General features: G+C 35.0%; 5 protein-coding genes, 1 long non-coding RNA gene and 1 pseudogene across 16 annotated transcripts in view; 3 read left to right on the forward strand and 4 right to left on the reverse strand.

Annotated features, from left to right (window-relative positions):
• The window catches only part of LOC143445277 (stabilizer of axonemal microtubules 1-like), a 17,013-nt gene extending 8,718 nt beyond the window's left edge, over positions 1-8,295 (reverse strand). The window contains exons 1-2 of the mRNA XM_076944248.1: positions 8,152-8,295; positions 7,540-7,710 (exon numbers count right to left, since the gene is read on the reverse strand). Of these exons, the coding sequence (XP_076800363.1) occupies positions 7,540-7,710; positions 8,152-8,168 (188 nt within the window). The 5' untranslated portion in view covers positions 8,169-8,295. The remainder of the gene's footprint in view (positions 1-7,539; positions 7,711-8,151) is intronic.
• A 10,989-nt stretch (positions 8,296-19,284) lies between these two features.
• On the reverse strand, positions 19,285-28,022 carry LOC143445279 (uncharacterized). Of its 4 annotated transcripts, none has more exons than XM_076944255.1 (6): positions 23,009-28,021; positions 22,144-22,272; positions 21,941-21,967; positions 21,568-21,627; positions 21,327-21,478; positions 19,285-20,788 (listed from the first exon to the last, which is right to left on the reverse strand). In XM_076944255.1, exons 2-6 carry the CDS (start codon positions 22,232-22,234, stop codon positions 19,880-19,882), a joined length of 1,239 nt encoding a protein of 412 aa, XP_076800370.1. In that variant the 5' UTR covers positions 22,235-22,272; positions 23,009-28,021; the 3' UTR covers positions 19,285-19,879. The 4 variants fall into 4 exon arrangements, with proteins under 4 accessions (XP_076800370.1, XP_076800369.1, XP_076800372.1 ...); XM_076944254.1 differs by having other exon boundaries at positions 22,144-22,253; positions 23,009-28,020; XM_076944257.1 differs by lacking the exon at positions 21,941-21,967 and having other exon boundaries at positions 23,009-28,022.
• A 6,470-nt stretch (positions 28,023-34,492) lies between these two features.
• LOC143445278 (uncharacterized) lies at positions 34,493-78,969 on the reverse strand. 4 transcript variants are annotated; one of them, XM_076944251.1, is made up of 19 exons: positions 78,796-78,969; positions 78,641-78,722; positions 76,535-76,631; positions 74,207-74,264; positions 67,542-67,700; positions 61,510-61,691; positions 54,617-54,720; positions 47,837-48,004; positions 47,026-47,087; positions 44,404-45,486; positions 43,950-44,075; positions 43,674-43,766; positions 41,975-42,086; positions 41,491-41,865; positions 41,189-41,280; positions 40,947-41,043; positions 37,366-37,471; positions 37,138-37,211; positions 35,082-36,741 (listed from the first exon to the last, which is right to left on the reverse strand). In XM_076944251.1, exons 3-19 carry the CDS (start codon positions 76,627-76,629, stop codon positions 36,482-36,484), a joined length of 3,246 nt encoding a protein of 1,081 aa, XP_076800366.1. In that variant the 5' UTR covers positions 76,630-76,631; positions 78,641-78,722; positions 78,796-78,969; the 3' UTR covers positions 35,082-36,481. The 4 variants fall into 4 exon arrangements, with proteins under 4 accessions (XP_076800368.1, XP_076800366.1, XP_076800365.1 ...); XM_076944253.1 differs by lacking the exons at positions 35,082-36,741; positions 78,641-78,722; positions 78,796-78,969 and adding exons at positions 34,493-34,887; positions 34,961-35,075 and having other exon boundaries at positions 76,535-76,756; XM_076944250.1 differs by lacking the exons at positions 78,641-78,722; positions 78,796-78,969 and having other exon boundaries at positions 76,535-76,757.
• A 1,787-nt stretch (positions 78,970-80,756) lies between these two features.
• LOC143446189 (protein FAM200C-like) lies at positions 80,757-80,981 on the forward strand. The gene has a single exon (XM_076945722.1). The coding sequence runs from the start codon at positions 80,757-80,759 to the stop codon at positions 80,979-80,981; it is 225 nt and encodes a 74-aa protein (XP_076801837.1).
• Positions 80,982-80,997: 16 nt separating this feature from the next.
• Positions 80,998-81,669, forward strand: LOC143444899 (zinc finger BED domain-containing protein 5-like; annotated as a pseudogene).
• On the reverse strand, positions 81,557-82,728 carry LOC143446188 (uncharacterized). 2 transcript variants are annotated; one of them, XR_013113900.1, is made up of 4 exons: positions 82,593-82,728; positions 82,425-82,477; positions 82,226-82,277; positions 81,557-82,087 (listed from the first exon to the last, which is right to left on the reverse strand). It is a non-coding gene; the product is annotated as an uncharacterized LOC143446188 (long non-coding RNA). The 2 variants fall into 2 exon arrangements; XR_013113899.1 differs by having other exon boundaries at positions 82,226-82,319.
• A 4,418-nt stretch (positions 82,729-87,146) lies between these two features.
• On the forward strand, positions 87,147-119,841 carry LOC143447547 (uncharacterized). Of its 4 annotated transcripts, none has more exons than XM_076947742.1 (13): positions 87,147-87,302; positions 91,187-91,413; positions 97,332-97,385; positions 98,141-98,176; positions 102,603-102,699; positions 106,646-106,885; positions 107,018-107,154; positions 108,593-108,736; positions 113,629-113,694; positions 115,007-115,097; positions 118,449-118,494; positions 118,871-118,975; positions 119,108-119,841. In XM_076947742.1, the coding sequence occupies exons 1-13, from the start codon at positions 87,233-87,235 to the stop codon at positions 119,277-119,279; spliced, it is 1,485 nt and encodes a 494-aa protein (XP_076803857.1). In that variant the 5' UTR covers positions 87,147-87,232; the 3' UTR covers positions 119,280-119,841. The 4 variants fall into 4 exon arrangements, with proteins under 4 accessions (XP_076803857.1, XP_076803858.1, XP_076803859.1 ...); XM_076947743.1 differs by having other exon boundaries at positions 118,874-118,975; XM_076947744.1 differs by having other exon boundaries at positions 113,632-113,694.
• The last annotated feature ends 8,263 nt before the right edge of the window (positions 119,842-128,104 follow it).

Here is a 128,104-nt window from a genome sequence, read left to right on the forward strand (position 1 = left end):
CCTCAAGCTGTTGCTGTGTAAAGTACTTTTTTAAAGACAGCAAAGCATCATAGCTTAGTTTAAATTATTAAAACAATTCAAATCTATTCAAGACTTAAATTACTATTTGTCGCTGTCAGGTCAATAATCCAAATTGTAAAAAACCCATAAAACGCAAATCAAAACAAACACATGAGGTGCTAATTTCATGGGGTAAAGGAAATGTAATTGTTTTATATTCATGATTTTTTTCGCGTGTACATAATTTTATTATAAGCTGTTAAAGATTATTGCTGAAATGTGATGTTAAACATATGTTAGGTCCTAGCACAGAATAGAAGCCAAGCGAATTTAGCAAAGTATCACATTGGTTCAAGCATACACCCACATAGCAAGCTGGATGTTGGTGAATTTTCAATTACATAAACTGCCTTATAAGTATACAGGGAGTCATATGTTTTATGTTGTTGTTGCATTGGTACTATGACACCTTATCGAAAGACACTTTATCGAAAGACACTTTATCGAACGACACCTGATCGAAACGACAGATGATCGAAAGACACTTTATCGAACGACAGTTAATCGAGCCGACAGTTGATCGAACGACACTTTATCGAACCGACAGCTGATCGAACGACACTTTATCGAACCGACAGTTCAAGCAAGATTTTTGCGTGTTTCTCAAACATTGAAACAATGAGCCATTGTGATGTGCGGTCTTTGTAATGGTGTGCATTAATGAATTGTGATGTATATATCATAAAGTTGACGATTTATATTTTATATCTATATTTTATATTTGTATCATAAAGTGTACGATTTCGCATGGCGGCCGGCCCGCCCACATATTAATAAGATATCACAAGAATACGCACGAGAATTACTAAGTACGAGAGTAACCTAGAAACCTATGCGTCGTAGACTGATGAGATTATTACAGGTTAGTAGAAACATCATCTGACTTCCTGTATACATCATAATTGTAAAACTAAAGAAAGTGAATTTAGTGTAAATTAGGTATTTCTAAAAGTGACACATTTCTATAAATTCTTCTTGTTACGCCGCGCCCCCGCTGTGAAAAGAGAACGAAAAAGAATAGTTAGTCAAGTTATTGGTGCGTAAATGAGTAATACGCTTCAATGCGGAGAGGGAGCAAAATTATATAAATATCACAATATCTCAAAAATTACAAAATCCAACTTTATCAAACAAACATGGACAGATAGCTGAACATTTTTTATGAAAAGTCACCAAATTTTAATTTTCTATAGCAAACAATGCAACGGTACGCCACGTTTTGCTATGACTGTGTGCGGGAGAAGCAACAGTCGATTCGATCAACTGTCGCTTTGATCAGCTGTCGGTTCGATAAAGTGTCGTTTGATCAACTGTTGGTTCGATAAAGTGTCGTTCGATCAACTGTCGTTTCGATCAGGTGTCGTTTCGATCAGCTGTCGTTCGATTAAGTGTCTTTCGATAAACTGTCGTTCGATTAAGTGTCGTTCGATAAAGTGTCTTTCGATCAGGTGTCGCGTCACGGTTGCATTATAAATAAAAAGTTGTTTTTACTAAAAACTACATTTTCTACTTCTGGACAAACAACTGCAATATATTAGCTAAACCTCGAAAATTGGCCTTAGGGAATTTTTGCTGTAAAAATAACATTTAACAAGCATATTAGCATAATAATAAGTTACTACTGACAAACTCTAGGGTCATTCCATCAATACATTATTCACTTCAATCTGACACTGTTGTTTGTATCATGAAAAGTTTCAAGGATATATATAATTAATATAACTTGTGATAAGTAACAGCTCTATGGGAATTCACAAATTGACACACATTTCCATCTAGAGGTCAACTGTCATCATAAGAGCCTGCCTGGCGGTATACGCATAAGAAATGGTCATCATTTCCTGTAGCAATTCCTTTTTGTAGATTAATTTTCCCACCATATTTCAACACACTAGACTTTTGGCAAGTGTTGTTTACTTTAAAGAGAAATTTAGACAAACAAACTAATTTGACTTATAAATATGATTTAGTCTAATGGTACCACATCTGAGTTAGCTTTTGCGCCAAAAGTAATTAATATGACACAATTGAAAAACAATTTTACATAATAACTGGTATTTGGTGGTAATCAGTGTTTTTTTTAAGGTGTTTTGGGGGACCGAAACGGTCCCCCAAATTTCTCCAGCGGTTTCCCAAAATTTGGACTTGCAAATATGGCTATTTTTGGTATTTAAATGAAACACTTGCGGTCTCTTAAAACTACTTAGCGGTCACCCAAACCAAACCTTAAAAAAAACCCTGGTGGTAATCACCAAATATTTTATTTGTTGGCGCAAGCTTTTTTCAATAAAGTCAATTTAGGGTGGTAAAAGAAAATGAAGATAAAGTTTTATGCTTGTAGGGCCAATATTACTGAAGTTATAAAGTCAATAAAAAGTTAATTTTTAACCATCTGAAAACAAAGTCATTTTTTGTTTTAAACATTGTTAGTGAAAATATTGATAGGAACATTTTGTTTCACCTTGCAATTTTTTCCGAGTACAGATTGCTATCTCCTGTCACTGTTAAATGACTGTGGTGCAATAATCAAATGAAATCAGACAAAATTATGTGTGACTGTGTTGCAATCGAATAGGGGCAACAAGGAGACTAAACACTTTACCTTAGAAGCAAATTTTGTTGCGACAGAGTCGGGGCACAGGTGAAAGCATTTGAAGTACAGCCAGAGGTTGGCAGTTGGTACTTTGAAAGGGCCGTCGGTAACAGTACCAGTAATTGGCAAAAAACATACAGACAATTCTGGTAGTTGTTACTATTTCAAAAAAGTAGTTTGGTACTTTGCTGATACTTTTTATACAGTGAAACTTGTTGCAAGTGCAATTTTTATCAATATCATGACCCTGCTGAAGGTTACTTCACGCCAAAAAATATGTGAACTCACTCTTTGCGAGTTTATTATATATTTGTAGATTAAAAAAAGAAAAAAGGCACTAAAATTGGCATTAGATTTTAATCAAAATGAAATTTTAAATAACATACATTTCAAAACCTTAATGTATTGACTCTAAAAATTCCACATACCAGTACCGACCAGTACCCCGCAAGGGGTCGCGACCCCCAGTTTGGGAAGCCCTGGTCTAGCCAACACATTTTGGATGAAATACGTCTTCATAGATGGGTGATTAGTAGCAAGTAATGGTTATTTTCACCATAGAAATGTCACAGATGACAGTATATGAACTGGCAAAGCATGCTTGTTTCACCACAGTTAACAGTATCGACCTGGGTTTGCACCAACAGCCAAGACTGAACTGTGCCATAAGTTAGCATCTGCATTAACCAGTACAAATACACCAGCGGTAAGCTAGTTTAGGGTTATCTAACACAAAATGTTCCGGTTATACAGTTAAGTATGCTTCAATTATACCTATTATGATTAACTCATTGTCCACACGAAACATACTATTTAAATTTGATCCAAATACCTGAGTCATTCCTATTTTTTTCTTTTGTTGTAACATAAAAAGAGCTGCCATCTAAGTTACAATTAAGCGATGAATTTGCATTTTTGCCGTTTATTTATGGCAATAACTGCTTATCGACTTCATATTAGTAGCAATGCAGTTTATTTACTGACAACTACTTTTTATTTATTGTCAACTTGTTTTTGGATTTGCCTCTCACTTTAAGAATAAATTTGGTGTAAGTTGGAAAGGAATAAATAAAAATAATACAGAGGCAGATACAGCAAAGAAGAGAAAAGTTAGCTTTAACCGTAAATATAATTTTCTCCTAACCAGGGTAACCGCAACTGACAGTGTGATTAAACCGTTATAAGAAATTATGCTCTTGAATTAATTCGTTTTAGATCCCACAAAATGGATCAAATTTTCATTTTCAAGATTTTAAACATTTCTCATTGACAGAAACGGTGTTTTTGCGTTCTGTATGTGGCTTGGCTTCAGATATTAATTAACTTGACTTGACTCAATTCTTCCAAAAGACTTGGACTTGACTCTTAAACGATAAATGACTTGACATGCGACTTGAGTTTGGTGACTTGGTTATGACTCTGAAAATCTTCTTATTAAAACCTGTCTGTTAGGCAAAAAAACTGGGAAATGTCACATTACACCATTCTCATTCAAATTTTGCAGAACAAGCTCAAAATTTATAACGGGATAGATGTAAAGTTCGCAAATATCACTTTTGATCATTCCATTCAAGAAATAGATAGACCGACAAAGTGCTTATGATCTGAGATAGATAATATATACTACATATGATACGATTTTACTGTCAACCTAGACAACTAAAAATTGCACTGGGCAAGTAAATTAAGGAAAAAATATTGCTTGCTCATTGGGCAAGTAGTTTTTTGTCTTTTAGGTTATTAAAGTTTTCAATTTCTGTCAAAAAATGCATCCTAAAACAGATAATCCAAAATGCATGCAAGACCGGTACTTAATGGTTTTTTGAAATCCTGCATTCATATTTATGGACTGTTTTCATGATGTTTTAAGAAGAGGTATTGGGGAATTTATTAGGACAACAAATGCAGATTACAACAGCCAAACTGCGTATACATTTGACCACTTTTCAAACTACTGTTCACACTTTTTGCGATCTCAATTTTGTCTTGTGTGGCAATGGTATTGGGCCTAAATACCCAGGTGTTGTAGTTAAGCGGAAGGGCACATCAACGGGTTAGAAGTTGGCCAAAACCTAGAAGCATTTGAGGTAATATAGAATATTGATATGTAGGTCAATAAAAATATTTTTGCCAAATGGTAAACTTTGTTTAAAACTTACTGACATACTTACGTATACAACGTTGTTAAAATGAAGTTCAATGTTACACTTACTACTGATATTGTATGACTTCAGCGATGATAAACGGTCTATTATTAATAAGTTTGCGGACAACAGACGAACAGTTTTTCACAGAAAGCACAATTTTTTCTTATTGACATGATTAATAGATAAGGACTGAAAAACAATGTTTACTGTTTTTGCAGATGATTTATTGTAGGTCCAAAGTATAAACTTTATTAGTTTCTTGAATATAGAAAAATCCTTACCAAATAAAACTTTACTGCCAGATCAACAGTATTCATTAAAACCAAACTGAATTGGCCCATATTATGTGCTCAATACCTTGATATATGTGATAAAACATGAGACAGATCACTAAACTTTCATCAATTTTTGGAAATAATCCAAAGAATGTTTTTAGACTATGAAGCCTACTTGTTATGTTAATTGTTACCATTATGTGTTATGTTAATTGTTACCATTACGTATAGTTTGACTGACTAATTTCTTTTAACACCGATTGTGCATTTTAATCTAAGCTAAATCACTAATTGAGAATGTTTTGGGACGAAACTTTAAAAATGAATTAATTTAAGCCTGGAGCAAACTGTATTACAACTTATCTTTGAAGATGTATTCAAACAATCCTTTTTTATTTTTAGAAAAACTGCATTCAGTATATTACATTAGTATCCAGTTTAGCAAGGAATTTTTCTCCAAAATGAAATAGTCTGCCTGAGTATTATTCTATCATCGCATAGCAGAATCAACGTGGGAATGAACTAGGTAAGTATACTTTTTTCCTGCAAGTAATTTCTAAGGTCTTACTTGCTCGAGACAAATGAGAAGATACCCGTAAGTGTAAAGTCCTCAACTTGGTTTACATTTTTCTTAGGCCTTGTTCGAATGTATTGAAGACTAGTTTGGTGTGACAGAGGAAGTACAAGTGGAAGCAAGATTACAATGTATTTCAGAGTTTGAGGATATGTTTTGAACTGAATTAATGTGACGGAACTGGGAGTATTACCGAGAAACTCTGTGGTAGAATCAGAAAAAAAGTTGTGGAAATACTTAGAGTGTTAAATCAATTAAGATACTTTACATTACTCGCTTTTGGTGAGGACAGCTTTATGATTTCAAAATGACCGCAACTGGTCATTTGATCGTAGCATGTAGATCGTAGCATGATCAAGCATGTAGACAGCAAGGAGAAACAACTATAATGTAATTGTTGCAGATTAAAAGTTTGCAGTGTAAGCACACTGGCAAAACTATTACATGTCAGACTAACTTAGGTGAATTATTTTGCATATAATTAGCAAAACCGGCAGCGAGTTAGGCAAAAAAGCAAGTTAGCCGAACTTTATAATACAGAAAATAATGGGATCTCAGTCATAACCAAGTGATATTCGGTGACTTATGCGAGCTCTACAGTATTAAATAACCTTAAACGATTAATTTATTTTTCACCATTTGAATAATAAATAACAAATTAACAAAAATTAACAGTTGCTTGGCGTAGGACGACAAAAGGCCTTGCGATCATTGAAGTCTGTCGTACCAGACTCTATGACAAATTAAGCAAAAAGCAAGGCAATCTTATGCGCAAAAATTAAATGTTACAATAATAAATGGAACAAAATAATTACACAAAACCAACGTCACAAGAACATTCACCTCAACAGAACTTACCTTGCAGCAATTCATATCTTAAATATTTAGAGAAGTATTTGTGTGATTTAGTTTTTTTTTAATTTATTTCATAATTTGATCTGTAGGAATTAACTTCATACAGGCTGAAAAAGCTGTAGCAGCATTCAAGTGAAATTAGTATTCTACTAGACTGCGACCTGCATCAGTTTGATGGGCAAATCAACTTTAATTCTTTGCCAATTTTGACAAGATTTCATGGAATGACCTTATTTTATTTATACAACAAAAGAACATAATAAAAAAGTATAATACAAACATATATATATATATATATAGACAAGAAGAATTGATCAACTTGTGCCCAAACCCTACAATCGATGTAAGTATCTTAGTGTAACAAATTTAACTCAACTAAGGAAAATTTTGTGAAAATGAAGATAAGAATACATTTTGCACAAGTCAGTTCATAATTATCATTGAATGGTATACAGTAGAATCCGCTTAATAAATTCACCTCCGCCCTAATCAATTTTGGATTTAATAAGCAGTGGATTTATTGTCCGTCACAATAGAAATGAGTACACTATACAAAAAGAAGCACACATACTTTCATATAGTACATTGCACAATATTTGTTTATCAGCAAGCAATTCAAAAAACTGATCCAGCTTGGTTCGTTTGGGCAGGAAGGCCACTCTAAGATGGTCCTCTACTTATCTATATGGGACAATACTGCATTGCTACGCAACACTAGTATAACTCGTTAATACTGCAGTGTTACACACAACAACCTGTAATCCCAGTTTGAAAACATTCGATTCATTGAAATTGACATATTGTATCGATTGACATACTTTAGATTGAGATTATGTTAAATTTTTCTCACAAAAATCATTATGAAACGGATTTATAAAGTGAATTTTGGATTTGTTAACCGGCTATTTTTCAATGTAAAATTCTGTCCTAAAGCAAAGTGGATTTATTAAGCGGAATCTACTGTACTTCTTTTAAAAATGATAAAACAAACAAAGATAATTTTATAAAATTTAACAAAATGTGCAAAGAATTTACCGGAATGTTGTTTTATTAGACATATGGGTAGATGAGGTTAAGGTTGGAACATTAGGCTTGCATGATTCTCGTGGTAACACTGGTCTATATTTGTAAGTTTCAATATATTCTGAAGAGGATGTTCCTTTATGCCCATAATTGAGAAACCCAAAGGAAGATGGTCTATTCCACCTTTAGGAAAAGCATAATTGAAATTTGAACCAAATTACCTCAACCAAAACTAAGAATTTTAATCAATGTATATGTCACAACCTTCCAAACATCATAAAACATTATTTCACCATTACCTCTAATAGCTCTTTGTTTACTGAAAATAGAAAGACAATAACAAGTACATACATTTTTATATCTATTGAAATCTTAATGTAATAAATAACTATTATGAAAAAAAACAAAGAATCAAGCCAAACATTGAAATACAGTGGAAAGTTATTACTTTGACAGTGAAGAGACCAAAATAAGTTACTTTCATTTATCCAAATTGTGAGATATCAAGGTTTAAACTTTTGTTCATAACCTTTTTCTTTTTGCCAACTACAAATAGATCAAAATGTTAGAACTAATTAATTTTTTCAAACAAGTGTATGTACGCAGCAGGATTTGCATGCTTACCATTTTTGGTGCTTCATTCTTTATGCCTTGTATTGATAAAATTAAAGTTCAGAAACTACATGAAAGCAAATTACCCATGCTTTTAAGCTATTGCATTCAGTTTAACATGTGCTAAACAAAACTTCTTTGCATACATGTATGTATCTAAATAGAAAAACACAGTTATGTTACCAGTAAATTAACTTATTGATTATATTATAGTATATATATTAGTATATAGTATGTGATAATATTATGAATTAATGTAATATAAGATTGTGTACGACATGGAATTCTCATCTATCGAATCAGCGAAGCATAACACTGCGTGACGTAATCGATTGCTTCCCTGTTATTGTATGTGCAGTACGAGTTATCTCTTACCAGTCTCTTCTTGCTATTACGTTCAACGCCGCAACATGTCTTTATGCTGTTGCTGTGACAATGTTTTATCTTGATGTATTTGTTCAAAGAAGCTTCAATATAATCAGAATATACAGTTGTCGAGGTGAACAATTAATTCTAAGATTAAGAAAAGCAGAACAACGACCTTGAGGCTCATTTATCATCGAGGATAATAAACATTTCTACGGACAAACATTGTAATTGAAGTGGTCGCCCTTACAGGTTAAGGTACGACAAACAACCATTTCATTACTTGTATATATATTTTTGCAAGAAATTATACTAGTAGCACTACAAAACTAAGTTAACAGTTGCAATAGATTCCTGCAATCATAGGCATCGATTCCCTGAGGATTGGAAGATAAGTAAGAGCAAAATATAGCTTACCACCCTGATTTGGATCTTCTGTTAATAGAACCAGATTCTTTTAGATCTTTTTTTTTATTCAAGTGAATAATTACCCCAAAACCCTGGCATTATTCAATAAAACAATCAACTTTTCTATGATTTTATTCAATAATTTTGAATAAAAAATTTCATTACTTTTCATAAACCTTTGCAAGACTGGATGATTAAGCTAGTTTTAGAATGTTGATCGAAATCAATCGAGTAAGTGGTATTTACAGCTCCGAAACAACTAATAAAAACTTTACATTAGCTTTAACGGTGTAGTGCAAAACCACATAATGCATTTGAGTACCAGACCTCAGCTACTTGTTACGTTATTTGGTTGTGCAGTTCTGCATTGGACCCAATTTTGAAATATAAAAAAAATATTAACTAATAACCTTTAACTAAAACATATTTACATAACTTATATCACACCTAGAAAACTTTGCACAGCATTTTGAAAGTACTGTAGGTAAACGTTGTGCAAATACTTTCCTCAGTCCGAGGGTAAAGATTAGGCTGCCACTCTTTAACCGTTTTTTCTATTTCTATTTTTCAGAGTTTTTTGTTAACTTAATTTCAATGTTACAACATAGTCCCCTAATATAAATTTACCGGTTTTGGTATACAAGAGGTTTAGTATAAACCTTCTGCTACCCGCAAAGAAAAACATCAGGCCGACCATCCCACCCACCAAGAGAACTGTGCGTCACTCGCTCTTCCTTAAAAAAGCTGCAAAAGGGATCTGGAATGGTCTTTACGGAATCCCTGGCCAAAAGAAGATTGAACCTACTTGATGCTGCCAAAAAGCTCTGGGATTTAATTCTGTCTGGACCTGGAACAGTGACATCACAATCACTATTAATGGTAAAAGGCAAGTAATTAATAAACACACTGAAGTTTATGTTGTAAGAACCATAAGTAAATTTTCTTGTGAATGACTAACTTCTGACTAATACCCTGCGACGGCAACAGTAGTTTTACCTTCTACTGTATACAAGTCTCAAATCGTTTTAAATCCCAGAATTGGTTCTATTGGTGGTGGTGTGGGCCAAATATATAAAAAATGAAGTCTCTTATCTAACAAGGTATGACTTAACTCTCATGCACGAAAAAGTTTATGAGTCCCTCTTTATCGTCATGAAAATAAATTGTATAACAATAACAATTGGCACCATATGTATGGCCCCAAAGTAAGATTCTGAATCAAGCTCTGACTTTAAAAGGTACCTAATCCGCTCACTGAACATCATTAATAAATCAAAAAACCTTGCATTACAATGGCAGATTTAAATTATGACTTGCTTAATCACTCCAATCCCAACATCAACTTGTTTATAGATACAGTACAATGTTCGAAAATTCCTTCTACCCAGTAATCAGTAAACCTACACAAATTACCGAGTTATCTGTAACAATCTTAGATCAGATATGGACAAATGTTTTTGATTCACAAATAAAAAGTGCAATAATAGTGAAAGGGATATCTGACCACTTCCCAGTAATACAATGTTCCCATCTTGGTAAGCCAGAAAGCTTAGAAGAAAATAACAACAGCAGACAGTTTCAATGACAAAATCATAAATAACTTTATTCAAAGGTTACAAGAAATTGACATAAATAAGTAACTCTCAATTCAAGATGTCAATAACATATGTGAAGCATTCATATATAAATATAAGACATACTTTAACACTATCTTTTCAGTAAAATCAGCTACAAAAAGGAAAGGCAAATCCTGGTTTTCCAAAAATCTTCAGGCCTTACTGAAAAAGAAACATTTGGCCAATAGGAAAATGCTTCCTAAGCCACTATTACATATGAACAAGCATTTAAAATGCTTTAATTACAATTATGATTATGCACTTTGACACGAAAAGCAAATTCACTATAAAACTCTTCTACTGCAACATAAAAGTAATGCAAAGGCTACTTGGAAAAAAATGAATAAGTTACTTGGCAAAAGGAACCTAAAAAGGAATGTTTGATTGAAGTCAACAGGAAGCTTGAATGAGTCCAATAAAACATCTAGTGCCAACCACTTTAATAATTATTTCTCCTCTGTTGCAGATGACTTGGTAAATAAGATACCTCGCCCAGCTGACTGCTTTAAAACCTTCCTTAAGACACCTGCACAACATAGCATGTTTTTAATTCTAACTCGCCTACAAAAAAATCAATCAAATAATTAATAAAATGGCCCCAAAACTAAGCTATGGGATTGATGGAATGCCAACAAAAGTACTTAAAAACACCACTGAAAAAAAATTATTCATGTTATCTCATGTGTTTAAAATATATCCTTGTCCACAGGAAAATTCATTGAATCACTCAAAACAGCCCAAATAATTCCTATACATGAAAAGGGGGACCCACACCCATATGGACCAATAAGTCTCTTATCCCCATTTTCAAAAATTCTGGAGAGCTAAATGAATACAAGGTTACTTAGTTTTCTAAACAGAAGCAATTTTTTCTTGAAACCAATTTGTGTTTCGCAAAGGCCATACCACTTGCCATGCAGCCTCTGTATTAAGTACGAAAATCAGTGGGAGTGTTCTCGGACTTTTCCCAAGCATTGACACGATTAACCATGATATTCTCTAGTTATATCACTTACAAACAATTGGTTCAAAAACTATCTTTCTGATCATAACCAAGTAGTATATTTTAATGGAACCTTACCTAGCTTAATTTGTAAAATGCAACATGTAGTTCCAAAAGGATCGATTAAATTATTGGACCTTTACTTTTGCTTATTCATGTACATGACTTTAAAAATTATTCAACAAAAATGGATGCAATTATGTTTGCTCATGACACTAATCTAGTTAAATAAGAAAAAAAATCAAAAAGTTAGCAAAAGAATTTGAAGAGGAATTGGTTATTGCCCAAAAATGTTTTTTAGCAAAATGCTAACTCTGAATTTGGCCAAAAGCAATTTCATGATCTTTGAAACTAAACCCAGCCATAAATCTAAAACTATTAAACTCCACTTGGAAGGAAAACCCATTGAGCGTGTGAAAAGCACTAAATTTTTAGGTCAGCATCTGCAAGAAAATCTTTCTTGGAAAATCCACATGACCACCCTGCTGCAAAAACTACGAATAAATCTCAGCATAGACAGAAAAATAAAACCTTGTTTAAACAAAAACAACCTAACTACCCTTTACCAATCTTTAATGGAAAGTTACACTCTATATTGCATACCTGTGTGGAAGCATGGTCAGGAATCTTTAATAAACAAGTTAGAAAAAATCTGTAATAAATTTTAAGAAATGATAGCAGGAAGCAAGAACAGCATGCTGTTGTTCATTGAGAGTTTGTTTAGCGTAAACACGTGTACTTTGATCCATAAATTTAGGCAACAAAGTTTACCTTCTTGGTATAACAACTTTTTTAATAAAAAACCATACATAAATACTAGAAACAGTTCCAAGTCTTACACTATACCTTATTTAACGAGCAGGTCACTCAATAGTCTTTAAAATATCAATATCTTTAAAGCAATGGAATAATTTACCAGGCTATGCAATGAACTTACATCAACTGCTCATTTTAGGAACAAATTAAAAGCATATTTACTAGAGAGACAGTCTAAAAACATGTACTCCGACTGGCAGCTATTCAACTTACTCACCTTTATCTTCATAATTTACCCTTTCTTTTAAATCACTGTAATCAAATTGTACTAATGAGCACTTACACACCTTTTTAATTTTACAACTTTCTGTAATCACTGTGGTAAGATTTTACTGATAAACACTTATTTACGTTCAAATTCTCAGAAGTTCATTACATTGCACTTTTTTCTCCCTTTTGTTCACATTGCTGTAAGTGTGCTTTTATACAAAAGTTTTTTTTGCTGTTTATTGCACTTTGCGTATCTATGAAATAAATTAATTTTATATAAAGGCTAGCCTACTTTACACACCCACACTACTTTGTTTGTAGTTTCTATCAAATTAGTATTATTGCTCTTTCTTTTGCATCATATGCCACTCTATATCTATTTTTTCTTTATACTGATTATTCTCCAAAATAACCGCTGTTGTAAAATCAAGTCCAGTACTCTCTCCTGCGTTGTAAATATTCTTTTTCAGAACACAAACAGAAAGACTTTGGATTGAAAAAAGTGATTCATACATACCCTGGAAAAGAAGACCAAGCCATGAAAAATGGATTTTTAAGATTGCTTGATCCAAGATCCAACCAGGCTTCAGAGATCTTAATCTTTTCCTAGCACTTACGGCTACATCACTGTCAATGTATGCATATTCAGACAAACTGATTAAACCATCTGGCTTGACATGAGTGACGTATCTGACTATCTTCTACTTCCGCTCACAACCGACCTGTGTAAAAGATTCTTACTGCGTACAGGCCACCTGAACGGGAATCTAGTCCCATAGATAGAGTTCATTTTAGTGGGCTTTTTCTTCTTCCATCCAGAGACACACAGGTCGGTTACATCTTGACCGTGACACAACGCTTACGTACTACCAAACTATCAGTGTAACTTATGTTTTATTTTAAATGAGTTTAAATTACGTGTTTTTGTATTAAATTATGTATTAAATGTATTTTATTAAATGTATAATATTGTTTTTGTAATTTGGGCTTGGTGGCCGAGCTGAAATAACTTTTTTACATTCTCTTATTGGTCGGTGATGCGCTTTTTTGACCTCGACACCTTGTCAGATTTGCCCGTCCAATATGTGGAAATTATTGTTAACAACTGCTAATAAACATTTTTGCAACACCTGCGTCAGCACAATTTTTTCGTCGACCACATAGAAGACGAAAAATAAAATGAATGAATGATTGTTTACTTATAGGCCTGTGATGATATTATAAAATTGCTTGCAAATCGAATGCCGCATAGAATACTTGTTTACGGAAATCGGCAAAGCAAAGCATTGCGTTACGTAATCGATTCCTCTCTGCTTATCGTATTAAGTCGTGACAAAAATGTCGTGCATGCCTGCTTTGCGTGTGTTGTTATTCATAGTTGTTCAATGCGTTACAGTCTACGAAGTTAACCATAGAAAGTGGTCGACTTTATTATGTAGCTGTCACAATGTCTTATTTAATGTAATCGTTTAAACAAGAAACAATATAACCAGTTTATACAGTTGTCATGGTGTACAATTGATTCTAAGATTAAGAGAAGCGAAACAACGACCTGAGACTCATTTATCATCGAGGACAGACAACAATTCTACAGACAAACTTTGTAATTGAAGTGGTCGTCCTTACAAGCTAAGGAACGATAAACAATCATTTCATTACAGGCCTATACTAGGCGTAATTTGTCTTCTAACCTAAATCTAACTCCAATAAAACCTTAAATAGCCAAGATAAACTTTTTGCAAATCCATTATCCTAATCAAACCGTCTATCTTTTACAACAGGCTGCGTGACCTACATACGGGGAAATAGTCACTTTGTAAAGATTATTATCATAGGCCTAGGCCGCCAATATCATACCGTATATAGCCTATGTGTCTTCAGAAACGAAACTAGAGGTAACTGGCTTCTGATGTAATGACACTTTAAGACCTCCGTGATTGGCTGCAAATGAGTGAAATCAATTTTACGAATCTGTGGCAAAACAAGTGCGTGCAATAAAGTAATTACTTTTAAACCTGCAATGGCCAGAGACTACAAAAAGCGGCATATGTGATCTTGATTGGCGTCGCGTATAGCGTTTCCATGGTCAGAAGATCACTTAAGCGTGACGTCTAGAGTGCGTAAAAGAGCTCACTAATTTAGGTTTCGCTTTTAATTTAGGTTTTGACCAGTGTGTCGAACTGGAACTGAACCTTTAAACTGGTTAGAGCGAATGTTTTTTTGAAAATAGAACCTGAACCAGAACCCAATACATTAAATTTTCTTAACCCAAGCTGTTCAATTATCTGACTCTATTTTTGCGTGCGGTTATAATACTCTAACCTTTTGTCAGCCAAAGGGTTTTAATTTTACAACAGAAATAGTTTACAAGAAAAGGTTTTTATTATAGGTACTGTACACTTTCTCAATATTAAAAATATAATCATGAATATAAGTAATACTACTGCTTAAAAGATGTCTAACACATGAGTTGTAAATTGTAATCACACTAATCACCATGACTAGCTCAGAGAGCTCGTCTGTTGATTTTGATGATTCACTCGACTAAATCTCGGTCTCTGCTCGTTAGTAGAAGTGCGAGCTTATAAAACGTGATAGCGATGGGAGTTAAAATGTTCAACAAGAATAAACGCTATGAGTCGTAACAGGTTCAATAGGAAAAAAACAATATTTTGACAATATGAGATACATATAGCTAGGCATATCATATTTTTGTGATTGAAAACCGGGGCGCTCGGAACAACGAGCCTTATCAGATATATGTGGTTCATATTTTACTAGAAGTATGAAACTATTTTGGATACCTATCGTCCTACTCACTAAAGTAGTAAGATACCAAGAAAACTAAAATAATTTACTAGGAAACAAAACAATGTTCAACCATTTGTAAATTTACATATTCGTCCAATCATACTTTTCTGTAAACAATACTTTCTTCAAGAAGTCTTTATTCGACTTTATTTTGTCAAAAAAATCACAGCAAGAAAAGTCAGTGTTAATTTTGCAGGTGATAAGGTCTTTCACATTCAAATGGTTTTTGCAGAAGGAAATGCAAACAAGTACCGCTACGAAATAATTTCTTTTAATAACCTAACTGCAAAAAGATCACCTCCTCCTTCTAGCCTAAAATTACTGAACTAGCGAATGCACTAACAATCAACTCACTACTGGACCAATTACCCGCTAGATTGACGTAACAATTACTTTCACATTTAACACAAAGAAACAAGAACACGCATTGAGCATTGCTCTTCAGCAAGTTGGCTAAACAGATCAATCACAAGTTCACAACATGCTAATATTCGTGTAGTGTGGGGCAATGCTGGCTAACTATATGCCAAAGCGAGACTTTGGGTTGACTGACCGGAGTTAGTTAGGTCTTAGTTTACAGTGGTTTGAATCCTACGCACTGGACTTAGACCACGCCGCAGATTTCACGCAAACTCTTACACATTTTACATCGCATTCTTCGCTGACCACGTCTCTAGATGTCATATCGGACAAGACCAGTGCATAGGATTAGGCAGCACTGTAAAATAAGAACAAGGCAACATATTTTCAAATTTAAAGGAATTCATATGCTACTCACCTGAGCGAAACCTTTACAATCCAATGCCCAGAACGCTCGTAATTTTAAAAAGAATCAAAGTGGGTCAACATTTTCGATTGTTAAGGGTTAAGGCGATCGAAAAAATCTTGCCAGCTAGGCAGTAATTCGGAAGGGGTCTATATATCAGACTTATCTATGCTAAATATTGAACAATTTTTTACGCTACACAATATTTCCATGATACCGAAAAAATCAAAATACGGTAACCACACTTTACATTCAAGATCGCCTAGCCCTACCCCTAACATAGATCTAGACTTGATGGGCGCATGGGCATTGCCCCATAGGAATAACGTATCCGCTTCCGGACAAGAATAGAACACTGTTCTACTGGGTTACGTACGTAAAGATGGCCATCCGTTTCCGTATGTTTTCCAATTTGAGCACGTGCGGATACTGTATACATACACAATTTTTTTTTCCGTCAATACGCACGATGTGCGTATCTATTACGAGTAATTAAGGATTGAAAATGTATGTGCAGTGTCGACCACACCTAGTTAAAATAGTAATGTCGCATCCCGGTTTGGATAGGATTAAATTTGTACATGAGTAAGTAGGCCTACATCAGTGGTGCATTGATTTTTTCAATAAAATCTGTACAGAGATCCATTGTGCTTTTTATGAATACAAGAAATCTGTTTTTCTTTTAGATATGATTAGCGGTACGTCATTTGTAGTTGTTTATAGTAGAGACACTTATGGCGATGATGGGGCAATAATGATGTTTTTGGGTGACCTAAAGCCAAAGGCTTTAATTGTTCGTTTAGAACTCGTTTTGTCTATTTTTTGACTCCGTTGCGACTTGAATTGAATGATGAAAAGGGGAAAAAAGGGCGATTTGAACCAAGACTCAGCTTTCAGACTCCAACCAATCAGAGAATCCAGTATTGGCATCGGTTTCTGTTTATTTCAAACTATCCGTTTTTTGCATGGTTGATGGTCTGACGTTTCTACAGTAGGCTACACGAATTATTTTCCTGCAACAAACGCCGTTTGAGTCCCATATAATAGCTTTTCGGAATTGGTCACATGTTTTGCAGGATATTATAACTTGGTTAAAGCCAAAACTTCATTTGGGGTTGACCTTTACTTGTAGGGTGATATTTCAGTAATGAAAACAGCTTTGCTTGCGCATACTACAGTATTATTGTTTCTTAATAATTTCCTTTAATTTATATTGCAATTCAATTAAGTTAATTACTGCCAAGGTTTTTAATTCAATTAAGATTTCAATTAAGGAATTCCGAATGAAAAACAGTTTTACCTTGTTTTGTTGATTTGTTATGCTTAAATGTAATTTTCTTTTGGACGCCGGAAAATCTCAATAAGATAAATTTCTTAAACTATATATTTAAACGGGAAAATCGCTAATTGAAAATTTCTTAATTAAACATGAACACAAAGGATATAAAGTGTTGGGCAAATTGTAATGTATAATAATCTATTGGCAATTCAACATAGTATAGTTTTAACTGCCTCCGGTTTCCGCACAAGCTTCCTCGACAATGTTGTAAGATCGTGGGGGTCGCTGGTTTAGACAGGATGAGCTTCAGTGTTTAGCCAAGCGTAGGTATCTTGCTGCAGTGAAGGTAGGTTGCGTGAGCGATGACGTTTTTCGTAGTAGTGTTTCTGTTTTGCTTTTGTCACACGGTTCCTGCCGGTGAAATCCTTCATAAAGGACCACGAGGGTACCACTTGTTCTATAGTACTGCCCTAGATTGTTGTCCTCATTTTTTCCAATCAGTAGCTCCGTTTGGGAAAAACATGTTCTAACGGCGTGCATTGGTAGCCTAAGCCAACATAGAGAAGTTAGGGTCTTCGGATTTGATGGGAATGTCCTTCACAGTCTATACCTCACGTTCTGCTTCCCCACTGCTTTGGGTATAACGGGGCATACTAGTAAAATAGGAGAAATGGTATTGGTTGGCGAAGCGTTTGAACAAAGTTGATGTAAATATCAGGAAACTCTTGCCTGGAAAAATCGATTTTTGGTGAGTGCTGAAGTTGTTTGAAACGGTGTCTTTTTTCAACAATGCAGTTTCAATGAACTGGGAAAAAATAATCAACAACGAGAAGATAATTTTTATCGTGTGGTCGAAATAAATCGTAGGCAACTTTCTGCCAAGGACACTGTGTCGCTGTTGGGATCGTCGGTACGGATTGTTAATGGGTGTTCATTGCACATTTGGAACAATGATTTACAAAGTGTTCGATGTCCCGATTTATTTCAGGCCACCATACCCACCTATGTACTAACAGCTTTCTCTTTACCAACCTATGGTGAATTCTGTCGAGATTTTCTTTTCGAAGTGACGCAGGAATAACCAGACAATTTCCTTTCATAAGAAGACCTTCAAGAAATGACAGAACATTTGAAATTTGTTTCGGGCTCCGAATGGGTTTGAGTTCCACTTCTGACATCACATCTTGTTCCTATACTTGCAACAACCGTCTCGCATGCAGTCAAGTCTAGAATAACTCAAAACGTCACACTGGACTCGCGTTGGGCGGTCATCGACATCACCTGAAACACAATTATACAACAGAAATATTCAGTGCAAAATCAACAATGCACTATAGCTACGAGTCCGCCTCTCTAACCATTGTGCCACCGAGTCGACTATGAAGAATTACTAATTAGTTAAGTATTTTCTTATATTAACGTGTTGTTGGATTTTTCTAATCGCAGAGTTCCATGGGCAGTTGTGTGAAAATACAACATTTTATTTTTTCAATTAGTACAGCCCAGTAATATAGTTGTAACTAATTCTCGTGCTGAAGTTTGGTTAGTTGTTTTCATTACGACCCTTCTTGAAAAATTTCGTTTTGTCATGTCTCGTTTTTGAAACATTGAGTTCTTTGTTGCTACTAATTCGTTATTTTCAGTTTTGAAATCAAATTATCTTTATATGCTAGCTTCAGGTTTTTAAATCATGGATATTTTCTGCAAACGTTTTCATCTGTTTCAAATATATTTCATTTTTGTCTCGCCATTTACTCTTACCATCTCGAGGCTTTGGTAGACTTATAACAAAATGTTACACTTGGATTTTTCCACATTTACAATTTATGCTCAGAGGGCCTAATGCTTTTTTCCAAAATGCTAATTGAAACTTGTTGATGACCCAGTATTGTGGATCCCATAAATTATATTAACATAAAACTTACCCGTAAACTTTACACGAGTTGGGTTTAAATCAAGTACTTGTAATAAAGTATGTAATAGTAAGGACGCGACGAGCAAAGCGGTAAACGGAAAAGCGAAATTATGAATTAAAGGTGTTAGGCTGGCTAAAATCAGGTAAAACCGTAATTGGTTTGATTTTGCCTTACGAAAATAGGATACTCGTAAGGAGAAGATGAAAATTAGATGGATGAATAAACAGCGGTACAAAAATCATAACAATCTGAATAGGATATTTTTGTGGTGATTACACAAAAAACAAAAGTATACAGTAGTTTAAATAAAAAGACACAACACCCACTGTTGCCACAAAACGACTAAAACAGAAGCAAAACAGTATTGCAAACAAAGCACCAGGTCAACCATTAATAGTATTGTCATATTTAAGCAGTGACAAAATTTTGTTTTGTTTGAATCAAGGTTAGTACATGTCGTACATTAAAAAGAGACAGACACAAGAAGCCTGCATCGGAAGATAGCTGGTAGCCTATATGAATTAAATCCTGTTGAAATGTTTTCTGTCATCATAGTACTTGGAATTTCCATGCTTGCGTTTGATCTTTGTTGTAATCTAAACATTCAGACACGGCGGGATAATTATTTCCAGCTTGGTTGGAATGATGGTAAGCATATGACTGAGACATAAACTGGTGATGATTTTGTCCGTGTGTTTGCGCCATTCCAGAATGACCAAGGTGAGTGTGATTTTGCTGTGCTAACATATCACTTCCTGTTCCGTGGCTAGAGGTAGTGTGATATGAAGGTAAATAAGACGTTTCCATATAAGAGTGGTGAGTAGGATAATTTTGAGCATAACCACCCGATGGCACCAGTGCATTGCTAGACATTGCATATGGAGAGTGAGCTGCTTGCGCGACCGCAGCAGCCGCAGCTGCGGCCATATACGACGAGTTGCTTGTCACCACTGCGCCAGGAAATCCAAGACTGCTAACATGGGGATTTCCGTCGCTGCTGGCGCTCGGAGAAACAGAAGCCGGACTCCAAAGATTTGATGAACTACCAGACTGTAGGACAGCACCGTGAAGGGAGCTTTGTGGCTGATTTATACCGACACCGCCGCTAATCATAGTGGTTGAAGCAGAAGAGGAATTATGCCCATTAGATGGTACAGGAGAACTTGGAATTGGCGAAGTGGTCTGAGCATGTTGAACATGGCTCTGGCTATTCTGCGACGTCTGCAATGCTTGTTGCGCCTGCCGGAAATTTGAACTTTTAGTTGATGTACCGTTTGATGTCGGTGTGGGAGTTGTTGGTGGGCTTTTCTTTTTAGAAGAAGACGAAGAACTATTATTGTTACTACTGGAGCTGCCACTTGAATTGGAACCAATAGATCCAGATTTTTGCTTTTGCTGCTGCTGCTGCTGTTGTTGAACTTGCTGTCTGCATTTAGCTCTTCTATTTTTAAACCACACCTGTAAATTAAAGAATTATGTGTGAAACACAACATACCAACAAATAACAACATGTTGAAATTCGCTTCGTAACACTTTTCGAGTGAAATATGATGTATGGTGAATACAGCCGTTCATTTTGCTGCTGCTATTTATATTACCAAAGATGTCGCCCGACTAGAAATTATTCCAAACTACATACAGAATTACATGCCATACAGTACTATGTATCACAAGATGGAAATTATTGCTAAAAATATGTCGAAATGGGAAAAAATAAACTGGTTCATGCAATTTTTACGCTTGTGCGCACAAGTTAAAAGCGTGCATATTAAATTGACATCGGACTGATTTTTGCATAAAGAATATTATATAAGTTGACATTCAGACTGATATTTCAAAAATAATCGCAAGTAGCGTAAATAGCGTGATGCTATAACATACATGCAATGCTAACTTTCTGAATTTGTTCATGAAATATACCGTAATTATAGAAAATCACAACAATGTCCACATGGTGTTTATTTGGCACCACACTCGTCGACGTCCATTTATTTACCTGAACTCGAGATTCCGGAAGGTTTATTTTTAATGCCACTTCCTCCCGCATAAAAATATCAGGATACCTTGTTTTACCAAATAATGCTTCAAGAATATCTAACTGAGCGCGTGTGAACGTAGTGCGCTCTCGACGCTGCTTTCTGGAAGTACCTGCATTTTGGATGTATAGTTAAGAAATAATTAGGAATGTTCTATGGATAACTATGCACAAAGGTGCTTGTAACATTAAGGCAACTTACTATATACTGGTGGTGCGCCGAACTGGATATTCTTAGCTCCTTGGTGCATTCCTTGTATACCTAAAAGTGTGTTTCATCGTCAGCATATTGTAATAATTTTGAAATATCTTATGACCAAAAGAGTTGTTTACTTCTGAAAATTCTTAAAAGTAATAGTTTACGAAAAGGTACTAAAATTTTAGTTTAAACTGGAGCAATTGCCCGTGCAATATAACCGCCAATGCTTAAAATTTAAAATTGAAAGTAATGCAGCAACAACTATGCAACAAAGGAAACATTTATTATATTTAGGCATAGCTCCTAACATTGAATGGCCATATATCATCGCAGCAATGTTATGAAATGTAAATTAGGCTGAACAGATAATGCTTACGTTGAAAGTAGCAGGCAGCCGAATCGCCTATTGCAAAACAAAAAGTATAACGACTTTAAGTATCATTTGAAGAAGGAGACAAAGGCGTACATAGGGAAAAGTTCAAAAACGTGCTAAATATTATAAATAACATTAAAACGACGTGTGCAATTTTAACATAGTACAACATTTTAATATGCTTTTGGGTAAATTAAAAGTTTTACCCGGATAAGTTACGGCTGGATGCAGCAAATTCATATCATGTCCAATACCTAATCCATTCATGGGATAATGTGGTGATTTGAGGTAGGACATTCCTCGTAGTCTGCGCCTTCTGCGATATTTCAAAGTACCTGCGTTAGATTTACTTATTCAACAAGACCAGAAAAGCGAAGAAAGTCATGCACGAGTATGCTAAGAATGCCGCGGTTTTCATTACAATTGTACGTTTGCCTTCAGTAATTAGAATGTTTCAGACTAATAAAAGTAAACTACCAAGAAAAATCGGCTCGAAGGTAAACATCCAATACAATGGAGAACAAGCAGAACCAAATTGCCTGATAACTATCAAAACTGTAGGTTAGTCGTCAGAAAACTACTTAATTTGTTTCAGCATGAAGACGAAATTGGCAAGAACAAAAATGGTCTACTCTAAAACATATGAAATGTCCGCATTAATTCGTGGCCATTACTGTGCCTACTAACGTTTAGACATATTTGTAAACACAAATGTACATAAGACATGCTGTAGTACAAAAGAAAAAAAACTTTATACTGTAAATACCACTTTAACGTCATGCACAATCATGCTGAAAATTATGAAATCACTTTCAAGAAACCTATTTATTTCGCTTACTGTAATTTACAGCAACCTCAATGGGTAACTTTCTCAAACAATCGTCGTTATCGATATAATGCAAACAATTATCTATGTCCGTCCGAATTTACTTGGTTGATCAAAAGTTAGGCTACTAAAATTCAGGCCACGAATTCTGTCTATGTATGATAGTTTTCTTACTGTATACTGTAGTTGCCATGGCACACAAATAATTTGAAAAGAGCACATGCAAAGCTTGTCAACCAACTGACCTGTTTTCCGAAATAAAAGTTTTCGTGTGGTTTTGTACGTCACTTTGCACTCGAGCCTTTATTTAATACAAAAACTTATGGAAAGGTCTACTCCACAGTTCTCTTCGTGAAGCAAAAATCTCAGCGGGTAGCAGAAACACTTTTAATTTACCATAAGTGCGTTTTACTTATCTGCCCCTAACGGACTAGTTATGGAAAAATGTATCTTAAAGTGTATTCCACCAATACAAATACGAAAATACCAACCCTTGCAATATAAAGCTTTGGCTTAAACTATCGTAGTCTTCACAACCCACAGACGCCTTCGACCAAACACTATTACTTTATCTATATCCTGTTTATTCATTTATTCTACCAAGCATGTAATGCTGGAAACATAAGAACTTCGCTTAATTTTACTAATCTCTTTAGAGTAAGCGGATCATGCGAGCACAGAAATTTGACAACGGGATTAACGCACAACAATCACGAGAATAACAAATGCCACTTGGATGCTTTCGCCTTATATGTTCGTACCGTAATTAAAATCGTCCCACGAAAAAAGAGACCACGCAGGGGTGAGAACGCAAATGCACAACGAAAGAAACCGACAGCCCTGGAGAAGAAAAGCAACTAAAAGTGCGAAGAAAAAAGTACAACCGGGAGCAGTCCTTGTCAGCCTTTGTGAGAAACAGTGATAACGAATCGCCGATTACCAAAAACTAATCGCCGTAATATAAATGTTCACAGAGGCTCCGCAGGTGTGCTTTCCCGTCGCGCCTTTGTGTTCTTCCTTGTTGTGAGAGCTTGCAAATTTTCTGGATTTGCTTAATTAGGTGGAGTAGAAAATCGGAAATCGTGCCGTTGTGACAGTATATTGCTTAATTATTTTCCTTTTTTCTTAGTAAGATTACAAACACATTTTCGACAATGTGCTATCTCAATATTCGTTTATAGCATTTTATTAAAGCAAACTTTACAAACGTCATTTCAACATCCTGTACAAACTTTTGTTAAACTCGATTTAATTTGACTACAATGATCCAGTGCAGAATCGCAAACATTCAATGAAACATCATTAGTCTCTAATTAATCCGACAACAAAATCTCTGCTGCCCTACTCAAGCAAGCTGATGACAATTGCTTGAATGTCTGGACACTTGTTAGAAGACGTGGTTTTGAAGTTTGGCATGGAATGAAATAAAGATATTATTCATATTAAGCGAGGTTTTGACTATACCTTAAAAATAATGCTATTTACACTCTATCGATTTGTTACTTTTTTTCTATATAAAACTTCTCCATATCTTTGTTACTTCTCCAAAAAGTAGCAGACCGAACTGACAATTCAACTGTTACTTCCTCTAAATTTGACAAAATCTATTCCGTTAGTTATCGGTCTTGTTAGCGGATATCAGCACAGTTATCGCCATAGAGATTATAATTGCCTTTGCACAGGATGCGCAGCTGGAATTACAAGTGAAATCATAGCATTGGTTAATCAGAGATCTGTAATCCAAAGGAACGTTGCATATACTGAACAAAAAAGATATAAAAAAGCCCGATTAAATACCCTACGCGTTTATATTGATGCTGATTGCTAGGACGAATAATAATCGAGATAATGATGTCAATAAAGCAACTGTTTTTAAATGGTAATACACATGTACAATTTAGCAGTATACTTTTTGATATCAAGTTCAACGTATTGTCTCTCTATAGCAGGTATTTACAATATTTACTTTTGTAACTTGGAATTGCGGTGGTTATAATACTTAAGTACAATTTACTGCATGTTTCAGCGCTTTAAAATTACACTAGGGGAGTTCTAAGCGAAATCATGTTTCACAATAAGTCGAATTCAAATAATATATAGGTCGAGAAACAAGCGCGCATTACCAAATTAGTATTTGAACGACAGTGGTACCCTAAATAAATTTCCCTATGAAATACTCAGAAGAGCAGCCGACGAGAAGACCACAAGTCATCTGTAAATCGCTTCAAAATAAAGCAACATTTTAAAGGACATATTCTAATCAAAAATAACATATTTCTTCTAAAAAGCCTCATTTGGCGACCAGTTTTATGTACGTTTTCAACTAACTTGTGAGCTACAGACGGCTGGCTAGCTTATACAATCGATGCAGGCGGAGAAAGTTTGACGGTTGAATAATTCTTTGCTGAACATAAGATTAATTTGGAAAGTAAGTTCACTAATTATATAATCGTAAAAAAGTGTCCACAAACGTTTCAAAACTATAAATCGATGCTTTACTGACAGTCTCACTTGAAAGTTTTACTCGAAAACCAAGAATGAAAAAATAGCACATAAATTTTCAGAAGAAGCTTCTTTAAGAGTTGGATGGAAGGATATCACACGCCATTTTATAACTTTCTAAAAAAGTTGTGATATATTTCATCACTCCATGACAAATGAGAAACAGAGTTTTGAGGAAACCCAAGCACACATGTAACGAAAACTAATCCTCTCCGTTATCATGTTGTGTTTATTTATAGTTTACACAATGAGGAATGTTAAAAGTATACCTATGTGTCTTAAAACATCCGAGAATGGACTTGTTTATGAACTGCGGTATTTTGTTCGAACATTTACCTTGTACAAACCTACAAGCATGTTTCATGAATAACACCAACCCGCGAACTGACTTTAAGTGTTAGTTTCTTAGAAATCGTATTTTGCTGGGCTAATAATAAAAACAAATTTTACGCATTAAAAAAACGACAAACTTTAGCAGTCTTATTTTCTAATAGTATATATGTTATACACTATCGACTAGAAGTTTTATTTTTATTCCCATACGTTATAATACCAATTATGAAACGTAGTGCAGATATTTTACGCCAACGTAAACCTTGCTAAATAAATACAAAACTACTAGTTTGTGCCAGAGGGCATTACGGTCAAAAGATGTAAACCACGAGAGGATACATAACAAATACAAAAACTTGATCATCACAAAATTTAAACACATGGCATTTACCTAATCACGTAGGACAATCTTTGGAGCTTAACTTTTTAGATCGTATGTGACTGGTACGGTACCCTTTTCCGATTTTCTTTGACGAAAATTAACATTAAAATGTGCTTCCTCAAAATTTGCATTTTTAACGCTGCTTTATATTTCGCATTAGCATTAGTGAAGGTTCTGTTTGGAATTCAGACATACTATTGTGCATGACAAAGCTTCAAATTAGTTGCCGGATGGAACACAATGCGATTTGTTGCCGGAGGTTCGGCGAGATCCCGTCTTAACCCTTTTTGGCGGAATTGCCAAAACGAGATCACGTTGTGAATTGTTATGATTCATTTGCTGTTCCGAAATTGAAAAACGTTATGACTAGTACCATAGTGAAATAATGTACGTTTACAGAATAACTTCTTATCTTTATTTCTAGACGCCATGATTTAATAAGACGCAAATTCACAATCGTTTTATTCAAGGTAAATCCCTAAGTGGTCAATCGCAAGATCAACTATAATATTCCATACGGCCTGGAAGCAGTGAAAAAATTGCTAAGAAGAACCTGCCTCTGCGTATCGTTTTGCTTACATTTCTTTTGACATCGGTCACGAATACAAAACACGCTTTCGGCGGAGTGCTGTAAAGTCCCCGGTGTTACGCAAGAAAATGGCGTCAAACATAGCAAAACTTTGAAGAGTAGAAATGTTTTCCCGGCGAGAAATATCATAAACATAAATACTATACTAAAAGGACAGATTATTATTTATGAATTGTTAGTTAGTCGATTGGTATTTTTTTCTTATCTAAAATCATAAAGGAGTTAATTTTATTTAAGTATATGTGACCAGTGTAGACACGTCATGCTCAGCAATTCGCGCTCAACAGAGCGAATATTTTACGGCGCGATATTTCGTAAACCCCAGTGTCGACTGCGATATTGGCAACGCATCGGTAATTATGAGTTATGCCCTTTATCCTTTTGCATCACATCTAAGATCAACGAATTCCAAATTGAAATATCACTTTTCATGAGTTCCTGGAAACATTTGAAAATTATGGTAATTAAATTATCTGTACGGTTAACAATAATTGAGCTTATTCGAAACTCAGAGACTAAATAACATGACAATATAATTGATACAAAGTTATACTGCTTTAATACCAACCCTTCAACTATCGTTGAAAACGTCGCTATAACTCCCGGCTACTTTGTTAAAATATCCATTCATATGTTATATACGCAAAACCTGGTGAACAATCAAAAACAACAATAATATCTTTTGTAGGCTGTAGATACTTGTGCTCAAGCGATGCAAAAATCATTGATCGAATGTGTAGTTGAAATTTATTGGCATGTTATAGTATATGTTTATAGGTTTATAGTACGTATAAAATGTAGATGTTTATAAACTTTGCAGTTTTGGTTAATGTTGTAACTTTAAATATCGTAACCGCATAGTACAGCCCAAACTTTGAGTCATGTCAGAGTAAACAAAATACATATTTACTAGCAGTTGTTGATACGACAAAGGCACAGAAACGGCAACACGAAAAATTGACCCAATTAAAGCCTTTTCTGCTCTTTGGGAACTACAACTGGAACCCTATTACGCAACCTGAATCTTGTACTCGTATGGTATCGTTTAAAATCATTTACAACGCAGATGTTATGAGTGCCAGTTTGAAGAAAAATAAACTTTTTGTATAATCAAATTAGTATACTGTACGTAAGAAAATAGCTGAATTTTTTTAAATAATCTCTACTACACTATACAACAGTGCTACAAATTCCTTTTGTTCTGTGGGTAGCCAAATTTAAAGCGTTTCTCGCACGCAATGGAAAGGTACTGTGATTTAAAATGGCGGACATTAAACGAATATGGTTGTATAAATTCAGCTTTTGTCTTCATAAAATAACACATGAAAAATAATTAAATATATAATAAATAACACTAAACGTAACAATAAATGCCTAATAAGTATTGGATTTGGCTAACTTTACAAGAAGACAAATGTAAATTAAACCAGCATAAAATTTCAAATATTTACGGTAAGGAAACAACATAAATTAGTTACCCTTATCTCATCTTTATCACTGAGTATTTGAGCGTACTTTTCTACTAACTCTAAGCTGGGATAAGTTTTCACAAAAAATTAAACGCGCTATTGTCTTGTATTACCAACCTCCTACCTGTGTGACTGAAGTGTTACTACCAAAACTTCCTTTCTCTGCAAACCAACTGATCAAAACAACGGAGAAAAAGTAATATTAAAGTGTGGTAGCAGAGCGGTCGAGTAATAGTTTTTGCTGATGGCGTTTACAAATGTCTTGAAAAGGTGCACTAAAAACGATGTGAGTTAGCTTCTTCTGCCACTATAAATTATCTATATACCTATGGCGCTTTCATTCTGTAAATTAAACTGTTGTTGCAGAAGCAAAAACCAAAACTCATCAATCGTGACGACGCAGGTCCTGCCTTTGTCGACAGAATACTTGTTGGCACTTGAATGTGGTACTTGAATCGCGGAGAGTGGACCTTACTCATTCTGAAATCAAAGTTTTGTAAAAAATTTAAACTAATACCACAAAGAAACTCGATTTGTCCAACACTAATTCATTCAGCTCCGTTATTTAAAATTGCACCGATAATAAATTTGTTTAAAACCCTATATCCAATATAACAATTTCTGAAAATAATTTGTTTCCGGCAAGTGACGTGAAAAGCGTGCCCCTTCCCTGATGATTTAGGAAGTGTTGTACGTCCCATTATACGGTCCCCTGGCAGTGATTAATTATGATCGATAGCTGTAGACGCTTCGACAGCCTGGGAGAAAACAAACCCTGTAGTGGTGGTATATATATCACAGAAAGAATATAGTGTTATTCGATAAAGTAGAGGCAACGTTGTAAGTGGAAACAATTTTACCAAAAAAAATTCTGTCGGTGATTATCTTATGGGCTATAAAGTCTTTTTTAGGGATTTTTTGTTTTTGATGTGCTTGTGTCACTTGCTTTCATAGGTTAAGGTGCTGTAGATCAACTGCACTCATTTAACCCCACAAATTCGATTGTCGGCTAAAGAATGTAAACGCGATGATTCAATGCCTAAAATCGGCATGTTCTAAAACAAAGTTTTTTCATAGTAACGCATTCACGTCTGTATACTTAGAAAACAAGCCTACTGCTGTTTACTTTACACGTTTGCTAAAATTGTTTATATTATTCAGCAATATGATATGCATTATGTTAGGAATTATTGCATTATTATTTTTCCGAACATCATTTTTAATTTCAATCAACTTAAATTAGCAAACCAAAACGAAAAACCTTTCCAAAATTACGTACATGTCTCAGGGAAATGCCTTTTTATTCGAAAATCTATATTACTCAGTTTAGTGGCACCAAACAAACAAGTACAGTCTTTGATCTATTAAAGTGTCTGTCTAAGGCATCGGAAACCTTCAGTAGAAAGAATGAGAGAAACCCATTGGTGCGTAGACCGTGTTCTACCATCAAAGCGTTGTTGTTCATGCTTTACAAACCAAGGTTTGTGTGACGCATGCCTGTGGCTAGGATGATGAAAGTTTTAACCCAAGCATTTTACTGCATCAGGCTTGATTTTACTAATCGTTGAAACAATCGACTTAGTTGAAGTACAGGTAGATGTATAAGAATATGGTTTAAATTGATATTAACCCACCAAAACTAAACACGATTTAAACAAACACACAGAATACTGCTGGCAAACTAAATAAAAACATTAAGATATTATTGTATACTCGTAATAAACTACAAATGATATACCCTGTATATAAAAACCGCAATCAGTTAAGTTAACTATAAAAACAACGTGGCGTCAAACAATACCAAAATTCGGCAGATTTACGAAGCTGCAATGCGCTAGCAATTTCATGAGTTACTCCACAAACTTGGTTGATTCATTCGGGCAAGCGAAACAAAATGAAGTTCGGAAAATCTGACAATCATATCATAGGTGCATCGGTGTATTTTTACCATAAATACTTTCTGTCTATGAGAAACATAATTTAAAACAGAACCACTGTTGATTCAAAAATTCTTAATTTAAGTCAAACAAAATAAAGTTTACGTTTGAAATAGTCGATTTAAAATTTTTTGTTATAATGTTTTAACAATTTTACTAAATGTTTTCGCTTTACATGGATACTGAATGGGTTGTTCATGATCTAATCAAATGCGACGAGTTGCTTTTCTTTAGTAGTGTAGATAAAAGGCCAGAAAACATTCGATGTGGGTGGTCTATTTTTTCTGAAAAAGGCGTCCAACCTCGTTTTTATTAATTAATTAGTGAGTTGTTAGTGACAATCTTCAAATATTTACATGATATAAAAGAAACAAAATTAGTTATCAGAACTATAGTACAGGTATTTACGAACTAGCAAATTACAGTAAAACATTTTTTGCATAGCTAATATATTAAATTACGACATGACCCAAGAAAAGATGCAGATTTTCAAAGAGGTATTCCTCACACAGGGGATTTTATAGCTTATGATTGCTATTTTATAAACTATACAAAACTTTACTCTCTGCTAAGAATTGATGACAAGCTACCATTTTGCCGATCGACATGCTTTACGAGCCGTGCACAAGTCGCCATCTCAAAAACGTGGCGTCAGCAACAAATCTAAAAGAACTGTAGTTTCATGTCAAGTAACATTTGGTTTTGGACGAAAGCATTGATTTTTTACTGATAAAAGTATACATAATGCCAAGAAAATGTTTGAATTAAAAATATTTTTAAAGTTTAAGTTTTAATATTTACATTTAGTTAAGTTCATTTTATCACTGCCTACCCGGACAAATATAGTAAGGCCTACATATTGCAAAAATTGAAAACAGATAAGGGCTTACATGAATAAAATTACTGTTAACTGATTTTATACTTTCTGAAACATATTTAAGATGCATTTCCATGCATTCCTAATCTCATAAAACAGAATAACTTTAACGGACTGCAAATTTCAACCCTCACACTAAAATCAAATAACATATGTACCATATGTAAATAATTTTAACTGTCTTAGGGTATTTTCAAATCAGTAAAAATCGGTAAACATAAATATGATATTAACTAAACTTTCTTTGGCTCACTGATATTTTGTGATACATCAATTTCTAACGCCGCTATAACATTCTGCTCCGAGTACAGACGTTGTCGGTTCATGGCCGAAAAATTGTTAAGAACCATGCTGGTTTGCGATACAAACGTGGAGCATCGCATTGAATGAAGTTCAGTATAATCCTGTTATGGTTCTTGTTTCAATGTGCGCCTTGAGGCCTTTTCCTCTCTTTTTACACGCTCAAACGTGATTGCTGCTTCTCTCTCTCTTGACATTTAAAGAGTTAGGTAGTTAATACAAATGACCCTAAGTGCTGCATATATGTATTGCTACGAAAAGACGACAAAGAAAAAGAAACCAGTTTATACATAGTATAGAAATATCTATGTTGAAGTTGTTGCTTTTGTATATCATCTTTTACCATAAATAACTACAACTTTCTATATAACTAAAAGCACAGAATAATGAAGCGCTGTTGCATGTTGTTCTGTGACACCCGCCAATAACATTGAGAGTAAAAACATCACGAGAACCTCCTGGATTTAAGAGCACTTGAAATGTGTGAAAATTTACATTTCTACTCAAAATAAGTACCATCATGTCGTAGCTTGAACGCCACTACTGTACAGCAACATTGGTACCATTTTCAACAACGGCACAGGTTAAACAACTTCCAATATCAAGTGAGAAATTTACAATTAGAAACTTTTTGTAATTGTCTTGTAACGTTCACAAATCAAAGTAAAATATGCATGTGAAGCAAAAGTTTTGAAAAAATACGTTTGTACACTCCAAAACGACTTTGGACAGCGAAATAAATCTTTTTAAAGAAGAACACAAAAAGCAATGAGCAATATTTTTTGTATGACCCTACATCATCAGAAAAATCTGAGCATTACAAACCAGTCACAATGAAGGAGATAAATCTTTCTATGGGAATGTAATATCTATGCAAGGATAATACGTTCGTAATCTGCTTGACCTAAATATTTTATTTTTCGGTACCGAGCACACAACGGGTTTCCTTGTACATAAGCACGCCTGACCTACAAAGGAGATATTGTTCTCAAACGATATTAGTCGACAAATACAAACTACCGGCTCATATGATCTTCAATATTCAAATGTTCAGAGAGCAAGATTAGTATTATGTCATGGAGAATATAGCAACTGTTAAAAGGAAGAAACAAAGTCCATTTAGCTCATTCAAAGAAAATATTAAAGAATATTATTGCTTTTCTTGAAACGCCGTTAATTAAAGTTGTAGATTTTTTTGTACGCTGTAGCCTACATGTGTATTTGACCGAATGGATACTAATAATCTCTTACCGCTTTATATCTAACGCTCAAATTTTATGATTGTAAATACAAAAAGTTGATAGGGCTGGAATGCTTTTGCAAGCAAAATTTGAAAAGAATGCTCATAACTGATTTGAAAACATCAGCACATTCAAGTCTAAAAATCATTTTTTCTCAAATCGCATTTCTTAATCACCATTAATCACGGAATTGCATGCAAAGCTGGATGCCTGCTGAAATGTTGTTTAAAAATAAACTTTGATGTACTCTAACCACTTGCGAGAATTATCTTAAAGTATTTCTGTAACAAATACGATTTGTCGTTAAAACAGCAAAATATAAAACTACAAACAACATATCGGCCGTAGGTTACGGTATTTTATAAAACATTTTAGTACGCTGTTTGGTCTCTCAGACTTCACTGTACGTCGAGAAACAAAACATATCTTCTTGTCTTATTTCAAACAAGCAAGATCAACACAAAGAATTCATGGCAGAAACTTCGTTAAATAGATTTTTAATGACTATATCAAAACCTCAGTTTCAACAAGACAATTATTATTAAGGTTATTTAGAAATTCTGAAAAGGACCAAACTAGTAGTTTACATTTATTTTGTACTTTTATGATCCAAAGTAAAACATCTGCTCAATAACAAGATACCATTGGACCACAACTTTGTCACAGTCGATTTGATAATCGTCCATCCTCAGTAACTAGGTTGAATTGTTTGCTGGGAACATTTTCCTGGAAGGGTGCTTATGCAACATATTACATACGAAAACGATAACTCAGAAAAGGGCGCCAAGCATACCTCCTACTACTTACGACTTTTCCAGTGTAGAATATGTTGGTAAACTTTACAATACTTAATCGGAAGTGTCAAGTGCAAATGTTTTCCACGGTATTCTTTGCTTCTCGGTATTTTTAAATTGCTGAGACGCAGATTCCGACTACAAATTAAGCTATCGCTGAATCTCCAGCTTCAGATTCGAGGCGTCTCTGTGTTCCTCAATATGGCAGCGATTTGTCCTCGTTAATCCTACTAATGACGCAATTGATATTTAAAGGAGCGTGATAAATCCTTTTGCAAAACAATTAATTTTACTTGTTTCTGAGCGCCGCTAATCTGTCTTTATCGAAACCAATCAATTGACCAGGGCGTTGCGCATTTTTTTGTTTTAGAATAATGGGATATAACTACTGCAAAGCAGGTGGTCATTGGCCACGAAGAGAATGGGCGTGCGACCAAGTAACTACTCTCGGCCATACAACTGCATACTACCCAAACACATGCTGATGTGGCGCCGCGGTGAGTCACAATCTCAGCTGCTGAAACAAACCTTTCTCAGCTTTAACTACAGCAACAACCTATATGCGCATAACAAGCCATAGTATAATTAAAAATTTTGTCTGTTTTACTGCCCGAGAAGATGTTTTAGATTTAGAATAACCGCCCTTCCAACAACAACTCTAATGGCAGGTCGGTCCACTTACGGGAAAACTAAAAAGGACCGTCCAAAATTAAGTAACTCAACTACATTTAAAAAAATTGGAACCCACTTAACTTTTGAGGCTATAATCAATTTATATCAAACTCGTCACTTGGGTAAACGACATTTTAAAACGACGTAACTATTTTGAAAGAGATTAACATTTGACATTCTAAGCTGCATATAGGATTTGAAAGCAGGTTTGCAAGCTTGCTTAACATATGGTGAAATTTATCGGCATCACCAAAATCATCCTGAAAGTGTCACTATACTTAAAACGCTATGTGACTGGCTTTATTTGTTAGCCGGCAGTTTGCCAGCATGCTTCCACAAAACAGTTTTCATTACTATGCATTAAACTATCAGTCCGTAATCATACAAAATGGTTTGTTGGAAATGTGACTGTCTAACTTTTTGTGCCTGGTAGGTCGGTAGCAGATAAGACATAAGAGTGTGCTTACATAAAGCTTTAAAAATTTCCCTCTTATTATAGAGTGTAATGAAACACATTCATCATCAACTTTCGAAATAAAATAAATACCTCATATTGAAGAAATATAGTATAATGACTTAAAACAGCTTTTTTGCAATTTGCAATTTGCATTTTTCAATATTGATAAACAACAGTCAGATTAAACAAATGTTTTAATTTCAAGCCATATAAACAACGCATAATGTTGTAGCATTTCCTACAACACAATACAAAATCATTGTGAACAATAATGACTTTTAACTGATTACTAACAGAGTAATACTTGTACATTAGTTAAGCGACAAAGTTAATGAAACTGCAAATATTGCACAAAGTGTTTTTCAGTAGTTAATAATAAACATTTTGTTTATATTTCGCACAAGCTTACGTGGCTGGGAAAGAATTAAGAAAAATGAAATGTGAATAATCATACGCGAACTAAACAGTTAGCATATATTATTACATTATTGAGCACTTATCTTCTTTTTGCAGAGCCTGTGCCATGTTTTGACCCAGATTTGTCTGCAATCGCTCGTCTTCATCCAAAGCTCTAACGCAAACATTTTAAATGCATCGTTTATTTAACACCTTTTTCAGTCAAATTCATTTTGTCGTCAACCTACGTTTGCTCCTTTTCATTCATTTCTTGCATTATTTCATCGCGTTTGTTGACAAGTCTTACTTTTTCTTCCAACAGTTTTGTTTCGCGTTCTTTTTGTGCCAGAGTTTTCATAGAGTCTAATAACATATCCGACGACAAAATAAAATATTCTTAATATGTATACACAAAGTAGAAATCACAGTAAATTTTTGTTAGTAAGCGGAAAATGATAAAAAATAAACGAATCATGGAATTACGCTAAAAACATAAGACAAAATAATGCAATGCGCATCATCTAATTATGTGAGCATTGATCAACCAATAAATATATATTTAGATTTTATACACAAAGAAAATTGAGAATTAAAATTTTATGTCATCAAAAATTTTACTATTTATCGCATACCAAGTTATGCAATCCGAATGGGTTTACGGCCATTTTGTTTACAAAAATGGTCTAGTGAAAAATGTTACAAATATCGGCTCAACGACTTTTTTCTTCTGAGGTAACATTAACGGACAAGAAAAAACAGTGCATCTCTGAAGACCAAACTTGGGCAACTTCAAAACATCAAGGTAGCATATTTTTAAACCGAACCAAAATAATGTAGAATGAACTTGCGATAAGGTGTCGAATGAATTGTACATATTACACTCTTTTGATCACACCAGCGAGATTGAGTAAAAACTTAATTAGATCACAGTTAACACGCAAGTAGATGTTCCAAATTAAGTACTTCAGAAAAAACAAAAAAGCGTAATAGTGCGTTGGTTGAACTGCACAGCTAAAGTTGAAAACTATAAGTTACCAATAAACCGCATTCGGATAGCGATCTCCTACAGGCTGTATAAACGGTCGACAGCAAAGAAGATGGGAAACAACCTACACGAAAAACATTTCCAAGAAGGGTGAACCGTGAGGTTTAATTTTAGAAAGGAGAAAATAGTTCTAGTAGTGATTAAAACCAACCCATTTTCATTACAAGTCCCGCTTCATACATGCCAATAATGAAAACTACCCCAGAATAGCACACAATTAATGATACAGTACTGCATTTATGTTGCGATTGAATTTGTGTTCGCCATTACAAGGTTATAAGCACTGGTGAAGTCGAAGTATGTCAGATTTTATCATAACTTGACATGTAGCCTAGCGCATCACACTTCAGACCACTGCAATTAAACCGACATCACTGAGGTAATTACAATAAATTCGATCGCACAAACCACGGCGCACGAGTAAACATAAACAAGCGTTACACGCACAGACACATTGGCGCCGTTATTAAAATTCATGTAACGGCACAATGCCAGCAGATGACGTCAGAAGATTAGTAAATTAATTGCTATATTTGACGAAACGTGATCATGGAATGCGTCCATCTCACCACAAAATAATAACAGAAAACATAAAAGGGAAGCAGTTTGAGGACGACACCGAAAAACAAGCAAGAAGAACAAGCAACTGCGGTAAAGCAATTAAAGTGATTGTGGAATTAGCAAGCACTCATCCAACGATCTTCGGCAAGTTGTAAAATCACCATCACAGTATAATGAAGCCGGGGCACAAGGCATCAGTAGTATATGTTAAGCTACGTCTATCAGACGATATAATCAAGATTACCAAACGTAAATAGACATTTATATAAAGAGGCTTATCCGAGATGGTAGAAGGCAATCCGCCACCATGTGAACCGTATATGGACGGTATACACAAGCGAATAACAGATCGGAAAGATAGCATTGATCGCAGTATTGTAATCCGATTCTTACTACCACAGAAGATGTGGCCAGTAAATACGACTGTGAAGACAAAAAAACTATCGATTCGAGATAAGCCAGCGTAGTCAGGTATGATACAAGAAGATAAGATACCGCTAAAATAAGATAAAGCGACTGTTCATAACACTGATTACTTTAATCAAAGCACAAACATGATTACAATACATGTTTCACTGTTTATATTTTCGATTAAGGTTTGTAATAATAACAAGGAGATAAGAACAAGGACAATTTTTTTTCTACTTTTAGAATAAGCTCAACTGCACACGAAATTATTAGTTTCTAATAAACAGAAAAAATAACAGAAGCCGTCACAAAAAAAACACAACCTGATCTTTTGTTACGTCATAAGAATCATAATTGTCGGCTGATTATATTTGCAAAGAGCAACATAAAGAATTTCCCAACATAATTTACCTTCCATAAACATAAGGGGCATCAATTCACGATGTACATCTTCAACCATCTTCAGCATAACTTGTTCCTCTTTCCTGGGTATCAACCCGAACAATAATAAGAATTCCACAAAGTAATTGAAAGTAAAATAACAGCATAATTAAATGAGACACTTTGGGATACAAAAAAATACGTTCTCATTAAGATTAAGATAATACGCAGAAATACTTATTGATGGCTTTGAATTACTTCAAGGCTAAAATATCCTGCTGACGTAAAATCGAGTTCTTCTTATGGACTAGTTGAAACCATTCCTGCATCAGTTCCTTCTCCACCTTTTTACTTGCAGCAGGACCTTAAAGCAAGACTAACATTACTGGTGTTTTTGATACAAAAACACACCTTTTTCTACTGAATGTTGAACTTGTCGAATATATATACATATATTAATATATATATATATATTTATGTACAGCATGCAATACACTATATATAGTGTTAACATATGGTCCGTGTTAATAGTTATTGTAAAACGCATAAAAAGATTGCAGCCAGAAGTCTGTCAATAGTGTCATCGACAATAATCCCCAAATTTATAAAAGGGTCTACTTCAACTTGTCTTAAGCGTATAGCAGAAAGCATGTCGCCATTTCAAGTATGACACAGGGGACAAGTGTTGCGTGAGAGATGTCAACAGTCGTGAGAAATTTCGATTGAATAACGATCGTGAAAGTTGAGAGAACCGGATGAAACATTACAAGATGGAGCGATAAATACACGAAATGTCCCGACACAAGCGACAGTTGATTTAGCAACTACTAACACAAGCGAAGTATATTGAAAACGTATACACGCTGATATCAACTAGAAAAAAGATTTATCTGCATGGTTAGCTAAAGAGTACTAAACAATGCTTCATTAGAAAGCTTTTCAATACGTTGTGTGACAAACACAAAAACACTTTCAAAGCGAAGTGGTATTGTCTCCGAAGATCAAATGTTGTCGCTTTCTTACAAAAAAAATGAAAAGTTTATTTTTTGTTCAAAATTCTAATCTAACACCAAAAACCTAAACCACCAATTAGGTGTATTCAAAAGACGGCAAAAAGTATATTAAAAGTAAAGCGACATAGCGTCATTAACAAACAGCGTAAACAGAATGAAAAACTGGGAATGTGTCATTCCAATAAAAAGAATGACAACCATGTCGACAAATGAAGACCGAACGTAACCAAGAATATTTTTGTGGTAATTTGACCGAATGACATCACATGTTAGTCCCAAATACTTGACGTAGTCTAACTTATAAATAAGACGATTGCTTAGACGCGTCTCTGCAATATCGTTGTCCATTATGAAAACAATGGAAGTTGTCAAATGCGGCAAAAAACAAGGCATTGGAATGTCTTACTATATTTGAGAGTGGTACATCTGAATACAGTAAATTGATTTACTAAGCATTGTTTGCTAAGGCTTTTTTATTTGAATAATTTTTTGTAATATATCGAAATATAATTTTCGCTGAACGATCTGAGTAAGATATTACTGTACTACACGTGGCAACCAGATTCTATACAGACTTTGATTATCGACATTCTATAAGCTCCAAGCAACAAAGGTGCCTCCAGCGTGTTTTTTGAAGTATATATCCTTTAAAACAACGTTTTCTCGACGAGTGACGGGGCGGGCACCTTTAGAACGACAGGAGCGTAATAATGGGAAAAATATTCGACCACCCAATTCGTTTTAGTGAAATAGTTGTAATGGCTCCAAATCTTATCTTGCCATCCTCACCATCTTTGTGGGGTGCCTTTGTTGGTCGTGAATTAACAAGAAATGAAAAACAGCAAATAACATGAACAGTAGAACACGTGGTTCATACAAATCACTAGCAAACCTGATTTTGCACTGGGATGCGCTTACTTTCTACAACCGAGGCAAGTTCATTAATTTTTGACGCATAATAAAACTGATCAACTTACACATAGTATAAATAACGCATGTACTGAACAGAATTTAATAGAGTACGAAAACAGAATAGATTTAAATTGCATTTTAAACGAAAACAAAACCATTTTCATGTGCAGTTACGATATTAAAACCGCATCCAAATCCAAATCCAACTGATAACATAAATTTTTGTTCCGTTGATTTGTCAATCCAGAAAGTCCTTTACTAATAAACAAACCATGTAGGCTTATACCACAGAGACCAATACGATGAAAGCAGGTACCATAATGCCTAAAAGAACCGTAGCGACATCAAGTGTTAAGTACTGTATCGTTGCATCAGACTCTTCGAGCGAAAATCCTTTGAATCCAAAGAAAAACAAAGGCAAACAAATATAATTAAGTATCAGTTTAACATAAAAAGCAAATCTATCATTGAAACGGGTCGAGTTACCGATATTTTAACACTGACATTTGCGAAATCCGACGAAACTGTATTGGGTAAAATGTGAAAATTATGCCCATTGTATATTTTTTAGAGACTTAAATGAATAAACATACGTTAATTAAAACTAAGATTAGCACATATAATGTGTTACAAAATTTAACATGAGAAAACAGAAAATGCTGAAATAATTCGCTGAGTTGGCCGCATTTCAAAAAAAACTTTAAACAAGAAATTCATTTGTGTGTAGTTGCCAACCAATATTCGCCATCTAGGTAGCATATTTTTTAAAGAAACACAGAAATACCATACGAGACAGTCATTTAGTATACACACATGAAAGGGTATATCAAGAACCTACTGGGCCTAATCCTGATTGACAAGGGGTCGACCTTTGTGACAACATCGAAGAGATAGCATCGACTTCATTTTCGCGACACCAAAGATCGCTTACAGGGCCCGTTTTAGATCAAGGGGTGACCTCACTTAAGGTATTAAAGGCAGTACACCTGATGTGGAAAATTCACCAAGAGAGCTTTTTAGTGCTCTAAAATAATATGAGGCGCAACAACACGCGAGGTTTACATCTTTAGAAAACTATTATATTATAAGTACTGAAACTCAAGAAAAGTTGGACACAATTTTATATCAGGGTAGAAAACAGAAAAAGCAGTTAATGGCATTCGTTGCAACCAAAAAATGTATCTCAACAGTTGGAAGAAAAATATTCCGAAAATCGGTTACTTTTCGCATCAATACGGCAATAAATAAGAAGATATTTTGGTCACGATAAACTTGGGGGCGGCGACGGCGGGCGCACTTAATGTCCGCCATTTTGTTTTGTTCTATTGTTTCCAGGATGACATCCGCAGTTAAAACAACATGGTAAGATAACACAATAATCTATCTTATAAAAATATAAAACGCAATTACTTTTTGCAAATCAAAAAAAAACAAAATATTCCCCATAATATCACATTGTAAATCAACTGAAAATGTGACAAACAGTGCACTAAAACCGCCATTTAAACAAAAGCCTTAAACGTGTAACAATTCCTGAAAATGCAAGTACATTATAAAAGTTTACTCAAAACAGACCGTATATTCTTAAGAGCTGTCAAACAATTACAGTGCAGGGAATGATTGAAAACACAACCTCGTATCCTACATTTAACAGTAACACGAAAATGATAATAATGTTTGATAAAATTTTATACCAGTTAGCAGTTTCAGCAAACATCGAACACCAAACACTTAACTTATGAATGGTTTTATTGTTGTTTCATAAGATATAATCATAAAAATGTGATTATTGTTTTTGCAAGTCGAGCCACGCTGCAAAACGCAACAGTGTGTATCAAACACTAATAAAACATAATAACGAGCAACAAGTTAACTGCAATTACCAAGTTGTTGCTATATAAATAAGTCAGTTACCTAGAGACTGCAATTGTTGAACAGCAGTCTGCACTTCAACTGACCGTTCTTCAACCGTAGTAAGCTCAGCAGTCAGGGCCATTTCTTCTTTTAGAACCTAATCAACAGAGACACTAGTTCATTAAATGCATTACCAATGCACTGAAATCCGGGAATTTTTCTAACGCAACAATTGTAAATCTGTCAATGTGGTCGGTTTCACAGAAATGAGACATTAAAGTTCAATAACTCTCATTTCTTACATCGTTTGCAGTGGGATTGACTACTGTTTCTTCGACTTCGTTTGAATTTAGAAAGCTCTTACCCTCCCTCGCTGGCGATAATGAATATACCGCTAGAATATTAATAACATACAACATACGTGAAAACGCATTATTCGTATTTTAGGTTTGCATCATTTAGAGTTTTAGACAGAAGTTGACAACTGTCCTCGAAAACGATGTAATTATCATTTAAAGCAGTGCAAACCATTATTACGAAATGAAATAAGATGACAAAGAATAAAAACCAACTGTTTACTTAACCAGATCATCAAGTTTTAAACCTGCATTAGGAACAATGGTCAGCATCTCCTGCTGGGTAGCCGAGTCGACTTTGTTCTCGTTGTTATCAGGTGAATCTTGTGACTGAATCAATGTCAATTTACTGAAACACTGCACAACAGCGGATCCTTCAGCGTTTTCATGTATTGTATTGCAACCATGGGTATGAATGTCGTCATCGCTGCAGGACCTCAAAGAAGGCTTTTTCATATTTAAATTATTTGCAGTTTCGGAAAAATGTTGAGATGCTAAAGTTTTATTTGCAGCATCAGATATTGTTACTTCGTTAACGAAAGGGTGTGCGTTAAATCGACTTTGTTTTTTTTCATCGACGATCGTCTCCAAGTCTTCGCTTGGGCTTTCATGAGCAGAACCATCTGCAATGAAAACGAAGTACAAACCATCAACCACAAATGAAAGTTTTCAGGAATGGTAACAACAGTTAAGTTGTAAAAGCACAGTAACGAAAGTGATGATCGTAATAACCTGAAGCACATGAAAACGCATTTTCCGTGTTCTTAGACATGTCAAGCATGTTTCTCGTTGCTTGAATTAATTGTTGAGCTCGTTTGCTAACATCAGGTTGCGTGCTAGATATCTATAAAGCAAAAACTCAAACTGCAGGTTTCTAGTGAATACATTATTAATTGTATTACAAAAGTTACAAGCGGAAGGACACCAAAATTTTGCTTATATAATAATTAGTTTTGGAAAAATTACGCACTAACGACATGGAAACTAATTTAACAAATAGACACCCAAGTTACTTTCGCCGGTACAGATAAAGTAATTTAATTGGATTATAAATGATAATGGAGCGATAACTTTACGCTCACTAATTGGTCATATCACTTGGTCACCTTAAACATGGTTTTCTGAATTGTAAATTGTGTGCTAATCAAATATGCACTTATAAGGCAGTATTCGTTTTTGCATAAAAGTTAGTGCGAGTTAGCGTTAGTTGCCACCATTAAAATACTGATATTTTGCATTTAATATGGGCTGTTTTAGCAAAAAACTGTGGCAAACGAATTATTCTAAACTAAGATCTTACCGAAGCTGAAACAAAAACAGGATTAAAAGGTCATCGCTAGGACATGTCAGCACTGAAAGACAGTGAGCGTGAACTACGCAAAGTTCTTATTCCTAATTATTTTCAAGCACTTGAGTGAAAATAAACAAACTAAGGTAACTCGATCTTACGCAAAGAAAAGTCAACTTTTGACCTTACCACCATTGCTAGGCGACAGTGAAGTAGCCTAAGTCTAGTACGCAAGAATGATTATAACAGTTTACTAAAGTTTAGGCAAGAACTTAATTAGTATCGTAAAAACAGCTTTGACAAACGTAGGTAGAATTGAAATTGCTAACCACAAGCTTGCTAAAGCAATACAATTGCAAGTGGATATATGGCTTTTACTAGTAAGAAAAGTTCTGACAACTATCAATCAACACTCACCACCTCATATCGACACGTTGTTTATTATTTAGAGATCCATACCTGCAATGTTGTATCTCGTTCAGTAGCCTTTGTTTCGCATGGTTTTTTGGCATCTTTGCATGTTTTCTATGTAACCTACTGTATTATCTCCTTGCACCCCGGACGTTTTCCTTTACTACTTCTGAACGAAGCTTTTATATATAATCCACAGTAACACTTTTTACTATAATTTCTTTGATGAAAGATAACCAAAAGTATATCGGAAACTAATTAGCTGTAACAAAATCACGTATCCACCTGCAAATCTATTGCTTTTAGTAGCAAGCTAGTTGTTCCAAATTGAGTTGCACATATTGTCATCCAAAGACATAGTTGTCTTCACGGAATAAAAACAAGCTCGTGACTGTTTAGTCAAGTTCAGTTTTAGATGATTTTGTAAAACATTAATTGCTTTCAGAAATTATCACAGCTAACATTTTCGGTACTTCGCACATGTGCATAGAATTGTTTTTATACGCCAGTTATTCTAACAGATACTGAATGTATGTCGGGATTGATGCATATGTTCCTTAAAGTCGTATATGATAAGTTTGACAGTTGTATGTACACAATTTTTGATTTATGAAATGGAAGTCTAAAAAGTAGTTACATCGATTTTACGACCATTGTCCATGGTACTAAGGCTTGGCCGCCAAAGTATCAAATGGATTACTCCAAAAAAAACACCGCCTTATTTTGCTCTACCGTGTAAGGATTCTTGTCTTTCACAACTTCTATCCTAGCCGTTTCAATTAATTGTGAAGTCTTCTCCTTTCTACTGCGTTCTGATGAAGCTTTCTAAACATGAATAAATTTTAGCACAAAACAAAAAATGATAATCACTTCCATCACAATAAGTTCATTCATAATTTCAATTTCTTATGCAAAGTGGAATTACGCAGATTGCTCAAGATATTATTGTAATAATCTGGAGAACCGAATTACATCTTTTTGGAATACACTTATATAACAGCTGCTTACGAGGAGTTTGGCTATTGTTTGTTCCATGTCTACTTGCTCAATAGCAGTCTTTGGAGTAATAAACACTTCACCTGTTTGGCTTGAAAGATTTGTAATAGGGGAGCCAACGACATCTTGTGTGTCTTTCTATGAAAGGATGAGGTTTAATCTTACAAAATCCACCAAAAAGACGTGCTTGCATATCAAACATTAAACAAAAGCATTGATTGCGCTACAATTGCAAACAGGTTTTGTTTTCTCATCACTTTAATTATGAAGTTTTACAACTAGAAATTTTAATGCTCATGGCGAACCTGAACCTATTCTAATTCTTAAAAAGAACGAAACTAAATCTAAATTACATGACGATATCTTTTTTGTTGTGATGGTACTCCAGTATAAGTACTTAGCTGTTGTCCTGAATGCAGTTGCTATGAAAGCATGTAATTGTTATTCGGTGATTTAGTACACTTACGTTCATGTACAAATTTTCTTTGATATCAGGAACAACGAAAGAATTTTGCAGATCATTATCTTCATCGGACAGTGACCCTGAATCTAATGCAGAATCACGACTGCACAAAGCCCCAGTCGATATTTCCACACATGGGGTGGAACAAACCCAAGCTTCTTTTGTAGACATGATTACGTTATTGACTTTTTGACTAGAAGTGGAAGTATCATGATCTTTTTCAGAATAGTCCTTAGGATTAGGTGAAAAGCAAAAAATTGATTGGTTAATAAACGGATTTCCAGAATCATTATCCAAATCTTCACATATTTCTGGAACAGTGGTAGGTAACTCGGACTCTGAATGCAACTGAATCCCATCTGTTTGCAGTTGCATTACGTGCTTATCAGTTTTCTGACAAACATATTGTCTTTCATCCACTGAAGTAAGTATTGTTGCATATGGGGTGGAACAAACCCAATTTTCTTTTGTAGGCATAATCACATTATTGTCCTTTTGACTAACTATCAAGGTACCAAGCTCTCCTCTTGAAAATTCTTCAGATTTACGAGAAAAAGAAAAATCTGATGGATTTATGAAGTCATTATTAGAATCTTCACATATTTCTGACTCTGACCCTGAATGTTCTGTAAGGTTTTGATTCATGGAAATTTCAACTGTTTCATGTTTCTCTGCGTTTTCATCACTTTTCAGAGAATGAAATTGTCTTTCAACCGCCAAACTTGGACTGCGAGTCAAAACAGTTTCTGCAAAACTACTAGAAACAATATTTGACTTGCTAAATTTATTACTAGATGTATTGTCAGAAATGTTTGGCAAGATTTCATTAACATCACCCGATACTGCCCTGGCTTTACATGTAGCAGTGGATATAACTGCGGTGATAGGTATGCAATCATCGTTATTATCTTTAGGTAATTCATCGAGTAATCTATCAACATTTGCAGAAAAAACATCATCTTCTCCTTCTTTCTCTTCTATGTCATAGATCAGTTTTGAACAAGCTGACTTGTCAAAAACCATAACAGCATTTGAGCTACCTTTGAGATTTTGGTTGACCTTGGTGTAGGAAACTTGTCCCATAACCTAAAAAGCAATGTAATTGTTAACAAGGTTAGATCTCAATTCCTGATATCAAATCCAATAGTAGTATACTATAAAATAAATGAGCAGACTATTTTAACAAAGGAGTGAAACTATTGCAATAATTTTAGCACAACCTAAGTGTAATTCACATTTTTAAAATGAAGTACTTGTTTTTGCCCCAGTTATGATGAAATTTTTTTTATTGAAACATCTGTAACTACTTAATGATCCCAATCAAGGCCCTTTTAAATACTGAATTACTCACTGCAAAGTCCTACCTTCAATAGTCAAAAACATGTTTAAAATTCATAGATCCTGCACATTTTACAAAGCTTTAATATGTAGGATGTAACAGTGAAGTGATTGGAATGATTATGCAGTAACTTACAGCTAGAAGTGGCGCAAATAAAAGCTAAGTACTTGGATTTTGAAGCGGAAGAAATGAAGCAATAAAGATTAAAAAAGGATATACGAAGGTGAAGATGATTACTAAAATAAACCACAAAAATGTGAAAGCCAAAAGCAAGCAGAATGATGAACAACAACCACTAGGATTGTGCGAGGTAATTGTCTCTTTAATGTCAAGTACGTCAATGACAAATTTATTCTATTAGGAGTTGCTGAGTTAACATAATTCAGGAGATGGGAGTAAATAAGAATGGAGTAATTAAGGTTGGAGTAAATAAGAATGTGTCTGATAGTACAAGTTTTAACTGTTTTACTTTGACAGTGCCTATGATTTTAATCTCGCAAGCATTTTGCAGTTTTCAGGAAAAAGAAAAATTGTAACTTTGGAGAAACGTTCATTTCACCAGTTTGCTTTGAAACTTTACGGAATTAGTCTTTTATAGAACCACAGAAAGCTAAAAATAGCACATAGGCTGGTAGGAACTTCGAAACTTGGAAAAGAGGAGTTAAGATTGTTTTAGGAAGAGAATTCCTCAGACCAATGCAATTACTCTTTTGGAAACAAACTCTTTTATAACTTAAGCCTTCTTTCATTACAAGGCATGGTTAGAGCATTGTGCTCGCAACTCGCAATAATTACCTCTTGTTAGATATCTAGGGGCCCTACCATAGTAATGGCCTTGACCAAGACAGTCATGCAAAAACTTTCCTTCATCTGCTGATAAATTTATAGTATCATACCAAACATCGTACACTGATTTGTTCAATTCCAGCTATGAGTCTTCAGTAAAAGTAACTGAGTAATTTAACTTTAAAGTAACTTAGTACTTCATATAAGCTCAATTTGAACATTTTTAATTATGTAATGATTCATACTACTGGATTGGTAGTTTGGTACCACACAATTTTAATTTCATTATGCATTACCAATACAAACATTTACACAAAATGACGGCTGGTACTTTTTACTGGTATTATTAAACTATTACTTACACTACGGTACCACTATGTGCAGGCTAACCCTTATTTTGAAAATACAAGGTTTATGAAGTTATGCACACAACCGATATTCATTATACATTATATTGTACACTGAAAAATACATAAAATAGACATATCAATACAAAATACCTGAAAATTGTTAGAAACATGATTTTCTGGTTGTCCAGCAATGAAATCATCTTGTAGACAATCTGTGAAATGGTACGTTTTTGATTGGTATAAAGCACTTAAATTTTTCATGTGGACAATGCAGTGCACTTGAACAACCACCTGATAAGGATCCAATGAATCGAGAGTGAAAATGTTTACTTTCTGTGTTAGTTGTGTTTTTTTTGAAAATTAAAACACACAAATACAAACAAAATCAGTAAATTATCTATTTTATCATTTTGATATAGGGTAATAAGCTAGCGGTGTTGGGAGAGAGATACTTTGGCATGTGAGACCACTTTTCTCAATACATCTCCCAACTTAGATATTTAATGAAGTTTCCTTGTCACCTGAAAATCATTCAAAATTCAGCAGAGCAACTACAAGTTTAAAAAAATACAACATTTGAAGCAATACTTTTCAACCTTATTCGTATTGTGATGCCTTATGAGCAACCCAATATGACCTAACGAATGACTCTCTTCTAAAAACTTTGGTTAAGAATATGTAAGCTGTATAAATGATTTATGAAAACTTGTAAAATATGAAATGATGTTTCAGAAGCCCTAAACAGTTTTACTGCAAACAGGGTGAAACATTTAAAATTTAAGTGTTGAATGTTTAATTTCAACACTGTTGGTGGAAGTGTAAAAAGGTCAATTGCAATCTTTGCCACTAGTATCTAATCATTGTTCAGCTTTCTCAGAAGAGAAATTAAGCAATAGTCCATTTAAGTTCTTGCGCTACCTAGTAGAGACAAGACAATACTTTGGTAAAAGTTTTTATTAACCTGTTAAGGACTTTTCTTCCGCGTTTGATAATGATGAAGAGAAACAATCAACATCAGTTTTCAGAGATTCAATTTGACAAGCGAGTGTAGAAAACTGAAGTGAAGTTTCTTCAACAGTTTCCAGATCTTTACTCTTAGATTCACAGTTTGGTTGATCTAAATACCAATCTGGTAGATAAATGATGCTACTTGCTGAACTTGTTAATATCATCAAGCTAAAAAAACGTTAATATTACATGGTTCTAAACATAATTATATACTAAACACACAGTTTTACAAGTGTTGATCTGGTTGTGAATAGGTCATAAAAAACAAAAACCTAACAATATTGTCAGATTTGAACAAGAACTCTGTTAAGGACATGGAGCTGATTAGCGACAATCATTATGCATCAGTTTTCTAATAACACTCCTTTAAAGATAATATAATGTAAAATTATGTGTCTGGAATAATCTAAAACTGAAACTACCTGAAAAATTCAAACAATCAATGCAATGAATAAAAACATTTAGGGAATCTGACAAACATGTGAAAGTGGTATTTAAGTGTTGCAAAATTCAGCAAATTACCCTGTTACTATTGTTGTGCTAAGTTGATATTGTTGCTTTACTTAGAAAAAAAAAAACATAAACAATGCGAAGGGAAATATGAAGAGAAAAAAAAGTTGCAATCAGAATTAAAACTTTGTGCATATGACACTTAAAAAGTTGGAGTGAGCGTTGGTGCAATATAAAGACAATGCCACTTCAACAAAGCATGGTTTTATGAAATGCATTTTTATTCATAAATTAACATTTCATATTTAATAAGCTGTCCTGCTAACCTTTCGGTTTTGTTGTTCTTTTGTTTATCCACAAATCACTAATGAAGTAGAAAAAGTGACGTCACATATGAGCGCATATTGAATAGGGTAACCTGTAGTTACAAGTACTATATACTGTAATGATATATTACAGAAAATTAAATAGATATATGCACAGATGACAATGAAATAAACAAGTACTTCAGTCTGAATTTCCGACTAGTAACTCTATGACTGAATGTTTACTGAGCATTAGACAAACAGAGAAAACTTGATAATTTAGGCAGCTGAGACTGGACTTAAGCCTAAGTCTTCAGTCCAGTCTGGTAAGTTTAAATAAAGGAATATTGATACTTGAAAAATGCAAACAAACAGTTAAATTTTACGACTTGACATAACTGATTTAACTTAACGGAAGTTTACCAAAAAAATTTGCCATGCAAAATTTCATCAAGCACATTGATGCCATTTTCGAGTAATCGCATTTTTGGTAATTTTACTACATAAAGAAATAAGCACATTTTTGGCATGTCTAGAATAAGAAAACTAAAAACTGAAATCGCTTACAATCCCTGAATGTCTGTCTAAGTTAGTGGAAATGGTAAAACGCAAAAACAACTGTGTTATTACAGAAAGATTAGTTTTTTTAGAACTAGGACTCCTTGAACTAGTTATGTCCAAGCGGGAAAAGCGCAATTGCACACACTGCAATGATGTGGGTGTATGTCAACAGTCGTATAGATTGGTTGGTACGTGAAGCGAACTATCAAACAGTTGTGTTGCTTTACTCAAATAGGTTAGAAGCCCTTGATCTACTCGGCACACTTCTGAATTTCAGTATCTAGGAAATATCTACCCCCATGTACTGTATACAAAGCAAAACACTTTTATGATACCTGGACAATTTGGAGGCCAAAAGGGGTTGCATACACTCAAGTTGGATGATGGAAAGCATTTTTAGAGCTGGTTTATAAACATACTTATTAAATATTCAAGTGATTTAGAGAAACCGGTTCTGTTTACCTTTAATAGCCATAATATCAGCTTAGCATATAACACTGTTAACGCTGCCATAAAAAACAACATTTCCATTCTACGCCATCCAACCAACTCGTCTCATGCTTTACAGAATTGAGATGTTTGGTCAGATGTTTGCTAAATGTATCATGCCCAGCACATCAACATGTTCACTAAGAAAATTATTAAGTGATGCAATAGTTGGATGAATATCTCCAACCCCTTCAGAGGCAACTTTAGCTGTCAAAAAAAACTGAGTAAAATAAGAAAGGAAGTGTGTAGGCGAAGTTTTGGGGAAATGGAAAAAAGTCTAAACTCGTAAAAAAATAAACACACTATTACATTACTAAAATTTAGAAAGAATAGTGTAGTTTTGTGTTCACTTGGACAGTATGCCCATTTGTAACATCTTACTGTTGAAAGTTTGATAACAAATTATGCTCAGTGCTCACCTTTTATTTAATTTCTTCCATTTCTTCATTTAAGGTGTAACTTATGTTAACTGTGCAAGTGTGTACTGAGTACTCCTATGGATAAAAGAACTTTATCTAAAACCATTGACCATAAGGGAAAAGCAATTACATTTGCTGTAGAAAAATAATCATCCAAATACCAGAGCGCATTTGACCCATCACGTATGGTGTCAAATGGGCCACACTTAATTTTAGTTAAACTGTTTGATTTTATGTATCCAATTTTTAATTTCTGGAAAAACATACAGTACTTATTTTGTGATGTTTTAGCCAATAAAAAACATGTATTGTGGTGACATAATAGAACAAATTCTCTCAACGTTTAATGTCTTGTTGATAATAGAGAACAAATAACTGTGAATTAGGCATTTAATTAAGTTTAACAAGGAGTCAATCATCACATTTGTTCTGCCAGGCAGCTTGTATCTGAAAACAGGGTAATTCAAAACTTCCTAAACAAGCATAAAAATGTTAAAACACATTAACAACGTTATGCATTTTTTATCTGCTAACCAACGACTTTTTACCCAAATATCAGATAGCTAAAAATCCTTTGATTAATCAGTTAACAGTGGTTCCCAACACGTTTTTAAGGCGACCCATTTTTTGAAAAAATTCGGAATTATAAAATCTTGCGACCCAAGTAAATTGTCGTAAGATTTTAAAAGTTACACAAGATTGCGTTGCAAACACACAGCACTTCAAAAGCAGCAATTTTTTCTTAACATAATATGTTTATCAAATCACTTCATATATCACACTAATGAGATAACTGTGCTCGCTTGTTGTCAGTGAGTTTCTGAAATCGAGGCTTTATTTTACTTAAGCATAGCCGCATATCAGCTTAAACTTCCAGCCGGTTTCGCTGTTTAGTTTTCAATGCACGCATGGCGCTAAATCCAGTCTCACAAAGCCAAGTTGTTGCAAATGGAATCAGTTTTTGAATCACAAATTTTGCAACTGTGGGATACACTTTGTGCATGGAAGCCCAAAAGTGGATATTTGCAGAATATTTGGGGTATTTGTCTTGAAGGAAGCAAAAGAAATACGATTTGCTGCTTCTGTTGTCATGTCCATAAACTGTTCTGCTACATGGATGGGAAGTTGAGGAAGGTCCTTTCCAGCAAATGGATCAATTATCCAATCATTTTGGTTATTAGGTGTTAGAGATTCACCATAGTAGTGCACAAACTTTTGAGTAAGTTGTTCCAACTTCCTTGCCACAAATATATTGCGTTAGCTCAGGAAACATATCATACTCATCTCTAGTGACATAACTTTTCCAGAGTATGAGTTTTTTGTGGTAAGCAGAAACTTTGGCGGCGTGATCAATCACCGTAAAACAATTGCCTTGCATAGATAAATTTAGAGAATTCAGAAAGTCAAATATATCGGCAAGGTAAGCAACTTTTGCATTGAAATCTTCTTGCAAAAACTTCTCGGCTAATTCTACATAGTTCTGTTGCTTCAGGAAGATAGCAATCTCCTCCCGCAAACCACAAACTCGCTTTAGGACACTACCTCGTGACAACCATCGCACTTCCGTGTGCAGCAGCAGAGCTTGATAATCCGAATCCATGTCAGTGCACAAAGACGAAAACAAACGCTGATTTAGTGGCCTTGCTTTGATGAAGTTTACACACTTCACAACATCATTCAACACTTCGTGCAGCTCTTGAGACAGTGTTTTTGCAGTAAGGGCTTCTCTGTGGAGAAAGCAACGAGTCCACACAGCATTTGGGGCTTTGTCTTTGATTCGTTTTACCACACCAGACTTGATGCCAGTACAAGCTGCTGCGCCATCGGTGCAAATGCCAGCACATGTATCCCAAGGAATGGAATACTCCGTAAAGAAATCATCCAACAATTGAAAAATATCTTCACCTTTGGTGTGCAGTTTTAGCGGTTTGCAAAATAGCATATCTTCTGATACAGCCTCATTGTTGATAAAGCGGATAAAGACGAAAAGTTGGGGCAAACATTCAATGTCGGAAGATTCATCCAACTAAATGGAATAAAAGGGAGACTCCTTCACTTGGATAAGAATCTGCTCGAGAACATCATCAGCCGTGTCTACTATGCGTCTTTTCACTGTGTTGTTGGATAAAGAAATTGCATTTAACTTTTCACTTTCTTTCTCACCTATCATTATTTTTACTCCTTCTTTCATAACTGGCATTAACAAATTCTCACCATCTGTGTGAGGTTTTTTTTCTGCTTAGCAATTTGATAGGACGCAACATACGAAGAGTAAACAGCTAATTTATTTTGTGCTGTAAATGCTGTCATAATATTTTTTTTGATCTTGAATCGATTTCAACTTAAAAAATTCAACAGGCTTATTCACACAGTTTGGATGATTTTTCTCTAAGTGTCGTTCCAATTTGTTCTTTTTCATTGATTCTGCCTAGAGAACTTTCAGACATACCACACATTTTGGTTTCCCGTCTAGTTCTGTGAAACCAAGTTTTAAAAACGCTTCATTGTATGATCGTTTTGCCATTCGTAAACTTAAAAATTAACAAAAATATAGTTCACTCTGCAATACCTAATGCAAACAATAACTGTCAAAGTTCTTATACTACCAACATGCTACAAAGGTTTATAGCGAGCTGCTGAAGCTAGCAAGCTAAAATTGCATGCAACTTGGCTATCAACTATCTTCCCAACAAGTCTACCTTCATGAAATAAGTCTGCGGTCTTCAGTGTTCACACGACGCGCTCTAAACCTTTCACGGCGGGAGCTCTTTGTACGACAAAATGCAACTGATGCGAAATGATTCAAGCGTCACGCAGAACAGCTTTCTGATGTCTCGACATGAAACGCTTCATGACTTTGTAGTGGCCTGGGTGGCATTTTTAATATCATTATATCATTCTTGGGAAAGTGTTCGCCAGTTATTTATTGAAGTATTGTTTATTGATAACACTGCAATTGTTGTTTAATATTTGGAAACTTGCTCTAAATAACTTTATGTGAAAACGCCGTTTAGTACGTTATCAGGTGATTTCATAACGTCCTAGTTTTAACTGAATGTAATCCCCATTGCCAACGCTTATTTTGATCGTTCGCACATTCTGAAATGTTCGTGTATTTTGTGTCGGATATTTCCGCTCACACCGCTCCACGCTGTTATAAGCTCAAACTTATACGTGAGTAAGCGCCCAGACAGAGATATAGAATCGTATGAACGTATTACGTTAGTCGTGTTAATTGTAATTCGTTAGACTTGTTTTAAATGGTGAATACTAAGTTTGTGATTGTGTGTAATAATCGGAACCTGTACAGTTCCTACAATAAAGGACCGTTTCTGATAAACTGTATCTGTAGTATCGTAAGAGCTTTCGGCTAGTAAGAGGTTAGAGAATTCTAACCGCACGCAACCACGGAGTCAGATCATTAATTCAGCGGGCAAACTAAGTCCAAATAACATAAGTTAAAACTGATGAACAGTGCAACAACCTCTGCAACTTGGAGTTTATATTTTCAAGTTTTTTGCTCTCTATTTAAGTTTTCAATTTTTTTATTGTAATTTTTCGCCCAAGATACAATATGCCTGAAAAACAAGCGACCCTAAAAAATAATCTGGCGACCCAACTTTGGGTCGTGACCCATGCGTTGGGAACCACCGAGTTAACCGATATCTGGATAGTCCAGCCCTAGTTTACAGACCAAGAAAAAGCACAAAACAACTCAATAACAGTTCGTTAATGAGCTCCAAACTCTATGAGCTCCTAATGTCCAACACAGGACTATTCTACAACCCAAAACAAAATAAATATTAAATTTACAACAATGTGTGAAATGTATTGTAAATACTAAAATGAGTTTAGCTGATATTTGTAAGAGAGAGATGCTTTTTAATTTTCTTGACAAAAATAAAATCATAATTTAGTGACAAGCTACATCTTTAGCAGAGAGTCATATTGATTGTTGGCAGTATAAATAATAATTCCTAAAACCTAACAACATATCACAATAACGAAGTGCAGGCTTATCAGTAGATTTTATTTTAACGAAATCTTTTATGGCTACAAAATGTTGTTACTAATACTATATCAGGTGGAAACTGATGGTTTTCTGTAGAGTGCAAAGCTACCTGACCCTAATAAAATTTCTTGCAACAACTCAAAAATCCTCGCTTATACATGCTCAATGATGAAAGCCGTAATGGCAGTCATGCTTTTTGGGGAAAGAAACCAGCAGTGAAAATGCTTGATGATTCCCTTATTGTGAGCAATTACAACTACAAATACAAAAAGTTCACCAATATTTTCGAAGTAAAATGCTTGCTACACAGTTAATACAAATAATAATCATAGCTCTTCTCGGCGTCTATGATTAATTATTATTGGTTATGCAAGGTAACATGATTTAAGATCATTTTCTAAAATCAACACTGACTACAGCATACTTTTACGTATCTATAAAATAAATTCCATGAAAAACAAAACATTAACTAGCATCATTTCGTAATATCAACTTACAACAATGTTCATCTAAATCTTGTAAATTTCCAACATCAATATCACCAAGACGAACTGTATCATCGCTTGCTGCACTTTCAGCAACAGAAGCAAGATCAGCTTCACTGTAAAGAAAACTCAAAATGAAATCAATGCAACATAAAAAAGCAAACCGCTGCACATTACCTGCCTATAGCAAACGAGCAACACAAAAACTGTCTATTGGTGCATCATTCCAAAACATATGTTTAACCACAAACTAGAAAGTGGGGGTGTGGAGTTGGAATGCATTCTTAATTTTGGGAGTGAAGGGTGCAGCACCCTTTGCCAAAAGAGAAGTACTGCATAAAAAGTAAAGATAGAACGAGCAAGACAAGACGTTCTTTTAAGGAAAATAAGGCACACATCACAAAGCAGTTACTTGACACAATTATAACATTTCTTTTGTTTGTTTGCATGGCCTCCAAGTTTTATGACAATTGCTTTGTTTTCAAACACTGCATAGACAGGAATAAAATTAATTTTTCCTACATAATAGATTCGGTGTACCTCGGTGTATTCGGTGATTCTGTACAACATATACGTTATTTGTTCTCACACATCATGACTTTTTCCTTTTCCTTTGTCTTTGGCACTATTAGTTGTAACTGGCAAAATTACCAATATGTTTATAACGAAACCGGTCCACAAAAACATCTAAAACAACATCAAATAGGACCTGAACACTGTTTAATAGAAAATGGATTAATCTCAGAGGTAATTCCCAAAATATACTTGCATTAAAATAATATTTTGATTTGTATTTCGCAAACAGGTAATTAGCGTGATTTGTGTATCCATTGCCTTCTGTGAAAACTATAACAAATATATTGCATCGTTTATTTTTCAACATTTCCTGTGCGGAGTGAAAGTTAGGATGCTAACCGTTGTAGTTTCAGTACAATAAAACACATGCTCACAAACAATTATGATAATGAGTAGGAAAAACTGGCAAAGCTCAAGGGCTTAAAACATGCAATATAGCAATAATAGAATGAAGATGGTAGATTAGCATGGCCACCAAACCCACAAAATAATTCCTAACTTTAACGAGTTTAACCAAAATAACACAAACCAACAATGTGATATTTTCAAGCTTGATTTTCTCTTTTAATTCCATGGCATATGAAAAATTCATGATGAAAGATTGCAAAAAAAATTCTTGGCGTTTGCGGTTTGCACATTTATTATTAGGTATGTGTGAGAAACACATGTGTGTTTTGCAATATTTTAATAGATAATTAAGTTAATGGCCAAAAACCGTAACAAAACTTTTTATGATTAGCTGGACCTAACTGGGTCATTAGGCTTATTCAACATTTTGTACAGCACCACATCTCCACAACAAAGGACTTGAAGGGACAACGATTAAGTTCACTATAAAATCTAGACAGAAAAAATACTAATCTGAAATGAACAGAGCATGAAAATTGCTGTGAAATTGTGGTGATTGCAAAAGTATAGTATACAAGCTGCCGCAAAATGACTTAGAACTCGTTACATTTTCCATCTAAAATCTTAACTTCAGTCTAACTACAGATTTTTATTGAAACAAACAACAAATATTAATAGTTGGACACCTTCAAAACAGAGCTTACAGAAGTATGGCGCCAGGATATGAAACTGGATTATTTTGGAAATCGTCTGCAATTGGTTCTAAAAAACAAGGGAAATATAACCAAATATGTGTTTGTAGTTTATTACAACAGAAATACCTAGTTCAAACTAAAGTTGTGATTTTAATGGAAAAATGTAGTAAGTTTTAAGTCATTTTGCAGAAGCTGCTTTTAATGAAATATGTGTGATTTCATTAGCCATTGAGTTGCTGCATTGTGTGTTGAAGATTCATATGTGTACGTGATATTTGAATTTTGGCAAGCCATGGTAACCACTGTTAAGCGTCAAACAAATAATCACTGTGTTCCAAACAATCGAAGATCGAAAATTGAAGAAACATGAAGTAAAATTTTCAGATGAATAGAAGAGGGAGTAAATCTTTAATTATTAGAATTAAAACCAAAAATTTTCAAATACAGAGATCAAGCATAAGCATTTAACATGATGACAAGATAAATTGTCATACGTTTAAAACAAAAAACGAACTTCGATGAAAACTTTTGCCAAGAGCAGAACAAAAACTTTTCTTTATATATGTTTATTGTAAAATGTTTATTTTATATCTTAAACCAAAAATGCTGCAATCCAGTCCTAAGTGAGAGTGTAAAGTTTGTGGTGTATAACTTAAACTGAGAATTTATTAACTTAAAGTTCTGACACCCCAAAACGGCTGATTGTTCTTCCCAGTAAGCACTCAAAAATCCGACTGACAGAAAAACTTCTATTTCAAATGTACATTGTAAACTGAACATAAATAAATATAAAGACCGTCTTCATCCTCACTTTAGCACGAGTTACTCAGATTTTACTTCACAAGAACGCCAGGATAATGAAAACGAAAAGTAAATTAAAGTAAAATGTTCCAAACAAAATAGGTGCGCCATTCTAATTAAACATTGGGGAAATCAAAATTTTACAGTACAAGTTCTACCTTCAGACCTTTATCGTTTTTTGCGCTGTCAGTCTTATGGGTCTGTGGGTTTCCATATACTGTCTGATTAATTACAGTCCATCCTACACTTTTTATACTCAATGTAAATAAGCGATAGGGAACCATGCCAGGTCATACTCATCAAAACATACTGTTGAAAATAGCAGTAAACTAAAGGACAATGAAATCGGAAACACTGCTCTAGCCAACAAGCAATGACATTTACAATCTCATAAGTCAAACCCCAAAGATCAATCCACCCCAGCCAATCCTAGAGTCCAAATATTATATATTACAATTTTTTTGGTGTATATTATACAATATTTCTGTGTTGGCACTGGCGGCTGGGTCAACAGTGCCATTCAAATTCTCCAGATGAAATAGCTTCAACAACTTCGAGGGAAATGTATCTTGCTCTCCATTGCTATCTGTAAATTCATTAGCCATTGGTGTTTACGTAGGTAGAATCAAACAGACTACAAACAGAATACAAGGTCTCACTATCAAAAAAACCGTGAAAGACAAAAGAGGGTCATAAATGTTCCTTCTGTTAAAGACAAGATTAGGAACACATTAACATGTGGTTTTCAAAAATCACTTGGTTGGTGTATAGTCCTTTGAACAAATTGTTATTCTGAAGACCATGTGTGTTATTTGCTCCAGTTACTGCAGGTGGAGCTAAACCTGGTGAATTAGTTCAATCATGCTAGGGAAAAGTGGCGAAACAGCTCTCAAAGGTGACAAGTTCCTTCAATAATCATGCCAGTGGTAAGTATTACTTTGCTTTTGTGAAAAAATCAATAGATTTTTTAACCTTTTCAAATTCAACGAATGGTACTTGTAAGCATCAACACAGTTTTTCTGTGAAGGTCAAGCTGTGTACTTTTCAAAACTAATATAATTAATCGATGAATTAACAGACGTATGCAGAAAAAAAAATTGTCTATTAATGTACACGTTTGAAAAATTTCAAACCACTTTGCTCTGATTGCAAATTCAGATAATTTACTTCGTTTTGTTGTAGTCAAGGATTATCTGGTGAGCCCTTGGCAAAAACTTCGCTTGATAATAATCACTATTGCATGTTGGTCATCGGTGTGAACAGTTTACATGGATAAAAATATGATGAAGCGACGAACACGGAAGGGAGATTTCGTTATGTACAATTTACTTATTAGGCTAGCCTTAGGCAAATGTTCCAAGTTGTACTTGCATACAAAATGGCAATAGGCTGGGTCCTATAATCTGGAAGGAAACAGTGAATTACAACTGGTATAAGCTACGGCGTGTAAACATCGTCGTTAGAACGCAAAATCAAATTGTTAAATGTAACTAACTTTTTGCCTTTGTTGTTTGTCATTTATCTTACACGATAACCTAATATGTTACAATGGTTGTTGATGGAACCCATGAACCAGTTACTTTGACCTATTAACCAGATTACAAAGTGTGCGGGGATTTTTAATCTGCGCACAACTTTGTTTAAAGCTTTTAGTTTTGTTGCGCAGGGGATATTTGTCTCAAAAACAGCTAATTTTCCAATCCAACCTATGAACCACAGGGGCATAGCATTCAAAACAATTTTCTGATGATGCATCATGCGACCACTTTTGTCTCAATTTTGTGTGTGAAGTAGTTAAATACTATGTTTTTTACTTTGTATCCCATGCAACATTATGGTCTAAAAGTCCCATATAGGTAGTTCATTGTACACAGGACGAATAAACGACTTACTTGCAATTTTTGTTTGCTCAATAAATATTTTGGCGAAAGCGATAGAACATCTAACATAACATATTTATACTGAACTTGCTTCTGTATGCATATTTTACTGTGTTTTCCTAAGACCGCTGCCAAGCAAATGCTTTAGTAAAATTATAATCTTGGTAATCAGTAATCATTGGTACCAAATCTCATTGGGTTGCAGCCTACCTTTGTACGGAATAACTAGTTGGTTTCACTACAGATGAAGCGCTATCAATGATGGGGAAAAACAATGGATTAGTTTACAGATTTTTGGATGCTACTCAAAGCCAAGATATTTTAGTGAGCCATTGCATCAGTCATCAAAAAACTTGTGTTCAAAAGTACTGGTTTCACACTGCTCAACTAAATATTCCTTCTCCGAAGACACATTTTCGATGAATATTTCCAAACATTTGTTAATGAACTCACCATCACTGTAAGTCTTTCCTTTTTCGGCAATTGCTTTAGATATCTTAAAGCTCAGTTTTGTAACAAGTTCCAGGTCTTTCTTGTAAACAGGAAATACCTCCTGCTGTTTGCTGAAGACTTTTTCAACTGATGCAATTTGTCAACCCGTAATTGACTCACAATGCTATCGTACTTAGCAGAATGTTTTGGGCAGTAATTGCACATAATATTGTACTCTTTCATTGCCGTTATACTATTTAGACAAATCAGGCAAACTACATCTTCATTATGTTGTAAAACGAAGTAATTTATGCACCACCCACTGTTGAACTTGTTGAACGCGTTTCATAATCAACCTTCCTTTTCTTACTGGTATTTCGTATTTCTAAAATGATGTAATGAGTGCAGAAATAGGCTATTTATTTATTGAGTAAAATGAGATAATCACTAACCAGACTAACTAACCATAACATATGCCAAAATGCGACCTATCATATCCGGTTTTATTTCGCCTATTTTGAGTCGCTTATAACGATAGTTTAGCGCAGTTGCAAACCTTCATGCAGCAAAGCGTTTTTGAGTTTAAGCACGCACATTATAACCTTGCCTTGGAGCAGTTTTGTACATTTATTATTGCAGTTGGCTTTTGCAAGTAAAAACAGAATAAAAAGATGAATATTTAATTTTTTTCTAACATAAGATCGGTATTGAACATCACACAATACACAACTTGTCTTTTGTGTGGAAAATTGGTGCAAAATTAATTCAGAATACTAAATTCAATTTTGATCCAATCAGTCTAGAAAAGAACATTACACTATCCATTGCTTTCGTTAGCAATAGTAAACAGACAAGGAGAACTTAACAAGAGAAAAGCGGGAGTGTAAACAGAGAACGCTGAACAAAAGGACAAAATTTCTAACCTAAAGTTTTAGTGATAGGAGTATATTTTGGCGACCAAAGAATTAGATAATGGTTTTGAAGCATCTGCACTGTGTTCTTTTCTTTGTTCACAGCGTTTTGTTACACAAGCTGGGTTTCATTATATCTCATACTATACTGGGCACAAACAAAATAAGATTACCTTTCAAAGGGGGATGCGTTGACATTCTGACACCGTCCCCTAAATCTGCCACTGGTTACTGGTAATCTCTTTTTGAACTGCTTACATTTCTTTTTTTGTTTTGTTTATAACACCTTGTTCGGCAAGCTGCATATCGTTATATCTCAGGCTTATCATAAGCAACAAAATAAGGTTAACTTTTAAAGGAGGGGGTGTATTGACACTCTAACACTGCTCCCAGCCCCATAACACAAATTTAATGACATAGAAGAGATACATACAATGATTACTATATAAAGCAGGAATGGCCAATACAATTATATTGATAAATCAATCAAAAGTGTTTTATTAGAAACAATAAATTTTATATTATACCAGCTGAAAAATATCAGTAAAAGTAGAAAAAACATGTAGATCTACTATTGTAGATATGACTGGGCCCATTTGCATGCAGATTACAGCATATCCCAAAAGTGGCCAGTAAGGGTAATTTCTTTCGATGTTTGCGAAATAACAAGTTTAGACAAGTAATGAAGTACACGCTAACAAGCTTGTTTTGCTAATGGTAGTTGTATCTAGTATGTAAAGGATATTGAATGATAAAACATTACATACACGCATACTAAGACAGTTAACTTCAAACCATGATGATATATCAGTTATTGCCTTATGACTCCTTCCTTGTTAATCATCTTATCATTGTTAACGTCATTTTTATTACATTATAATGAAGAGGAGAATTCATGACATCGCATGTAATCAAGAGTACAAACAGATCCCAAGTGGCAGTTTGGATTAACATTAATTCTTTCAATCATATGGACAATGTAACAGTTGCTAAAAAGGAATTAAGTTTACGGGAAAATGGAAAATATTAAGCTCAGTGTGATGAAATCAGCACTGTTACGATATCGCTCACTTGTTTACTTCTTATGCACACATTTTCAATTTCATTTGTGTGTTCTTAATACTGGCGATACTTAGCTATTACAGCTACTGGAACGATGTTCAAAGTGGTTGATTACTAATGAAATTTCAAGGTCAATTTCTATCTATAGATACAGGTTGGCCATCCCTGGTCTAATGTGTGCAATACCCAACAATTCTTACTTCATTGGACCAACAGAAATCAAAGTGCATATTACAGATATCGTCAGTTTGGCCGAAATTAATTTTCCTGCTACAGGTTTCATTGGCAATTCAAGAAATTGAGTATTTGGAACATGTGTGACTTGCTTTGCCAGATCAACTCTTGCAGTTGCAATAGGTTTCCGTTTACCATCACGAGCTTCCTAAATAGCAAAATAACATCCATAATACTTTTGATATACAGTACGTCATGTATGATTAATACAGAAACATAACCTTGATAGTGGGAATATGTCAAAAGAAAACTAATTATGTATGGAGCAATTAATCTGCCTAATGAAAGTTAACTATATGGACTGTTTCTTTCTAGTTATATCTTTGCAATGCCATTACTGGCTTCACTTCAAAAATATACATGAAATGCATGAATCTTTAATGCATGTACTGGAAATTTTTTAATGTGCTTAAATATGCTTTCTGTAATGTGTACAACTGCATACTCTCTTATTAATGGACTTTCACAAAGAATTCTACGAGCAGAAGCGACAACTTTGAACATCAAATGGTAACAGTACAGCCTTAATACAACCTTTGGGAAAAAACTCAATCGCTTTCTGCCTCCATTCTTGCAGGTCTCCAAGCGTGAGTGTGGAATTTGTCACATTCTTTGTCTCTACCCTACACTTAAAATCTCCCACTTCAAACGAAAAAAATGTTGGCTCGGGTGGTTTGCGTGGTGCTCACCTTTTTTCTGGGTTGACCTTGTCACCAAGAATTTAAAGAATATTAACCTTACCCTCGACGATGCTATTCTGCTAACTGAGCGTATTGTTGGGGTTGTGAGCAGTTGTTAGTTATTGCTTGATCGATTGTTCGCTAATCTGAATCCATTGATAACACTTTATTAACCCCTGATAGTCAGTTAAGCATGTCAATACCAGAACCAAACTGTCAATGTCTTGAATAATTATTTATTATAGGTTCTCAATGAAATGGTTACTGTTTTCAAAGCACAAAATAAAGCTCCATTCGATAGACTGCAAATTACAGACTCTAATATCAGAACTGACGCATTGAGCGCTGTAGTACGAATGACGTAAATCAGAAGTAATCAAAACGGAGTCGCACATATTAAACATGGCCAAAATATAGTACAGCACTTATTGTTAAACACCTGAAATAAAGCACAAATAATATTATAACATCATCAGAGCTGCATGAGAATTCCATAGGAATAAGGGCTAATTATGACAATTAGCACCCTATAAACCGGTGGTTTTAAATCTTTTTTTGACGTGACCCAAAATCTTATCTGTTGGAGCGGTGGCGACCCAAGTTGAATTTTGAGTATATTATACTTATTTTGGAGGTCTCTCGCGTATCGTATAGAACAAATATAGAACTATCCACTTTCAGTGCCATAGCCAAGACCCAGTCGCGATTCATTTTCGAAGTCTTTGCAACCCAGGGGTTACGAAACACTGCTAAAAACAACGAAATTCCATGTTGCAATTGCTCGTTTAGCAGTGAATGATCATTCCACCATCACAAAAATATTCATTTCAAACATTAATCATTTTTAAAACATTTGCAATACAAAATTGATCACTTTTCTCACTAAAAACGCTTTAATTAAGATGTAAGTCACATGATATTCATATTGGATGGATACCATATATATATTTTCTCTACAAAAATAGTAACGAAAAGAAACAGTTGCAAGGTCTACATTAGTGTCTACTGTAAGTTTGGTATCTACCATACCGTACCTTTTTAAGTTAATCTCAAGACTGAAATATCAGAATTTACTTTAATTTATCTGAATTCAATTCGGATATCCTCATTCAGCAACTTTTAACTTCGTCATAATATGGCAAAAGAATCACATGGTTCATTTTTTGCTGTAAGCTATAGGCCTGCTTTTTCAGAAGGCTACAACAAGATGTCTGAATGGTTGACCACTCAAGATTTGTCCAATGTTTATCATAATGCATATGTAAGTCAGTAGTGTATAATGTTTGTTCAAAAATGGTGATGCTGAGCCCTAATAGGTATTGAAAATAGTGCCTGTAAAAATCCACATGCATTTTGTAAGAACTGAAACTCATTTGTCATCTAATTTTTGGACAACACATTCTTCGCACATGCACACAACAGATTGCACAAATGATCTATCCTTTGCAACTGTTGTTATTGGATTAAAGCAAGAAAACTGCACGGCTCTGATCCAATGCAAAAAGCGAAGCGACGTTTGGCAGCGAATACAACAATTTATATCAGCGTTATCCCACTAAAATTATGTCCATCAAGCACATGTATTTTAGTATATTTTTGTATTTTAGTATATTGAAGTTCTCAATGCTGGTCAAAAAATTTATCTCAAAATAGTTAGCCCAATTGCTAACAACAAATACAATTTCAGGTAGTATGATTTGGTTGAACAATTAATGAATTAACATGGCACAGTGCCAAGTTGTACGTTATATGTTTCTGGCCAAATGTTGATGCCAAACCAATGTTTTTATCTCCACACAATACAAAAGCAATTAAATGCATGCAAGACCCGTGGTCTCATAACCTCTTTGTTCCATGAAAACCTTCATCTACTTTTATAAAATGTATTGACGATGAAAACTAAAGAGTATATCTATCTAATTCAGTTCTTTTCAACCTATGAGGCTGTACACATTAGGGTGAATAAAAAAGGTCTAGTGCGGATAAAATTCGTCTCTATGATTTTCGTTTATTCTTAAGCAACACTGAATGGTTGTGAAATTTGGACGTTTTCCCTCTCGCCCTCGCGTCGGGTTACATGCTCGAGGCAAGCTCATCCGTAATATACGTTGCGCAAATATCACAAAGCTAATCCAGTTTTTTTAATATAGCTTCCATGAATAAGACAGAGATTAAAAAGAGCGCGACAGAATGTTGTAGCATTGGCAAAGATAAAACAAAAGCAAAGTAACGAAGCATGTTGATATCACATCATAACAAGGCGATGGCTTATCTCGTTGTTTTATATTTAGTTGAGAAGCGGTCGGGTGCTCTTATGATCACAAGAATGTTTTCTTGTATCGATATAGAATTAGGGTTAATGAGTGAAATAAAATTTTTTGAAATATGTTTTTATTGGTTGTGAGCAATCCGACCATTAACTTTGTATTGTCGGGAAAAAGATATTCTTTAAGATGATTCTTGCGTGTTTTTTAATGTACTGGTATATATTTAATTTAGCTTTACTGCCAACTTCCAGCTCTCTATGATTTTTGCAAACAAAATCGCTAATAAAATCTTGGTGACCGATGTTACTGGTACCTGAGATCCTTTGGCCTGGAGTAACCCGTAGGCAATAGCCTACATTTGCGTACTCGCACTGTTGAGATGTGAATAAGGTTGGAAAAAAATACAGATTTTTTACAAACATTTTCAACTGTATTGGCATTCTGGTTATTAATGTTTTATTATTATTATTTATTTTATTGTTATATTGGTAAATAACATTCTATTCGCTTGTATATGGAGCATTGCACAAACCCATAAAATTGTCAAGGAAGCCTTTAACTACGTTAAGCCTAACTACAGTAGCATAAATGGCATAAAAAAGTTGGTTGACAAACTAGTATGGTATGATATCACAAACATTAATTTTGAACTGAGGAAAGTCTTTCCACAACTTAAACTCAAAGGTTGGTGATGATTCCTCATCTCTCGAGCCTCGTCTTTGTGCAAGTTCCATATTTTATTATTTTTACTTTTTTGTATCACCTGAATTTAGAACTGCTTATCAAGGGCACTGAACAAAAGTAAGCGTCATTCACACCTTGCTCAAGGAAAGTACAAGGGTAGCTATTACAACTGGAAATCGAATCCGGTTCGTATTTGGCCTTTAAAAGCTGGTTTAATCCTGACATAACATGCGTTTAAAGCAGCAAAGTGAAACCCTCACGCAATGTTTCAAGACTATGTTAAGTGTGTTGTAAAGGGTTTCCGTACTGGTCGAATTGGTATTACAAATGCTAACACATATACATATTATGGTACGGATAGTTTTATAAAAGGTTTAGTTTCAATAAGTAGTACCAAGAAAAGGTGAATAAATGACAAAATCATCAGCCTGCCAAATATTTTACAGCTTGGACTATATCACGTGCAGATTAGATTTCCGTAACACTACAAAGTGTGGACAGTTATCAGAAAGGTAGCTAAGCATTGATCTAAGTTCTGAGGTAAAAATATTTTCAATAAAATTGGTTGGCATTAAACTCAGTTTTAAAAGTTTTATCAAAATTGAAAACTGTTTGCGATCAACATAGTCGGATTCTCACCATTCTGGACATTTGAAAAACACATTTTTTTGAAACACCTTTCATTTTTGAAGGAGGGAGCAAGCCATGTAATGCCAAGTGCTTGAAACATGCCAGTTGTTCCAACGTGGTACTGTTTTTAAAACCAAAAATCCTACATCTTTATGGCATTGTAAGTGAGAACAGTGTGATTTGTATTAGTATGAAAGCTATTAATTGGCCTTCCATAAACCTCACCTAATTAAATGCTGTGTAAGTATTTAACACATGCTGGTTTAATGTTTGATGGTAAAAGAGAGTCAAATGTATACTGGGCCTTATCTTTAACATCTAAATCTTAGTCATCTTTTAAAACCTTCGCATCATCGAAACACATAGTGACAATGTGTCGGTGATGCAGTTGCTACCCAGTAAACAATGTACAACATTTCCAAAGATTTGAACGGCATTTTGCCATTCTTTTTACAAAACCCCATATTTAAACTTTCTTCTGTGTTCACAGTATCACATGTATACCAGCGTACAACCCATTTTTTCTGACAAAAATAATGAACCAAAAAACGAGAGGGGGCTTGTAGGTCCGACCAATTATGTCTCATCGGCTGAATTCCATTTGTGCTATGAACAGACCACAAGTGATCATCTTCAAAAAACAAAACTAAAGAAATTTACATGTGAAGTAATTGTTCACGTCTGCTATCTTGTTGCTGAAAACCATGAATGTCAACATACCAATAATTAAAATGCTTTTTGGCTGACATTCAACTTTCGTTATTAACGTCGTTGAAATTGTAGCCTAATTTTATTACTGCACCACACCTCAGGACCAGAGTTGGTCGCTTTAACAACAGCATGTTTCGCCGGAGAATTTGTCCATCAACCTTCTACCAGCATGGTGCCCATTCATAGATTGCAAATTACATACTGAAGGACTGCCTAATCCTACATTCACCGGGTGGTATTGAAGTCCTAAGACCCATCAGATGTAAGATGAATAAGCAGGTTAAGGTTAAATCTATCCAGCATTACCTAAGTTGCCTGCCATACGAAAGAAAAAGGTTTGGGTATGAGCACGCACGCTTGTAGATATGCTACGATCACCACCTCAGCTAACTTATCCATTTTTCATGTGAGAGCACGTGTCAAGCGTCTTACGTTCACCTGAATTATAATTTCTAAGTGCTCACTGCTACAGCAAAATTTTACAAAGATAACAATTTGTTTATGCTTAAATTTCGATTAAAACTCAAGTAATCCTGAAATTACCTGATTTCAATGGAATGATAATAACTAAGAGACTCGAAGAGAATAATGAAATACTCGTGGAACAAAAGTATTAAAAATTATTGCAAAACCCTTGGTGAAGCCTTGGAGTCAGTATGGTACATCACTACAAACTGTCAGAGTCCAATGCTTGAAACCTAAGTTAATATGGTCCTGCTGGATTGTAGTCTTATACAATAAACAAATGGAATGTTAAATTTGTGCATGTTTGACAGTGGGTGAAAAATCTGGGCAATAAATAAAGTTGCATCAAGTTCTAATTAAAGTAATTTAGTGGCAACAGCTGTGCTAGGCACCTGTCATGATCAAATTCAAATGTATGCTGAAGGGAGTCACTCACTAATACAAAAATGATCAAGCACATTAAAATGTGGGTCAAATGTCATGAAAACAACGTATATTTTATTCCCTGTACATTAAGGCTTATATATATGATAACTAAAAGAAAATGGTGCAATAGCTTACATTTTCAAGAACAAAAACCCAAGATTTTGATTCAAAGTTTAATGTTCCACTGGATTTCTCCAACAATGTCGCTATAATTTCAACAACTTCTTGAAAACGTCCAGACCATTTGACGGTACCTCTATATGGGTCTTCCACACTAGGATGCCAACTTTGAGGCTGGAAAACAAGTTTAGTAAATGCAAAACAAATATACTCAGTTTAGCAATACTCCAGCCAGAAATAGAAATTATATATATAGCCTATTTATTACAGGGTAGTTGATCAACTGAGTGACACTTCATTTGAGTGACACATTCTTTTAACGTTCATTTGAGTGACAAATAACTCATGCTCAACTGAGTGACAGTTCATTTGAGTGACACATTGGTGAGTTCTGTTCAAACTACAGTAATGCAACAATCGGGTCTTGCTCGTACAAATAACATCCAGGAGGCCTGGCATCACCGCTTCAATGAAATTGTCAACAGATACCACCAAAGCATTTTCAAAATAATTGAAGAGTTTCAAAGCGAGCATCATAGAGTTTCCCAAGAACTCTTTCGTCTTGAATTTGGTGCATCGACACCATTGCGCCGATCGCGTATGACAAGGCAAAAAGAAACCCGCATTGGAAACTTGTTTTCCCAGCAAGAAGACTTTCCACAGGAAGTATTCCTCTGCCGAATTGCGCGTAATTTGAAGATCGGACCAACTGCGGAACTAACAGAAGAATTGGACGAGATGGTTGAGGATTCTTAGTTGTTTTTTGTGGATAGTATTCTAAACTTTGTCTTGTGTGTGTTGTCATCTGTGTACTTACTAATTAACAACAACTGCAACTTAAACAACAAATGTCAATCTGTCACTCAAATGAATTAAACAATACTTATCAATGTGTCACTCAAATGAACTATAATTATGTCACTCAAATAGACTGTCACTCAGATGATATACAACCTTATTACAGATATCATAATAATAGTAATTCAAGCAGAAGTTCATTAAAAGTATTTTTTCAGAGGTGGCTAAGTTACATGTTGTAGAAGCCAAATTTGGTAATGAGAAATGTATAGCATAACAGACAACAAACTGACATCTACTGACAAATGATGCCACAACTACTGTGGTCTTTTATTAAAATCCAAGCAATTGTGTAGTGAATTTCCATCAGCTATTAACTTCAAAATTACATTTGCATTCCCCCGCAACTCAATCCTTCAAAAGGGTCTTACTACCAGATAAAATTGTATGCTAGAATCGCATTAAATTGTGTTTTTTGGATTGGGTTCGAAAACAAATTTTCGGTCAAGGAACTGAATTGATCTGATAATAGCAGCCCAAAATCGGGCTAAAACATAAATTTTCCGATTTTTAATGTATTTTTTACTTTTTTTTAAATTTAAGCAAGGCTACTCCTAGCAGAAGCACATCTTTTAAATGTGCAAAATTTCATGCACTATTTTTTTCTTTTAAAGATCAAAGGGGATTCCCTGATTTTAAATTTTTGAAATCTTAATATTCTAGCGGTTTTGCGTCAATATTCTTGAAACTTAACGGGTTTGTGGGATGTTTAGGGGCATCTCAGAAAAAGTTTTTCGATTCAAAATTTTTAACCGGAAGTTTTTTTTTCAAAAAAATTACCATGATAATGTTAGACTTGTTTTGCCCTGTATCTGTTACGTTTCTCCCTTGCGGCCGATTGCGCGTTTCCGTGGTTAATTAAGCACATGTGTCTTTTTATCGAGGTGTGTCCGACAAGTAGTGGCACTGACAGTTTTGTATTGGAGCTCCTGAGATGAGCTGTGTGAACGAAAACTTGACTTAACTGCTTTTAAATAAAACATGTGCCTGTAATTCTAAGAGGGAGAACAGCAAAACGTAACACTGGCGAGCACGGCACGACCTCTTAGAAGCACAGAAGATTTTATCAAGTTTTACTAAAGTATGAATTTTTTTTACTCTCCGCCTCGTTACCAGCGTGGCAATAGTTTTTCGTCTTTTCTGAAAGAATTCGAATCCTTCTGCGACAGCGTTAAAGCATCGGATGCGGCGAAGAAACATGCATTTCTACAAAGCTTGCCGGAAGACATCAGATTCTCCATGACCAATGTTCGTAAAGAACTCTACGAGCTTAGTTATGACGAACTCATTCAAAAAGCAAAAGACACGGTTTCAGGACTATCTTCACAAAAGCATGCCATGCAACAACTCTTTCAGCGAACTCAAGGTTTTGACGAATCCGTAAGAAACTTTCTTGAATCTATAGCTCAATTGGGAAAAATGGCTTATCCAAACGACGAACAGCATGAAATGCGCAGCAGTGTGCTGTATAACCTACTCGTTCGAGGACTGAGAGATCGTCAACAAGCTTCTCAAATCTTACGCGATAACTCTAAAAACGCACAACCGGATTTTTACGCCACAGCAAAGAACATTATTGAAAACGCAGAACGGACGCATCATGAACCACGTATAATGACGTCAGAAGTAGCAGCGGTTACAGGAGATCACCAGGACGTATCCCAATTAAAAAGAACTGTCGAAAAACTTCAGGACGAACTTTTCCAGCTGCGAAAAGAAATGAAGACAGCAAGAGAACCTCGTGAAGAGAGAAGAAGACTTCAGTGTTTTAACTGTGGGGAATATGGTCACATTGCTCGACGCTGTCACAGGCAACGTGCAAGAAACTTTAGACGTGCTTCTGACATTCACGGAACTCACAGCAATCCACCACGGGAAATCTACCAGGTTCAAACTATGGATCAGGACTTGCATAGGTATGCAAACATAAACATTAATGAGAGTTCAGTGTTTGCTTTGATTGACACTGGGGCTACCGTTACAGTTATAAGTAAAAATTTGTATGAAACGCTACAAACAACATTAACAAAATGCCCAACCAGAATTGGTTTTGTGGGTGCTGGAGGTAAGCCTATAAATATGTTGGGCAGATGTAAGGTTAAAATCTCAGTCGCCGGTTATATAGAAACTTGCGACGTTTATGTCTGCGACTCTATCGCTGATCATTGCATCTTGGGAATTGATTATTTGCAACATAACCGGTGTATCGTGGATTATGAAAAAATGTTTTTAAAAGCGGGAGGTGGTACCATCCCCCTACTGAAATTCCCAGGCCTAGCAAACAGTCATGTCGTTAAGTTGTTAGATTTTGCACGTATTCCTCCCTTTACCGAACTGCTACTCCCTGGAACATTTGACGGCCAACCAAACATGCCAGATGTGGAAGTTTTGATCGAACGCCTTAACAACGTTCAAGAGAAGTGGAATGTTGCAGTCGCGGAGTATGTTACCTCTACTCAAGCCAATTTAGTCCAGTTACGCTTGGCAAATCCATCAAACGTCGAAGTTGTAATTCCAAGCGGCTCTTCCGTTGCAAGAGTTGTTCCAATTGCAGGTGAAGGCAAAATTCAATATACAAACGCTTACTCAATTCTTCCTATTACAGAAAATAAGTTTTCCAACAATGAGTTCTCGGCACTGCACGATGAGTTATGTTTGGACAAATTGGAACTGTCAGAAGTTGAACGCCAAAAGCTGTTTTCCGTAATCTCTTCCTATCGTGATGTATTTTCGTTGCACCCATACGATATTGGACAAACAGAACTGGTCGAACACTCAATCGAAACTGGAGACTCGCTCCCTGTACGCCAGCACCCAAGACGCTTGTCTGAACCCCAAAAGCAAAAGGTAAATGAACTAGTTGAGGATATGTGTGACAAAAAAATTATTCAACCTTCTCAATCACCCTGGGCTAGTCCAATTGTATTAGTTTGGAAAAAAGACGGTGATATGCAATTTTGCATCGATTACCGTAAGCTGAATGACTGTACAAAAAAATCTAGTTATCCATTACCTCGAATTGATGAGAGCTTAGACCAATTGTCTGGTTGCCGTTACTTTTCAACTTTGGACCTTCGTTCGTTCTTTCGACCTTCGCTACTGGCAAATTAAAATGAAACCCTCCGATAAACCAAAAACTGCCTTTACGTGTTATAAAGGACTCTATGAATTTAATGTTATGCCATTTGGACTCTGTAATGCACCGTCAACCTTCCAGCATTTGATGAGAGTGGTGCTTAACGGCGTTGAGTGGAATGGTGCGATTGCTTATTTAGACGATATTATCGTATACGGTCGCACATTTAACGAACATATGGAACGTTTGGAAAACGTTTTCTCCAGACTTCGGCAAGCTGGCCTAAAGCTCGGACCTTCCAAATGTAATGGAAAGGAAAATGTAAGGAAAAAGAAAATGTAAGGAAAAAGTAAAATTTCTTGGCCACATTGTATCACACGAAGGAATCTCGTGTGACCCACAAAAAGTAGAAGATGTTTCTAATTGGCCAACGCCGAAAACATTTAAAGAAGTTCGCCAATTTTTGGGCTTATCATCCTATTATCGGAAGTTTATTCCAAGTTATTCTCAGATTGCATCACCACTGAACAATTTAGTGCACTCGAATAAACAGGGCTTTTTGTGGACAGAAGAATGTAAAAAGGCGTTCGGGCTGCTTAAAGAATTGCTGACAAAATCTCCAGTTCTCCGATACCCCGACCTATCCAAACCTTTTATTGTTGACACAGACGCATGTAACACAGCTGTTGGTTGCGTTCTTTCGCAACTAGTGGATGGCGAAGAACATCCCGTCTCGTACAGCAGTAGATCGCTCACCAAAACCGAGCGAAATTACTCAACAACCAGGAAAGAGCTGCTAGCGGTCATTCACGCGTTAAAGGTTTTTCGATGCTATTTAACCGAAGAGTTCCTGCTTAGAACAGATCACGCATCTCTTCGTTGGCTGTGGGAATCACGAGACACATATGGACAATGCGCTCGCTGGTTCGATTTCTTGTGCAATTTTAACTTTAAATTAATTCACCGCGCAGGAAGCAAACACACGAATGCCGACTCGCTTAGCCGTCGACCTTGTTCAGATGATACTATAAGGGCAGAGCAATTAGACCCTTTGTTTCCGTTTCAAACTGACAGCAGCTATGAAAGTTCAACTTCCGCCAAAGAATACCAAGTGTGTTTGATGGATTTTTCAGAAGCATCTGGATGGTCAACCGAAAACACTATTATGGCGCAGCAAAAAGATCCAGTGTTGAAAAGACTGTTTCAGTGGATGAGCCAGGAAAGCCGACCATCATGTGCATGTGCCTGTAATTCTAAGAGTGAGAACAGCAAAACGTAACAATAATTTTAAGACCATATAAATTTAACAATTTTATAACATAAAATCATTAGACTGAGCGTAAGTAACATATTCCATTATTTTCAGATCAACCACGTGACTACTTCAACCGAAAATTGCCAAAAAATTTTGAATACAATGAACCACTTTTCGGCATCTAATAACTCATTTATGCTACGAGTTTTTGTTGCGGAATTTTAGAAATTGGTGGCAACAATCAAGGCCAGTATTTATGTAAAAAAAACATGTTCATTGAAAAACGCACGAATATGTATGACTATAAATGCAAAGATTACTTTGAAGTTTTTTGGCCCAAAAGCGCATGATATAACGCTACTAACTATATTTCAACAAATCGTTTAATCTTTAGAATTCTTTTAACCGTTGACTAGTTGACTATCGTTGCTTTAATTGTTCAAGTTACACTTGCATCTTGCTACAGTTGTGTGTATCTTTTATAACCTCTTAACTGCAGGGTCTAATTTTCTGAAAAGCCAGGGTCTCAAACATGCAACCTGCAAGAACATTTTAGGTGTTTAACAAAGTATTCAGTAATTTTCAAAAAACAATCAATTACCATATTTTTTACAGGTTTAAAAAACCTACAATTCAAAACAGTATTAAACATCTCTGTGAAACATTATGTTCTTTTTGTGTCATACCTTTTTAACTTGTGTGTTTTAATTTGACCCTCAGAGCAATTTAAGTTTGAGAGAACTGATTTAAGCCCTAGAAAAATAATTTTTTCTGTTTTATTTTGTAATTAAAACCTGATGAAAATATCCACATGTTTACGGCTCGAAATGAATTGTTTAAGGTACAAATGCTAGCCAACACTACCCTTTATTAAGTTTATATTCATCATTTCAAACCTCTGATCTCAAATCAAATGGGAAGAAAACACAAACATTTTTTTGCAAAAATTCTGAATTCTTTTATTGTAGTAACCTACAGTTAAGTATTCTCTTACTCTAAAATTATTACACCTTGTTGTCTGTTGGTCAAATATTTTGTTATTGGCCAAAATTTAACAATCTAAAAAATTAATTAAAAATTTACGGACTTCAATATTGTGAAAAAGGGATATCAAAAACTGGACATTTTCATTATTATTTAATTGGTGGTGCACCTTATCTGCAATCCAGGCCGAGTCTTTTACACATGAATTAGCTACGTCTGTTTTAAGTGCATAACTGAAATTGGCTGATAAGAAACAAACTAGCTCAATCAGTATCATTTGAAACATGACAACAGACAGTTTGTTTCCTGGCTATTCAAAAATCTATCCCAAATTATTTTTGCCCTTCAAATTTTAATCCTTTCCTGTGACCTGCAGTTAACTCATAGTTAATCTTAGTGACCATAGTTAATCTTAACCCAGTTAACTTCTGCCCTCACAGAACATCACTAGTCACTAAAATTTATTTGAACGATTTTAATTCGTGCTAAATAAGAAAACACACTTACATTTCCAGTTATCTTTTTTTTCTTCCGTGTGAGTGTAACAAGAAGCTTGTGAGGTTGCCTAATAAGTATATTACAAAAAAATCTTTATTACAGTGTAACTAGTCAAATCAAATCATTTCAAACATTGTCTCGAGTCAAGTCAAGTAATTCAAAAATGTGACTCGAGTCGACTTGAGTCTTTGTCTGTGGCATCGGTTAACATTTTACTTATAATAGTAATCTCACTGGGGATAGGAGAAAAATGTAATTACCCGGCCTCAGTGAGCCCGAGTAATAGTTAATAAGACTCGTACGAATTCGAGTACTTGTGATGATGTCAACCGATATTTTTGCAAGCACACGCATGGAGGTTTAACACTTGTTATGCATGATACAAGTTATACAATGCATCATACGCACATGAACGCAGTTATTGAGCAGCAACATTAAGAAGCACTTGCCTATTCCAAATGCAAATTCTTGCCTATTCAAATTTTTTCTGAGGACTTTGTACCTTAGCAACTACTTTTCCAGAATTTTCAACGTAGTTTGTTAGAAAGACGCAACATTTTTCTTATCCTAATTACTGAACTTTAATTAAGTCAACACTTTTTTGTTTTAATGTTTCGATAGTTTATGTTAACCACCGGTATTACATGAAAGAGTGACTGTTTCACTGTATGTTGTTAAATATCGGACATTAAGCTAGATAGGAGAATAAATATGAAAAAATTTGATTTTAGTTATTTAGGGATTAATTAAAGAACTTAGATTTAGTCTGGAAGGAAAATTTTGGTTAGGTTTAGGTGAGCATGTTATAGCATTTAAGTTTTATCCTTACTACTAGACAAGAGAGGTAGCCATTATTTCTCTCTCTTTCTCCAGCAAGCAACAGTTTAACACACGTACTAAAATTGCATGATTATTGAAACTCGAAACTGGTAAGCTACCAACTGAAAAAATTAACTTTCTGTAATACGCAATGCATTTGACGTAATAATAATAGGTTCTGTCATTATATCTAATGCGTTAACAACCAGGTTTCGGTATGAATGCCAATTATAATTTGTGAAGGAGTTTACAATAAAACTATACGCATATGGTAAAGTTCGGCGAAAACTCGAATAATCCAGAATTGACTGGATGGTTGTCACAATAATTAGATCGAAATGTTGGTAACTAGGAGACTTGGTGTGAATAATGAAATATCTGCCATATACAAGTATTAGAAATTACCGCAATACCCAGGTGGGTACTCGGCGTCAGATACATCCCTCAATCTCACAGTTTTATTGAATTTAACTGAGGTTTCAAAATGAGCTGTGGAGATCAAATAATTAGTTTTATGAAGACAAAATGCTTCCAAGGGGTACAGATTTTAATGTGTAATAATTCTCAATACCACATCTACTCACTCACCTAACAAAGCACAAGCCAGCACACCACCCAGTCACAAACACATCAAAAACAAAATAATGGATTATTGTCAGAGTTTAATAATAATTTATATGTCAAATAATTTTTTGAAGAAAAGTGAAAAGATCACCATAAACTTTAGCAAAAACATCAAAATATAATTTGCAAATTATAAAATTTACAATATAAATGTTAAGGGATAGAGTGCAATAAACAACTTTAACGAACTGATTAGAACAGCACAGAACCGAAAAATATGGAAGACAATGACAACCCATCTTTCATTTGAAGATGACGCTTAATGATGATGAACAAAAGTAAACAAAAAAATTAAACAAAAAGATAAAACCAGTAAAATGAAAGCATAACTTATCTAAAAACTGGCCAAAACTCAGCATACAAATGTTTGCCAAAATGCATGCTTTAGTTAGCACTAGATAACCAAGTTATTCATAGTGGGCATATTTTACTTTTGAAAGAAAAGCAAGCCACTTTTAAATGATATAAAAAAGCCAGAACTTACATGTTTCCTAATTTTACTGAAAATTTTTGTATTTCAACAATTTTTTTTCTTTAAAGCCTGAAACTCACATTTTATATTTGGTAGTAAGGTTGTTAAATTGCAAATTTAACAATTTGATCAACCTCATATTAAAGGCTATTTCAGTTAAACTATTTTTTAAAAAAGTGGATAAACTTAAAAGGCAGGTTACTTTAAGAAATTTCAAAGTCATATGTCACATATGCAAGTAAAGTCAGTAATTTTTGGTAAATAATTTTTTTTTGGAAAAATAAACTTGGCAGTTTAGTTTCAACGTGATAACACAAAGTTACAAACTGTTGATTTCATGAAGAGGGAGGAAGAATCATGCATGAAATATTTTAACATATATATTACAATACATATTATATATATACAGTAAATAAACTTACCACACTTTGGTCACATGAAGACGAATTTCATTAAGGGTAATAGCAAATTTATACTTTGATGCATGCTTGTGGATTTGTTTTACTTTTCGAAACATGCCTGCACAATTAAGAACATGAACTTATCAAGGGCATATGGGCTTCGTATAAATATGGTGTAAGAACACCAAACAAAGAACCTACAAATAATAAGGTTTATATTTTGACCTGCAAAAAATGTAAGTTGGTAATCAGAAAACTCTTTATTCGGCTTGAACCTTGAACAATAATGATGTAACAGTATAATCTAAAAACAATAATGCTTGACTAATACATATACTGTCTTCTGTAACATTCCAACGCTGAAAATAACAATCACCTGCTACTAATCACCTACCTATGAAAATGTATTTCATCTGAAACCTGTGTTAGTTAGCGTATTCCACTACTACCATTCATACAGTAATTCAAACCTCAGTCATCAAGCATGTTGTTTTAAGATTGTGACGTCATAATGGCCACATTCTTCATCATAAAAGAGACCAATTTTGTGACATAATTTTGGCAAAAACTCATTAAGCACAACATATCATGAAATCATCATAGCATCAAAACATATCAACATATCATAAAATCTTTTTTCCAGTATACTTACTGGCAAAGTTGCCAGTAAATTTAATAGTTAAAATAGTTCTATTCTTTAATTTCGCGGCCCCGGAAAATTTTCTCACGGACCCCAGTTTGAAAACCACTGCTCTATACTATAGATATTATAGATAATAGAGCAATAGATAGATAACATACTATAGTCTCTAGTGGGTCTCTAGGGGTGCACATTGCACAGCTGTTCAAGTTAATTTTATTGCATCACAATTTATTTCTAAGATTATAACTTTGGTGTGAGGGTTTTAATTAGAAATTAGCAGTAAACACTCAAGTGGCCCGCGCAATCATTCGTAAATCGCATGTGGCCCTTTGGCCACAAAAGTTGGACACCCCTGTCATAAGCAATTACTTTCAAAATTAGACTGTTAGGTTATGACATTGGTAACAGCACTTGATAAGTTAATGAATTGATATAATCCTACTTGTGATATAAACAGCAAAAGTTTAATTATGGTGATAATAAACCAACACAAAGTCAAGTTTCATAAAGTCAGTATTAGGAACTCTGTTATTTTAGTTATTAGTTTGCCCAACAGCATATTCCTTGCATACATACTTTCTTGCTTGTGATACAGTGTTATTTAAATCATATGTACTACAAAAATTAAAGACTCAAATGATGACAAAACCTGGTAGGGTAAATAATTGGTTGAAAGTTAATAAACTCTCTTTAAATTATTGAAACAGTTTAGGATAACAACGCCCAAGAATTGTAAATGGGAAAACACAGACTTCATAATAAATGCCAAAGAAAATTTGGACATTTCTTTGTGTATTTTGTATTAATAGGAAGTAGATGAATTTTATGGAATTAGCTTTTCGAATTAAATTTATGGAATTAGATGAAACTGGTACAGTAAAGTATGATGACCCTAAAGCACTGTCGAAGAAAGCTGTGCGATTTTTATCTATGTTATTTGTAGTTGGTTGGCGATAAAAGACGAAAATTCTCACTCTCACATGGCTAGCTTATAATAAAGTGGAAAATGATAGGAAATTATCTACTTTGGTCAGAGTTAATAGTAATGCTGTGTGCCATTGGAACATAAATGGCAGCTGAATTTACCATAGAAGTGCATTGGTTCATGGATCACTGACGGTTAGAAGCAAGTACATTATTCCCTTGTCTCTAACTTTAGCTTAGTATGCGTGGTGCCGAAGGCTATATATATTGCTTATCAGCACATAGACTGGAATAGATCTTACAACAAGAGGTTTTTGGATGCCATAATAGAATTGTCTTACCAGCATGCACTATATCAGCTGTGCATGATTATTACCCCATTGGCAATAGTATTTACTCAGGTTTTAAATGGCCAAGTGAGTAAAGTGTATATTTCCTAGGCCTAGTAATCTGTTGATAAAATTGCTTACTTTCAGAAACATAACTGAGTGCATTAGTTATAATAGTGAAGATGGGGTTTAGTTCGGTTTAAAAAGAATTTGTTAACAGAAAAATTTTACCAGTAGGCTGGCGACTTGTAGGATAGCACCCAAAATGTTAGCTGGCTGGTTTTACTTATTGCTGGTTTACTGTAGGCAATATCTGAAAAACAACGTTGTGCACACTTTTAGATGTGGGCTGCTATTACTAGGTCAACAATAATAACCATACTGACCTAATCACCATACTTCAGCGATAGGTCTTTGCCTGAGATGATTTTAAGTGCATTCTTATGAAAGAGTTTATGTAGCTTTTTAACCATTTTTTTGTTTTAAAAACAGCCGCGTTGCCGTTCAACTACCGTAGCCTACCAGGATTCGGAATAAACTAAAGGCAATTTGCCAGACCTGTCAAATAAACGTTCAGCTGAGAAACACTTAAACATTACATTGGATAATTATTGATACACTTCAGCACAAACAAGTGCAACTCTAAATTTTCAAGTAAGCGTAGTCCATCGACAGCTTTACTATGAAAGGGGAATATCCTTTGCCGCAGCAAAGTTAGTAGGCGTAACATCATAACAGGCCTACATTTTCACCACGCATGAAATTAGATTGCTGCGGCTTTTCTAAATTTTAAATGTTTCTTATCTTGGTGAAAACTTAATCGATACTAATAATTTTGTTTTATTGTTTTCAGTGAAACAAATACTTTTAAAAGAAAAAAGAAAAAAATTTCACTGCAGAGACACTTCGTATATGTTCAGCTGAATTGATGAGATATATGATAAATGTTATAGCACAGTGGTTCCCAAACTATGGTACGCGTATCACTAGCACGTACGCGAGCAACTTATCAAGTTCACACACCAAACGATCGCAAATGATCTTTTATTGTCGTCGGCATTATTTTAATTCACATAAATTAGGTAGAGCGTGAAATTGTATGCTATATTCCCTACTGAATACTAATTCCTTAGGTTAGGCCCTAACCGTTAGGGTATTGACGCATTGGATTGTAAAACAGGGTTCCATTGTGACGAAATCGAACGTCATTTATTACTACGTAATAAATCCTTGGTGTCAGTTTTTGTAATACGTTAGTTGTGCTATAGCACTGTAGCGAGGGTGGTAAAAGTTCGACTAATTTTTGTTTAAAATTCAGGAGCCTTTAGTAACATGTCAAAACGAATGCATAATTGCATAGCCCGGATTATAAAAAGTGCGGGTTCATAGCTATCGAACGCGGAGGAGAGTCTCCGCCGCAGTGTGTAGTATGCCTGAAGACTCTTGCTACCTTGTTAAATCCAGGACAAAACTGACACTATTTACCAGAGGAAAAGGGGCATTGTCAAAGCGTCGTATGAAGTCTTCCTCCTGGTTGCTAAAAACATGAAGGCGCATACAATTGCAGAGTCTCTCATAACGCCAGCGGCGAAGATTTTGGTTAGACAAGTGACTGGAGAGGAAGCGGCTGCAAAGCTGGATATTGTGCCCCTATCTAACAACACTGTGAAGAATCGAATAGAGGATATGTCAGTCAATATTGCCGTCCAAGTAATTGCAGGTGTTAAAGCCTCAAAGTTTGGGTTTTCAATTCAACTGGACGAGTCAACTGACGTAACCGAATGCTGTCAGTTACTTATGTATGTTCGCTTATGACAAATTTTGGTTCGTTTGTGTATTACCTGTGTGAAGTATTACACAACAAACTCATCTGTCATTATGACCGCGTCACTGGCGGCAATTGTTGGAATATGAGCGAGGACGATTGATGGTTGATAACTTATTTTGCTTCTGCTTCGATGGTATGAGTTCTCATTTCTCAAACGGCGTGACTATGCTGTTAGTTGCTTAATTCTGTCTATACAAATTACTAAATGATAAAGTTCCCATTTTGTTTATTATAAGACACGAAGGCTTTCACCTTCGGGAAAAGCTTACTGAATGTTACATTGCGCTTGGTAACATATGAGAACGGTAAAAAGGAAAGATCGTAAACATTACTACAGTATATATATGGGACACCAGTTCAAGCGAGGTAATTTATCTGACGTCATTAAGGAGAATTTAAGTCCGGTAAACAACTGCATTGCAAGATCCCAAAAATAAAGTTCAAGCATTTCGAAAAACAACTCGTGACGTAACCGTCACACGCTTTACGTAAGATGATTCTGTCAAGACAGAGCTACTTATGAACCAGGATCTTCCCAGTACAACAAGAGGAAAGGATATTTTTAACGTTGTTAACGATTTTTTCAAACTGAATAAATTGGACTGGGGAAAGTTGGTTGGATGCTCAACAGACGGGGCTCCATCTATGCTTGGCCGAAAATCGGGATTCATGGCCCATGTGAAAGCTGTGTCTCCCCACACCACCATTGTGCATTGCTTCATTCATAGATTTTCCCTTTGCTAAGGTGCTCCCTCCAAATATGTTATCGTGCTTGCAGCGAGTTATCAAGATCGTAAATTTTGTTAAATCGTCAGCCCTGAATATTCGGTTGTTCAAGCGGCTCTGTGACGATTTAAGCTCCGACCACACTTGTCTTCTGTACTATACGGAAGTGCGCTGGCTCTCGCGAGGTAATGCAACAAGGCGTCTGTTCGAACTGCTTCAATTTTGCAAGAAGAATCATGATTTTCAAACAGACTTGGAGAGTAAAGAATATATTTTGAGGTTGGCCTACTAAGCAAACTTTTTGAAGTCCTAAACAACTTCAACCTGTGGTTGCAAGGGCCAAACCGATCTGTAACAGTATTCATCTCAAAGCTTGGAGCGTTTGTTCGGAAGCTGGACTTCTGGATTAAGAATGTTGAGAATAATAGCTACGGAATGTTCAAAGTTATGGATGCCCTCGAGAACAAACCTAATGATGATATTTCAAAAGAAATTGTCTGTCATCTTTCACAACTCAAGACTGAACTGATGCATTACTTCCCGGACTTTGCATGCTGTGCTTACTCCACGAACCCGTTCTTCGTTGATCCAACCGATGTGCCTGTGGGAACCGGGGGAACAAGAGGAGGTAATAGACATCAAACATCAAACACAACTCGATGCTTATACCAACGACCTAAAGAACTTTCGCCTTTTGGAACGATAAAATTTTGAAAAAAAGGTGACCAACACGTTGCAAAACATAAGCATCTAAGTCAGAATTATTAGTGATGTCATGCAACTCTGACAAATCAAGAGAACTAATTGCATTAGATATGGTATCTTTTAAAGTTGCGTGATTTCGAAAGTCAATTTATAAAAATTTAAGCACATCAAGCAATGTTTGATTAGGTGTAAGCAGTGTCCCACACTCATTGCACTGTAAGATAGAAATTAATGAATTATTATCAGGAACAGAGCAGTCTATGCTGTCTTCCAGCTTTGCTAAAATGGCAAGTTCCTCTTCATCTCCATTGCGTTTAAGTTTACGCAAAATATAACCTCCAACATACGCGAGAATACTAATTTCATCAGGAGTGAGGTTACTTGATGGCAATTCTGTTGTATGTTATGCGTGTTTTTTCCTAGAATAAACAATCCAACTTATTGCAATCGATTTTAGAAAATTGGAATATATCACCACACCATTTAATATTAGTATAATACAACATTAATATTTTATCACATTAAATTTTAAGCTGATCATGAAAATATATAGTTACCTGAGAAAAAGATCAAACAGTTTTCTTGCGGCTTCAAGTGATTGGCATCGATCTGCATTTGGGCAAAAAATATGAGCAATTGTAGATATGCCATCTATATTAAACGTTGTCAACAACTCAGATCCATTGGTTTTGTAGCAAAGATATTCAAAAAGTAATCAATGGCTTCTTTCGTCAAACCATCTGGCGATGCACTTACCTCAGCCCACATATTTTCAATTGCTTTGCAAGAATACTTCTTAGAGGAAAGGCCTTAAAAAATAATCTTAGTTTGTGAAAAATCCTGTATTTGGCATACACAAAAATTTAGCTTTCTAAACATGTAAACTCATAAAAATATACAAAACCTTAAGGCAGCAGGTCTTACCTAAATAACCTCGATGCTTAACCTTTTGATGGACTTCAAAGCCTCGCTGACTTTTAAATTTTTCATAACAGTATTCACACCTAATCAGTAAGATGCAAAAGTAAACTAATTAAATGCATCCAATCTTCTATTTTCCTGATGTGAGAGAGAGTTTCAAAATCATATAAAGCTATAAGTATCATATACTTAAAGGTCTCTGCTTGTAGCCTCAGCCTATGTTAATTCCTAACTTTCTGAAAGAGATCATTAGCTTGCAAAGCAGAAGATGATACAAGCTTGTTTCTATATTCTTCCTCGTCGACAAAGATTTCAACTAAATATTCTGCAGTAAGTGCTGGTGCAGACGACATGTTGGCAACTGATAGGCTACACACGTTTGAATCGATAAAACAACGTAAACAGCAACCTCACTTTTCAGTAATCGATAAACGAACTATGCGAATGCGTAAAACTTTTCGCCAAGTCTGGTGAACTATGAGCGAATAAGTGTACGCAATCATGCGTGTTGCGGGAGAAACAAAACCTTATTTTCTTATAAAAAAAGTAACAAACGAGGAAGAGGTAGTTTCCCATGATGCTGTTTATATCGTTGTTTATACTTTACAACACATATTTAAAACAGATGTAGTGCCAAATATTGATCACACTCTGTGACGTAATGAATAGATTGTGTGTTGTGTCATTCAAGTAGACCAATACCTGTGACCAATACATGTTATTTTCTTTGTGCGTAGGCTATAAATCCGTTCGCAAAAGTTACAGTATCATAGTGTTCAGCCACTGAACACCACTCATAGAACCTATCTACTTTCATATCCTAGTTTGTCTTCTGCGGGGCAAAGATAACCGAGGGTCAAATCCTTTATCAGACTATGGGTTTACTACGTGAGAAAGGGTGGTCTACATTTGGCAGGAGTCACTATTTGGCGCGACAATGGTACTTGCATATTCGTAAAACCCGGCGCTTATAGTATACATATTAAGGCCGATACATGCATATTTGTAAAACCCGGTGCTTATAATATACATATTAAAGCCGGTGCTTGCGTATTCGTAAAACCTGATTCTTCAACTATACAAATTAAGGTCAGTAATTGCATATTTAGGCTATACAATCCTATGCTTATGAAATACTTATTAAGACTCGTGCTTACATATTCGTAATATCCTGTGCTTATGGAATGCACAAGAGCGCCCACATTCTTGTGGCATTGTGTTTTTATTTAATTCAAGTAAAATAAGTTTATTTAAATTTTAAGTTAATAATCTGTTGGTCTTGTGTACACAGTTAACCCCGCTATGTAGCCTAAGTGCGCTTTCTTGTTCCTAAATTCTATAGGCTCCGTTTATTTGAAATCCTGACTTTGATTTTCAACGAGATAAAAGACAACAAATCTTGCCCTGTCATTTTGGCATGCAGATAGTGAGTAGGCCTGCCACTTTGAAAGATTCTACGGTTGCCTTTGATATATTGAAAACGATGCTTGCAGATTAGTAAAGCCGGGTGTTTTTAGAACATGCTACAGTATTTCAGAGTGTACCAACTGGTATTACTTTTAAGTTTGAGTGTATAGTGCGTATATACAGTAGCAACTACTATTCTACAGGGATGGGCAAATTCTTGACAGAATATATCTGAATTTTTTCTGGCCATGCAGATCGTTTTCCTTCGCTAGCGGTCGTCAATAATCTGCCGATATGTTCTTAATAGGCGTACATTGGTAACTGTGCAATCAATGATTGAAAATTTGAGAATATGTTAATAACTCGTAATATGCTGCTGCATAATCAAATCTTATAAAACCGGCATCGGATCTTATGAAATCTCACCCACTACGGAACTACACTGATTCTACTCCGGGTACTTCAAATTATGTTTAAGTAGCCTATGCTTTATAGAAATGAATTTAAACTACAACTCCAAACAATATATAAGGCATCCACCCTAATCTTATTTTGCGCTAAGCTGATTGGTAACATATACACTTTTAACATAATAATTGACATAATATTGACCGTATGAATCAACAAAATTCCTTTACAACTGTAGGTACAAACAAAACAAAATATAACAGTTGTAATTGGTTGTAGTATCGACAGAAACATCAGTTTAATCAATGTGTTTTCTACTGTATTGGCTCTGGTTTTCGTTCTATAAGTATGAGTTGTAATTCCTTAACAGTAACGATAACAGTCTTCCTTCAATTTCATTCTTACTGTAGATGCTTGCCTTTATTTCTTTGTGACCAATCTGTAACTACTCTCTAAGCATGCTGTGGGCCCTTTACGAGTAGACAATTGGATAAGAACATGAAATACCCACAACAATGACCACTTTGACCAAAATTGCTACAACCATCCCCGCAACGGTAAAAAAGGTACAGCGGTTACAAGCACCTGTCCTAGCTGCACGATTAAAGGCAGTGCCCACGATGCGGGCATAGAAAAGATAGAACACACCATGGTTCGAAATTCGAATACGGTTAATTGTTAGAAACCTGAACTTGGTGCAACGTGCTTAAGTCACACTTGGTTTGTTGAATGGTAACGGCCAAAAATATATTTACCACAGATGGTTGTTTGATTAGGGCTTTGATTTATGCAAACTTGCTTGACAGCTAAATATATTCCGAAATTCTATACATTTTGTGTTTGATACTAGGCCTAGGCCTATATACTGTAGTCAATCTATATTTGTCGTAATACGAAATACTAATACACAGTAATTTATTTAGGTAAGGATACCCTCGCCTCGTATAATTTGTAGGTTTACGAACTCATGAAACTGTAGATATGTAGGATTTCTGACAAGTGGAGTGGTGTCGCTTTATCATTACTTATACCATCATCTTCTGCTCCATTGATTTGCAGATCTATTTAAAATAAGCTCCGTATATGCAAAACTTCAAACAATTGACACTAATTTTGTTGTGTATTCCACAGCGTAAAACATTAAAAATGGCTGCAATGAATTGTAATATTTGCAAGACTGGTGTAAGCAAGTTAGGCCTATTACCTTGTAATGAAATCGTTATAGTATATTACAAAACCGGAAATACGGAACAATTCCTGTCAACATGATTACTAAATTAAACCAAAAAGCGGTGGAAGTTTGTCTGTTTCACCAAGAAACGGTAAACTTTAGAAATTACCTTGCTGATCGGTATCGTTGGGTGAACTCAGGAGAGAAAGAAAGTACAAACAAATTAATTTGTAGGAAGTCGATTTTGCGCGATAACTCTACAAAAGAACGAGTCAAAATTTTCAATTTTAGAAGCACCGTTTGTGATTTATTTTCTTCGAAAATAAAGATAGGTTCATTTTAATTCCTTATCTCGAAGATTTGTCTCGTTATGAAGACCCTTGTCATGGAAAATCCAAGAACAAAAATAAGTTTGTTTTTCCCAACTAAAGATTCTATTCATCACAAAACACCACAAAAAAGTTTGAAGATGGGAAAAAACCACAAGCGATTTATATCAAACTCACTTATAAAGGTTGTGAAAATCAAAGCAGAGCACCAGTAATTTGGTAAACAAATTTAGTAATTTTATGTGATGTTTGTGAAATGGACACTGTTTCTAGGCTGCGAGCTGAAAGCAAAGACAAGTATCGGAGATGTCCTTTGCATGAGCTGAAACAACGGCAAGTACCGGGCACCGCCTATTACCGGGTTTTACGGAAACCATATAAAAGGTTATGTCTACGAGGTTTGCGTAAACCCACAAGCTGAAGAAAGTAAGGCAGAGCATGCCCCAGCCCACACTCAAAGTCGACCTTACTGTAACAGACCTTTTTGAACATCTGGTGAAAGATACGGTAGATTTCGAGAGATATTCAGTAAAAAGGAAAAAACAAATTAGAATTCCGTTACTGTAAACGAGATCTTGACTGTCATGCTTTTTATTTGATTTTTTCTAATTGTGCCTTGCCATTTCTTTAAATCAACTTTTTATTTATGGTTTGTTGTTGTTGTTAATCATTAAAATATAATAAAAAAAACAAAACAGGATTTTCTTTGTCTCATTGCTGTATTTTTCTAATGTCTTTTGTCGAGTATAAATTGAGATACACCTCTCTGAACGAACATTGTTGTTTGTACTGTATTTATTATCGTGGCGTTTGATGGAAGCCATATAATTGGGATTCCCCTTTTTTATGACAATTTTCCTGGACCCAGCCCCCTTTCCTCCCAAAGGTGGTTATATTTCCGTCCCATTTTGAAGGTGTTAAGGTTAGGGTACTTTGTAGATTGTTTTGGCAAGTTGAAGATTACGGCCATGATGTCATTTAAACGTCATAAAATTTTAGGTTTATGTTTGTTGAAGTGGTTTATTATAAGCTCAGAAAACGAGTTTTTTCTACCTTTATGGGGATTTCCCCCAGAAGTTGATGACGCAGAATGTTGTTTTTCTTTGACATCACTTATTTTTTCCACGCAATACGTTGACATCATAATTTAGTAACTTTATGACCTCAAAACACCACCTGTGGTTGTGCACTTTCGTACTAGCTTAGACCCATATGAACCACATTTTCACATAAATTTAAAACCCGTTCTTTTGAATATCGTAGGTTTCGTATTGATACTGTTGCCTATGTAGTGACTGCTGTTATTAAGTCTTTAAAGCTTTTACGACATGAGGAACAATAGAAGACATCACTTGAAGAGAAGACGTGCAGCAAGAGAAGCAAAAACTTGCAAGATAGGTACCATTTGTCATTACACAGAATTGTGTAATAACGTTGTAATAATCATAAGCACGGAACTTGGAAAACCTGGGTATTATTAAATAGCCAACAGTTGTCTACTTTGCCTCTTCCTCCATTGCAGCAGTGGAATAGTACCCTTTTCGAGTTATTGCTGGTTGGAAAGATTTTTTCGCTCGTCTATATTTAACAATGGAAAATGTTGACCCACTTCGATACTTTTTTAAATTATAAGCATTTTGGCCACTGGTTTTCATAGATTTTGTTCAGGTGAGTTGAATATCAATTTTTTTACATGATAAAGTAATTTTGAAAATACGTTGCCTTTTGTTTTGCAGTGGTTTGAATCCTATGCACTGGACTAGTTCGATAAAAAGTCACGTCACATGGTCAGCGTAGCATGCAATGTAAAATGATTAAGAGTTTGCGTGGTATCTGCGGCATGTTTAAATGTAATAATTCAATTTGTATTTACTTCTAGTTGATTATTTTAAACTTTGCTTGACTTGGCAAACAAAATTAGCCTGTGTAACGCTTTGTAAATCACACGCAAACTTTTACGCATTTTATGTTGCATTCTTTGCTGACCACGAATCTAGGCATCATATCGGGTAAATCTAATGTGTAGGATTCAAAGTACTGTAAACTAGGTACCAGGCAGCATGATTTCAATTTTTTTTATCGCATAAAAAAATTCATACGCAATGCACCTGAGTGAATTCTTTACAATCCAGCACCCAGAACGATTGTAATTAAAAAAAGTGAGTTATCAATTTCCAGTCATTAAATATTAGCGATTGAAAAAATCTTTCCCCTCAAAAAAATTGCGGCAGTAACTCGGAAAGGGGGTATTGGACATGTACTAGTTGTCCATGACATTTATTAGGGATTGGCCAGTTGAAGCTCGATTTTAAAAATTCTGTAAGAATGTGCATTTTCCATAAAAAAGTCTTCCAGATAAATCGTATGCAGTTATGTTTAAACTTTAACACAATACCTGGTATATAGTCAAACGTCCTGAATCGGCCATACACAGATTTGTCCCCAAAAAATGCAAATCGGTCATGATAAAAACAAAAAATTATCGTTTTTTATGTCCTTTTGTTAACCTATCTTTCATCTAACTACAAGATAAAGATAAGCTAACTGCATGTGTTCTGACCTTTCCCGAACGTATTTTGTCAGGCTATGGATGTTAGGCCAATAACATGTTTTGCATTGGCTGTCTGAACTTTGTTGTTGCGCATTCCATGCTGGTAATTGCAAAAAGTTTTTATATCATTTACTAATGGAGGTTCTTGGTCTTCGATCACAGGTAAAACATTTTTAAATCGGAAGTACAAATCTGCAAAGTCAGAAGCAATAACGTACGCTTGAATTTGGTATGCCTTTTGCAGTTTGTATATAAAAAAACGCAGGTCATGTAAATGGTCCTGAGATGCTTCTTCGCGTGAGTAAAGTATTTTTTCTTTGGTGTCTTTCAAGATTCATTCTTTGTTTTATATGTTAAACATGTTTCATAAAGCAGTTTATTTCCACGCATGTCCAGTGCAAAAACCTAATAAAATGGACTCACTAAGCAAAGCCCTTAACCGTTTAAGACGTAATAAGTGGGTCTCTCCTTTTGAATTGTGGATAAAAAACTACACTGTACTTGTCGCCAAAGGGCACTACAATTCTACTGCTGGCATTAATGAACATTACTGCCTTATGAACAACAATCAAAAATAAATAAGATAATACAGCACTGAAGACACACAAAAAGATGGTTAAATTGAAAAAACATAGCACATTGATTTAAAACTTTAGTCTATTCCCTTGTGCAGTTGGGGCACACGTAAGTTAATAGTGTTTCAGCACGGTTGGTCTTCTTTATGTAATTTTTCATTGTAAACCGAGCAGAAGTGTCCAGTAAACAACTGAAACAAGATAAAGTAATGCATATTTCCAGTCAGACGACCCTATCACTATGCATCAGGTGCTTGTTACAACTTATTTCAAGCCATGCGTGATCAAATTTTTCAAACATTTCTTAGCAAGAAAACAATCATACCTTTTTGGTTACAACTTGTTTTGTTCTTCAGTAACTGCTGATTTCAAACTGAAAAGAAAAACAGCTCAAACTTGACTATGGATGATATTAGAAGACAAAGTCCAAAAACTGATAATTTTACTTTTGATATCAACAATCTTGTTTTCTCTAACTTTCGTCGAGGACAATGAACTGAAACGTAACTTTCTGGAGTGAAAGGTCACCAGAATAGCGGTAGATGGCGCTAAAAAATTTCCGAGTATTGCCTTTCTGCGGGGAGTAATTGGCTTTGTTACAACTTACCCCTGGTACAACTAGCCCCAGTCTCCCCTAATTCTTAATTCTAACCAATAGTGGCATTGCAACTTAATAACATTAGGCCTACGAGGTAATAAACAAGGAAAGTTTCAGATTTACCAAAGTGACTAATTAATTTCTGAGCTAGTTAGGTGCCGAGAATAATCATAAAATACAGTTGCACGTTATCAATATCATATTTACTTATGCATCGTCTGTCCTGTTAATTTGGCATGTGCCTCATGAAAATTAAGCGAGTGAATCGTTTTTTTCTTTGCCATTTAGTAGTTTAGTTTTGTTGCAATACCATTTTCTCCAAAATTTGTTAGACAAAGAAATTTCCAACCAAAATCACTCATGTTTGTAGTTATAAAAAATTATTTAAATGATAATGGACTAAGAAAAGTGTAGAGTTTTTCCACTTCACTGAACACAAAAAGTACCTTTCATAAATCGGCTGTATCTCGGAAACAACTGAACCGATTTCAATAAAATTGGACTCGTTTTTCATGAAAAGACCTGCACTTCTATCTTACAAACTTTCATTACCATGTGAGATGGTGGGCTACACAGGTGGCTGAACTGACAAAGAATGACCATCCTACACTCTAGTGACTACAGTCCGTTGGAGACATAATGTAAAATGCCTCATATAACGGATCTTTTAAATTTGCAGAGAAATTGGTTGTTAAAACTTGAAAGTACGATTGCTAACTTACTATTATATACAAGATGGTATAACTAAGAGCAAATAATGGTATCCTGGCGCAGAGGTCGCAATTGTTGTGGTACCTATCGCACAGCGTGAATCCATATGCTGTGCCTATGTGAATTGTGAAGTAATAGATAAAATTAAAGCTTGCTTTAAAAAGCATTGAAAACCAACAAGTCAAATTGTTTTTTTATGAGAAAAGATGATGATCACAAGTTTTAATTTTACAAAACACAATTAGCAGAAATCAAGTGAATAATCACGCTTAAAATCGGCTTAATTTTTTGCGTTGATGACAGAAGATTGTCATACAATCACACAAACATATTTTGACTTCAGAGGAAGACAATGTGTATTCATGTTTTAAGTAGTAATAATGTGCTTACTATAGATCACTTGTTTTCAAAGTGGATTTTACGCTTTCCTGGGACCCCATGAAAATTACTAAAGGTTTTTCAAGACGAATACAAACGTTAGGGTAATTGTGTGTATCAAAGAAATTTACAGTAATTGCATTACCTATTGCTCTGTACGAATTGCATTGTAAGTTGTAAAGTCCTTCAAATCTTATTAAGGAGAACAGTGATTACTGTATTTTAAAGTGATGATATACTCTAAACAGAGGCTGGCCTTAAATGAAAGAGTTGTTACCAGTAAGTACACTGGAAAAAAAGATTTTCAATAATATGTAGTACTTAAGCAGTTATTGCCATAAATAAGTAGCAAAACACTCAAATTCATCGCATAATTTTGACGTAAACCCTTTGATTTAAGGCCAAGTTGATAAAATTTACTGATAATGTAATGTATATGTGTAATGTAATGTATACATCATCACTATAGTCACATCTGAAGAGGAAAGCAACGGGGAAACAAGACCTTTCAGAAGAAAACGCAAGAAAAAAGATTGTGATGCTGGCGAAGATATTGTTGATGGGTTTTTCATTAAAAGTTTCAAAACATATCAACAGTTAAAATGTTCACGAAAAATTCTTGAAACTGTTGGTGATCATTGTAAGAAAAAGGAAGTAACTGAAACAAGTTCTACAAATGCACATGATGATTCTTATGTAAGATATTTATCTTTTATTAAATTTATCTCTCTTTTAAAGTTTGTCTCATTTTGTCTCTGCTGATTCCTAAAAAATATTTAATCAACTACATGACCCGACATGTATCTAATATGTAGGACAATGCTATGGCTGTTCAGCAACGTGATATGGTTTTGCATGAATAAAAGCTCATGTGTTGGTAAACCTTGTCAGTTCTGCCTTTCGTTATAATCAAAAAAACTTATAGTTCGCTGGATTTTTTTACCGGTGTCTTTTGTAACTTTCAAAAGTAATTGCATGGTTGACAAGAAGAAGACACTTCGAAGACCACTGCTTTTCGTTTTGACCTCATAACTAATCAAAACAAATTTATTATCATCGTTCCAAATACATTCATATGAGAATGCCGTTCCACACTTTTTTTGTGATATTTTGTTTGCTTTGCTGTTCGTTTTACTCCGGTGGGGCCAATTATTACTGACGAGTGGGCTGATCTGCCTAAATCATTGGTGAAACTGTTGACCAAGTAATATTTTTCTCTTGAGTCATGTTTGCCCTTGTTTTAGGTTGTAAATTGTACAGTTTACCAATTACACAAATTTACAAATTAAATTGAACTGATAAACTAAGGTTTAATGCAAATTACCACTAACACAAGTCAAATAGTGCATTTCTTGATAATAGTAAATACTCAAAAAGAAGAATTGCTGGACACATTATTTGTTATACATTACTGTAAATTGAATATTTAGCTTTCTAGACTTATTTTATGATTGATAAACCGCTACAATTTAGATGCTTAACATCGTTTTCTGGTTGCTACTTTTCATAACCATTGATAAAACTTTTCATAAGTCATTCTAAAGTTGATAGAAATCTATTGAGCTTTAGTATACCTACAAAAAGATCAAGTTCTGAGGTATTGTTATATTATAAATGATTACTATTCAGGTCATCCTCTGGATGCTTTTTAGGAAAGCGGACATGTGTCTTCTTTGCAGGACCAGCTAATTTACTCAATGTACATCAACAAACCAGGAGTTGAATTAGCAGCAATCTAATTTTATTGCAAATGAAAACATAAGCATATTTTTATCAAGAAGAGTAGATTTTTAAAGTCCGGAAACTGTCGCCTATGATATTCTACTGCTTGCAAAAGGCTGGCACCTTGCACTGAGCTGTTTGTAGGAATATCATCAAAATCAGTGTTTATTTTTATCCCACGTTCAGCAGCATCATTAGCAATTTTTAATTCTGCCAAGAGTTCTTCAAGGTGCAACCAGAAAACAATTTAAAAACATTAAAATTACAGCAAGTTTTAAGTTTTTCAACCAAAAAAAGACAGTTAAAAAGCTAAATGATCAATTTAGTGCATTACAAATATTGTGTTTAACAATTCTAATGAGTTTTATCGAAAAATTGCATGATTTGACTTGTTTTAGTGGAAAATTTGCGTTAAACGAAAGTTAAACTTCATTTACTTCATTCGATCTATGTTAGGGAATACCCCATTTAAACAAATTCTGTTTAAAAACTTTAAGGGTATTGAGCAACCAGAAGGAATTAGTTATAATTATTTTTCTTAACAAGTTTTTTTAAAGAACGTTTTTTGGTTGTAAACATGAGAAAAACTACCAAGAGCATAAATTTTCCAAATTTTGAATAACCCTATTGTAACTACTCTATGGTTCATGAAAAATTTTTATAAGATATGGACTATGTTATAATAATTGATTATATGATTTATCTCATGGACTCTAATGCCCTTTTCTATTGTACACAATGCTTATTGGAAATTTACTACAGATGAAGTCAAACTCGAGTTCTGATGTTAGAATGATATTGTTTGTAACTTATTTTTTCTTCGTGCAATGTATTGCTGCTAAAACTACTAGTATAGTATAGTAGTTATAAAAGTAGAGTTTTGTGATTAGCAGGTGACGAATAATATGCATTGTTGCTCATGGTACCAACCGCTTGTAAATTGCAAACACAGGTCATGATAGAACGTAACAGAATTTTTTGACTATGTTACATCTACAAAATGACATCAGATAAACAGGTTGAGGTTGTTTATCCCACTTTCATGGTTCAGTTTTTGCAAAATATTAACAACAGCACTGAACAAGCTAGATGTTATATATGCTTGTGTCAGAAGCAAAGGTAAAGACATACCAATACAGGAAATTTATGTCGAACTTCACAACATAAGTAACGTAACTATTTGCATGAAATTATTATTATCTATGTTAAACATATGTTTGTAAAAATATCAAAAATAGAAATACAGTCGAAATCGGTTAATCGCATAGTCAATTTGCCAAGCTTTTTTATGCGATTAATCGATGTATGCGACTAACCGATGTATGCGTTTCCTACATTTTTTCCGCTATTCTCTTTTAAACACCGGCGTACGCATTCTTGCTCCTCCGCCGATTTTCGGAATGACACAATGCATTATGACGCAACAAGTGAGCTTCCATCTTTTCGATTTCGACACAAAAAAACACAAAACAAAAACGCTTTGCGTGGTTTGCTATTTTTGAAAACGTGGTTTGCGCTTTGCGACATAACAATCCTTAAATAAAAATTAGTCTTTTTGTTCTATTGTGATGCAACGATCCGTAACAATCCTTAAATGAAACGTAGTTTTGTGGTTCATAATCACTGTAGAGAAGGCCTTTTTTTCGTGAAGTTTTACTTTACTGTTCAAATCATTTACGTGCTACTGTCTCTATAGCCTTCAGCCTTGCGGTGAATTTAGTCACAGCTGTCTTTAATTCACAACTGCTGTCTTCAGTGTCTTGTCGTGTATTTAATCGCTGCGGGTTATGGGAGATCTTGTGATGATTTTTGTTTATTGGTAAGGATAATCTTCAGCAACTTAACACTTCATCAAAGGAAATATGCGGTTAAGTGATACAAGTCTACAAATTAATCAAGAATTCCTATTCGATTAACCGATTTATACGATTAACCCTTATGCGATTAACCGTTGAATTTTCTTCACAAGTGAATGGGAATGGTTTGGGATTATGCAATGCTATGCTATAAAGCGATTTATGCCTTTAACCGATATGCGATTAACCGATTTCGACTGTAATCTGCTTTGAAGTGGTGTTATTGGTAATTCTGATACCATACCCAGTTAAAAAAAACTTAATTTGTGATGAATTTACTGTGTTGTGTGATGTTATTCACAGTCCATGTGCTTAACTTACCTTTTACTCATTGTGCAGTGAAGAAAGTCGTGTGTTATCCTACAATCCTGAATGCAGATTGAACACAACTGTCCAAATAATGATAGTTATTGTCAAATAAATTAATAAAAAACAGGGTGTTTTCTATAATGAGCACATTGCAACCACACACCTTAAAGTCTGAATGTATTTAAGGTTTGCAGATGCTTTCTTGCAAGTTAATTACACATGATGAGCATACTTTAATTTCATATCATTGATTTCCTGCTTTGTAGAATTGGTACGTTACAGGCAGACTCCTAAAAATTCTTCACGAACTAGTTATGACAATTGCCCGGTACATCAGTTCAAGATAAGCAGAAATTAGAAAAAAGCCACAAAATTTATGTCATCGCATCGCGTCATTGACTGTAGGAATTAAAATGTATGGTGCTAATCTTGTTACAGCATAATATAACAAAAATTATACTCACAAACAATCAACCAACAAAAAAATGCAGAGCCTTGCTTAAAACGTCAAAGAATGTTAATTATGCTGTGGTGCAATTACGATGAAAAGTTAACATGGTGAACAAACCTGATAACCTACGCTTGTGGTAAGATTGTTGACATACTTGTACAATTTACATTCAATTTTGCACTGGGCGAAGAACAGTTGCCTTACCACTGGGCAACGCTCTATTTTAATGCAAGGAGAGTTTTACATGCCTCACTACCTCAGGAGGAAATTTGTGTAGACGAACAATACTCACCTTATGACCACAAAGGGTTAACATATGAGGCTTGTTCAAAAATTATCCGACCTTTTCGCATTAAGCACACAACACAATAAATTTCACAAATTTTATTTTATCTCCTTCAAAATAATGGTGGTCCACACACTTTTCCCAGCGCTTCTTCCTCTTCTGGAAATAGCTCTTGAGTTTCTCCTCTGGAATGTTCCATAGCTCTTCCGTCGATTTTTCTATAATGTCTTCTCATGATTGAAATCGTTTCCTTTTTAGAGTGGTTTTAAGTTTGGAAAAATACCAGAAATCATATGGTGCCAAGTCTGGAGAATAATGAGCCTGGCGAACGAGTGGCATGCCGTTTTTGGTCAGAAAAAATTGGATCACATTAGCGGAATGAGCAGGTGCATTCTTGAGGTGAAGCCGGAAAATTTTCTCTGCCCACATCTCTGGCCGCTTTCTTCGCACAGCTTCACGAAGGCGACATAGAACTTCCAAATAGTAACCTTTGTTGATTATCTGGTCTTCTGGGGCATACTGGTGATGCACAATGCCTCAGAAACAAAAAAACGGGTCATCATCACTTTCACATTGCTACGAACTTGTCGTGATTTTTTAGGCTTTGGAGATTCCACATGCTTCCATTGTGAGGATTGAAACTTGGTTTCTGGATTGTAACCATAAACCCTTGTTTCATTGCCAGTGATGATAGTATTCATAAATTCTGCGCCATAGTTTGCACAATTCAGCATGTCCTGGACAATTTCCTTCCAGAGTTCCTTCTGTTGCTCCGTCAGCAGCTTGGGAACGAATTTTGCCTACACTCACCTCAGGTGGAAATCCTCGATTAAGATGGAATGAACTGAACCCGTGCTTATTCCCACCTCTGCAACGATTTCTCATACTGTTAAACAACGATCTTCCAGCACTAATTGGCGAACTTTCTCGATCACCTCCTCATTTCGGCTTGTGCATGGCCTCCCTGAGCGTGACTCGCTCTCCACTGACATTCAGCCATTTTTAAACCGACTAAACCATTCCTTTATCTGAGTTGGGCTTAAGGCATCATCTTCAAAAACCTGAAGAATCTTTTGAATTGTTTCAGTTTGACTATCACCAAGCTTTTGGAAAAACTCAATGCAATACCTCTGTTCAATGCTTTCTGTCATTGAAATGCGATTTTGTGTGAAAAAAATCGCCGGGCTTGCACTATATACCTGCATTTAATGCTTAACATAGAGATAATGACATGGCCAATCGGCTTAAAAGGATTCACACAGATGGAGTAATAATCATGTAACAATTTCCCCAAAAAAATTGGTGCAGGTGGCAGAACTTTTGCCGGGAAGAGAAAAGGTTGGATACTTTTTGAACAGACCTCGTATAACTAAATGCATTGTATGTGGATTTTAACAAGGACAACGTACTAGTAGTCTTTACTTGACAAGGCAACAGTGATGTAAGTTAAATCAATGTAAGGTGGTGTTTTGCATTGCAAAAAAAAGAAACAACATACTTTTTGTGGAGTAGTTTTAAACAGCTTAACCAATAAAAGTAAATAAAATTACTTGAATTTAATAAGGCAATTCGAAAGGAACTTTTTTATCAGAGGAGGTTTGCCATCCAGATGACTGTAGGCCCTCTTGTAGTCATATTATATTCCATGTGGCATAAGCTTTAAAAAGTCTAGTGCTAAATAAAATAAACCTCTGGAGTATTACTATATTCTCTTTATTTTATGATATACTGAGGTTCAATCACCATCAACTTAAAGTTCTGATAAATGATACTTCCATGATCAAAAAATGTTACCGGATCCAAAGCACGGAATAGTTTTGAATTCAGTTCTTAAAAACTTACTTATTGTTCTAAAATTGCATTCCCTGTTAGTAAATTTAAAAGCTTTGTATTGATGTAGTGTGTACTTACATGTATACTGTAAGTAAACATAAACTTCTTTATGTATGCAATATTAAATTAATGTTGTAATTAACTTCTTGTTTTACAGGCAAGCTCTGTAAGCACATCATATGGAGGCTACTTGGTTAGTATATGTGCTAAGGTATTAATTAAATAATCATCAATCATGTCATACTGATTGTTTATCTAATCATACTTGGTTTATTGTATTGCATTATTGTGTTTTTATATTTTGTTATACAAACTGTTACTTTGTGATGTCAATGGAAACTGTGAAGTCAATGCATGAACTAGTTTTTGGCACACACGCTGAGTTGTCCAAAATTGAAAGGGTCTGATTTATTAACATTATATTTTCTGTCGTTCATGCTTGTACCTTTGCCGAACTTTTAGAAATTCCATGTGAACAACAAAATGATTTCGGTTTTGTGAGTCATACCTATAGGCACCAACTTCGATCAATCAACACCCTCATGAATTTGACCTATAAACTTTATGATCATTCATATTCCACAATTTATTAACCTTAGAATACGAGATTAAGTAGGATTAACATAACCTAATATGACGAGTTTAGCATCATAGTCGTTGTCTATAGTGCAAGCAGTGTGTGTACAGCCCAGAAAAACCTTGCACTGTCTGGAAATCACGCACTGGTATGGCATCATAATCTTTATCCTCAGACTGTCTGGAAAATTTTAATCTTTGCACTGCCTGGATTTTTTGGCAATGACGCCTATGTTTAGCATTATCCACATTTGGCGTACAGGACGGATACAACCTGGTTGTTGAGATGTTGCACCAACGCCCTCAGAAGTTAAAATAACTTTTGCACATACTGCTTACAGTTTTTTGCTGGTTAAAAACAACCATTAAACTAAAAACTTTGTTTTACAGGGTGAATCTGAAAAAAGTGATGGAGAGGACTCCAAGGTATTATATCCGTTAAATTAGTTATCAGTGTCTTGCTATACAGTTCATCATGATTATGTTTGGAACATGTATCAGGCCTGGCTGTGAATGTTTTTCAGTTGAGTCATAAATCGCTTTCCTTGTCAGGCCAGGTTACTATTTTTTACTCTACTACCCCGCGTATACTTTTGTGATTAATTTCACAGGTTTTAAAGGAGAACAGAAGTCATTTTCAATCTATTTTCTAAAAAAGGTTAAAAATTCGCTGATTCTGAAAATATAAATTTCTCTATCTTTTTTCGTTAACGAGTTATTGGCATTTATGAACATTATTGAAAAACTGAAACCCAAACAGGCCTAATAAAACTGTATATAGTTTCTGAGGACTATACTTATACTACCTAGAGCTGTGTTTAATTAAAAACGCCTCTCATATTTAGCAATAATATAAAAAAAACTGTTCAACAAGACCATTAAATTTGCTCAAACAAATCTTGCAACAGCAACTCATTGATCTAATATGCTCTTGAACCATGCTCGAGCAACCCTGGTGATGTCTCATCCGCTACTGACACAGTTTTTTGAAAACCTTTTTGCCAATAATTTTTTAAAACAAAAGATACAGAAATTTTGTTTATATTTTTAGAATCAGCGTATTTTTATCCATTTTTAGAAATTGTGTTTAAAATGAATTCAGTTCTTTTTAATGCATATCATCATTTTACTCTATAACTGATTCAAGTGTGTTGCAGGCAAAACCAAGGTCATGATCTTTTTTCTTGACAAAAAAGTGTGCTTAATTTATGACCCAAGATCCTAAATTTCAATCAATATTTCAAACATTTGTGTTTTGAAGGAATGGCTTAACTTATGGCTCTTTAATCCTTACATAAAATCTTTAATAATTTTCAAAAATGTTTCTCAGACTGGTAAATAATCTGACTCACTTCAAGAGCAAGGAAAAAACTACAAACAAATGATTATACAAAAAATGAGCATTTATTTAAAAGAATGCTCGTAGCTGCAAACACTTACAGCAAATAATTTATTTACAGAATATGTTATGTTAGCTGATTGTAAAATCCCCATTGTCAACCACACATTTGAATATATTTCAGAAAAACTTCCATAGGTATTTAAAAGTCATCTTTTTGTGCTGCCAGAAATCTTGAGATTTAGGAATAGTTGGCATTATTTTAAAAAGGATATTTCTGTGTAGTGTTAATGATTGATTAATTAATGTCTGGCGTGTTGGGCCAAATGAAGTTATTTCCCCCTATGTTATTTAACTCAACTACTGCTCCACGTTAATTGCTCTCATCTTAGTTAACTTTTGCCATTAGCCATTGTTAGTAGCTCATACACAGGTACTAAGCAGTCATCACACTTACCTTTATCATTAACAACCACATAGTTGTTACTATACCAGTCCAGGGAATTTTGGAAAATTATGTTTACATTCTGGCAATTTAATCCAACACGATCCAAAAAGCATTTTACAGTCATTTTAAAATCAAATGCTGTAAAAGAAAAGTTCCAGTCTAAAAGTTTCAACAGATGGACTCGACTTCTTAACTCTACAGCAGTGGTTCTCAAACTTTTATAGCTCATGACCTATTCGTGACATATACAATCGTGACCAATATTGATCACTTAGAATGTATTCAACAAAAATGAAAATATACTCTTGTGAAACCCTTTCTTTATTATATGAATTCTTCACATTTTTCTTGATATTCAATTTTTGTTGCATCCCATTCAGACGAATGGACTTATTTACTGTCCAAAAGTAGTTTGATATGTTGTTCAGTGCTGGACAAACCGCAATCATGTTGCTGTCTTTGTATAGTCTGTTTCTGTATTTTGTTTTAAAACAACCATTTTGGAAGTCACAATACAAACCTGCTCACAGAGATAAATTGGTAGTTAAGGCATTTATAAGCAAATTGATGTCTTTTTAGATAGCTCACTAGGTAGTAACACAAGGTTATTCGTTTTTAGGTTTATAGTATTACCATTTGTTATTCTTTTTCTGAATTCTAGTCGAACTACCGACCGCTAGCATGACTACCTTTCACTGTGGATGTTGGACTCCGCAAAGTTTGTATACTGCCACCTCTTCTCTTGATGGTTTAAATGAACTGGATAATTAGGCATAGCTTTATTGAAGAGCGTGTCATGGTTAGAAGTAGTAGGATTAGTATTTTGCTCTTCGCATAAGTTCTTCTGGCTTTTTCCAAATAAATTCTTCAAAGTGCACTCATTCGCTTTGCAACTGTCTGCAATGACTCTGAATGAAAATAAGCATGAAGAAAACTGAGATACTCTGCCTTTCAAGAAACCTTGTTCAGTGCTCCTTGCAAGTATGCAGAGAAACACTGAAACACTTAGAGAAATTCGAGTATCTGGCTGTGCAATTCACTGAATTGGACACTCGAACTGGACAAGCAAGTGCTGTAATGCGTGAGCTTCAACATTCAGTTATCATGAAGTGAGAACTGTCTCAGACCGCAAAGTTCTCATATTTTAGGTCGATTTGCTTTCCAATTCTCACCTATAGTCAAGGATTTTGGATAATGGATAGCGCAGGCGTCAGAATTGGGATTTTTAAAAACGGCTCATGGTGTAACGTTATTAGATAAATTGCGTAGCACGGATATCTGTAAATCTCTAAATCTTGAGCTTCTTCTTCGATTTGGAAGGTCCTAATCAAGATATTTTAGTCATGTTATCAGTATACCTCAGGAAAGACTTGCAAATCAAGTTACGCTTATCATCCCAACTGGGAAAAGACCAATGGGTCGACCAAGCATTCAAGTGGTACAATTACAGCACTAGCTTGGCCTGGGCACGATTAAGTGTCCTCTTAGTCAAACTAAAAACATAGCGAAACATTGTGAATTGTTTAAGGAGCTCCTAGAGCTGCTGAACCCCCTGAGAGGAAGAAATAGTTTTCAGAAAGAGATATAATTTTAAATATTCACCTTAAAGCGTATTAACAAAAAAGTTGCATACAACAGCAGTTAAATCATAAATGTGAAAAAAATTTTAGTAGAGAACAGGGGCACCGGAAACTATCGAATCAAGCGGGAGCAGATTTTTATTAAGGACATTGTTGGCATTGTTAAAAAAATTATGTATCTGCAAATTTATTCTTATGCACTAATTTTTATCGCTACGTATTGACATGTAAATAGGTCTACTGCTAACAAATCAACTCATCTTTGAATCGCGATATTGTTGTTTAATAACGTGACAGTCTGTCATCTCCTATGACAGTGACTGTAAACTGCTGGGTCGCGGAGCCTTCGAAAATGGGTCGCGACTCGGCCCTGGCTACGACACTGAATGTGGATATTTATAATATCTGCTCTATACGATACGCAAGAGGCTTCCAAAATAAGTATGATATACTCAATAGTGTGTGATAATGGAGCTGGCGCTGAGACCACACGTGCGCCCAAAATTCTCTGCGGTGTGTTCCACGCAGTTGTATCGCACATCAATATGTATAACTGAAGACGACATGAGATGCACCTTCACCTCCCGCCAACCAAGATTTCAACAATTGTGCAACACCAAACAGTACCAAGGCACACATTAAACTGGGAATATTAGATGCTGTGCTGCATTTATTTTTCTGTTCTTTTTGTTTAATATATGTGATATTTGTTCTGTGTTTGCATCGTGAGCAAAATAACAGGGTTTCTTAGTTTTAAGCATGGAAGCTGCAATGTTCGTTTATTACTATTAGGTCATCGTCGCTCCTACAGATACAATTTTGCGTCGCGGCAAAAAAAGATTAAGAACCACTGTCCTATGAAAACGACGTTTTCTAACATGGTGTTGTCCAACATTACAATTGTACTGACTGTTACGTTATAATGAGTTCAAGGCAAAATACCAGTTGTCAAGCAGCCCATGCAAGAAATGCTGTTGATAGACTAATCAGTTTTGCAAAAAACTTGAATTTGTTTCGAATTAAATTGAGAAAAAGAGTGAAATTAGCTTAAAACAAGGATATGGGTTAGATTATTTTATATCATATGATAAATTTTAATTTTCTAAATAAATCTATCTAAATAAATTTTAGATAGATATTACATCAAAGTACTTAATATTTGTGAACACATAATTATACCCGTCGAGAAATAATCAGAAACTTTTCAGTGTAAAATGCAGACTGTTTCTAATGCAAAAAGAAGTGCCTTCAAAAGGATAATGTATCATAATCTTCATTGATTTCCTGCTTTGTAGCTTTGGTATGTAATAAAAAGCAGGATCTGTGGCAGACCGAAGCACGATTTCTGTGTTTACCACACATACCCGGCAGACTGATACTCGATGTCTGTGATTGCATTATGTCATGTCTATTGAATTTTAATTGATATATATTGAAAATATTTGAAAAACTGATGATATTAATTTTTTTGAACCATATTCACAGAATCCACCTGAAGAAAGATTTTTTACCGCAATGGATTTAACGTACCTGGTAGCTGATTCTTCGTCTAACATTAAAAGATCTACTGCAGTTAAAGACGGTAAGCTGTTACTGATAGTGTTGTCGAAATTGTTGCTTTAGTTTTACTGTTTTTGCTGTAGAAAAGAAATTGGAACATTTCAAAATGCTTTCTTGCACTACATTCCAAATTCTTCTGCGTAGTACATACCTAATACAATGACTATACAGTGGAGGTTTGTTAACTCAATGTTGAAGGGACTGATTAATTTACTACAAGTTTTGCAAAACTGGTAAATTTTCATAAATAATTATCAATTGAAATGCACTTTTAGCTAGGGATGTGCCAAATCGATTACGCGTGAATATCAACCATTTTTGTTATTCTTAAAGTGAGTGCAGTTCCGAAAGCAAATTGTTCTTATATAAAAGAACACTACTAACTGAACATTCTGGAAAATATTTTTGAAAAATATTTAAATAATAATAGTATGTAGTTATCCACAAAACAAAACTGCAAAAAGTCTCAACTTTTGGCCTTCATTGTGACTTAGATCAAGGCTCTTTTTCTGTCATAGATTAGTCAAGTTGTTTGAAAACATGCGTCTGCTGCTGCTTTATTTGTGCGGTAGTCAACTAAAATCTGGAGTGTAGGTCTTAGCAGTTTAACCTGTTTCCAATTAGGCATCATGATAATAAATTAGCAACGTGAAGTATTGTTACTGAATTAATTACAATCGTTTTAAACATAAAAAATTTGGTAGCCCAATCATTTGCGTCCGTAAAGTTACAGTATCCTTTGGACCGCCTAGGTTACCCGTCAAATCAGTATCATACTGGTTGTCGTAACTGTGCAAAAGGTTGCCACGTATTAAGCTATTGGCAGTTAGAGCAATCTGTATAGCTGTAACAGATACATATTTGTTGTACAGTAGGTATTGCTAAATTTATGAAATTGGGAATGTTGTCTCTGATTACTTATGACATCATAAGAACCTTGATCTATGTCACAAATAAGGCCAACTTTGCAGATTTCTTATGCTCATAAAACCAAAAATTATTTTTGAAAACTATTTTACCAAAATATTCAGTGAGTAGTTCTTTCATATTAGATCAACTTGTTTTCGGACTTGCCCCTCACTTTAAGAATCCAAATCTTGCAGACAGATTTGGATAGAATCGTTTATTTTGTAAAACGCAAGACAACAAAAGTGAAACATCAAATCTTCTAGTTGTTTGGTTGACTTTAAAAATCATAAATTGTTGAAAGTGTGTCATAACTTTATAACACAAAATCCAGGTTACTTTTCATCATTTTTCGTACTTGCATGAATATCAAAATCTATTATTCGTAATCTTAAGCATTGAAATAATTTTACATCCCTAGTTTTAGCTGTGCTAACCCTGGTTTATCAAGCTTACTCATAAAAACTTTGACACAGGGAATTGATCTTCTGGTTGGTGTCAGGCATGCAATTTTGTCAATTTTGTATTGTTTCTTAGAACTAGAGTACTTTGTTCGTACACCGTTGTTTCGAAATTTTTCATGAGGCAATGTTTAGGATTCAGCCTTCACCTTTACAACAAAACAAACAACAACAGTGACTGTTGCAAGCAAAAAGTGTGTATGGTACTTAATAATGTGGTTGCATACATAATACAATGACTGCTGCTTAATAGCCCGCTTCAGGACCGAACCACTTTGGGCTTACTAAACAGATAGGCTCACAAAGCAGGAAGTGAGTATACACAATACCCATTTACAACTGACAAGTTAATTTTTTTTTAATCAGATACATGTTTAATATAGTTTACATGTACTTTACTACACAAACCCATAAAAAACAATCAACTCAAAAAACAACTCGTGGCTTGACTGTATTTAGCATGAAGCACACTGTGCTAAAAGCCTTCATCACCCTCTCTTTGCACTGAATTTCATTCGACCGTATTTCCAAAAAAAAACTGGATTAGAAGGCTTTTTTGCTACAGAAACAAAATGGAGTAACTCGTAACCATGCTAAGTTGAGTTTTATAAGCAGGTGGGCTTATAAACTTACTGTATCATTGTTTTCTTATCACTGTCCTGTTTATAACAAAAACTTGTTGCATACAAGTTAGCCTCTATATTTGTTATATCTATTTATCCTCTCACGCCCCAGCATGGTCAAGGTGAAGCAGTCCTCGGTGAAGGAACTCTGTAGAAATTTTTTATTATAGATGTTCACAATTCTTTTTTTGGATTTAGCCCTAAATCCAATTTTCAGAGAAACTAACCAAATCTTTTTGCCGAATCATGCTATCTACTGTTGTAATTTTTTTATTGTAAAAGTTAACAAAACAGTGCTTATGAATGGCGGCTTGTATGTTCAAGAAATTGCTGTAATTTAAATATGTGTAGTTTTCTTGCAGGTTATGATGGAGCAGTACTAAAAATGACATACTAAGATTTTGTGTTAAGTGCTAGAGTATAATCAATTAATCATATTTGACGTTGTAGTTTTCCTGAAATAAATAAATTTTCAAACTAGTCTTAGAAAAGTATCTTAAATATTCGGTTTTAGCCAGATGTGAAACTACATTCATTCCAAAAACGAATTTGGGCATTTTTATTCCATTTGGTTAAATTCATTCAGCCTCTGAACACTTCAGTGAGTCCCTTGTCTTGTTATCTAAATTTATAAATAAACAACAGTAAACATCAAACTTGGGTACCTATTTGCTTTCCCATTATCTTTCCTTCATTTGTATTTTCGTCCTATGTTCCTTCGTTCCTAATGTCTGCTGTTTTGTAAATAATTTATTTATAATTGCTTGTTTATTTTGTGCTGTGTTTGAAAAATAAACTCTCTCTTTTTCCTCTATGCAACATTTTTGCAGATTAGCTATCATTAGACAAAATGAAGAATGTGACAATGCCCATCATGACAAGGATAGACTTTTCAAAATACTAGTTTATGAAGCAGATATTAAGTTTGACTTAAACTTCATGCTATTTCTTTTCTGCTTCATTTGCCATATTATGTTGGTACTAAACTGTGGGTGTTTGGAAGTAAATACTTTAGTTGTCTGCAGATTCACTGAAGTATTTAAGGTTAAGTATATTTCTGTTGTTTATTTATTATTTGTTACCTACTATTTATTACCTTCCTGTACAGGTTTTTGATTAAAACATAGTAAAAATGTTGTATATCTGCCAACTGCACAATGCCCACTGTTGTGTTTAAACCTTTAGTGTCTTGGAACATGTGTGCATGATGCAGCACTTTAGATTCTTTCCACTAATTGTAATGCCTATATGGCCCTATATAAAAAAAGTCTGATGGCTCTTACACCATTGTACAGTGCCTACTAAAGTAATCTGTTTCTTTGAGATGTTATACCATTTTAGTGGCATAACTCAACCATTTAACATCCATAACTGAAGGGCTATTGTTTTATTAGGCAAGGCATATTTGATGTTCTCCTTTAAATTAGTAATGTAACAGTTTTTGCTAGTACTGTAGTTACATTTCTTTATTGATCTTGCATTGATACAGGTAATGGTAAATATATTTAGTATCATTGTTTAGCAACACAAGGAGTTGAGTTTTAAAACTGGTTGTTGAAATTGGTAACCAATGCAATACATAACAACATTCAACATTATGACTATGATGATGAAATATACGTCGCAATTAACATGAAATTTACTGTATGCAAAGCGTTGTTAAAACTAGACCAACTTTATCTTCCCTACAAAAAAAAATTCCAGATCCAACCTGCTTCACCTGGTTAGTGTTCAAATGGAAATTTTGTTTCTTTATTAAGGCTTTAAACTGCTCTTGCTAATCAGCATATTCCTAGTAACTAAAATATGTACCAGCATTTTCGACTCCATTTATGGTTTTCTGCACAAGGTCTTTGTTATCCTTTTGATATTCCTTGTTTCTTTTCTATGTTATTGTTTGTATTTAACAATTTACAATAAATTTAAATTTGATACAAAACAGAAATAAATTTTATATAAATATGTTTTGTTATGACAGCTTTGTTTGGAGAAAGGGTGAAAGACCCTTCACCACCACCAAGTTCTTCACTAGGCTGTAAAGAATTACAGTCAGCCAATTTGGTTATGCCCGTTGCAACTGTAATGAAACCTGGTTCAGAAAAGAGTCATTTATCATTTAGAAGTCGTTCACCTGCAACTTGTCATGTAACAACTCCTCGTTTTCCGATTGTTTCTCAACGGCATTCCTTAACAGCTAACCCATCTGAAAGTCTTAGAGGTGTGTTGATACATTTAATTGCTTAATCATAATTCATTTTTGCGTCATAATTTTTGAGTTAGAATTGTTTCTGTATTGAGATTTTTGAAGTTCTAGTTGAAACAACTAGTCTAAACTTAAACTGTTTAACAGGTCACAAGAGCTTTTTTCATGCTAATCTCAGCAGTAAGTTTTCATCGTTATCACAACCACAGCAACTGACAGAATACCATCAACATACACATCAACATACTCATCAGCATACCATAACTAATCCTTATCAACACATGGTAAGTTTTTATAAACCAATATAATTTTTTTAAATAATCTGATTAAGACAAGATAAAAATTGTACAAAACTTATTCTTTGCTTCTGTAGCAATGAAACAAACAGCATTCTGATTACTAAAAACACATTAAAGTATGCCCAAATTATATTGGACGTTAAAAAGATTTCCGGTTTTGGGGTATGTGGAATGCACTTGCACATCGTGACAAAGACATGGGTTCCTGTCCTTAGAAAAACCCTAATCTGGTCTCTTAAATATGCTGTTTAATTGGTACCTAAGCAATGTAATTGTAGGTTTTATAATGTTTAACAACATTACCTACTGAAGTCTATATAGGCAGTTACAATGTTTAATAGCATAATAAATAGCCCACAAAGTATCCTAAGGCCAAAGCTACTTTTACTGCAAATTGGTACATCTGGCTAGGATTGCTTAAAGACGCATTTCTTTTCCATAAATAATGACTGAAATAAAATATTAAACACCACACTAAGAAGGTGCATAATGAAGTCACAATGCATCCATCAGCAGCCTATTAAACAATTACTATGTGTTGAATTGAAACCATGTAGTTTACTTAACAGATACTATGTTTTCTACATAACTTGACGGAAACAACCAGATTGATATGGATATAACTCTTAGGCCAACATTTATGGCGTCATAAATCCTGCCTATGACATCATCATTTATCGTGGAAAAAATAGATGTTTGCTGCTTTGGGCGTATCAAATGAGCAATAAATATGCCTGTGATAGATTAAAGTGAGGGCAAGTCCAAAAACTAAGCATAGTTTAGTAGTCTGGTCAGGCAAATGCTCTTCTTTTTAAGACCAACTTGTTTTTGGACTTGCCCCTCACTTTAAGAAAACATCTATACCCATATGCAAGATGTACAAATAGAATCGTTATGCGTGTTATCATCAATTCTAATAACCTGTAAATTCTAAATATGCAAAATCCTTTTTCATGTAAAAGGTTGATGGTACTAAATCGTGTTTTTACAAATAAGTACAACAACTGTATTAAAACATGTTGAGGTGGCAGATGGATAAATCACTCAATATACTTGAAATAAATAACATATAGCTGCAATTGGCCTTTACACACAAATTCGAGTGAATCAAGCAGAAATTACATAGAGTAGATTTTAGTATTGCTTATGCTAATAATTACTTACATGCAGTTTGAGCGAGTGATGAAAGGGCAAGCATACTGCTTATTGGAAGATATAAACCAAACCTTGTTATCTTGTTTAAACAGTTATTTCGTATACAGATAGTTTAGAATCTGGGTGCTTTGAATTCGGCATCCTGAACTGTACCCATTTCTGCATATTATTATAATAACAAGGCTTGTGCAAACTAATGGTATGTTATTATGACTTTAACACTGACCAACTTATATCCTTATATATATTAATTTAAAACTTTTTTTAGAATCCACGGTTTAATGCGATGTATCCATACAAATGTGGAGCTTTTCAGCCGGCACCAAATTCAGTGTTTCCTTCTTTTTCTCCTATACAAAGTACCTTTCAAAGAGAACCCATGTCGCAGATATTAAACTGCCGAAGATTATCTGTATGTACTTTACCTGTAATAAGATTAGCTTAACACCTATTGGAATTTTTGTAGATAAGCAGCATTTTGTAAAAAAATTATTACTATTTGATGTATTTTACTCACATTTATTTAGGAAATGTGTCATAACTAGGGCGATTATTTTTTGACTTGTCAAAAAAATTCAAAAATTTGTCAAATTTACAGCGTTAGGTCAAAAATTGTCAAAATTGTTCACAAAGTCAAAGTTTTTACCAAGTCAAAATTGTTTACAAACTGCATTATCGTGGTGTCATAGAGGTTGCACTGTAGGTGAACTTGTCATTTTACATTGTACACCTTGTAGCCTACTTTATACTGTTGTAAATGGCCCATTGTCTACTTATTATGAATCAGCTCTTGCTTCGGTTTTGCTTGAGATACTTCATGTATCTTTAGTTTAGACAAATGTATTGAACAGTTTTTATTGTGTCTTAGTTGCAGTTTTTTTGGCAGTGATTTGTAATTAGCTCATTTCCCTTTTCAGAATAGGCTAGGTCTGTGTTCAGATTTTTGCCCTTCTTTACTACAATAAATTTTAACTTTTTGTACAATAATGCGTAATTTAACTACTTGAGTTCTTCATACGTCAAAATTTGTCAAAAAAAGTTTTCTAATGTCAAAATTTGTCAAATTTTTCAATTTTTAGGTCAAAAAATAATTGCCCTAGTCATAACCAATTACAAATCGACACAAATACAACACTTCATAGAAAGATATTGTCTCCGACCAATGAACTTTATGAAGGTTATGTCTGCAGGAAAAAGTAAACAAGCAAACCTGGTCAGCATTAATATTGTTGGTATAATTGCTAGTAAAACCACAACCACTTAAAAAGTAGGTTACTTTACCACACGTACACGCGTCATAGTTAAATTGGACAGGTATCTGCTTGCCACTTTATACATAACGCGCATATTTTTAATGACACATTTTTCCTAGCTAGAGGTCACACAATCACTTAATAAATACGCCCATTGTCTCAATTATTACAATTCACTATTAAAATCGCCGTAAGATTTTGGTTTGTTTCCATTTTATGTCAACATTAGAATGTATTCATTTTTTCTATTTTTGGATTTGAAAATTAGTGTGTCGGAATTTTAGCACGAACCCCTAGTAACAACTGATTGGGCTAGGTTAGAGAAACAAGAAAGATGTGAAAGGTTGATATCCTGTACTAACTCTTTCTTCATAACATAAAATACACAGTTGAATACCGCCAGTATTCTTTGAACTGTGCAATGAATCATTACCATTCTTCAGTATGGAATCATTTAGGTTATCAATTTTTTTTATAATTTTTTTGAACTTTAATGATTCTCTCGCAGCAGATACTTTAGGTTGTGATCAATGTGTTACAAAATACATGAAAACTATCTTTTTGCAATTGGTTGAGTCGATTATAAGAGTTGTTGTATAAGTCCTAACTTGTGTACCATTGTCCAGTATATGCAGAGCTTCCTTCCTCCTTGGTGTTGTTGGGACAATGATTTTTGAAATTTGAGTAGATAAGCAAAAAATGGAACTTGCTGAGCGAATAGCTCTATAACCAAGGCTCAAGCAATGAGAAATCATTGCCAAGTTTCAAGTTGTGCAAAGATTTTCCTCAGATACACTATTTCCGCATCTCATCATATGAAATATGTTGTAATAATATGTCATGAAATTATACAATAATTATGTACTTGTTCTGCCCAAATGTTGATGACCAGTCACAAGCTTAAGGGTTTGTAATTGTACCAAATCTAATAAAGATATAAATCTGGTGGCGGATAGATTATCTAGCGCATTGCTCTTAAAAATGCAGAGCGGGTGGATTCCCAGTTGCGCAGGCATCGTAATACCCTTGAACTGTATATAAACCATACTTGCTTTTGATTGGTTTTCCTGGTGAACAGTTCCAAGTTTGAACAACATAATGACAAAAAATGTTTGTGTCCATTGGAATTTGCACAGAGGCAAACTCGGTAACTAGGACTCGGGCATTGAGGAATCATTGCCCAGATAAAGATGCCATACCATGCATGAGAATTATCTCATTTCGTGATGCATGATTGCATTTTCATCAAATTACTTTTTCCAATTTTAACAAAAAATGAATTATTATTATAAAAATTGTTTCTATCTGCATACTAATAACTTTTTGTGCGCTGCAGGGAGAAAGCTAGATTATAAGAGCAGTGGTATTTTGTTTGATTATGATTTATAGACCTGTTTGGTGGGCCATTCTTCTGCCAAATTTGCCTAGTTTATATGTAGTATAAGATTATGTATTAAAGTTTGTTAAGCTGAGCTTAAACATTGTTCATTTGTGTGTCACTTTCTCAAAGTAAGAATCGTTCTGACGCTCAGGGTAAAACCTGCTCTGCAATGGGAAGGAAAATTTTGCAATAGTGACAATAAAATTTTCAGCTGTATTGGAAATTAGCATTTTTTCAGCCCAATCATTTTGCAAACTTGCTCTTTTTCCTGGAATTTGTTTGTATAAAACAAAAATTGTTGTCTTGCTTTCATCGCTGTTTGTTCACTTTCTAGAACTCTTATAAACATTGTTAAAATGTAAAAAAAAACGGGAAGTTTACATAACTTAGGTCTCTTTACAGTGCTGTAAAGTGTTTTAAGATTCTGCTCAGACTTAGGTCACAATTAACAACTTAAAAAATTGATTCCAAATTCCAGGTACCACTTATGAATGGAGAAAACTGTTTCACACATGACCAGCAAAGCTAGCGAGGGCATGTTAATAGATTTCTTGCTGAGTTTGCATCTTGTGGTTACGTTACTATCGACTACCGGTATACTGAATACAAACACCTGGGTATTGCAAAAACACCCATAAGCGTTCTTTTACTGGTGCTTTTTCTGGTGGCTATAACACTAATGAAGGGCGTTGTTGATGAGCTCGAGTTTGTACAGCAAAAATGCACATCAATGATAATTAATCTTTGGAAGATGTGGTGACAATACTAGTCATTGCAAGATGGAATTTTCTCTGGAATGTCGACAATGATGTACAGAGACAATGTCAATGACAGCAATGGCTGCAGCTCAGAGTAGTCAAATTCTTGTAGAGATGACGCAAGATTTGTAAATGAATTGATGAATAGATCACTGAAATTGGGCTCAATAGAGTGCCTGGGATCGTACTACTCGTCATAGTTTCACAAAACAACCAGGAGTTTAACCACGAGAATCGAAAGACAGGATGTGTCACATACGCTGCCAACACGTCAACCTGATTTCCAACGAGCTCCTATCAAGATAGATTTTGAACCTTCATTTTTCCATCCATTGAAGAACATATCTGCCCGTACATCAAGCCATTAGGCAAGGACTTTGTGGTCCAGTTTTTAAATGACGCTGGACGAACCTACCGCCTAGTAAAAGTTTTTTAACCCTCCATCACACATTACACATGGACGAATTGCCCAAGCTTATTGTCGTACTGCGTTGACAAACTGTCACTGTGTGTTGCAACTCATACTCAAATTGCATTGATGCAGTGATCTCATCACCAACTCTGCTAAGCACAATCATAGAGGAACAGGCCACTCTTCTGTTGACGGACTTTGCTTGCAGAATCTATAAACTGCATTTAAAGGACACTCTACTTCTGTCTATAGAACACACCTTGCAAGCAAGTGTACAAGAAAGCATTGGCAAACGTGCATTGGCCAACAATGAAGCCAATTTCAACCCTTTTCAAGACGTAGCTTACGAAGCAATCCTCACCATAACCTAACTAGGTCACTTTCACTATCAGCCACAACCCATTTAGGAAGCGAGCAACACCTCACTCCATCAAAAACAATTGATTCCTTATGTTACTCCTAAATGCATTCTTAATGATATATGTATCATTTTGTGATGTGTTCTAATTTTAACATATAACCTACTACCTTCACTTTCATACTAAATATTAGTACTTTATATACTGAAACATACTATTTTAGACATGCATGCAAATAATGTTTTATGTGATGCTTTAGTGCAGTGTCATGTGTATCTACCGTGAGCATACTTTTTTGAAATGCACGGTGTTTGAGATAGAGTGCTAATTATCATAATTTGCCCTTATTCCCTCGGAACTGATGATATTACAATGTTATTAGTCTCCTGTTTTGTGTGTTTACCAACAAACACTGCATGCACTTCTAAATTACATCAACCATTACCCCAGCTTGCAATGTGCTCTCTCTATGGCGGGCTAGTTTTTGAATTAATATTAAATTCATCTCTGATATGTGGTCTGAAAGCAGTAAACGTGTCATCAGGATTGAATAACATAACTATGTTCAAGAACACTGTCAGTTTGGTTATTGTACTATAATGTTCAGTTAGTCAATCAGTGGTTAACAAACACGCATATCAACGGAGCCAGATTTTTTATTAATTACAACCAAGAATCCTAGTTGGCACAGTAGTATGGTGTCTGCATATTCACAAGGTAACTGTTGCATTTAAAGAAAAGACAGATGGAGTGAAATAATACCAGTTGGTACAGAAAAGGCATTTTGGCATATTACTTTCTAGGTACCATTGCATTATCTTTTTATGTGTATACCATTGCAGTTAAATTGACGTACAAAGTTAGACTTGCTTCAGGTGATGTATCACATCTACAAAATATGACCTGTTTGGGAGCATTATTGCAGACAACACAGTGAAGATCAAAACTTCTTAGCCACATACATATTGTACACAGTACTTGTATGATAATGAAATATAAAAAAACTGCCAGATTTTTTAAATAACATCCAATTTTTGAAATAAATGTCATGTTAACATGACATTTATTATTTCTATACTTGCTTTGTATTTTTTCCATGTGCAACACTACCCTGAATTAATACGACAATTTTTTTTTCCAGAAGCCTGGGAAATGGTGTGCACTTCATGTTAAAATTGCTTGGTTGATCCATCGCCACCAAATGAACGTAGGTGTTTTTATTCTGCATTTGTGATTGGCTAATATTAGAATTACCCAGGTTAATGTAAAAATGAATATCTGGCTTTCCCACACAAGAAATTTCATAATGTAATCAGATTAGTAGTAGAGATATGCCAAAATAAAAATTATTTAGTTTTAAACAAATAAAAATATCAAGTAACTTGAACGTCATTTTCAAATATATTTGTGACTGTACCAAAATAACAACTGCAAAAATAATTGGTACGTTATTTAGTTTTGGAAAATAACGTGGTAGTGGAAGTAACTCTTGCAACAGGATCCGCTGTACAAAAAGTACTTGTACCAAAGTCCTTTTTTCTGAAATACTGTAGTACCAAATATCGAAACCGCCGGTAAAATTTTTGCCAGGTACCGTTACCAATGGTACTTTCCATGCATTGACTGTCCATTTCTGTTGATACTTAATAATGTGCAGCAAATAACATTTAAAACCACTTTTTTTATAACAATAATCTTTTGACCAAGTACATAAATAAAAAAATCGCAGCTAGTCGGTATAGTGCATCAGTTGGTGAATTGATGCACTTGGTAGTGTAAAGTTACAGTCATTGTGTGAAACTATTTTGGGTAGTTTTTAAAAAAGGTTTACAAAAAACTTATAAAATTTTAACAGGTTTTAAAATTTTAGTTTTCATGAAACAATTGAATGCCATCATTTGATAGCACCCACTTTCAAGTAGTTCATTATCTCAAAGTATTTGAAAAATTGACTAAATTTGTCAGAACAAAGTGTTCAGTAGTCCATTATTTGCATTATCAATACTGACTGCCAGCTATAAATAAAATTCTCCCCCATTTTGATGTACTTATCATGTCTTTATTAATGTTCAAACTTTCGAATGTTGTAGGTGCAGTATGGTAGTGATTGATTGGTCATTATTGTGGAATTGTATTGTACTTAACCAAGTTCTTCATTGTTTTTGCTCAATTCCAAAACTGTATTACCTACAAGTTTAAGTAGTGCCTGAAGATTCAGTACAGCTATATCTGAATTTCTTGTCAAACTCAGTAAGTTAATAGGATATGCTGTGTTTGGATTTCTCTAGTAAGGGCAATCTGAAATTTCCAGGAAGAATAATTCCAACTCTCAGTCTCAATGTTGGAGGTATAATTGAATGAAAAGCCAATACACTCAAACTTTTTTATTTTCTGTTTTTGTTATTACCACTTTGGAAGTCTTTCTAAACCATATGCAGCATAGTTACCACGTTGATGTGGGATTAATCTTGGCAAAGATTTGTTTATATAAATAATGCTTGTATTTCATGGATTTTTAGGAAGAGAAATGCAAAGGAGCGTTTTTAAAACCTGAGAATAGCAGCAATAATTCAACTTTATTTAAACAAAATAACCTTTCCTCAAACTCAGGTAAGCAAAAGAGCATGAGCATTAATGAGATTGAATATCTAATGTTGTTAGAATGTTTGTTCTGTACAAAATATTATTGTTTTCAGTTTTTTTTTATTTGAGTGCAAGTTTCTTATTTTTTTGTCAATTGAACTGAAACAAATAAGTAATTAGTGATTTATAGTTATTTTAATTTCATTTTGACCTTTGTCTGTTACAGCCAAGGCAAAATCGTTTCGTACCCTATTGTTTTTCACAAAATACAGGTTTTACCCAACTTCTTTGGATTGTAAATCATAGAAAACTGCCAGACTGACCATTTATCTCCAGTTTCTCAGGCAAAACTAAAATTGTGTCTGTTCACGTAATCTTTTCATGTGTTTTTAACCTAAGTTTAGTTATTAAAACACCTGCACTGGGTAGCGTAAACAGGTTTTTGTAAATGATACGATTAATGAAGTAATGTTAAGGAGCCGCTCAACACCAAAAATGCCATAAAAATCTTGTTTAATTTATTAAGTTATATGTTTGGTTGTAGATTTCTTTTGCATCATATTGTTATTGATTTTTGATTTGGTTAAAAAAAATTTCTGCTGTTGATTCTGTGGTGTGTCTGTTTTTGTTTCGCAGTGTTGTTTCAATTGAGTTTCAGGTTTATTTTCTATCCGTTTTAATTGTTTTTTTTTTTGCAATAGAATCTGGGGCAGATGACCATGAGGTGTTTCTGCTACCCCACACCAATCAATTATGTTATGATCCTTTTTATTTTATTTTGAATGGTGAAATAAACTCTCTCTCTCTCTCTCTCTCTATCTCTCTCTCGTATACAGTGAATAAAGGATTATAAGGAATACCCTAATCAAAATAGCGAAAAAATTATTTAATCAAACTTACAAATAGCTTTGGCCACTGTTGTATTGGGAGTGAGCTTTTGCAACATGCAGACAATACTCAGCTAGGTCGATTTGCCAAGTCCGAGTAGAACTGCTTTTATCAACTTTGCAAAAGAAGCAACCCAACTATATAAGGCATGCAGTGAATCTTCGATGCAGACTATCAGAGAAGGCCTGAAAAACAGAAGCATGAAAATTGGAAATAGCCCAGAGAAACAATGCTCAGTTCATAGTCGATATAACTGTGCGACCTGGAACTTAAACAAACCTAGTTAGCCTACATTCCAGATTACCGGTGCATTAGTGGAAAACAACAAAACAAACAGGGGAGAAAAGCTCGACCATGAACAGCCCGGGGAAGTATACATTCTGGAATCTGCACCAATTGGAAACCAGAAGGTGGATATCAGCAATGAGCTTGGCTTTCTGCTGTCTTCAGAAGGTTTGAAGTCAGTCATCTTACAATGACTCCAAGCTGTACAGAGGGTTTCGTGAGCCATTTTAAAAAGAGGATTGCTCAAGTCATCTGTGTAGAGCCCTTGCTGGATCCATCGCTAGGCTTAAAATCCCAGGTAAAATCTTACAAATGGCAAGCAAACTGCCATTACAAATGGCAAACTAGTCTAAATTGACTTGGTCGTGAATCAAAGTTTTGGCTGAAACAAGATGTCAGTATATTAACAATGGAAAAAGCAGACAATATTGAAGACTTTGGGACATCGTGCAACAAAGCAATGAGGCATGCTTACTATGTCTCCATGACAATCACTGCCAGCACAGTTTCGTATGTGATAACCCATAGAATGCTTTTCAGCAAAGATGTTTTCCATCGTCCTACACTCCGCAATTTGCTGACAATAATAAGGATTTGTGGAGAGAAGCAGTTACTAATTTTCTTCCAATAGCACAAGTCACAAGAATGTCTAAATAGGACAACAAACAAAGTAGAATCAATAAATTTCAGTTTATCAAAGTGACGAACATACTGTAGTACTGGAAGGGCACACAGTGCTGTACTCTGAAGAATTGAGGGAGTTAGTTGTTCCTACTTGATGGTTTCTGCTTTTGCTGCAGTGGAATTGGACGACGGCTTTCCGGCATCACATATGTTACAAAATCTGGAAAGAGAACAAAAAGCGGACAGTGAAAAAAATAAAAAATATATTTTTAACATAACCGTTAACGACATTCAAGACGACTTATTGACACATGCACAGCAAAGTGAGCCCAAAACATGTTCCAAAAATTGTACAGACTAAAAAAGTAAGAAGATAGTTTATTCCAATTCATCCTATTCTATTTTCTACTTCAGCTGCGTTTATTAAGTGAAATCCTTAAATAATTAATCATCACTATCATATTCACGGAATTGTCAAACTGGCCATGATCAAAACACTCCCCCCTTTTGCAGAAAACTCTTTCTTGGTTGGGGGACCTGGTCTCTAAACTCAAATGTGTGGGCTTTATGCATAATTTCGTCTGACAGTGATGGCAACTGGGCCATAATTCTTGCAACATACGCCATGTACGAAAAGGCATGAGCACCATAGCCAGTTTGATGTTTCATCCTTCTCCACAGCAAACAGCCACCACCTCTTTTTCATTTTTTTGTTAACTTTGACTGGAACTTCTCCACTGTATTACATGCTCATATCTTATATTTGCTATTTTTAAGTAAAATCTGGATTTTATACTGTTGTCATGTTGTGTTATTAGCAATCATCAAAAAGTAGAGCCTGGACATTCTTACAACAAGACATGATTTTATTTGTCTTCTCATCCATAACCTAATTTGTTGCACACACGAAAAACTGACCCTGAGAGCATTTCAGCAAGTCCAAACATTAACATTAAAAGGCCAAAAAAGCTTTATGATCTCATTGGTTCAGGAGCCGTCCAACACCAAAAAATACCATAAAGTCTTCTTTGTTTTATTATACAGTGAATTTACATAAAAAAACAGAATACTCAGAAAATCCTCCATAAGACTCTCTGAAACTTTGGGCATAGTTTTAGTATGCCTTGGACTAACATTTCATGAAATGCCATCGAAAAGGCATGACTCAAACTTTTAACAGAGGTGCAAAATCAGCATCAGAGTTTTTTGGTCAAAAAAGACCAATTTTACCTACTTCCATGGCAATTTTTAGCCTTAACCTTCACATGATCTAGGACATTCAAGCCTGTCAACTGGTGGGGTAATTCCCATGCTAACAGAAACACCAACCATACTGCCCTCGGATTGGTCTAGCCTGCTATTTAATTGCTTTCGTAAAAGCCCCACAAAATCATAGAGATCTTAGTTTTACCCTGTTTGACGGCTTCTTAACGTGTGAGTATCCACTTTGTGTTAAATGGCAAATGCAGAAAATTTTAGTAGTTGGAAATGTTCACTTGAAACACACTCCTGATTCTCTTCGATTTTTTTACATTCTATGTATTGTTCAGGAAGACAAACTAACTACAAGTTTTTTTACAGGTTGGAATGGTTTATCTTCTCTTTGTTACAAATGGCCTGAACACAAGTAAGTTGCACTTTCATATTGTCAAAATTACCAGCAAACCCGACGAAGAGAATAGTCATAATAGTAGTAAAATAAAACTTAATGGTGTGATTGAAAATAAACATCATTGTAAAAAAATATTTTCTTTATTTTTAACGCCTTACTAGCTATCACTTCGCTGCATTATGTATAGAAACGCTTCAACTTAAATAAATAATAGGTATCATATAAGTGCAATATGATTCTGCTATTAGTATCAGACCTTTACAGAATATACCTGTTAAAATTAGTGAACCCCATTATTGTTTAAGTATTATACTGTTATTAGTTTTATCATGAAATATATATTATACTCATTGTCTTTATTGTTGATATATGTTTTATTGTTTTTTATAAGCAGTGTCAGTTTTCCATCTTTAAATCAAAGCCAACAGCAATTCAGTGGTTCACAAATCATGACTGAATTGACAAGGCCTCCACCACAAATATTGCCAAGACAAAGGTTGATTTTATTTCATATGTTAACTAAAAGGCACTTTTTTGTGTCATGCAATTTTAAGTGAAATGCAACCCACTGTAAGTAGCCAAATTACTGCCCCGGGCCAAGGTGTATAATCTTGAAAATCTGTTGCAGATACGAATGTTATCCACAAGATCCATTTATTCCAAGGTTTTTACCATACCACATGCCAGTAAATGGGCTCGATTACTCTCATCCAGTGATGTCTGTATATCCACCGTATTATCATCAAACTAATTCGTATATACCTCATTTACCTCCACATTATTCTACCAAATTCGGGTAACACGGGATAGTTATTGTGGAAATGTACAAGCCTGCAACAATGCGTCGAATTGAGTGAAACGGATTGTATGAAGAAGGTGATAAATTTTGATGGTATGCCATGTATGTGTTGTATGATGATTTAGAGATGCCCACGAACACAAGAAAGGGACTTTCCTCACAGTTAAACCTGCTACTGATGATAAGCTTCATATTGGTTTAGCAAGGATGAGCTTTACCAAACGTCTGTGATCTTACCATCGGAGACCCTTGTGTAAAAAACTAGGCTACGTAATTCTTAGCTGTGAAAAATTTCATGTTCGTCTCTTTATGTATGTCTAGTACATTTGTTTGAATTTGTACAAATCATACTTTCCATGCTCATTGTATTCAAAATCTTGGTTTTCTTTGTTCTGTAATTAAGTTTTATGAATGTCTGTTGTAGTCATTATTGTAGTAATTCTCTCTTTTGAACAATTTTAGGGAAAGTAAGTAGCAGCAATCCTCTAGCTTGTTGTTTTCATTTGATATTTGCAGGCAGTAATATTTGTGTTGTGTAATAAAGTGTGAACATATGTTCCCAATCAGGGATACGAGCAGGCCCGGAACCAGCCTTTAGTTCAAGAAGGTATACATGAAATTTGTATCAAGGGCAACAGTTTAACATCAACGCAAACTCAAACCGCAAATTATCAACATTCAGCGACGGTGCCGTTTCACAGTCTCTTGGCCTATGTGAAAAACAAAAAATACACTTCAATACAGATTGTTTTACTGTAATAGCACTGGCATCACACAAACAAGCAAAATCTCTACTACATTAAGGGTATGAAAGCCTTTGGACCCGAACTGTGTTAATTTTTGAGTTTTCCATGAAATATTGGATGTTTTACGTATAATAGCTTAAATTAGAACAACCGATTCAACCCATGTATGATTGAATTGAGCACCAGACCCAACATAATGAAGCCAGTAACCGATATCCAGTAATGCTCTATTGTTGTAATGCGTTTGTGCTCCTGTTCAGAAGACCTGGTGCACCATAGTGGGAAGTGTGGTACTTTCATGATGTAAAAGATCTATCATTGTGCACTTTTAAATTTTTATGGTTCCTGAACAAAATACGGTACGATTGCAATGGTACCATAACCGTTAACCGCGACGTACAGGCCTATTCAGGATGGCCTAACTTTAGAGTCTAGACTAGAGTATCCAATATTAAGCTTAAAATTGGCTACAAAGTAACTTGGTGATTACCTAAGCCATCGTGGTAGCGCCTGTATAAACTTGGTACGAATATGCTTTTGATGGTTATCAACAAATATTCTGAACCAACGTCGTTAATAAGCTGGAGGATATGACTTTCGGGGTTTTGAACGGTAACAACTAAATCCGATAGCAGTAATTCAATCTCGTTTTTATGGCGGTCTAAATTTTGAGGAATTTCTGCTTTAAGAAGTCGTAACAATTCGGCGGATGGAAGGCGGAATGATGTTAAGTCAACGGCCGGAATAGCTTCAATGGTTAATAAATATTATGTATCTGCGAATAGATATTAAACAGTGCAAGTTTCTAATCTAACTGATTCAACCAATTTTTACTGTCAAAACTCCACAAATTGGGTAAGTGCACATGATTAAAAGGATCACGAGGCGGGGACGTAGGCTATTGCGTGGCGGGATACGTGGGGCCGGTGTTATTCGGTGAACCCAAAGATTCCGGAACTAATTGTTTCTGATTATCGCCAGTCGCGGTAGACTCGGAAGATGACTCGTCACTCATGTTAGAACTAACCACCCGTCAAAGCTTAGTACGAGTGCTAATTTGGTAATCAGTAGGGATGGGCCGATACTAACCCAAACCCGAATAGGCCTATCGCCTTTATGGAAGATTCGGGCGAACACGAATACCAACAATGGCGAACCCGAATACAATTTTACTTATAAATTTACTGACTTTCGTAAAAAATGATGATCTAGTTTCCCGACAATGCTAAACTAGAGTCAGCAGTAGGCCTACTTACGATGAAGGTCGTTTTCCTTACGATTTTGCTTTTACGATCGTTTTTTAAACACCATTTTTCGAAAGAAAGCGATTTGTTTATCGATTACGTCATTTTAGAAGCAAGACTTGACAAATTTTGAAGGAAATTTTATTGTTTGGTTGTACTACGAATAGATTCGGGATTCGTTCGTGTCGACCTTCATAATATTCGGGTTCGCACGAACCCGAATAATCTTCCTCGCGGTACATCCCTAGTAATCAGTGCGTTGATTCGGAAAGGAAGTGTTTATTCGAAGTGTCAGTAACGGTAGTGGCATTACCTTAACCCTTATTAGCACATGCGTTGACATTTTGTCAAAATCGATTTTTTGTGTGACATTGCTCTCGTAGCTTATGCACTAGCTCAGCAAGATCCTTTGACGATGGAGAACTTCTGAATAGCTTACTTCTGTAGCGATTTCAAAATGTTAAATTGTTTCCCCAATGAGTTATTTGCGTTTTAACTTAATCGGCACATCTGTTGACAAAATGTCAACAATCAGAAACAATAGGAGTTTGGAATGTTAAGTCACTACATAGTAGTTAGCTATTATCACAATGTGATAACCGGGAACTTACATGAGAGTTGCACGTGTATTTAGTCAATCACTGTCTGACTAGGAGGAGTTAGATTGCCAGTTGATAACTTGATATAACTCAGAAGAAAAATATTTTCTAAGCAGTTGTGTCGGAAACGTTTGCCTTAGCTCTAACTAGCTCTTACAAGCTCTGCGCAACGTCTACATTCCTAGGGAATCCTTGACTGTGGATGAACAACTCATCGGATATCGAGGCAAAATTGCTGGAAGAACATTCATGCCATCGAAACCAAGGAAATATGGTGTAAAGTTCTTTTGGCTGTGTGAAGCCACATCAGGTTTTGCTCTAAATTGCATTATTTATTCCGGAAAAGAAACCGACTCGGCTCCTGACAGAAATCTTGCAAATGATATAGTGATGAACTTGTGTTTTGTTTACTTTGGTACTGGTCGTGACATATACATTGACAGATATTTTACATCTCTTGGTCTTGTTTACAGCCTCTTGCTTCAAAATCTTACATTGGTAGGAACAGTAATGGCTAATCGCCGTGAAGTTCCATCGCAGCTCAAGTCAGCAAGGAGAAGAGAGGTGGAAAGTACTGAAGCATTGTATGACCATTTGAACAACATTCTGCTATTGTCATATGTACCAAAACGAAACAGGAATGTCCTCATGATGTCTTCTTCACACTCTTCTGTTTCCATCACTGAAACTCACAGGAAACCTACAGTTATCATGGATTACAACAAACATAAAGGTGGAGTTGACACTCTTGATGAAAACTGTGAAGAATTCAATTGCTTGAGGAAAACAAATTGTTGGCCAATGGTTAATAATTACAATTTGATAAATATTGTCAGTAACAACGCATTTCTCATAATAAGAGGCAATGGGAAAAGTAACAAAAAAACAGATTTTCTCAAAAACCTTAGCTTTCAGCTTGCTCAACCATATGTCATCCAAAGAAAATTGGCGGTAGAAACTAAACTAATTGCCGAAAAGTTGAGGTTCGTTGATGCTGCTACTTCAAGCACTTTCAATGGCGCAGTTCAAGGTATCAAACGGGGAAGATGCTACAGATGTGCAGAGCATACTCGATCTGCATGTGTCACTTGTAGCCGACGGGTTTACCCACGAAACAGAAAACTTCAGAAGAACAAATAATGCTGGGAATGCTGAACAATTTGTTGTAGTGCTCCACGTTTCTTCGTTTTTGTGTTTGAAAAACACGTGGTAAAACTTCGCTCGTTAGGATTTTCTTGCATTTTATCTGAGAACTAGTAAGCTAAAACTATTCCTGGGAAGACAGCGGACCTCCCAATTAGGATTAATAATTGTTTTGTTAAAGTTTTATCAACATCAAATCATCTAAAACAACAACTTCACTTTAAGACCAGCGCATTTGTATCGAAAAACACAAGAAAATACCATGTTGACAATTTGTCAACATATGTGCCGATTAAGTTACCTAAAATCCCTGTGCTAATAAGGGTTAAAACAAAAAATACAGGGCGCGAGCAGAAATTTAAAGGATAAGGGTGTAGCGGACTAGGTGGTATTTTTAATACCATTACATTGTTTCTTGGAAAAGTGTTTTCTAGTTACTGATTGAAGTTTATGAAATTGCTTTTTTGATAAACACTTTAGCTGTCGATTGATATTTGGAAACTTTTAGTACGATCCCAGGTTATTTTCCAGCACCTGTGCTGATAAGAAGTCTTTGTTGGAAATGCCTGCTTCTTAACTTTAACACTGATTATAATCAGTCACAGCAAAACGTGGCGTACAGTTGCATTGTTTGCTGTAGAAACTTGTAATTTGGTGACTTTGCCTAAAAAATGTTCAGCTGTCTGTCCATGTTTGTTTGATAAAGTTGGATTTTGTTATTTTTGAGATATTGTGATATTTTCATAATTTTGCTCTCTCTCCACATTGAAGCGTATTACTCATTTACGCATCACTAATTCGACTAACTATTCTCTTGCGTTCTCTTCTTGCGGTCAGCTGGTTTTCCACACAGCGGGAGCGCGGCGTAACAAGAAAATTTTCTAGAAATGTGTCACTTTTAGAAATACTTAATTTACACTAAATTCACTTTCTTTAGTTTTACAATTATGATGTATACAGGAAGCCAGATGATTTTGCTACTAACCTATAAAAATCCGATCAGTTTACAACGTATAGTTTTCTAGTAATTAACGATTGAAAATGTGTGTGCGGGGTCGGCCACACCTAGTCAAAATAGTAAAGTCGAGAGCCCGGTTAGGATAGGGTTGGAAGTCATGTCCTCATAGCAACGCATTGTGCAATCTAGCTCTAGACCATGAAGAAGTTTCAGGGCCACAGTTACTAGTAAGTCGCACGCCCAAAACTTCGCAGGAAAAAGAGACTTACTCAGAGAACCATATGGTAAATAATGACGAGTTTTTTTGCTTTGATAAATTCCACGAGCAGAATATATGACGCCCTGGGAATAGTCAACCCAGGTCCCTACCGCCTTGGTATAAAGGTTCCCAACGTTACCGCAATTAGCCTCGACAACAACCTTCTTTTTCGGGGGAATTTCAAGGTTCTTTTCACCGGCCGTTGTCGCACTGCTATTTACTATAATTACGTAACGGACACATTGACGTCTTCTTTTGGATCTCTTGCATCGTGCTCAATCAAATGTGGATACTGCTTAACGAGAAATCGTATGTTTATATGGCGAGTACCTTCGCATATCAACTGCCCTCTAACCAAGCATCATGGGTCGCATAAGATGCTACTCCATTACAACTATACATCTTCATATAGAGTTTCCTTACCTGACCTCGATCGGATCTCGGTGCACCATTGGAGGAAATGCTCCACACGTGCGAAAAACTGTTATGGCAATCATATTCACTGCGACAACAACAACTTTATCTTTCGCTACCACCAATGTACAGAGCTCGGTAAACTCGCTCTTTTTCGTCCTAACCTGCTAAGGCGTGTATCTTCTCAAACACCACACTCTCAGTTCTCGCGACTTCTTGCAATCTTTAACACGCAACAGGACGACCTTATTTCCAAAGTTCTCACTACTTTCAACGAAGAGAACATGTTCTTACATTGCCAGCTCACGAAGCTGATCGGCACACTCTACAGAGCAGTTGGGAAGATCTTCCCTGCTGAAATACTCACTACCACTCTTGGACATCAAGCCATGAGTTCCAGCCTTGGAGATTTTATGTCCAGAGCAGCATGAACGAGCCTCAACTCCAACGAGCTCCCCGACACTGACTTTTTTAGTGAACTTCAATCGATGCTCAGCTCTATGTCTGATTCAAACCTTCTTAAGGAGCAAATGCGACATGTCGTAACCAGCCTTACCTCGACCGATGAAACTATGGTCAAGGGCTCCTACGTCGCAGAAACTTTTGCCCAAGCCGCAAAACACAGGTTACTCCTTGCACTGTCGCAGATTACGAATCCATTCTTCTCAGCCCTTATATTCATCCTGCAACTTGTTGCAATGATGTGGGCTCCCTTTTACACCACCGGCTTTATCCGATCATCTCCGCACCATTTGCAGCATGCTAGATCTCTTGTCTCCCGTATTCGCGGGACTTGGCGACAACAACATCAAGCACCAGTTGCACATCCACAACAAACTCAACCGTCGCCTATGCCTCGAAGTTTTTGTGATCAATCGTCTTTATCTGGACCTTCCGATGACGCACCACACGTTTCATCTTCTCGTGATGATTTCGCAGAAACCCATATAATTTAAAATTCTTTATTTGTATCACTTTTTTATGTACCGTTAATTTCTTGTTTTCCTCTGCTTTTCGTCGCCCTCTTCAATTTTGGTAAATTTCTTACTTCTGTCTTGCATGTATAATTGCATGCTGATTTACTTTCCGTTTGCTGTATAGCTTTGTCTTCGTGCTTATATCGTTTTTAGTCCTCCTTTTTTGCTTGCTCATTAATGAGCAATATTAACGTTTATTATAACGTTTTCGCTGTTTCGTATGTTGGTGTTTCCTGTATCTTCTCCTGACTTCCAAGTTGACGATACTACTTCTGATACTCCGGCTGTCGCATCGCCCTCAGATACTTTTGTTGATTTCACGCGGCCCGATTCACCGTTTCCTCAGTCGTCTCCCTCACCTCAACTACCCCTTATCAGACCAGGTCAACAAGCCTCTAGTTATTTCATGCTTCTGTGCATTGATCTGGCTGAGTGTCAACGAACGGTGATTTGTCCGATACAAAAACAATTTCAGCCATTTGGAAAAAATGTTTTGGTGTCAGTTCTTGCATTTCCTGCGCCACCAACCACTTTGGGTGCAGATCTTCCATATTGGTTCCAGGAACTAGAGGAAACATTTCAGCTGGTTCCACAATTTCCTTTACCGGGAAAAATCTATACGATGTTAGTAGCCACAGCTGCTATCCATTTGGCTCACTTGCAGCCATAGGCGTAGCCAGGGTGGGCGAACGGGGCCATGTTCCCCACCCAAATTTTTGTGTCTATAGGCTTCTACATCAGGTGGCGTTGTCTTAAAACAAACACTTTGTACTTCCCTTGAACTTGAAATATTTGCCCCCCTCCCCAATTTTTTTTGGATACGCCACTTCTTGCAGCAGAAAATCTGCAATACGACCAGTTCAAACAGTATTTACAAAAACCTGTTGCTCTCTGAGTTACCCGCCAACATGTAGGTATATTGTGGGGATGGCGATGTTGATTGTTTTATGTTGGCTTAAAGCCAAAGGTCATTAGTCTTTCTTTTAGAACTCCTTGACTATATAATCTTTGACTCCGTTGCGTATGCTGTATGTGATTGTTTCTTTAAGTCAGCACAACATTCATTAAGTCGAAATTGTTATAACTTATTGTCCAAAATATAGTCGTAGTCACATCAGAAACAATTTCATCACCCTTTCACATCCAAATAGCGCTATCACTTCAATTAAATAATCAATAAGCAAGAAGGACACACGAGAAAAACTGAAGAGAAGAGCCAGCCGATTTGAATCAACCCCAAGGTTTTATATCCTATATTTGAGCCAATTAGCGAAGAACACGTTATTTCATTACTACGTATAGATATGTCATTTTACGTCACCGAAGCTTTTCACCACAAGTACCATCTAGCTTTATACACTGTGAAATGCAATGCTACTTGAAATACTCCTAATTCTAGGTCAGTATGTCGGTTTAGAATTCATTGTTTGAATAACAGGATTAACCAAGAATAATACACCTGTTTAAATATTCAATTGCATCTAACTGGAGAACACACAACCGCTTATTAAAATATCAATTATATAACTTATTGCTATTTGCTATTACAGTCGCCATAATATTCTGCTAACTAAGCGTTTTCTTCGGGTTTATGAACAATTGTTAATTAAATTATTGCTTTATCGATTGTTCGCTAATCTGACTCCATTGATATTTAGCGCATTCATTAATCCCTGATAGCCAGTTAAGTATCATAGTACAAGAACCAAACTGTCAATGTCTCGAATAATCATTTATTATAGGTTCTAAACGAAAAGGTTACTGTTTTCAGAGCACAGAATAAAGCTCCATTCGGTAGACTGCAAATTACAGACTTTCATATCAGACTAACGTATTGAGCGCTATAGTACGAATGACGTAATTCGGAAGTAGTCAAAACCGGGTCGTGTATAGTAAACACAGCCAAAATATAGTGCAGCGCTTGTTGATAAACACACGAAACAGAACATTAATAACATTATAATATTCCTAGATCTGCATGAAAAGTCCGTAAGACTAAGGGTTAATTATGACAATTAGCACAAAAATATTATCTTATATCTGTAAGTTTTCGTTCATTTGTCCATAACTTCATTAATTGACTGTTGTTTGTGCATGCTAACGTTTGTTATCATCAGTATGTTACATTTAAATTGTTAACTTTTTCTTTCCGTAGCGGGGGAGGAATGTAGCGAAATCAACAGACGAGCTGTCTGAGTTAGTCATGGTGATTGCAACTCATATATTAGACATGTTATAAGCAGCAGTACTACTTATGTTCTCGGTTATTTGTAATATTGAGAAAGTGTACAGCATCTAAAATAAAAACCTTTTTTTTGTAAACTATTTCTATTGTAAAATTAAATCTTTTCGCTGACAAAAGGTTAGATTATTCTAAGCGCACGCAACAATAGAGTCAGACAATTCAAGAGGTAAATTAAGTTAAGATACTCATAAGTCAAAACCAGTTCTTCAGGTAAGGGTACACTTACAGCATGCTCATCATA

This window comes from Clavelina lepadiformis, chromosome 2, assembly GCF_947623445.1.
Source record: "Clavelina lepadiformis chromosome 2, kaClaLepa1.1, whole genome shotgun sequence".
NCBI lineage: Eukaryota > Metazoa > Chordata > Ascidiacea > Aplousobranchia > Clavelinidae > Clavelina > Clavelina lepadiformis.

Coding starts and splice junctions, on each gene's coding strand:
- LOC143445279 (XM_076944255.1), bottom strand. CDS start 22,234: ATGTCCTACCTCAAATCACCACATTATCCCATGAATGGATTAGGTATT. Junction 21,628..21,940: donor GGCTGCCTGCTACTTTCAAC/GTAAGCATTATC, acceptor ACACACTTTTAG/GTATACAAGGAATGCACCAA. Junction 21,479..21,567: donor CGGCGCACCACCAGTATATA/GTAAGTTGCCTT, acceptor TCCAAAATGCAG/GTACTTCCAGAAAGCAGCGT.
- LOC143445278 (XM_076944251.1), bottom strand. CDS start 76,629: ATGTTTCGAAAAGTAAAACAAATCCACAAGCATGCATCAAAGTATAAA. Junction 47,088..47,836: donor GGAAGAAAAGTCCTTAACAG/GTTAATAAAAAC, acceptor ACCATTTCACAG/ATTGTCTACAAGATGATTTC. Junction 45,487..47,025: donor ATGTTTCTAACAATTTTCAG/GTATTTTGTATT, acceptor ATTGCTTTTTAG/GTTATGGGACAAGTTTCCTA.
- LOC143446189 (XM_076945722.1), top strand. CDS start 80,757: ATGAACCAGGATCTTCCCAGTACAACAAGAGGAAAGGATATTTTTAAC.
- LOC143447547 (XM_076947742.1), top strand. CDS start 87,233: ATGAGGAACAATAGAAGACATCACTTGAAGAGAAGACGTGCAGCAAGA. Junction 98,177..102,602: donor GTGATGGAGAGGACTCCAAG/GTATTATATCCG, acceptor CCATATTCACAG/AATCCACCTGAAGAAAGATT. Junction 115,098..118,448: donor TAACCTTTCCTCAAACTCAG/GTAAGCAAAAGA, acceptor GTTTTTTTACAG/GTTGGAATGGTTTATCTTCT.